General features: G+C 36.6%; 9 protein-coding genes across 21 annotated transcripts in view; 4 read left to right on the forward strand and 5 right to left on the reverse strand.

Annotated features, from left to right (window-relative positions):
- Positions 1-281: 281 nt before the first annotated feature.
- Positions 282-12803, reverse strand: LOC307151489 (inhibitory synaptic factor 1). 2 transcript variants are annotated; one of them, XM_079859564.1, is made up of 2 exons: positions 10412-10454; positions 282-1074 (listed from the first exon to the last, which is right to left on the reverse strand). In XM_079859564.1, the coding sequence occupies exons 1-2, from the start codon at positions 10436-10438 to the stop codon at positions 505-507; spliced, it is 597 nt and encodes a 198-aa protein (XP_079715690.1). In that variant the 5' UTR covers positions 10439-10454; the 3' UTR covers positions 282-504. The 2 variants fall into 2 exon arrangements, with proteins under 2 accessions (XP_079715690.1, XP_079715689.1); XM_079859563.1 differs by lacking the exon at positions 10412-10454 and adding an exon at positions 11446-12803 and having other exon boundaries at positions 286-1074.
- A 6364-nt stretch (positions 12804-19167) lies between these two features.
- Positions 19168-30901, reverse strand: scamp5a (secretory carrier membrane protein 5a). 3 transcript variants are annotated; one of them, XR_013819924.1, is made up of 8 exons: positions 30642-30901; positions 28437-28497; positions 28124-28243; positions 27189-27345; positions 26988-27089; positions 25002-25119; positions 19584-20842; positions 19510-19524 (listed from the first exon to the last, which is right to left on the reverse strand). XR_013819924.1 is itself a non-coding variant. In XM_079859896.1 (7 exons), the coding sequence occupies exons 2-7, from the start codon at positions 28441-28443 to the stop codon at positions 20651-20653; spliced, it is 696 nt and encodes a 231-aa protein (XP_079716022.1). In that variant the 5' UTR covers positions 28444-28497; positions 30642-30901; the 3' UTR covers positions 19168-20650. The 3 variants fall into 3 exon arrangements, 2 of the variants coding, with proteins under 2 accessions (XP_079716022.1, XP_079716023.1); XM_079859896.1 differs by having other exon boundaries at positions 19168-20842; XM_079859897.1 differs by having other exon boundaries at positions 19168-20842; positions 30833-30897.
- Positions 30902-35964: 5063 nt separating this feature from the next.
- On the forward strand, positions 35965-46931 carry parp16 (poly (ADP-ribose) polymerase family, member 16). 3 transcript variants are annotated; one of them, XM_079858703.1, is made up of 7 exons: positions 35965-36048; positions 37484-37680; positions 37773-37910; positions 38644-38850; positions 39090-39261; positions 43368-43512; positions 45554-46931. In XM_079858703.1, exons 2-7 carry the CDS (start codon positions 37492-37494, stop codon positions 45687-45689), a joined length of 987 nt encoding a protein of 328 aa, XP_079714829.1. In that variant the 5' UTR covers positions 35965-36048; positions 37484-37491; the 3' UTR covers positions 45690-46931. The 3 variants fall into 3 exon arrangements, with proteins under 3 accessions (XP_079714829.1, XP_079714830.1, XP_079714828.1); XM_079858704.1 differs by having other exon boundaries at positions 35971-36048; positions 37457-37680; XM_079858702.1 differs by lacking the exon at positions 35965-36048 and adding an exon at positions 37327-37378 and having other exon boundaries at positions 37457-37680.
- A 6373-nt stretch (positions 46932-53304) lies between these two features.
- LOC307151642 (uncharacterized protein) lies at positions 53305-56146 on the reverse strand (the record flags this gene model as incomplete). Its single annotated transcript, XM_079859756.1, has 3 exons — positions 55712-56146; positions 53707-53794; positions 53305-53563 (listed from the first exon to the last, which is right to left on the reverse strand). The coding sequence occupies exons 1-3, from the start codon at positions 56043-56045 to the stop codon at positions 53305-53307; spliced, it is 681 nt and encodes a 226-aa protein (XP_079715882.1). The 5' UTR covers positions 56046-56146.
- Positions 56147-58682: 2536 nt separating this feature from the next.
- Positions 58683-66202, reverse strand: eif3ja (eukaryotic translation initiation factor 3, subunit Ja). The gene is made up of 8 exons (XM_079860197.1): positions 65897-66202; positions 65670-65758; positions 65091-65142; positions 64644-64735; positions 63866-63980; positions 63630-63794; positions 63480-63553; positions 58683-59104 (listed from the first exon to the last, which is right to left on the reverse strand). Exons 1-8 carry the CDS (start codon positions 65916-65918, stop codon positions 58973-58975), a joined length of 741 nt encoding a protein of 246 aa, XP_079716323.1. The 5' UTR covers positions 65919-66202; the 3' UTR covers positions 58683-58972.
- Positions 66203-68000: 1798 nt separating this feature from the next.
- On the forward strand, positions 68001-84515 carry apba2a (amyloid beta (A4) precursor protein-binding, family A, member 2a). Of its 2 annotated transcripts, none has more exons than XM_079858708.1 (12): positions 68001-68144; positions 72330-73910; positions 75711-75770; positions 75896-75935; positions 76121-76266; positions 76390-76476; positions 76697-76879; positions 77990-78169; positions 79196-79408; positions 79484-79603; positions 79822-79962; positions 83362-84513. In XM_079858708.1, exons 2-12 carry the CDS (start codon positions 72360-72362, stop codon positions 83431-83433), a joined length of 2793 nt encoding a protein of 930 aa, XP_079714834.1. In that variant the 5' UTR covers positions 68001-68144; positions 72330-72359; the 3' UTR covers positions 83434-84513. The 2 variants fall into 2 exon arrangements, with proteins under 2 accessions (XP_079714834.1, XP_079714835.1); XM_079858709.1 differs by having other exon boundaries at positions 68004-68144; positions 75899-75935; positions 83362-84515.
- Positions 84516-85071: 556 nt separating this feature from the next.
- duox2 (dual oxidase 2) lies at positions 85072-88694 on the reverse strand. 4 transcript variants are annotated; one of them, XM_079859063.1, is made up of 8 exons: positions 88546-88694; positions 87524-87696; positions 86950-87007; positions 86436-86570; positions 86142-86349; positions 85825-86039; positions 85510-85727; positions 85072-85268 (listed from the first exon to the last, which is right to left on the reverse strand). In XM_079859063.1, exons 1-8 carry the CDS (start codon positions 88664-88666, stop codon positions 85260-85262), a joined length of 1137 nt encoding a protein of 378 aa, XP_079715189.1. In that variant the 5' UTR covers positions 88667-88694; the 3' UTR covers positions 85072-85259. The 4 variants fall into 4 exon arrangements, with proteins under 4 accessions (XP_079715189.1, XP_079715190.1, XP_079715192.1 ...); XM_079859064.1 differs by having other exon boundaries at positions 87524-87733; XM_079859066.1 differs by lacking the exon at positions 88546-88694 and adding an exon at positions 87987-88014.
- Positions 88695-88826: 132 nt separating this feature from the next.
- Positions 88827-109939, forward strand: duox (dual oxidase). The gene is made up of 34 exons (XM_079859062.1): positions 88827-88854; positions 88952-89084; positions 89790-89873; positions 89960-90124; positions 91854-92041; positions 92122-92323; positions 92738-92904; positions 93081-93141; positions 94671-94767; positions 95152-95242; positions 95482-95584; positions 96073-96239; positions 97056-97231; positions 97339-97457; positions 97562-97702; positions 98998-99111; positions 99207-99409; positions 99490-99675; positions 99793-100006; positions 100746-100839; positions 101145-101305; positions 101416-101482; positions 101569-101652; positions 103534-103712; positions 103871-104101; positions 104428-104527; positions 104774-104823; positions 104936-105063; positions 105986-106139; positions 106452-106684; positions 107785-107943; positions 108030-108185; positions 109125-109253; positions 109478-109939. The coding sequence occupies exons 2-34, from the start codon at positions 89021-89023 to the stop codon at positions 109598-109600; spliced, it is 4590 nt and encodes a 1529-aa protein (XP_079715188.1). The 5' UTR covers positions 88827-88854; positions 88952-89020; the 3' UTR covers positions 109601-109939.
- A 7568-nt stretch (positions 109940-117507) lies between these two features.
- tjp1b (tight junction protein 1b) overlaps positions 117508-144179 on the forward strand; it is a 124515-nt gene continuing 97843 nt past the window's right edge. For 2 of the 4 annotated variants that reach the window (XM_079860017.1, XM_079860018.1), the window contains exons 1-2: positions 117508-118016; positions 122316-122445. In XM_079860017.1, coding sequence (XP_079716143.1) covers positions 117596-118016; positions 122316-122445 — 551 coding nt within the window. In that variant the 5' untranslated portion in view covers positions 117508-117595. Of the gene's footprint in view, positions 118017-122315; positions 122446-141784; positions 141959-144179 lie in introns of those variants that run through there. The other 2 variants (XM_079860019.1, XM_079860020.1) reach the window with 1 other exon arrangement.

Consider the following 144179-nt stretch of genomic DNA (forward strand, 5'->3'; position numbering starts at 1 on the left):
AGTAAATACATTTATAACGGTACTAAATATTTAAATTTCAAATAAATGCTGTTTTTTAAATTTCCTATTAATCAAAGAATCCTGGGAAGAGAACACAGGCACAGCAAGACAACAGAATATCAAAATCGGATATGAAACAGACACAGGGAATCGTGACAATTTCACATTATTACAGTTTCACTGTATTTTTTATCAAATAAATGCAGCTTTGGAGAGCATAACATACTACTTTCAAAAACATTTTAAAAAAATCTGAATTATTTCAAACTTTTGACCGGTAGAGTATATTCAGAAGATTTTGAACAAGTCATATGGTGACTTTTTTTTGTCAAGCTTCACATACCTAGTTCTCTTTAAAAAAAAAAAAAATTTATATCAAGAAATTAAATTTCACCTCCTGTGTTTCACAGAACAAAGAAAGTCATATGGTTTCGGAACAGCAAAAAAAAAAAAAAACAGACGTTTATTTTTTTGGTGAATTCTCTTACATTTTTTGGGATACTTTTAGTTCTTGTAGTCACTTGAAGCTCTCTGCTTGGCTGGAATGTATGGGAAGGGAGTTTGTGTGCTTTTATCAGAAACAGTTTGCGTACTGCAGCTACGCAGGGCTCTTTTCTTTGAGTCTGGGCTGGAGTAAGTTTTACGTTTACATGTGGGAGTCAAAAACCTTGGAGGTGAAGATGAAAACACAGAATCTGTGGACGACAGCCTTGATGATCTCATTCCACCTCTATCTTCATTGTAATCATCATCGCAGCACAGTGCATGATATAGCGTCTTGTCGTAAGAATGGATCCTTCCTCCAGATCCAAAGAGCCAGGAGGCTTTAGGGCTGTTTGGGGCCTTTAATGGTCCATTGAGGGCGGGTAAGTCTCCACAGCTCCTGCGGTAGAGGTCTAACTCTTGCTTCTTGGCTATGGTTGGGTTACGGAGAGGATTGTGCAGTAAGTGGTTGTCGGATAATGTCTCATTGTGCAAGAAGTTGCCACGGTCCTCGTTGCAGCTCACTAGTGTCAGGTCATCCTCTGAGTCAAGGTCGATATCTGATGTCAACTTGTCAATTTGGGCCACAACCTGAGTGGAAAAAGAGAAAATTGAATAAATGTCATGAATAATAAATTCACTCTTGAAAGGGATAGTTCACTCAAAAAATAATATTCTGCCAGCTTATGTCGTTTCAAACCAGTTTGAACTTCTTTCTCCTATGGAATACAATATTTTTTAAAGTCGGCATGAAGTGGAAGTTGCAGTAGTCTTTATAACCGTCAGAAGGGCGTAAACAGATTGCACAAAATGTTCATATACGACTTATCCACTAAATAGTCACCAAAACGCAAAATAGTTACAAATTGCCATCAAAGTGAAAAAATCCCATATTCAAGGTGGAACTTGTGCCAATTCTATTGACCAGAATGTTATAGAGATTTTGGGGTTTTAACTAGTGCCAGTAAACAACCACCCTGAACACCACAGCAACAGTGCTAAAAATCACTCAGAATGGCTTAGCAAGCACATCGCAACGCCCTGGAATTCCATTCAACTTTAAACATCTAGTTTCTTAGGGTGTATTCACACCAGGAAAGTCCGATAGTTCACTTGCTTTGGTCCGGACCAAATGCAATGTTGATTTTTTTTGTTTGGTACGGTTCGCTTTCACACTGCTCTTTTTGCAAGTGAACCAAAATTTGTAAACAAAACCACACGTGTGCTAAGGTCGTCCATTCATTGGACAGGATTTTTTTTTTTTTTTTTTTTTTTCCATCAACCTGCCAGTTGTCCTGATCGGGAATAGTGGTGTTATTCTTACTTATATATAGCCTATCTAAGGCTTTCTTATTGATATGCATTTATTGTATTGTTGTAGTGTATTTATTGTTTTCTCTTAACCATCAACCTAGAGACTGCAGATGAAAATGAGCCTGTATGGCTAAATCTGGCACATTTACATTTTGGACTTTGTCCTCATGTTGATTAATGTGCGCTGTCCCTTTTAAATAAAGAAATAATAAAAAAAGAATTCTCAAGCAGGGAAAAGCAGAAGTGCAAAAACAGGCTCAGCATGGAGATATTTCGTAATGCAATATTTGTTCTTTTACTGATTTGGTGTTATTCTCTACAAACGCAATATTAAGAAACTATTGAGCAATATGACAAAATGTCATCTATACGATGTTGTAATTAGATTTTGAGAAGACGACGATGTGCTGCAAGTACGGTTCCGGCGGAGAGAACGTGCTTTTAAACCATTTAAGCGCGGTAAGACAAAAAAGAACGCTCTGTCTGTGAATGCACACACGGCTCGCAGAAAGACGCGCAACAGTATCGCGTGCACAGACAGCGCGCCAGAATTCTCTTTTTCTTTCGCGCTTGAACGAACAATAACACATGCACAGCATTATGCCAAAATGTCCGTTTTGTTAAGTATCCTCATAAGAGCAGTCAAATAAAAAGGCGCAGTTTTCTGCAGTTGGGTCGGTTCATGTTCACACCGTAAACGAACCGTACCAGAGTTCGTTTGGAACCGTACCGAGACCACCTCTTCAGCTGGGTCTCGGTTCGATTGTTTGGTCCGCACCCGAGTTCGATTGCTGTATTCACACCTGCCCAAAAGGTCCGCACCAAGGGGGGAAACGAACTTGAGTTCGATTCAATCGAACCAAACAAGGCAGGTGTGAATACACCCTTAGTGTTGATGAAAAGACCAAGACCTGAAGAATGTCTGTAGTTTCATAGTTCATGTGGCTGAGCATAAGCCGAGTAATATACAGTGTGTGTGTTCATATATATACACTCACCTAAAGGATTATTAGGAACACCTGTTAAATTTCTCATTAATGCAATTATCTAATCAACCAATCACATGGCAGTTGCTTCAATGCATTTAGGGGTGTGGTCCTGGTCAAGACAATCTCCTGAACTCCAAACTGAATGTCAGAATGGGAAAGAAAGGTGATTTAAGCAATTTTGAGCGTGGCATGGTTGTTGGTGCCAGACGGGCCGGTCTGAGTATTTCACAATCTGCTCAATTACTGGGATTTTCACGCACAACCATTTCTAGGGTTTACAAATAATGGTGTGAAAAGGGAAAAACATCCAGTATGCGGCAGTCCTGTGGGCGAAAATGCCTTGTTGATGCTAGAGGTCAGAGGAGAATGGGCCGACTGATTCAAGCTGATAGAAGAGCAACTTTGACTGAAATAACCACTCGTTACAACCGAGGTATGCAGCAAAGCATTTGTGAAGCCACAACACGCACAACCTTGAGGTGGATGGGCTACAACAGCAGAAGACCCCACCGGGTACCACTCATCTCCACTACAAATAGGAAAAAGAGGCTACAATTTGCACGAGCTCACCAAAATTGGACAGTTGAAGACTGGAAAAATGTTGCCTGGTCTGATGAGTCTCGATTTCTGTTGAGACATTCAGATGGTAGAGTCAGAATTTGGCGTAAACAGAATGAGAACATGGATCCATCATGCCTTGTTACCACTGTGCAGGCTGGTGGTGGTGGTGTAATGGTGTGGGGGATGTTTTCTTGGCACACTTTAGGCCCCTTAGTGCCAATTGCTCATCGTTTAAATGCCACGGCCTACCTGAGCATTGTTTCTGACCATGTCCATCCCTTTATGACCACCATGTACCCATCCTCTGATGGCTACTTCCAGCAGGATAATGCACCATGTCACAAAGCTCGAATCATTTCAAATTGGTTTCTTGAACATGACAATAAGTTCACTGTACTAAAATGGCCCCCACAGTCACCAGATCTCAACCCAACAGAGCATCTTTGGGATGTGGTGGAACGGGAGCTTCGTGCCCTGGATGTGCATCCCACAAATCTCCATCAACTGCAAGATGCTATCCTATCAATATGGGCCAACATTTCTAAAGAATGCTTTCAGTACCTTGTTGAATCAATGCCACGTGGAATTAAGGCAGTTCTGAAGGCGAAAGGGGGTCAAACACAGTATTAGTATGGTGTTCCTAATAATCCTTTAGGTGAGTGTATATATATACTGTATATATAGGCTATGCATCTATCCTTTCTATCTTTATTCCCCCATCTCACCCCATTTCACCCACTGGCATTGGAATATTTAATATCTGTTTGTGCTGAAGGGAATTTGTCCTCCTGCTGTGCTAGTAACTGCATCTTACATAAGAACTCAACCATACGCTTATCAATATTCCTTCTCTTGCTTTACCCAGCTCCTTTTCTGAGCAGGGTCTCAAGGCTGGTGCACACAATTCAAAGACAAAACAAGGCACAGGAGTTGCGATACCACAGATGGAAGCCACTTTGATCAGAAAGTCTGTCTGTAGATTTTAATAAGATTATGTAACATACATATATGGTTATCTATGATGGGATGGCGTTCAGATGTAATACATTTTTAATCAATATTAAGCAGCTTAGTGTGCTATTTATGATGCAGTTATGTTTTGATGATAAAGCACTGCGTTTGGATTAAAAAATCAGAGTTATTAATGACAGACTGTTCTGTTTTTCGCTGCTTCTGATTTTGTTGAGCTCAGTGCTTTGCTGCTGCCAAACTTTCTCATCGCATTCAATCCAGGATGTTGCAGTATTGAGTGTTTATAATATAGCAGATCGGCTATTCAGCGGCAGGCCACAGGCTTTTGGCTGTTGGGATTCGGTAATGAGCAGTCAAATGTAAACAGGAATAGCCCAAATGACAGGCACTGAAAAGTCCAAATATCCATTCACAATGCACCTGCTGCTCGAAAGCGCACACAATACGTTAACAATCCCAAGATTTTTGCAATGCAGACAAGTGAGGGCTGTACAAACCTAATGTACTGTATTTTCGAGTATATATATCGAACACTGCCAAGTAGGATAAGCGCTGTGCGGATATCAGAGAGATACATTTTTGGGACACCACTGAAAGGTCCTGTCTGGGGGAGGTATTAGATCATCTCTCATGGGGTTGTGCCCTGATGTGCGCTGCTGTCAGACAGTTCATGTTTAATGCATTCTTGCCATCCACACACAACTGATCGGAGATCAGAGTGCTGCTACACTGTGGAGGGCGGTGTGACATTTCCCTGACAAAAAAGACGTTTATTCAAATGTGCTATACTTCTTTTAAACTTAAAACAAGAAAGTTTTTCAGTCTACTTTTTATGTATGTCTCAAAAAATATACTTAAATTGCACTTAAGTATATACTTGACTTATACTGACAGAAAAGTCTAATTTAGCCTACACTTGTACTTAAAGGTACAATATGCAAGAATTTTGCATTAAAATATCCCATAATCTCAAGGCCAGTGTTATATATTTTGTTAAGTTGACTACTTACAATACCCCAAATGTTTCCAACTATTTTTAAATCGTGAGAAAATTGCGATTTTAACCAAGGAAACGGGGCGTTAGAGCAGGGGGGAGCTGGGAGTCGCCGATCAATTGCGTCATATCCGCGTTACCCTCGGTTTCCGCTCGTACTGCGTGGAGTCCTGGACAAATGCGGAAGTTGTAGTTGTAGCGTCTATCAAGCAACAAACGTTAGCTTGTTTCGTGCTGTCGTTATGGAACACAATTATTCTTTACCGATTGCAGCTGGTTCTGTCGACAAAGCATGCTTAATTTTATATTTTCCAAATGTAGCATTTGGTAATAGTTATGTTTATGTAAGGGAAGTATTATTGCTTTAGGTTTGTGTTTAGTTTATTGACATTGTTTATCACGTCTGGTGATTATGGCCATGTAAAAAATATAGCATATGTTATACATAAAGATTAATCAGTGTTTTGGCAAATGATGTGGGTATGTTCGAATGTACTTTTACAACAATTGTTTAGAACACGTAAAACTGCGCCGCGTTATCACAACAATGAATTCGACATACAGTAACATCTATGATAACCAATTTAGTATTAAACCTTACTTTTCTTGCGGTTAATTTATTTGAATGAAATAAAAGTGTGATGAGGTTCAAGAGTCAGGAAGGAAGAAGACAGGGGTCGGCGTGACGGACTCGAACTTTATTAAAAATAAAGCAAAACAAACAAAAGTCGTGCACAGCGCGCATTCACCGTGGCAACCGCGACGGCACAAAACAGTTCAAAAATGAGAGCTCGGATCCACCGGTTTTCTTTCTCTGCATCCAATTTTCTCTTCAGTCTCTCTCGTTCCAGCGCGCGGCTTATAAGCGGTCTCTCCACGCGGATCACAGCAATAAGACACAGGTGTTCGTCATTTGCACTTGACCTACTTGCGTCCCGCTCGTCTCTTCTCTCTCCCATTACAGACAGCGCTGAACCATGCCCCCCTCGCCACAAAAAGCATGTCATTATCAAAATAAAACTTAGCCTCATCCATGAACATGATTTTTCGATTCCCGTCTGACTGATTTACATCCACGGTGGAGTTTAAAACGACAGTTCCCATCATTCCACACTCCTTCACATCGTCATCAAGCTACGCCATTGTTGTTGTTTGGAATGTAGCGCCCTCTAGCGGCAAACAATTCTTGCATATTGTAGCTTTAATCAACGATCCAATCAATTCCCCATGGAGAAAATCAAACCCCACTCTACATTTTTTCTTGTTGGTTTCATTCGGATATAAACACAATAGTGAAGAAAATTTTGGAAGAAACCTTCCAACTTTAAAAATGACTCAGTGTTTTTGTTTGATATACTATAAGTCGTCTGGGACTTGACACTGACATCTAGTGGTGTGGAGGCCTCATCATGCAGAGGTTTCCAGTTACCGATGCAATTTTTCAAGGCGTTATTCGCAGTTAGCCATGATGAATTTATTTCCGTGATTGAAGTGTCTAATAATGGGACATTACAAAAATAAAGTTAGTCAAATAATTGTGATCTCAAAATGGCAGCTCCCATGAGGCGACCCTCTCAATGTAAAATAAACAGTATTTTTTTTAACCAAGATCATGACTGGCATCACCATCTCATATGAATGTACATAATTTTTTAACACATTTTTCAAAAGATCTCTTCATTCCTTTTCTGAACTATAACAATTTATGACAGATGTTTTACAAAATAAAGAAGTTATAAAAGTTATGTTTCAGAACTTATAATAAAGGTTCCAATAAAAGCAATAACAAAATAGAAAAAGTCCATTTAGAGGATTGTTTAAATCCCCTATCTAAATCTAATTATGTAGCCAGTGCAATAAATTCCATTCCATTCTAAAAGTTGCCACCCAAATGTTTTTTTGTTTTTTTTTATCCGCTTTGTCTCACAGTCATCCTACCTGCAGAACCTCGGGTCTTGGTGTCAGATAATTGCCAAACCCTCCCAGAAGGCTTTTAAACAGAGTGTGTTTGGAACAGAGTGTGAGTCAGAACAAGCTTTTGACAAGCACTGCGAGAGGAAGCCTGATTTGAAAGTAGTAAGAAAGACCCATCACCACTACTGGGCTTCTTTAGCGATTGATTTTTTTTTACCTGGAGGCTGACTGGAGACTCTGAAAGAAACTATTAGATTTAAAAACAGATTCTATCCTCATACATTTTTCATCAAGCATTGCTGACTTCCCATATATTTGCTCTGAAAATAATCTCCATATACATTATCATAGGCCTATCTGTCTACATATATATTTATGCATTTGGCAGACGTTTTTTTATCCAAAGCAACTTACATTGCATTCCAGGTATATACTATCCCAGCTAACGGGAACGTTTGACAAATGTTCTGGCAAGGATCTCTCAAAGTTATGAACAAATGTTCTTGCAGTAACGTTTATAGAACGGTCATTAAAAGTTGTCTGACCTTTAATAACATTCTAAAAATGTTTCCACAAAAACATTATTTGGGCTGTTGAATGCTTGATTCTGATTGGTTGACGAACGTTCAAAGGTGTGCAATTATTGTCAGGGAAACACACGGCTAAAGTAGTTCCAGGTCTTGGCCCCAAAGGTCCTTACAGCCAACAACAGCAAAAGAACCAAAGCCTTTGACACTGACCAAGCAAATAAATATAGTAAACAACAGGACAAAAACAACTAATTATTTCCATGTTTTTTGCCACCAAATTATGGACTTATTAGGTTTTATTATGTACGGAAAGCACACACTCTCTTTCTCCCGCTCTCTCTTCCACTTAAACAGTACGGACACACACACTCGCAGAGAAACGATTTTGCTCTGACAATTTTATCAGTAAAATAGTTTAACAATTTAAAATCTACATGATATTTTCTCCTACATATGAGGTTATAACGGCACTGTTCAAAGAGTAGATAAATGTACAGTTTCGCTATTAGTAGAGACGCTGCTGCCGAACACTGTTGAGAGACGTACAGACTGAGGTAATTCACATCTCTCTCTCTCTCTCTCTCTCTCTCTCTCTCTCTCTCTTTCTCTAACTGCATTAACATCTTCATTAGTCTGCTATCAGTGGCTGAAGCCTCCGTTACTAGCTCTAAAATGACATTTTGAAATTAGCAACGGAGGCTTGGGATGAGATTGAAAAGAAATTAGTCCCACACACAAGAACGTTGGATAAAACCTGACAAACGTCTTGAAATACATCATCTGAACAATGCTTTGAGGTGTGGTAACTGTAGTATAAGCGGAATAATTGACTCCGGCCCGTTGAATTATTGAAAAATAATGCCATGCATTGCCACCTCGGGTGTGCATTATTTTTCTAATAATTCAACGGCTCGTCGTCAGTTATGCCTTACATTGTTCATTTAACCTTTTTTTCCAGGAAAGTTTTAGTTGGACGTTTGTCAAATATTTTTTTAATGTTACTACTTGTTTCAGAACGTTCAGAGAACATAATAAAATGGAATGGTCCCTTAACGTTCACATAACCAAGAAAAAACTTTTTTTAAAACATAAAAACTACATTTTGAACATTCAGAAGCAACATTTTCAAATTGTTATGCTAATTATTTGTTCTGATATACAATATTGATAACTATTTGTATAGTTATAGTTATAGGTAATTAAAGAGACAGTGACCCATTTAAGTAGTTTACATTTATTTTAAAGTAGTGTGTAAGCTACTTGAGTAGTCAATCTACTCTTTTGAAAAGTATTAGCTAAGTTTTGTTAGTAGCCTTGAGTAGTCAAGATACTCTTTTGAAAAAAGCTTCACTACAAAGGCTACTAAAAAAACTTACCTAATACTTTTCAAAAGGTTAGCCTGGCTGATTATAAGAAGATCAAGGCTTAACAACCAAGATTTTCAAAAACATCAACCAACATTGACATCAGCTTTCCCATTAGTGTAGTTTACACCATTGTACTGTAAATAATAACAATAAAATAAAAGTCAGTTCGGTTAAAAATTGCTGATCTCTTTTTTTTTTTTTTTAAATGTATATAAATATATTTGATATTTACAATAGAAAATAGAGAAGGCCCAGACAGAATTTGTGTAAGTGCGTTTTTTGGCGGGAAATCAGTGGAATTATGGATTTAAACATGATAAAATACGTTAAATGGAGCTGAAAGTACTACACTTTTATTGCTAGCTAAAGCATGATCAAATTTGCCGCCAAAAAAATTAATTACACAAACATGAAAAGAACTAAGACGTCTGCATAATTCTGTGTGGATAGATCAAGCAAAGGCGTATAATTGAGCAGTGTACTGGTTACATTTGGCAGCAAAGAATTCAGATTCGTGACAAATGTTTGGCTGTTATCTATGGAATAAAAGACAGCTGAAAGACAGATGAGCGTGTGGCAAAGCTAATAACCATAACAAGATGTCAGTAGTAACAATAAGGCTCTGCTGCAAGGTGTGAGTGACAGATGGAGGTGTTAACTCAGGCAAGAGCGGTAGAGCTACCGGTGATGCCTGAACTTGGCCAAGGAGACAAATGAGACAAATCCAGAGGAGCTGTGACTGAGATGATGAGACAAATGCCAGTCTGGGACACTCATAGACTCAGTGACGGTAATGAGGCAGATAGATATCCACCCGAGGAAAGCGATTAATTAAGGAGATGTCCTCTCACATAATGCTGAAAGCAATCGTCCAGCACAAAGGGAGATAACTGCAAAAGAGATGAGACGTTGACAGGTGAGAAGATGAGGAAATCAGATGCGCTCCCGCGCATGTCGGCCCATTGTCTGATTCGCCGGGTGATAATTAGGCATCACAGATGACATCTTGCTTGCATGGGGTGTCACGTTGTGTGTGGGGGGTGTCATCCTGCAAGCCTTTCTCCTTGTTAATCTATCTGTTGCTTGCTGTTTGGGTGACAAGCTGTCCAGTCAACAGCCCCTAGATGGACATACCACTGGGGCATGGATGTATTTGTGACCTTGTGTATGATTATGAAACGCACCCACTGTATTTGTGTCTATTGGTTTGTGTATAGTTAGCAAGTATGCATTTAGTTTTAGACCAGAAACCAAAGTATTAAAGTAGTAAACATTATGAATGCTCACCAGTCGATTGCAAGATTGTAGTCCCATTGTTCCTGTGTTCCTGAAATGGTAACAAACTCCAGTACACAAGGGGGCGATAGAGTTACCTTCATACGTCTATGCCAGGGATGGGCAACTTCGGTTCTGGAGGGCCACTCTCCTACAGAGTTTATTTCCATCCCTAATCAGACACCTTCTAAACAATCTGGTGACTTTGGATATATTTTGATTAGGGATGGAGCTAAACTCTGCAGGACAGTGGCCCTCCCCTAGTCAAACAGGGTGTAAACTACTTACAAACATGTCGACCACTTTTACAATGGTAAAGCAACTTTGAAAATGTGAATGCTTACTTTGTGTTGCATTATGAATTGTTTTCACAAAATTTCACAAAATCAGTCATTCATACCTAGAAGCGCTTGTGTACTTGCATAATGTTTCACTACACTGTCAGAAATAGGGATACAGTAGGAGTCCATTTCTGTTCCCCAAGGTAAAATCTACACTAACGTACCCCATAGGGCTTATTTATTGGACCTCAAGGTACATATATGTAGCTTTTTGAGTGTCAAAAAGCATTAAAAGGTACATATATGTACCGTTTCTTTTAAAGATTAAGGTACAATATTGTACCCTTGAGGGTACAGCCCCAGTGACAAGCCATTGTACCCCTAAAGGTACAATTATGTACTTTATTTTCTGAGAGTGTACAATGTAGGGATCAGTGCCTTGCTCAAGCTTGTAGATCACCCCTTGTGAGGTTAAAAAAGGAGTGTCCAATCCTGCTCCTGGAGGGACACTCTCCTGCAGAGTTTAGCTCCTATCCCAATCAAACACACCGTAACAAGCTAATCAAGATCTTCAGGATTACTAGAAACTTCCAGGCAAGTGTGTCTGGGGCAGGATTGGACAACATTGGCCCTCCAGGAGCAGGATCGGACAACCATGGATTTAAAGGTTTTGGTTACCAGATCTCATCGTCAGACTGTGTTCAAATACATTTTTATCAAATCAATGCCTTAACCATCAAAACATGCCCAAAGCGTGTGCTTTACCTCCCGGAGCTCTTTCGCCACGTCCTTGAGCTCAGCGAGAACTTCCTCCAGCTGTTCCATGACCATCTTAACGTGCCTGCGGATCTCTGCTCTCCGGTCAGGGCTCGTGCTCGGTTCAAATGGTCCTAGCGCTGTGCCGTGAAACATCCTTCACATGGGAATGACAGCAGCAGCGGCAGCCAGGAGGGGACAGGACACTGGACCTCATGTCTGAAGCCCACCACAGTGTTGTTTAAACCTATCTGGATAAAAGACCTATTCTCTGGTCCGAACATCTTCGCATAGCTGTTTGTGGCACTGCTGATGTTAGAAAACTCCGAATTCAGGCCAGGAACATCTAGTAACTGTCAGTAAATTCAAAAGGAAAACTTTCAAAAAGGAAAAGGGCATCAAGAAAATTGGAAAAGTTTCAGCACTGAAACAAACTGTTCTCAGCAAAGCTTTGATCTTTTCCGTATGATGTTAAATTTAAATCAAATGGTATCATTTTTGGCATGAAAGAACCTTTGTTCCTAAGACAGCCAGAGAATAAATAAGTAAAACGCCCTTTTGAGCCTCTATTTTGAGAGGTTTGTGACGTACCAAAAGTCATCTGTGAATCTTTTCAGTTTCTCCCCATCTACATATGCATCCTCCATTCCGATTCCACGTATTCAGAAATGTTACCATGAAGCATATTTTACATAGAAGAAAAAGCCTTCAGTACAGGAGCCATCAGTATTTGATGTGAAGAAAATATGTATCCAAATAGTGCACTAAGAAAAGTAAGAGCAAGTCACATTGCCACTCGAGCTGACAGAAAAAGAACGCATCTGGTGTGACACCAGGGAGGACGAGCCAATTCTCTGAGACAAAGAGAGTCCCGGACATCAGCTAACCCACTCCAGAAATCGCTCAGGATTTCAGTAGCTTGTCTTCTCTTGGCTTTTGTGGCTTTGGTCCAGAATTGATGCCGTTTTGACTTTTTTTTTGCTGCTCCATATGTCTATAAAAAGCTTCCGCAGAGTTGCCAGGCTTTTCCCACTGTGCCCCGTACAGTGCAGCGTATCTCCTACCCCATCTGAGCACGCACAGATAACACTAGAGACGGATGCATGCTCAGCACCTCTCTTCCAATGTTGTCCTCTATCAGTCACTGATGCTCAAGCACTTAGGAAACCTCCCCCTTCCCTCTCTCTCCTCAGTCACTCGCCCTCAAACACTCGCATTTATTTCCTATGATCTCTCTTCCATTACTCTTCCCTCCTCTTTCATAGTTGCTACCGTGCACACACACCACCCTTTAGTCCCGCTCACCCTTGTCCTGTCACTTCCATCCTACTTCCGACAAACACATCAATTCATGTACACTTCCGAGCTCGCTCTCTGCTCAGATCTTTTCAACCACTTGCCACCTCAGTTGGGGAAGCAAATTAATTCAATTCAGTGTTGCAGTGCAGGCTCTTGAATCATGAATGCGACGGCTCTGCAGCAATAGACGAGGACCAGATTATCCCATTTAGATCGGTAATGAATAGAAGACAAACGCAAGTACATCAGGAAACCGCTCGCCCTGCCATAATTATGTGGAAGGGGATGCTTCAGCCTCCTGTATTCATTTTCCTGTTGCTCTCTTCAAATCACGAATCGACCGGGGGACTGTGTCAGCAAGTTTGAAATTCTAATTTACCTTTCTATAATGATTCTTCAAAACATCCTGCGAGGCTTGTCCCAAACAAAGGCCCTCATTATTTCTTGGGTGTCTCTGGTGGGAACACTGATGAGAACGATTCGCACAAAACAAGCAATTGTCTGAATAGTGCATTCAGTGCCAAAACAGTCGTCTAGAATAGCATATACAATTTGAGATGAAAGTAGAGAGGAAAAGTGTTAAACAAAACACAATCATGTGCTATGAACTTTAATGATACCTCAAATCGTGATGTTACTTTTTGGACCGTTTGGACAAATTTTCCCTAGCGGACGGTAAAATGGGCAAAAACAATGGTATTGTGGCACACGCAATTAGCATGTTCAAGCACTTCTCACATTTCTTTAGAAAATGTTAGTTTGTAAGCATTTGTTGTTTAGATGCTTGACACTTTGAATGATAGCTGGTTCATGGACACTAAATGCATTGAAGTGCTCCATTTTATTAAAAGTTAGAAATAAGGACTTAATGCTGAGCTTTTGAGATTTGCGGAAAGAAATGGGAAGCTAATGCAATCATAATTGCAAGTGTGGCAATTCATTCATGCATTTAGGGCTAAGTACTAGTGCTCCAAAATGGTGATGCAAATTGTTTTGTTTTCATATACTGACTGAATTCTTGTCCTTGAAACAGAAAGCTAGCTCAGAATTCTGCCCGTCTCATAGTTAAATGCATCTTACTTCTTTTTGAAAAGACTGAAACAACTTCAGTGAACATTTTTAAATGTGATGTCATAACAAGGTATTTCATTCAAAAAGATATGCTGGTTCTGTAAAAAAAAAAAAAAAAAAAAATGAAATTGTTGTCACTACTTGACCTTACCATCTTGTATGTTTAGTTCACAGAGAAGCATTTAGTTGAAAAAATGTGGGTAACACTTTATTTTGATGGTCTCTTTTGAACATTCTGTTGACAATAAGTAACTTTGCAACTACATGTCAACTAACTCTCATTAGAGGATAACTTTATTGATGGTCCCCCAACATACATTATACTGACTACGTACCTTAGCAAGTACATCAACTTATTCTAACCCTAACCCTATCCCTACCAATAATAACACTCTAATGAGAGTTAGTAGACATGTAGGTGCAACGTTACTTATAGTCAACCGAATATGTTAAAGGTACCTTCAAAATAAAGTGAACCCAAAACGTGTTGCATTTTCTCAGTTTAGTCATATAATGAGTCAAGGTGCAGAGTTAGAATGACCGTTGGCAATACGAGTGCTTACTTGTCAAGATGAGCACACTGCATTGTGGGATATAGTATCCAGTGCATTGTGCTTTATACTGCACATTTTTGCAAAAGTAGTAGATCATCTAGTATTCTATTCATTCACAATTTTTTAAATGATGCTGAGTATACAAACTCTAGCCTATACCTAAAAAACAGTTAATGTAGTATGGAAGTATACTTCTCTCAGTAAGTGGAGACCAGATGCAGTCCACTCAGGCTTTTGGTGCCATCTACTGGTGGATGTGCAATTTTAGCTCTGATTGTTCACATCTCTGATTTTTTTTAAGGTAAAAAAAAAAAAAAAAAAAGGGGGTGGAAATGATGGAAAGTTGAGGGGAGAGAAAGGGGGTCAGGCACAACAACCCACAACAGACAAACAACATATTCAAATCTACATTAAAATGTGAATGGAAACAGACAAAAAGGAGGCATGAACAAATCAGATAAGTTCATGTTCATGTTCGGAGTGCTAAAGTAGACAATATGTCAATAAAAACTTGAAACAAGCGCAAGCTATATGAACGACACATTTTTCTATAAGTGTTGTCGAATTCCCCGCAGGTTTCACACCAAAACCGCTCTATTTACTATATCGCTGAATAGGCTTTTTTTGCCATGTACTAAATCATAAAACACCTCAATATGTTCCAGATATTCAGGAAACATGCTTCTCTGAAACATCTCTAAAAAACAATGCTACAGCCAGTTATTAAACTTTGAAATACACGTTCCGTGTTGGAACAGAAGTTTTTGTTTTGGTCTGTGTGACTCCGCCCACTGCCAATTTACCCAATAGTATTAGTGCTTATAGAGCGCTGGTGGGCTGAAAAGCCATTTGTCTGTGCACCTGAAACAATCAGGCTTAAGTATTTTGGAGAAAACTGAGTTTCTCCATAGCGTCAGGAGAATAAACTCCAACTCAGGGTACGTTACATGACAAAGATATGCTTAAAACTGAGAAGTTTTTAATTTGAGTTTTTCACGTACAGACGTGACACCATTGTCAAAACGATCCCCATTTATACGGATCCACGACAAAAAAAACCCTGTATTCTGCTGCCAGGCCATTAGATGGCGATGAAACACTATAGACTGAACACATAATACGCATGTACAGTGGGGAGAACAAGTATTTGATACACTGCCGATTTAGCAGGTTTTCCTACTTACAATGCATGTAGAGGTCTGTAATTTTTATCATAGGTACACTTCAACTGTGAGAGACGGAATCTAAAACAAAAATCCAGAAAATCACATTGTATGATTTTTAAATGATTAATTTGCATTTTATTGCATGACATAAGTATTTGATCACCTACCAACCAGTAAGAATTCCGGCTCTCACAGACCTGTTGGTTTTTCTTTAACAAGCCCTCCTGTTCTCCACTCATTACCTGTATTAACTGCACCTGTTTACCTGTATACCTCGTTACCTGTATAAAAGACACCTGTCCACACACTCAATCAAACAGACTCCAACCTCTCCACAATGGTCAAGACCAGAGAGCTGTGTAAGGACATCAGGGATAAAATTGTAGACCTGCACAAGGCTGGGATGGGCTACAGGACAATAGGCAAGCAGCTTGGTGAAAAGGCAACAACTGTTGGCGCAATTATTAGAAAATGGAAGAAGTTCAAGATGACGGTCAATCTCCCTCGGTCTGGGGCACCATGCAAGATCTCACCTTGTGGGCCATCAATGATCATGAGGAAGGTGAGGGATTAGCCCAGAACTACACGGCAAGACCTGGTCAATGACCTGAAGAGAGCTGGGACCACAGTCTCAAAGAAAACCATTAGCCATCTAATAAACCAAAAACACTACGCCATCATGGATTAAAATCCTGCAGCGCACACAAGGTCCCCCTGCTCAAGCCAGCACATGTCCAGGCCCATCTGAAGTTTGCCAATGACCATCTGGATGATCCAGAGGAGGAATGGGAGAAGGTCATGTGGTCTGATGAGACAAAAATAGAGCTTTTTGGTCTAAACTCCACTCGCCGTGTTTGGAGGAAGAAGAAGGATGACTACAACCCCAAGAACACCATCCCAACCGTGAAGCATGGAGGTGGAAACATCATTCTTTGGGGATGCTTTTCTGCAAAGGGGACAGGACGACTGCACCGTATTGAGGGGAGGATGGATGGGGCCATGTATCGCGAGATCTTGGCCAACAACCTCCTTCCCTCAGTAAGAGCATTGAAGATGGGTCGTGGCTGGGTCTTCCAGCATGACAACGACCCGAAACACACAGCCAGGGCAACTAAGGAGTGGCTCCGTAAGAAGCATCTCCAGTCTCCAGACCTGAACCCAATAGAAAATCTTTGGAGGGAGCTGAAAGTCTGTATTGCCCAGCGACAGCCCCGAAACCTGAAGGATCTGGAGAAGGTCTGTATGGAGGAGTGGTCCAAAATCCCTGCTGCAGTGTGTGCAAACCTGGTCAAGAACTACAGGAAACGTATGATCTCTGTAATTGCAAACAAAGGTTTCTGTACCAAATATTAAGTTCTGCTTTTCTGATGTATCAAATACTTATGTTATGCAATAAAATGCAAATGGATTACTTAAAAATCATACAATGTGATTTTCTGGATTTTTGTTTTAGATTCCGTCACAGTTGAAGAGTACCTATGATAAAAATTACTGACTTCTACATGCTTTGTAAGTGGGAACACCTGCAAAATTGGCACCGTATCAAATACTTGTTCTCCCCACTGTAATATCATCGTCTTCAGAGATTTGCTTTTTTGTTGTTTACATGGAGACCGTTTTCAAAAACTTGCACTCAAACTTCCAAACTTTGCGTTTTCAGGCACCCAAAATGCCACTGTAATGTAAATGAATGGCCAAATCGCATAAAAAGTTTTAGGTTTTTAAATTTTCGTGTTAACAGCCCCTCAATGTGAGTGAACCGTATCGAAAGGGAACTGCAGTTTTACTGAGCTCAATGGCTCTGGCCGAGTTGTGACATAAACTAAACGCCATTGGCTATTTTAAAAAGGGGAGGAGCTGCTCGATATGTCCTCGATAAGGATGCGTGTTTCAAGGCACTTCTGTGAGCCTTTTAAGTGTTCAGTGATATTTTACTATCATTGAGATACGATTATAGTTAATGATATTTTGAAATTGTTTTTATTTTAATATTTTCCTTGTTCATTTTAATTTTACTTAACTGTAGGTCATTTTGTTGGTTGTTGTTTGCCATTTTTGATTAGTCTTTAGTTTTTATTAGTCTATAATCTATACTGTTTTTTTTATTTATTTTTTATTTAAGTTTTAGTTATTTTAGTACATCAATTTAGACTAAATGAAAATGAGAAATGCTGCCTTTGCATCAGGCTGAAATAAAATAAGTTTAAGGTTTTTCTTATTGTATTTTATTTCGGTTAACGTTTATTTTATTAAAATAATGAAAATGGGTTTTTATGGTTTTATTTTTAATTGACTATAAAGAATTGGAAGGACACAGAATAAACATTATCTGTTTATTATCCATCAGGGAGAGACAAAATAATATAAAAGTAATACAAACTGAACCAAAAAAATCTCAAACTTCAAAAACAACCACCTTCAGAAATCACAACTATTGAGCTCCATGTTTGCATGATTGTTTGATTTGTAAGTATAGTTTTTCTCTGGAAACCTAACATGTGGTGATTACATTGCATTTATTACAAATTAAATACAAATTAAGATGATTAAGCACACTAAACATAGTGGCTGAGGGAAGAAATATGGCTAAATTGATATCAATACAAAATAATTCAAATGTTTGACCATTAAAACTCAGGGAAAAAAAAGAGATAAAAAATGGAAGCCTGTAAAATGTACCAGACAAATGTAGTTCTTGTCTCCAAGTCAACAATACATTCCACTGTAGGCTTGATGAAATAATTAACATCTACACACACACATGGCACGAGGTTTGGTTGAATTCACAAATTTACCAAGCACCACACACAACTCACTATACAAAGACAACTATCTGTTTTATGTTACTACTGGCATCTTTCCACTCACTTAACTTTACAGTATGAACAAGGCTTTATCTACTGTTGGAATACATAGGCATAAAGATCAGGGCACAAAAGAACATGGCGGGTCTTGGAAAGGACAGTGACCTTAGCTTTTGCTGGTGTGGCTGAAAAATAGTATTCTTGTTAATGTAATCAAATCATGCATGTCAGATATTGATATTGCTTCTGTCAATGTTTTCTTAGGTGACTGTCAGAAAACAAACAGGTTTAAAACATCCAGTCCACCAGAGGGCGCAACAGGACTATTGATTTCAATCAGGGACGAAATTTCAGCCAAGCTTAGCACAGGAAGTCCAGTCTTACCAAAAAGCCCCACAACTGTGTACTAAGCATCACACAGTGGAACAGTTACGCTTAAAACACTCAAATACACACATTAACGAAATTTTAACAAAAAGATCTTTACATAAACAAAAGAGTACATAGAAAAAGTCCCCAAACATACATGAATAATATCACTGGAATGGGCGTATTAAATGTTTCACAGTTCTTGAAATGATTAAAAGTATTTTACAAGCCTTGATAGAGACATTGAGATGACATATTACATATACTGTACAATATTATTTAATCCATTTCATTTTCTTTTCTTTATACTCCTTAAACTATGAATCAGTTCTACAGTCAACCATGTACTCATCACTAACCAGCTCCTCATAGATAGACTTTAAATTCTGAATTTGAACAACAAAGCTAACTAAATGCTCTACTTTATACAAATCCACAATTTTTCAAGTCTGAAAGATGTTAAATAATCTCTGAATGTTAGTGCTGTCAAACCGATTAATCACGATTAATCGCATCTAACAAAAGTTTGTAAATATGTAGATACATACATTATATATATATATATATATATAGACACACAAACTTTTATGTTAGATGCAATTAATCGCAATAATCGATTTGACAGCACTACTAAATTTATGTAATTCAGGAATTTCACACAGAAATTGCCTGTCGAGGTGTAATAGAGCAAATATTTTCAGGAAAAGTCAAGAAAAATCATCACAAGAGGACATAATTTTGAGGAGAAGTACTACTGTACTGTACATCACTTGTAATCAATAATTAATATGATACAACATATATATTGTACTTGTGACAATATTACTTCATAATGTGCTTTAGTTGTAGTTTTTAACCCAGTGGAGAATAAACCACCCAGAAGCCAGAAATGACTGAAATTCAGTCTCAGATTATTTGCAAAACAACAGTTATGATTTCTGTGATATCAATGAGAACAACGCTAAAGCATCGGACTCTGCAGCAGATTTAGATCATAATGGATTTAACTGTGTAACAAGCCTGTGGCTAAGAGTAGATTAAATATTTACTCTATTCGAGAGCATTTAAATTGAACTAATGTACAAACGTACAACATGTACATGTACAAATATTTCATCAAATTGATTTCGTTAGAACCACGGCTACAGTACATCAGCATTAAAATGAGACGATTAAATCCTGAGGTAAAACAACACAACTACACATATTAAAACAACTTTTAACGCAAACAAAAATACGCAAAAACAACGTAAACATATGGCTTTCCTTTGTACCTTCAAAGAAAATAAAACAAAAACAACTTGACAAAACAAGCTCTCTTTGTTCTTGCACTTGATGTAAAGTGCTCAACAAAAACAATGTAATGTTTATAAGCTTTATACCTTTTCATCTGTGAGATCAAGTAAATACCAGTCAATTTATTTACGGAAGCTGATCTTTTCTTCTGTCTGTGCATAAAACCTATGTTTATTCTTAAGACGTGAGAGTAAAGATGTGTCTGCTAAATAGTCAAAATGTGTTTTTGAATACTAACAGCCAACCAAAATAATACTCGCAAATACCACATAGATGAATCTGCCAACCATCTGAGAATCTATGTACTATAGTGAGCTTTGGAATGTTTCCTTATCGGTGATCTAGTGTTTAAAATACATTAAGTGGAGAAACACTACACAACCGTTAATTAAATCTGCCGTAATACCACATGGCAAGACTGATACTTTCCTATTTACGGGGGTCTAAATACCAAAAGCAACTCCTTAAACTATCACACACTTTTAAAACAGTTTAAGCAAAAGCTTATGTATTGTTGTACTGTGGGAACCTATTTGAATTCAAATTGGTCAGATATATCTTTCCTTTCTCCCTCCCCCAAACTAGTCTTTTACTGACTTTTTCCCTCCCAAATACCCTGTTTCTGTCCCCTCCCCCCACTGAGGCTGTAAAGGATCTACATTGGCTCGTCATAGTTGTAGGTTGGTGCAGCGGAGTACTGTTGCTGGCCCGGCATGGCCCCCTGTGCGGCGCCCATGGCTGCCTGCTGAGCTGCCTGCTGGACGTGAGGGTTCTTCCAAGCACCGGTGGTCCATTCTTCCTGAGCCTTGCTCATGCTGCCTCCGCTGCCACGGTAGAAGTTGTGAACCTAGGATAGAAGAAAATATATTGCTTGAAGGTTTAGCTCAGGACATAAATAACTAGGGCTGTGCCGGTCAGCTTGACAACTGTCCCACTGCGGTGGTAGAGCAGGGACGTGCCTGAAGCCGAATATCTTATTTGGACTGGCACAGATATTGGGGTCTCGTTCACTAATAATTGCGTGGATTATTTCGTATTTGTACGCACAGGAGAACTTCTTAGGAAAATCTCTGCCTAGTTCGTACGCACATGAATTTGTTCTTAAGAATTTGTTAGTTAATTTTAAGTATTCTAAATGAGCGGCCGCGTCCATGCGGTAAGTCATTTGCATAAAACACGTCTAAAACATCTCCATATAAGGGCTTTCCTCACACGCTTTCCTTGCAGCGTTTCGTCAATCTCGTCAAATTTGCCTCCGTTTGCAAACCAAGCGGCAACATTTCTGTCTCTCTCTTGAATCCAGCATTGAAGTGACTTAAACTGCAATTCATCGACTGGCCGCTAGAGACAGGCAGCAAAAGAGAGTCATTCCATGTTAAAACGCCCAACTTTACAGCAGAAAAAAATTAGTTTACAGCCTGGCCCATAAGGTCTATATAGCTAATTCTGCCCTTCATGACAACTTTGAGGGAGGTGAATTTTTTTATAACTCATCCGTTTAAATTATATTAAGCCTTAAAATTCTGCATAATTAAGGGCGTGGCCACTTGAGTGACAGGTGGATTGCTGCTGCTGTCACTACCAGCCGTTTGTCTGCTGTATGTTAGCCGTCACCTCAGCTAATCCCGCCTCTTTGCCCATTTTCGGTTATCCGGGAGTGACGGGCGGTGAAGCGCTGCCAAGATGGCGACGGTCGACTCCGCCCACTTTGGGCTTCAAAAGTGCTCTTTAGAAACCTACGGGTGATGTCATGGACACTACATCCATATTTTTTTACAGTCTATGTTGCAAATGCGCTCAGCGTTATTCAGTAAGCTTTTCTTACTCTTAAATATATTCCTTCATATTCATATGAAATTAAATTGTGTTATTTAACAATTTTATTATATAATTTTATAAATGGATTATATAAAATAATTAATGCAACATTCTTCAATATAATTATAGTCGTGTTAGGATGAAATATAACTTCTTAACACGATTATAAGGCCGTACAGAGCCTTTTTCGTAAATTTAGAATACATTTTATTACAAAATTTTTGGTGAATCGTGATTTGTTCTTAAAATCGTTCGTGCGAACAGTATTTCCCAAACAGTATATCTTTATGGGGAAATATAAAAGTAATGTTTTTTTATTTAATATTTAACTTTCTTATATTATTTAGGTTACCATTATTTACTGATATTTATTTCGAAATAAATACGAAACAAATGTTACGAAACGGATGTTTGGGCCTGATTTTTATTTATTTGTATATTTCAAAAATGTATTTAATTTAGGTCAATATATATTCATACCCTACCACCGCACCACCACCGGTGGTTGGTCCACCGCCATAAAGTGCCACCGTTACAGCTCTATTAATAACATGTTGTAACCAAAGGACAAGTTTTCAAATAATTTGTGTGTCTTAATAAAAGTGAAAGATATTCGATACATATTCGATGTTTAATATACAGACTTGCTTTTGATTTAAGCATCACCTTTGCTAAAAACTATATAGTTTGCTTAGGAATCTTTCCTAAAATTCCTTATGCCTGGTTCAGATTACACGATTTTAGCCCGATTGACATAGGGTGTCGTGGGGATTCGCAAACGTCAACGGGCGTCGAGACGCAAGATTCGATCGTTTCATCTCGTATAGTGTGTCATAGTGGGCGACAACCTACGTCGCGTCTGCGATGCTTCACGACATCACGACAGAAAGACTAGCATGTTTCATTTTTTAACGGTCCTCCACGACGACGGCGCGCGAGTGAGTGAGTGAGGGAGAGTGAGTGAGAGTCTGTGTTCGCGAGTGAGTGAGTGAGCGAGTGTGTGTGTGACTGTGTGTGTGCGCGAGAGTGAGTATGTGTGTGTGAGAGAGAGAGAGAGAGAGAGAGAGAGAGAGAGAGTGCGTGTATGTGAGTGAGTGTGTATGTGCAAGTGAGTGAGTGTGTGTGTGTGTGTGTGTGTGTGTGTGTGTGTGTGTGTGTGTGTGTGTGTGTGTGTGTGTGTGTGTGTGTGTGTGTGTGTGTGTGTGTGTGTGCGAGTGAGTGAGCGTGTGTGTGTGTGAGCGTGTGTGTGTGTGAGTGAGTGCGTGTATATGTGCGAGTGAATGAGTGTGTGAGACGGCTTGCGATGACTGTTCGGAAAACAACGTGTAGTCTGACATGTTTCCTCTCCACGACATGACAAGATTTTTAGGAGTCAAAATCGTGTAATCTGACACAGTGACTATCGTAACAGACAAAAAAATCGTGTAATCTGAACCAGGCATTAAGAAAAAGAAAAATAGACCAAAAAAAAGGACATTTGTTGGCATACAGAGGATAGAGCTATAAAATTAGGGATATTAAAATTGTAGCGATATGTAGGCTCACAATTATTTTCATAGAACCAATAATCGATGAAGGGCAGATATTAAACAAAAAATGTAAATAATAGTGAAAAAATAAAAGAAATTCTATAATAGTTTGTCTAACTTAAAAAAACACTAAAATCTGAAGTTTTAGATGTTTTAAAGTTAAATTAAGCATCACAATATTATAATGTACAGTATAAAAAATGGATATTAATTTCAAGAATCGTAAAGATTACTGTTACTAAGTTGTTAGTGTTCTTAAATATATAAAAAATTATGGACGTTTCTTCCTTTCGTTTACTTTTAATTAGTTACTAGACTAATTACATCCTTTACTATGGTAAAGTAGAAAAATGCTACTTGAACGTCAAACTCTATTCAACACATTTAACACGTCAAATTCTACTGTTTGTGTTTTTTAGATTTAGTAAGGCACGTCAAGTTTATTTGTACCAAACAGTATATCTTTGTGGGGAAATAGAAAAGTAATGTTTTTTAATTTAATATTTAACTTTCTTATATTATTTAGGTTTCCATTATTTACTGATATTTATTTCGAAATAAATACGAAACAAATGTTACGAAACGGATGTTTGAGCCTGATTTTTATTTATATATTTAAAAAATGTATTTAATTTAGGTCAATATATATTCATACCCTACCACCGCACCACCACCGGTGGTTGGTCCACCGCCATAAAGTGCCACCGTCACAGCTCTATTAATAACATGTTGTAACCAAAGGACAAGTTTTCAAATAATTTGTGTAATGATTTAAGCATCACCTTTACTAAAAACTATATAGTTTGCTTAGGAATCTTTCCTAAAATTCCTTAAGAAAAATAAAAATAGACCAAAAAAAAAAAAAAAAGGACATTTGTTGGCATACAGAGGATAGAGCTATAAAATTAGGTATTATTAAAAATATTATAAAGATATTAAAATTGTAGCGATATGTAGGCTAACAATTATTTTCATCCAACCAATAATCGATGAAGGGCAGATATTAAATAAAAAATGTAAATAATAGTGAAAAAATAAAAAATTCTATAATAGTTTATCTAATTTAAAAAAACACTAAAATCTGAAGTTTTAGATGTTTTAAAGTTAAATTAAGCATCACAATATTATAATGTACAGTATAAAAAATGGATATTAATTTCAAGAATTGTAAAGATTACTGTTACTAAGTTATTAGTGTTTTTAAATATATTAAAAATTGTGGCTGAAACGTGAGCCAATAATTATTTTCATTGAACCAATAATCAATAAATGGCAGATATTGTATTAAAAATATTACTGAAAATATATATTATTCTATCATATTTAGTCTAAAATAATTTTTGTAAAACACCAAAATCAAATGTATAAAATGTTTTAGTGAATTTAGGGATCACAATATTATAATGTATTGTACAGTATGGATATTCATTTCAAGAATTGTTAAAGATAACTGTTATCAAATTATTAATGTTTTTAAAGATTAAACATTTTAATGTTTAAAAGTGTTTTACTGTGGATTTTTGCTCAGGAGTAAAAAAGACAAGTAAGAGAGTACTGTAAATTCTGTGCAGGATAAACATTATATTAATCAGCAAAAACATAAAATATCAGATCTGTTTATATTCAAAACAATAATGATGGAGAAACAATAACAGGTACCTTGGTGAGGGCAATGAAGGAGAAAACCGCCACGACAGTGAACATTATGGTTGGAATCAGCATAACAACGGCAGAGCCAATATTAGTGCTGAAAAAGGTGATGGTGGCCAGCCAGCCACTGAAATAGAAAAACATACAGAAGAGATATTCTCCTCGTTAACATGCCACTTAAAAAGTACAGTACATGAAAAGATTGTATAAATTCAGAATATTACATAACATCCTAATATACTCTAAACAGACCATACTATGTGTGTGCTAAAAATAATACGTGACGCAAGAGTATATGAGTCATTTAAGATTCTATAGGGTAACTCAACTGGAACTGAACCAGCTTTGTTCTATCTATCTATCTATCTATCTATCTGTCTGTCTGTCTGTCTGTCTATCTATCTATCTATCTATCTGTCTGTCTGTCTGTCTGTCTGATATATCTATCTATCTATCTGTCTGTCTGTCTGTCTGTCTGTCTGTCTGTCTGTCTGTCTGTCTATCTATCTGTCTGTCTGTCTGTCTGATATATCTATCTATCTATCTATCTGTCTATCTGTCTGTCTGTCTGATATATCTATCTATCTATCTGTCTGTCTGTCTGTCTGTCTATCTATCTATCTATCTATCTATCTATCTATCTATCTATCTGTCTGTCTGATATATCTATCTGTCTATCTGTCTGTCTGTCTATCTATCAGTCTGTCTGTCTGTCTATCTATCTATCTATGTATCTATCTATGTATCTGTCTGTCTGTCTATCTATCTATATTCCTATCTACCTACCTACCTATCTACCTGTCTATCTATCTATCTATCTATCTATCTATCTATCTATCTATCTATCTATCTATCTATCTATCTATATTCCTATCTCCCTATCTATCTTTCTATCTATCTATCTATCTATCTATCTATCTATCTATCTATCTATCTATCTATCTATCTATCTATCTATCTATATTCCTATCTCCCTATCTATCTATCTATATTCCTATCTCCCTATCTATCTATCTATCTTCCTATCTCCCTATCTATCTATCTATCTATCTATCTATCTATCTATCTATCTATCTATATTCCTATCTCCCTATCTATCTATCTATCTATCTATCTATCTATCTATCTATCTATCTATCTATCTATCTGTCTGTCTGTCTGTCTGTCTGTCTGTCTATCTGTAGAATTGAAAATGAACAAAGACATTTGCTTTTACTGTTTCAGCCCCCCTCTTTCTTACCCCAATGACCATTTGTAATTCCTAAAGGCAGAGGTGCTGATAGTGCTCAAGGCCTGAAGGCCGAGATACGTGTACATCGGGGGTCTACGAATTTCCACACCTTTAGTACGATGGGGGAAGTTGAAATGATCTGATTGGTCAGTTTGAACGTCTCACATTTGGGTTACAGCCAAATGGTCAAGGAAGGGAGAAGGTTGTAACAGTTGCTCTGTCTCTTTTATTCTCTGGCTCTCTTTCTTGGGACACTCTTTCTTTGCCTCCTCTTTTCTTTGTCTCTTACTCTCTACACACTCTCTTTCTCCTTCTCTTTCCATCTCTCAGGTATGCTGGGTACAATTAATGGTATACATTTCTATCATCTCATACATCTATTTCGTAACTATTTTAAGTGTAACCATAACCATATATTGTCATTAAACCCTTTCAATTATGAATAATGTGCTAACTAGTTTTGATTTGGTATTGACTTTGAAGAGCTACTTATTGGAATACGGTATCGTCACACTATAGCAACGCTCTCCCACATATTTAGCTATTGTAAATGCGCTTATTTCCGTCGTAGGTATAAGTAGCAGTGGGTGGAATAGACAAGAAATGTAGTTTTCTACCATCTTGCTGATAACGTTTCTTTAGTCATTCGGCAATCCTGCCACCTGAACCACTGTAGGAAATCCATCCTTACATATCTATCTATCTATCTATCTATCTATCTATCTATCTGATTCCATTTCTTAAACACAATGAGCTGTTCTTACCAAACTCCCCATCCTGGGATTCCAACAGCCTGAATGATACTAATCACCACCTGCGCCATGAAGACGAAAAAGAACATCATGAAGTTGAAAGAACTGTCTGTCCTGCAAAAGAAAGAGTGAACTGCATTAGGGTCAAGCACAATGACATGATTACAATTCATAGACTACTTTGGACCATCTTTAAACATGAACTTAACTCACTTGAAGGCCTTGTAGATGGGCCTAAACCAGCACACGTATGAGCATGGGGTGAACAGTATCAGCCACAGGATGGCCATACCAAAATTGGTTGCTCCGCCCCCTCCGCACATCCATGCTAGACAGCCAATCAGGTTTGCTGCAAGAGTGGCACTATTCACTGCGAGTGAGAAAAAAAAAATGTCAATTTAATATTAACTTAAAAGTGTGATGAAAGACCCAACAACTCAAGCTTATATCAACCATTAAATTTATTTTAAATATTAATTGAAAATTAAATGTTTAAAAATAAAGTTAATGTATTATATAATTAAATTGATTGCATTCTCTTACAAAGTATATCTAATGTATATCATGTATACATAATATTGCATTTGATGCATACTTTAGGGTTGTAGGAGACTACATTACAAGGAAAACTAAAATTTCATCTGTTGGAATGGGGTTGGAATTTCTGACACACAATGACTAGTTTAATAGCTAAGTAAACTAAGTTCAAAACTAACAATACTTTAGAAACTAAAACAAATGAGTATTTATTTCAACAAACACTTACTTTCTCAACTCCCAGACATATTTCAAAATAGTTCCCAATTAGTGTGCTACTGAAAAAAGGAGTTTGTAAATATCCTACATGGCAAAAGCAACTCTAATGCTTGTGATACTTAATGATAACCTAGTAAACTGTACAATAACAAGAGTAATATGACACCCCACGCTTTTACCCATGGACCGATAGATCAAAATACAAAACCAGTCTCTACAAGTTTTCATGTGTCTGGTTTTCTCAGTGTTTACAGTGAAAACAAAAGAGACACTGTAATGGCAAATAAAGCCACATGATTGCAATCTACTCAGTACACACACACCGTAATGAACAAATGCAGTGAGAATACTTCAGAAATATATAATACATGCTGAAATATTTAAGAACATACATATCCATAGGTAATACATTCGTTTGCACATTGTACGCCACTGGTCTGGGATCTCGTTGAAGTCTTGGTAAAAACATGGTTTCAGCGGAATGAACCGTGGTAGAGGAGGGAAATTGTTTTCTGTTGGGAGAAAAAATGAATTAAAACTTAACCTAGTCCTGGTTCAATAACAAAACTAATACAACATTCCATGGAAGTGACAGGGCTTTTTGGACATGCTATTCTTTGAACTGCCTTACAGTACCATGTAAATACCATGGTACTTGTATATGGTAACAATTCAGTTTGGTTTAAGAAAGTTAAAAGCTCTCACCTGCCATGGAGATTCTTTTTTTCTTTCAGATCACCAAAGTCAAACTTGAATTTTTAAAAACCTGTAAAAACACACATTACAGACACAACAAATTCGCACATTGCAATGAAACACTTTAAGAAGTGTTTATTATACAACACGTTGCAACTTAATTTTCCAGTATAATGTATTCCAGTGTGAAAGTGAAGCTTGTTCTTTGATATGCATTAAAATTTTCAGCAAAATAAAAAAACAACCAGAAAGCAATGGAATAACTTTAGTAAACACAAGCTAGATCCAGCTGTGTCCCAAATACAGCAAATGTTTTTATTCCTCATTCAGGATTACAAACAAGACACCTATAAACCTTAAAGGCACAGTATGTAATTTTCGCCGCTAGAGGTTGCTTATTGAAAACGAAGGCGTGGCTTCATGACGCCATGAATGAGCGTGGAATAATGGGAGTTGTCGTCTTCACCTCTACAGCCGATGGAAAGGAATCCGACGGAAATCATGTTGCTAAATGACATGCAATAATTTTAAAATATATTGCATAATGGAGAAAGCTCTCTCTGATTATGCTATGTTAGCCACTTGACAAAATAGTGTCTCTGAGGCATGGTAAAAACATGTTACTCGCGGTAAATCAAGAAAACAAGTGATTCAAACAATAAGACTAACCGTGTTGCGCTGTATAACATATGATTCGTTTTCTGTTGATAAAAGTATCCAAACAGTTGCTCAACTGTCAAATAAAACACAATATATTAAAGTGTCTTCATGATTACTCTCTACGAAAGTAAAACTGGAAATCGAGGGTAAAGCGGACATGATGTCAATGACACGGTCAGTGTCCTGGTTAAAATTGCTGATTTCTCTGAATTTAAACTTGGAAACGTTTGGGATAATGTAAGTACACACGTCAACAAAATATATAACGTTGTTCTAGTGGTTTTTGGATATTTTAATCTTAAAATCTTACATATTACGCCTTTAAGCAGCCTGTAACACTGACTGTGTTTACATCCATGCACATTATTTTCAGATTAAAGTTCATATTCTGCTGATACAGCAACTTGTTAGTCCCAAAACTAACATATCCTAAAACAATTTCTAAAAAATAGAAGATCCCTTGAGGACAACAACAACAAAACAAACAAACAAAAAACTGACAAACTGATGACATGATGACTGAATAGCTTGATTTTTTTAAACCCAAAATTACTTTTGTACAGAGATAGGCCTACACATCATATACTTATTTATGGTGAATATTACAAATATGATTAATATTCCAAATTCTGATTAATATTAAAAATTGTAGAAAACTGAACTCTAAAAATATTGGCCTAATCTGTTTATGGCAATCAAGTTAATGCATTCACATGACACTAACATTTTTAGATTGTTAAATTCTGAGTATAATATTTTCGAACAAGTAAACATAATGATTGTCTCATTGTAGCTGTTGATTGTTATCAAAATTAACTCTGATTTGATCCTTGGAAGGAATCAGGAATACAGGCCTGCTAACTGAATCATCCTTTTTATTGGACTCCGTCCATACAGCTGTTAATAGGACACGATCAGAGTTAGTAGAACGAAGAATGATTCGAACGATTCGAACCTAAAATAATCGTTTCGAAGCGATTATTCTAAACCGTTTATTTGTAGCGAATATTAGGCTACCAAACGTTTATTCGTATAGCGACTATATTTTTAACCTAATTCTTTATAAGTTATTATGTACCATTTATTCATAGCGATTATTATCAACCATTTATTTGTAGCGATTATTCTTAACCAAATAATGAAGCTTTTTCTAGCTCGATTCTAGCCAAACCCAGTTGCAAAGTGAAGGGCATGTCGCCGTGGTGGAATACAGATATGAAAAGATAATCTAGTTGTCCTAACGTTATATTTCATAAATCCAAATGGGAAGTGTTGTTATAAAACGCAAGATAAAGAGAAAACAAGAGCAAGATAATATTTTGCGAACACATTTCATTCATTTCGGAGCGGTAAAGAGGTCGAGCACAGCGCCCTTCAAGGGAAAAGATGGAGCTGAACGGGGAGGTGTTTTATTCAACAGTGCAAGCTAAGACTGCATCCATTTCTGCTTTTCCCTGGCACGTAAGACATATAAATATGTTCAGATTGCATAAATGTAAAAAAAAACAAGGGTAAGAAAGTGAAAAAATCGGTGGAAACCCGTTCCCTTCCTACCTTCTCGCGCGTTCACCCAAGAATATGTTGCCAATGCACGCGCCCAGTTGCATAGATTAAACCGCTTTCCATTCAATGATCGATGCACTTGTGATGGAGATGGTTTTCAAATCCGTTATATTATGAGATGATAATAAGAATATGGGAGTGAAAACAATCACGTCACGGTACTCCTACACACACATACGTACGCAAGCGCGTCGAAGAGCATCAGTTCCGCGAGGGATGAGTGTGTGTGTGATGCTGAATAAATCAGCTCGTGTGTGTGTGAGCACTCTACACTCGCGATATTTCATTTTTCACTCGCTCCTCGAGAGACCGAGAGATGCGTGGCCGCTCTCCACGGTACTGAAGCAAAGTCAATTTATATATGATTACTTAAGTAAAAATATTCTTTATGTGTAAAAGGTGATACATTTCTTAAATGTGTATGATATAGGCTATATATATAGATATACGCACACACACACATACATTTATTACCTTTTACACATGCAGAATGTTATTAGTTAGGCTATAATAATTTGTGTATGTATGCATTGTATACATTTAATCATACAGAATAGTCACAACCCCTGCTTGAGACTCTTATTTTGTGTTTCTGTACTGTTCCTGTTTCCTGTTTAGCTTGTAGCCAGTTTGTAGTTTTGTTTGTTGCCTGTTTCCCCATGCCTGGATGTAGGCGTACTTTTATTATTTTGTTAATAAACATTTTACCGATTCTTTTAATGGATAAGTAATCAAATCATAACAAAATTTTATAAAACAAATAAGACAATTAAAAAGTAATATTAAAATAAAAATATTTCATTCAAGTGAAACGTAAGTAAAAGTACAATTATGTTGAAATAAACGCTGTTATCGACGAGATCTGAGTATAATACCTACAAATTTAAATAGAATTTACTTTACCCCAATAAAGAATTACAACATTTTATAGGAACATCAAGATATAGGTAGCGCCCCTTAAGGCCCTTTCTGCATAGATTAGCATTCATCAGGCCATATCATATCTAAAAGTCTTGGTGATCTTGCCAACTGAGCAGTAGGTTGGAGCAGATAAGCTATTCTGGTTTTAAGATTAATGCATTATCGTATGTCTGCAGAAATCATCAATATACAGACAATTTCTTGTGAATATGAATAACAGAGTCAGTTCTAGGAAAAACAGAATAAACTCCCCTCCCTTCTCCAACACAAGAGAAAAAAAATACAAGAGTACAATATAAACATATTATGAATGCATAAATGTTATGTAATGTTATGAATATGATACAGGTAGCCATTAAAAGGGAATATATGATATTATAAAGATAGATAGATAGATAGATAGATAGATAGATAGATAGATAGATAGATAGATAGATAGATAGATAGATAGATGGACACATGGCAAATATGAGGGCTTAAATACACACCAGACTAATTACTGAACAAGACACACCTGTGCACAATGAAATGAACAGTGTTGTGCCTGAACGCGTTCATTGAACGATAGTTCATGAACTCGTTCATATTTTGGGTGAACGTGAACTGAACGTAGGGGAGAGCGGGGCACAAAGTAACGCTTTTTGACTTTCTCAGTTTGTGTACATCTACTTATGGTTCAGAGTATTTATTTTTTCCCACATTAATTTCCCACATGTCTAGTACAATTATGTGGTTTTGTTTTATTAATATACAGTATATACTTTTTCTGGATATACCCCGAAAGAATGGAAGTGAAATGTGACAACATGCCCCATAGGTGGGGTACATTGTAACATGACCATATGACAGCTTAAAATGTTATCTGATCTAATAAAAAATATATACAAGACAAACTAAAATATTTTCTAAATAAAATACAATTAAAACACTTTTTCATATAAAATAATGGCAATTTTTAATAATTAAATATAAACTCATTTTTGAGTTTTGACTACGAACACAGGAAAACACAGCTATACAACATAGTTCAAAACAAATAAATAATTAGTAATTTCTGAACATTGACTCTCAGTCTTTATTCACCTTTTTCTCACGTTTTCTCAATAAAATTAATAAAAGTATAGAATATAATAGCATATATTTCTAATAGGGGCACATTGTAACGCAGTGTTACAACATGCCCCCGCCTGCACAACTGGGATTTAAACCCTGCTAGTGTCTTCTGCTAGTTAGCGAAGCATTAAAGAACTATTTCAACTGTTAAATAACATATTTGAGATTAAAATAATATCAGATTTGTCTAATTTTAAATAAACACAAAAAATAGAGATGAAAAATTAACTTAAGTAAGAAATTTACTTTTGCTATGGTTTAATAAATGTCTATGGATATCTTCCAAAAACAAATGAATTTTGGCGCAATTTTTTCTCTATATAGTGTTGATATGGCAACTAGTAAATGCACCAAGTTTCGTCATGCTAGCATGTGTATAAATGTGTATAAATAGCATATTTAAATGGGAAGTTCGGATCATTTTACTGACTCTCTCGTTCGATCTCGTTCATCAAAATAAACTAATCTTTTTTCGAGTCATTTCGTTCATTTAAGGGGCTTTAAATGTTATACTTTTAACAGGCAAATTCCCCGAACATCCACCTACGCAATCTTGATCATATTCTGAATTAAGAAATCATTATAATGCAGTCAAAAATAATTTACAGGGAACATAAATAATTACTTTACCTTCCGAGTCTTTCGTTCATTTTTCACGTGACAGACGCAATGAACGGATCGTTCATGAGCGACTCATCACTGTGAACTCGTTCATTCTGGTGTCTGTGAACGCCACACTCTCTCAGTTTAACTTCGTTCAATAGAGTGCCAGATTTCTATAGAGCCTTCCAGGCGAAAACCCGGCTAAAACACACCGTAAACAGGCCTTAATATGTAGCGGAAAAAAACACCCAATCTGGCAACACCAGCCACCAGTGTCTACTGACTCTCTTGTTCGATCTCGTTCATCAAAATGAACAAAAAATTTTCGAGTCATTTTGTTCATTTAAGGGGCTTTAAATGTTATACTATTAACTGGCAAATTCCCAGAACACATCCACCTACGCAATCTTGATCATATTCTGAATTAAGAAATCATTATAATGCAGTCAAAAATCGTTTACAGGGAACATAAATAAATACTTTACCTTCCGAGTCTTTCGTTCATTTGTCGTGACAGACACCATGAATGGATCGTTCATGAACGACTCATAACTTACGTTACAAATCAAAACAAAAAGCGGCAAGGAGGCGTCGTATGATCATTTAAACGAGTTTTATGACAAGGTCGGTGAGGATGGGAAAAATCTGACGCATAGCTTCCTTCAGTGTTAAAACTCATAAAATAATTGTCTGTGGTTCTATGGGCTGTGGCAATCATTTAAAAATAATAATATCTCGCAGCCACATGGAAAAGAAAGAACTATGAACTAGTTCATTTTTGGAACTGTGAACTTAGTTCAATATTTTGAGTATGAACTATGAACTGAACTAGTTCATTTTAAAATTTGTGAACTGCAATTTGAACTAGTTCATGTATAAAGTGAACTTTCCCAACACTGGAAATGAACCAATCAGAACATGACACAGACAGAAGACAAGGGAAGCACTAGACATGATGGCAAGGGAGTCACATGACAAGGCCGTGACATGACTGTGACAAGAAACATGAAACAACAACCATATTACAGTCAGCATATGATCATTAAATTAATGAATTACAGAACCACAATTATAGGAGTGAATTTATAAAGAGAAAGACTAATTCAATTCTTAAAAAAATAACAGTAGCCTATATTGACCAAAATTAATTTCTTATACTTCATAACATAATACAACATAGTTTCATTATTATATAACTGTTGAGCAAATCACATTGTATATTATTTCCAGTGTCGAATCTGAGCCAGTTATCTTTGGCCTAGACTTTTTTCAGAAGCCTTTCCCTCAGCAAAACGCTGACCTGGTTTTTCATGAATAATTGATCTCCAAGATACCTCTGGCAATAATATTCAGCGCTCTGTAACGTTACAATGAATAAGAAAACACTTCTGGTAACACAATGCATGCACTAAAATTCTTGCTTATCACATCATCTAAGTAGCATCTATAATCCATGTTGTATCTGGAATTTCTTGAGGGCAAAAAAGAGAAAGAAAGACAGCTTGTCAGGTCGATAGATTTCAGATAAAGTAAGACAGTAGATCCGTCTATCATTATCACATAGAGATACATTAAATATTGTTTCAATATATTTATATTGTGGAGGGTTCACTGCAAAAGATCAATAAGTTAGGTCAACAAATGTTTTCACATTGCTTTAACTCATCAAAATAAGTTAAGCACTTAACTTTGTTTATACGTTAAGATTCAGTTCATTTCAGTTGACATGACTTAAACATTTAAGTTGATTGTACTTAAAAATTGAAGGCAGCAACTTTTTTTTTTTTACAGTGTTGTGATATCACAAAATCCTTCTCCTTCACAAATCACTTACAGTATTGATAGTTCTCTCCATTCAGAGATGTTTTTCATTTCCCCTGCAGACACAACTGGGATAGAAATGAGAAAGATGCCTAGATCTTATCACTGTAAAAAGTGAATAGTTGGGTCAACTTAAAAAAATTACTTCAATTGGTAACACCTAAAGAAATTAAGTTTTCTCAACTTAAATTATCACGTTTTATCATGAAAAACGTGATAATTTAAGTTGAGAAAACTTAATTTCTTTAGGTGTTACCAATTGAAGTAATTTTTTTAAGTTGATCCAACTGTTCACTTTTTATAAAGGGAAAAACTGTTATGTACGTAAAATCATCAAGGACCAGCGAATAATTATCAGACTCGCAAAGTATTGGAGTATTGCTGGGAATATTCATATGATGGAGGATACATTTTTGGATGGAGAAGGACAGTAAGATCTTCTGTAATCTGACTCTTATTACTCTCACAACGGAGAGTCCCAGAATCTCTCATAGATTTGAGCTTACTGTAAGTCCAAAGATATTGGAAGCGAGGTTAAAAATGTATTCAGTTTTTTTTAAAATGTTTACGGATGGTTCTAAAGAACCTGTCAATCATGAGGTTGGAATATGGATAGATGTTCTGAAATTTAAAACACAAATGAGCTCAATGGATCGTCTGTGCTATAATAAACAGCTATAATAAAAGCACTGACTGGAACAGAGTATGAAACATCCATACAGATTTCAATCATCACCCATGGAAGAAATACGGTTTGCTCTCCAGTACAGTAGGTGGTGACACTCCTAAGAGTGAATCGCTATTAAAAAACAAGAATACATTTTCCATTGACTCCCAGTGAATGGCGCCCTCTGCTGGAGTCAGTCGCTGTTGCTCCAGCAGTTCTTGGACACGTTTTGCTTCCGGTGGCTGTCAGATGCCTGAACTTCAGGCACATAAGGTAAGATATATATGTGCATGGCAAATGTTTGATATTTTTGATGTATTTACAAGTAGAGTGAAGTACTCGATGAGTAATCGTTTGGGCCTTAAAGCTTGAGTGAATTTCTCCACTAATGAGATGATAAGCTGAGCTAACCAGCTAACATGCTTAACATGTAAACAAAGTCAGCAGAGACTATTACACGAACTATTGCATTAAAACCGTCACACTTTCGAGCATTAGAAGTCCGAAAGCAAATATAGACACGTTTATATTATGGTTTGACTTTCACTGGCTGTTATGAACTATTAGCAGATAATCAGCTGGCTAAGCAATCAGTCCCAATGACAACAAGTTATCAAATGTTTTAATTATGCATTCATTTAATTATTTTAATTAATTAATTTGATTCTTCAGTTTGTTAAAACTCCATTTTTAGAATTGCCACAAGGTGGTAACTATACAAACATTTAAAGGAAATGTTTAATGATTATTTTTATAGTTATTACAGTGAATTTACAAATATTGATTATATGTCATTCCAAATCCGTAAGACTTTAGGAACACAAATTAAGATCTTTTTGATGAAATCTGAGAAATTTCTACTTTTTCTACTTATATATTAAATTCTAATTTATTGACAGCTAGACAACTACTCCTTTGACGCTTCAAAAAGTTCATAAAGAGATCGTAAAACGGTTTAAAAGCGGTTTAGCCCAAATTTTCTGAAGAGACATGATCGCTTTATATGATGAACAGATTGAATTTAGGCTTTTATTCACATATAAACATTGATCAACTCACACATCAATTGTGGTAAACGGAAGCTCAAGCATGAGAAGAACCAGTGAGGTTCATTCTCGTGTTACGCAGCACGTTTGAGCTTCAGCAAGAACCAATGAGGTTCATTCTCATGTTACGCAGCACGTTTGAGCATTAGCAAGAACCAATGAGGTTCATTCTTGTGTTACACAGCACGTTTGAGCATTAGCAAGAACCAATGAGGTTCATTCTTGTGTTACACAGCACGTTTGAGCTTCAGCAAGAACCAATGAGGTTCATTCTCGTGTTACGCAGCACGTTTGAGCATTAGCAAGAACCAATGAGGTTCATTCTTGTGTTACACAGCACGTTTGAGCTTCAGCAAGAACCAATGAGGTTCATTCTCGTGTTACGCAGCACGTTTGAGCACACTCAATTCATATGGATTAGTTTTACGATCTCTTTATGAACTTTCTTTTAAGCGCCACAGTTTCAGCATAGCTGTCAATGGAGGGACAGATCAAAAATATCTTCATTTGTGTTCAGAAGATGTACAAAAGTCTTACGGGTTTGGAACGAACTGAGGGTCAGTAAATGATGACAGAATTTTTGGGTGAACTCTCCCTTGAAAAATTGATGCAATAACAAATATCTCTTCTTATAGTTTATTGGTATGATAAATGTGTCGTAGTGTCGGGAATGCAGCCGCCTCTCCCCACAGCTGCGGTCAGAGAGCTGGTTTGCTCCTGTCTGCATCGAGACCCAGTAGCGGCGGACCTGCGCTGCAGTCTCTTCGTGGCCGCCGTCCAGAGCTACAAACGTGATTCGGCGCTCAGACCCTTCCCTCCTCGCTACCTTCGAGGAGAGATCAAGGACTTTGAAGATCTGGTTAGTCGTTTGAAGAAATTGAGCTCTTCATGTTGTTAGGTTTCCCAAACAAACGCATATTTTTAAATTTGATTCTGCTTTGTTCCTCACAGCAAAAAGATGTGGATACTTTACCAAACGTGAGGGATCTGGTGCGTCTGGGACATGGTGATGGAGATCATCATCTGGCTCTAGTGCACTGGGTTCTGTCTTCCAAGAGTTTTGCTGTGAAGACCCTGCAGAAAGAGGAGGTATTGCTAATCTTCATGTGAGATCTTTGACGAATCTGATTCCTCTTAATGATTCTATAATTCTAAAGAGTTCTTTCAATTCTTTTGAGAAATTGAATGTGGAGATTCAATTCTTGTGGAGAAAAAAGATGAAAGAAAGAAACGCAGTGTGTATTTGTTTCAACTGAACAGATGCGACAAAACAATTAATAATTAAAATCATTCGTTCAGGATGGATCAACCATAGAAGCACTCTATCTTTGTGATTCACTAAAAAGAATCGGTTGATAAGAATCATTTGTTTAGACTACACTGGTCAGTTTGTGTGTTTGTGAATCACTAAAAAGAACGAGCTCATAATAATTATTTATTGGAGGAAGGAAAAACACTGGTAGTACTTCATGTTTCTGATCCATAAAAGGAACTGGTTCATAAGAGTCGTTAGTTCGGACTGCACTGACTGGTCACATTCACACTTTATGATTCACTAAAAGGAACCAGCTCATAGGAGTCATTTGTTCAGCAATCAGACTACATTGGTTACACTGCATGCTTTATGCATGTTTGATTCACAATTTTAGTCATTTTAGTTTGGTTTTCAATTCGCGTCAGCGGAATAATCGTTAAGAAAACAGAACCAAACATCATTTTCGGTCCTGGTATTCTGGACTAGTCATTGAGACATCCCACAGATTAGTCTGTTTAGTTTTGCACATCCCTGCATGTTCACTGGTGTTCATTCTCACTCCATCAGTTTGCCAGACTCAGCCAGCTGACCCAAAGTGAGGGTATTTCAGCTCCAGCCCCAGACTTCCTCTTTGAACTGCAGTACTGTGATTTGCTCAACTCCAAGTTCGAGAGGACGCGGGCCGGACGAGATCTCATCTATGCATTCCACGGCAGCAGACTGGAGAACTTCCACTCCATCATACACAACGGATTACACTGCCACCTGAACAAGGTCAGCATGTGGATGATGTGCTTTGGAGGATGATGCTCATTTATACCTGTTTTTTATGCTCTCCAGGCAATCATTCTTTTCACTACAAATAATTATGCCCGACAGATGTGTTTGACTGTCCCTTATCAGTTCATGTATAGATAATATGTGTGAAGATGATAATTATAACTACAATGTTATCTGCTCATTGGTTCAATACAGTAAGCCACTTAATCTTTGATTATGATTTGATATTTCAGACCTCACTGTTTGGGGAGGGCACATACCTGACCAGTGACCTCAGCATGGCCATCCTTTACAGTCCTCACGGTAACGGGTGGAGGGAAAGCGTCCTCGGGCCTCTGATCAGCTGCGTTGCCTTGTGTGAAATCATCGATCATCCTGATGTGAAGTGTCAGGTGAAGAAGAAAGGTAATGTGTCAGATGAACAGCTGAATATATTACTGTTCAAAAGTTTGGGATTGATTGTTTAAAGGAATACTCCACCGTTTTTTGAAATAGGGCTTATTCACCTTCTTTCCTGCATTTAGATAGGTGGGCAAATGCATTTTTGTCTCAGTGCATGCATTGTTTTAGTTTGACAGGGTCGGCGCTAGCTTAGCTTAGCATAATGAATGGAATCCTTTGTTGCCAGCTAGCATGTCCTGAGTAAAAGTGATATAAAAAGTTTAAAAAACCCCACCTAATTACTTCTTGTGGCCTGCATATTCAGAACAAGTACAAATAGCGATGCAGATTAACACTAGGCGATTTCCTATGCAGATATTGACTTGGGACTATATTAGGGGGAAGCACAGGCGAATCACTGCTACTTGGGCGCAGAGATATCACCCCCAAGTAGCAGTGCTTCGCCTGTGCTATCCCTAATATAGTCCTTAATTTATAAGTCAATATCTGCCTAGGAAATCGCCTTGTGTTAATCTGCATTACTATTTGTACTTGTTGTGAATACGCAGGCCACAAGAAGTAATTAGGTGGGTTGTTTTAATTTTTTATATCACTTTTACTCAGGACATGCTAGCTGGCAACAAAGGATTCCATTCATTATGCTAAGCTAAGCTAGCACCGACCCTGTCAAACTAAAACAATGCATGCACTGAGACAAAAATGCATTTGCCCACCTATCTAAATGTAGGAAAGAAAGTGAATAAGCCCTATTTCAAAAAACGGTGGAGTGTTCCTTTAATGGTTTTGAAGTGTCTTATGCTCACCAAGGCTGCATTTATTTGATCAAAAATACAGTGAAAACAGTAATATTGTAAAATATTATTTCAGTTTAAAATAAGTATACATTTATTCATTGCTCCAGTCTTCAATGATCCTTCAGAAATCATTCTAATAATATTAGAATACTGATTTGCTGCTCAAGAAACATTTGTCATTATTATCAATGTTGAAAACAGTTGCTTAATATTTTTGTGGATAGATACCATGATGCATTTTTTCCCAGGATTCTTTTATGAATAAAAAGTTCAAAAGACCAGCATCTATTTGAAATAGAAATCTTATGTAACTTTGCAAATGTCTTTACAGTCACTTTTTGATCAATTTAATGTGTTCATTGTCAGTCTTCATAAATCAAACTTTTCAGACCTGTGAGCCGTTCCCGTGTTCGAATAACACTACTGATACTATGATTATGTTTGTAATGGAGTATTTTGCAGTATATAGAGGTGTGTGGGGTAAGATGAGCCACTTATTTAAAGGAATACTCCACCGTTTTTTTAAATAGGGCTTATTCACCTTCTTTCCTACATTTAGATACAGTGAGGAAAATAAGTATTTGAACACCCTGCTATTTTGCAAGTTCTCCCACTTAGAAATCATGGAGGGGTCTGAAATTGTCATCGTAGGTGCATGTCCACTGTGAGAGACATAATCTAAAAAAAAAAATCCAGGAATCACAATGTATGATTTTTTTAACTATTTATTTGTATGATACAGCTGCAAATAAGTATTTGAACACCTGAGAAAATCAATGTTAATATTTGGTACAGTAGCCTTTGTTTGCAATTACAGAGGTCAAACGTTTCCTGTAGTTTTTCACCAGGTTTGCACACACTGCAGGAGGGATTTTGGCCCACTCCTCCACACAGATCTTCTCTAGATCAGTCAGGTTTCTGGGCTGTCGCTGAGAAACACGGAGTTTGAGCTCCCTCCAAAGATTCTCTATTGGGTTTAGGTCTGGAGACTGGCTAGGCCACGCCAGAACCTTGATATGCTTCTTACAGAGCCACTCCTTGGTTATCCTGGCTGTGTGCTTCGGGTCATTGTCATGTTGGAAGACCCAGCCTCGACCCATCTTCAATGCTCTAACTGAGGGAAGGAGGTTGTTCCCCAAAATCTCGCAATACATGGCCCCGGTCATCCTCTCCTTAATACAGTGCAGTCGCCCTGTCCCATGTGCAGAAAAACACCCCCAAAGCATGATGCTACCACCCCCATGCTTCACAGTAGGGATGGTGTTCTTGGGATGGTACTCATCATTCTTCTTCCTCCAAACACGTTTAATTCTATTTTGGTCTCATCTGACCACATGACTTACTCCCATGACTCCTCTGGATCATCCAAATGGTCATTGGCAAACTTAAAGGGGTCATATAATGGTACATGCACTTTTACAAGTTGATTGCACTGAAATGTCTGTTGGCAGTGCCTGTACACAACCATCCTATCATGATTAAAATCCATCCAGTGGTTTTGTTTTAATCTCCATATATGTTTGACCATCTATGAAATCAAGCCGTTCGATATTGTGACGTCATAAGATCGTACGCCCCTCCCGCGATTGTGATTGACAGCCGTGTTTCAACACAAGACCCGCCCTGAGCGAGCTGTGACAGCCGTCGTCATAGTAGTCCGCCATTGTTGATATGCTGGAGTAGAATGGCGTCTAAGCGATTGTAGTGTTCTGTTCTTAGATGTAATAAGGAACACAGCAGTCATTTGGATGTTCCTAAATCTGAGCCGTTGAAGATGCAGTGGCTGAGTTTTGTTTTTGAAGCGATATGCCCAAAGGATTGACGCGGGGATTCCCTCACGGGGATTCCCCACGATCGTCCATGCTTTCATGTTTACGCGAATCATTTCACACCAGACAGCTTTACAAACGAGAAAAAACGGATCGGTACCAACGTGTTACTGCTGAACCTCCAGAAGATGTGAGTGTAATGTTTTATTAACCTTTATATTAGTATTTATATTAATCTTTGCGAAATTTGCAAACCTTGCTGCAGGCTTCACAATGAATGCGTCTAAGGTTTACACTCAGGGTACATTACGGCATGTTTTCTATGTACGACGTTCTCAATATAATTCATAATCACACGTTTATAACGAATAACACGTGGTTATTGTGTTAGATACGGTGTACCCACAGAACAGAGGGGCGGGGTGAGCAAAGCTCATTATCATTTAAAGACACATGCACTGAAACGGCGTGCTGAAAACAGAGCTGTTTTTGACCAGGTAAAATTAGTGTTTTCTTACAATACTAATGAGAATTTTTAATTAAAGTATATTACAAACTTTTAATTTAGACCCTAAAGAATCATATTAGCTTGTACAAAAATGGCATTATATGACCCCTTTAAGACGGGCCTTGACATGTGCTGGTTTAAGCAGGGGAACCTTCTGTGCCATGCATGATTTCAAACCATGACGTCTTAGTCTATTACCAACAGTAACCTTGGAAACGGTGGTCCCAGCTCTTTTCAGGTCATTGACCAGCTCCTCCCGTGTAGTTCTGGGCTGATTTCTCACCTTTCTTAGGATCATTGAGACCCCACGAGGTGAGATCTTGCATGGAGCCCCAGTCCGAGGGAGATTGACAGTCATGTTTAACTTCTTCCATTTTCTAATGATTGCTCCAACAGTGGACCTTTTTTCACCAAGCTGCTTGGCAATTTCCCCGTAGCCCTTTCCAGCCTTGTGGAGGTGTACAATTTTGTCTCTAGTGTCTTTGGACAGCTCTTTGGTCTTGGCCATGTTAGTAGTTGGATTCTTACTGATTGTATGGGGTGGACAGGTGTCTTTATGCAGCTAACGACCTCAAACAGGTGCATCTAATTTAGGATAATAAATGGAGTGGAGGTGGACATTTTAAAGGCAGACTAACAGGTCTTTGAGGGTCAGAATTCTAGCTGATAGACAGGAGTTCAAATACTTATTTGCAGCTGTATCATACAAATAAATAGTTAAAAAATCATATATTGTGATTTCTGGATTTTTTTTTTTTAGATTATGTCTCTCACAGTGGACATGCACCTACGATGACAATTTCAGACCCCTCCATGATTTCCAAGTGGGAGAACTTGCAAAATAGCAGGGTGTTCAAATACTTATTTTCCTCACTGTATATATATATTATGTAAAACAGTATGCAACAATAAACCTTTCAAACAGTAATATGCTACATTCTTGTCAACAAAATAAAAGCACTGATTTTAAAATGACCATCCATTCTGAGACCATCCCAGCAGATATCTAAAATTCAGCTCTCACTTTGTGTGTTTCAGACTCCGAGAGCATTGACCGCCAGCGTCTGAGGGCCAGGAACAGTGAGGGTGGCGAGGTGCCCGAGAAGTACTTCGTAGTGACCAACAACGAGCTTCTGAGAGTGAAATACCTGCTGGTGTATTCTCAGAGACGCTACAGATCACGGTGAGACGTCCTCATTCACATGGACACCACTGGTGGATCTCAGTAGACGGCACGCAACTTTCTTTGCAGTACTTTCATAATCCAAAAAAAATCGTAAAAAATCCACTTTAGAGAAATAGTTCGTAGTCATAATTTGTCCTCTATGGAACACGAATGGAGAAGTGTTGAGGAATGTGCCTGTCACACTTTGTCTTACAATTACAATGAGTAAGAGACTAGAACTTTAAAAAGGATGTATTTCCCAGCCAGTTGACCAAATCATAGACTGGTAATGTGAACTATATAAACTAATTCACTAAAAGATCTCTTAAATATCTTAAATTTTGATGTTTCTCACACAAAGCTATCGTATGACTTAGGGCTGGCTATTGACACAAATTTCACGTTTAAATTTCGATTTGACTCAATATCTATGAATTGGGGTATGTATCGGGTACAGTACATGGCAAAGGTTCTACAGGGAAAAAATATCTCTCAACTAATGCTGTAAACTATACAGGGAACTCCGTTTGGTGGATTACTATAAAATTAAAGTTTAAAATTGACTGATTTGTTGGCTTACTTGCATTTAAATTGCACAGAATGAAGTTTTTATAAAAAACTTGTTAATGACAAAATTATGTTTCTACTAATTTTTTTGAAATATAAACACTTAAATGGTGGCTGTCATGAAAATATGACAGATTTAATCAAACATACATTAAATATTGAAGAACAGGTTAAGTAAAAATACAATGAATATGCAATATAGTGCATATATTTAGCGAAATATTCTTATGTATAGTTATTTTTATCAGCTTTTCTGAGGTAAACATGACATTACATTGTTTACGAGCAGTTTTATTTACGTCTTTCTGCGGTTGAAACACTGATTGAGCGATTACATGTGACTTGATACGGATTTCGGTAAGTTGTACTTCATCTTTCAACATACCTTCTGATGTTCATTCATGGAACTTTTAGTAAAGCGGAAGAGATGATCAGTTCATGTGCTTTATCGAATTTAGAAGCTGAGACTTTGTTTCATGTCAGGAGTAACAATGCACAAAGATTACTGAGATTCATTGGATGGGAGGCAAGATGCAGTACAAAGTTCTGTTCATTCATCAACCGCATTGACTGAAAGATTGATTCTTGGGATTTAAAAATCGATATCGGTTCTTCTAATTAAGTATTTAGATGCGTTTTCATCAATTCGATCACAAGTGGACGACACTTACTCTGTGTAAATGGGGTCTAAAACGTTTTGAGCTTGTCCACTTTCAACCACTTCCAGAGGTAGTAGAAAACGCATTCGACTGGATTGCTTTCGAAGTGTAAACGCTCATGTGATCGAATGTGTTCAAACAGCCACAAAAAAACAAATCTGCTCTCCACCTACTGACCAAACGAGTAAACATTATGGTAAGTGCGCCAGCCAGACAGGATTTAAACTTTGTCAGCTGAAGACCCAAGTTTGGTTTGAAGATGAAAAACATACCAAGCACAATGTTCTCTCTCCATTTCTGATTTCTAACACACACTCACAGCGTTCGGCTGGTCTTGCAACTGTCAGAGCAGAAATGAAAGCTGCTGATCTTCGTATGTTTTTATATCGTCTCCGATATAAATTTCATATGTAAATTGCGCAAGCTTATTTCATCCATTAGATCGAAATATCTGAAAAAAAACATACATTTACACTCCCATAGACCCTCCATTTGAAGAAATCAGGACAGAAGTGGTTAAAACTGGACGAAAGAGACGGATGTACACCGAGGTACTCCCTCGTCTACTTGTGATCCGATTGACCAAAACGCATCTCAATACCAGGTGTAAACGGGGCCAAAATGAGTATCAATTAAAATCCAGAAATCAGTATTTTTAACCCAGCCCTAATATGACTTTCAAAGACTTTGAATATAGCGAGTTAGTCATATGGACCACTTTTAGGATACTTGTGATGCTTTTGTATCATTTTGAAGCTTAATAGACTTTCAATTTTTATAGTTTTCTACTGGTTAAATCAACTCTTTAAAATGATGTTCTGCTCTGATTCCAGACATGCTCAAGGGAGGTCGTGGCTCGTCAGACATCATTTTGCCATCATGATGGGCCTCTACATCCTGCTCCTCGTATTCATCGGTGCCTTCAACTCGTCCGCTTTTCAGTCCTACTGGCACAGAATGTTCCGGTAACCCAGACTGCTCGCATCACATAAACGCTCTCGTCCAAAGTGCCTTTTACACACAAAGATTATCATGAAAGAGGAAAAAAGAAAAAAAGACTCAGGAACTATTTTATCCGCTCAACACGACATTCCTCCATGTATCACTTGATTTTTACACGCTATCCTTCATTTTCTTTACTTAGATTACGTAGATTTACATAAACACTGTGCATCTGTCAGAAGTAAAACTGCAAAATGAGCATTAATGTTAGTCACAGAGAATGTTACATGTTAGCATGTAGCCTGTTTTTAGTTTTTGAAAGGGTTCACTACACTAGTTACAACCAAATGATCAAGACGAAAGCGCTGCCTTTTCAACCTAGACATTGGCAAAATTGTTGCTTATATTAATAAAAATAATCATGTAGGGAGATCTGTGTGCTTTTTTTATAATAGATAAATATTTTTGAGTTTTGAGGCAAATATATACATTTTCATGTTGCTAGGCTATTGTACTATGTCTAGATCAAGTCAACTATGCAGAAAACCCATGTTATGTTGGTCAGTATCATTAAAACTGTAATTAAAATTAGTCTTGATATTGCATAAATGTCTCCAACTTGAATAATTCAGAGAATCTGAATTGTGAAATTATTTAAATTAAATAAATGCAACAGGATTACAGTGTGTTTCTTAAGGGACGGAGTGAAATGCATTAGTAAACTGGCTGTTGTTGTAGTTTATGGCTCTTGGCACGCTGAACGTTTTGTCTGGCTTGTTATCAGTCAAAAACAAAAGCAGTAAAATATGACTGATTGCAAAAGCGGCATGTTTTTCATCTTGAGAAGCGGAGACTCATTTGTGTACACCGTAGATTAGAATTTTTTATAAGAAAATTACATTTTATTTAAAGTGGTACTTACTTTCATGCATAAAATTTGTTAAATGCATATATTTCAATTACTGTTGAGATCATTTATAAAAATGATCAATTATTCCATATTAAACATTTAAAGATAAACTTATTTGTCACGTGTTGTTCTTCAGGTTTAAAACATGGAAGCATATGATAAACCTATGGACAGTATTTATTTTAATGCCAATGTGTTTATCACTTAACCATTAATATTTCTTTTCTCAATGCAGCTTTATATAAGATAGACATCAAAAGAATTGTGAAGTTGAGTAACAAGCCAGACAGGAGTGGGAACGTGTCTACGGTGGGCACTTTTCCAAATGGGTCAGTCTGACCTTAATAGTCCCTTTTATGAAAAAAAGAAAGAAAAAAAAGAGAAGATTAAAAAAAGTGAAATTAAAAGCCAGTTTTATTCAGAAAACATTTGCACATACAAATATTAGAATACATCTTTTTTTGTTTATTGACAAAAAATATTATTGTAGCCCATGCAGACTTGACATAGTTTTAGCAAGTTGTAATTACAACACAGTGTTTTAGATTGTTTTAAACAATACAAGAGCTGTACAACATTAATGCGTAAAATTTCACTGCATTTATAAATCACACATTTTTATTACTGATTTATATTATAACATATAATAGTAGTGAAATGCATTAATAAAAATAGCTGCCTTTTGTGCTACATTTTATAACTGGATTGCATTATTTGAGTTCCTCTTAAAATGTAGAATCAGTTTGCTGCAGTTGGACAGGCAGGAGACAAACACACAAAGAATCCCTCAGACTTACTCTGTTAAAAGAATAGCAAAGTAATTATAATTCACACACACACACACACACACACACACACACACACACACATATATATATATATATATATATGTATGCAAGGGATAATGCCCGACGAGGTGTCCATTAACAGAAATTAATGGACGACGCGGAGGCGTGAACCGTCCAACGCGAAGCGGAGGACGGTTGCTTCCGCGAAGTCCATTAATTTCTGTTAATGGACACCTCGTCGCCGGGCATTATCCCGCTTATACCATGGTCACTTATGAAAGAAAGAAATATTTCATCAATTAATAATACTTTAATGTGTTTTAGAGTAAAAATCGTGAGGGTTTTTATTTAAGTCGAGCGCACTATTTAATATATCCCGTATACAGGCGTTGCCAAGCAACGTGGCCACAGCGACCCGACCGCAGCAGTTGATCAGTGAGTTTGAGCCAGCGCAATCATTTAGAACTGTCATCAGGCAAATTGACGGGACGCCTTTCCTAGGTGTACATTATCACTTTTTAATGGACACCCTGCAGCCAATCAGAATCGAGTATTCACCCAGACCATGGTATAAATATAAATATATATATATATATATATATATATATATATATATATATATATACATACATACATACATACACTATAGTATAGTATACTATATATACTGTAATAAAACAATAACAAATTACAAATATTACAATAACAAATATACAATTAAAATAGAGTGGTTTGTTGTTATATATAAATATATTATTTTATTATTTAAAAGGGGTATATGTAAGAATATCACTTTTTATTTCCAATGTGTGAACAGCTTGTAACGAAACTTAAAAAAACAAGACCTTCCCCAACTTCCTAGGTTGACTATGAAAGCCTATAGACTTTAGACTATTTTTATGTGAAGGACTCGGGACGTTTTTGCCGTGAAAATCAAAAGGATGTGACGTTACGCTCCCGAGAGCCTCTCTTCCATTCTATGACACATGAAACAAATGCTTATACAATGTTCAGGATAATGGCAAAAGAGCCACTCTGTACTGCAATGTCAATGTGTCATGCAAAGAAAAGTGATTAATTCAAACTTAAGGGGCTTTCGCACCAGCGGAACCTTTCACAGTTCCTAGAACTATTGGCGGAAGTACCTGCTTTTTGTTGTGTTCGCACCGCAGGAACTGGGAACGATTTTAGTTCTAGGAACTCCTTTTGGAGGAACTAATTTAGCTCCTACTTCAGAGTAGGGTCTAAACCAGCACTATAGGAACTACCAGTGATGCAAGTATACGCTGATTGGCCGAACACACGCGAAACGCCAGCACCCGCCATTTAAAAAAAAAAGCTGTGTACACACAGATTATAACATATTTATTTACTCAAAAAACTAACTCTACAAACATGGAAAACAGTGATAAGCTGCTTTCCGACCAAGTAGTTACAGGAACTTAGTTCTAGGAACTGTCCACTTCTAAACAGTTCTAGGAACTACTCTCCCCCAAACTCGGTTTCGCTGTTTGCGTTCGCACTGGCCAAGTGGCCATAGGAACTGGTAGGAGGGGTAAGGGAGTGACGCAAGCACGGTGACCTTTATTTTGACGGCGCTGAGAACGCCAGAGCAAACAATGCTCGCATTCTCTGTGTTCATTAGTTAGCGATCTGGCTAACAGTACTGTTTAACATGTTATTAGATAGAACTGTCATAGAAAGTAGACAGTATATGAAAAAAGGTTATTAGCCTATGCCGTGTGGTTGATGTCCAGTGTTGCTAGCTGGGCAGAAATACATAATCATGTTTGGCTTGGTCCCCTCAAAGTTGCGTTGGATTTTCTCTTCAGCATAAAGGTTTAGAGGCCCATCTATCACTGTTTTCCATGTTTGTATAGTTAGTTTATGGAGTAAATATATAGGCTATAATCTGTGTGTTTACATTCTAGCTGTTTTAAAAATGGCGGGTGCTGGTGTTCCGCGTGCGTTCGGTCAATCAGCGTACACTAAACGTCACGGGTAGTTCCTATAGTGCTGGTTTAGACCCTACTCTGAAGTAGGAGCTAAATTAGTTCCTCCAAATGGAGTTCCTAGAACTAAAGTCGTTCCTAGTTGGCGTGTACGCACCACAGGAACATATACGGGTACTTTAGCCAATAGTTCTAGGAACTGTGAAAAGGTTCCTCCGGTCGGAAAGCGGCTATAGATGGACCTCTCAACCTTTACGCTAAGGAAAAAATCAAACGCAACTTTGCACCGAGCGAAACCCGTATTTCTGCTCAGCTAGCGACATTGGGCATCAACCACACGGCATACTCTAATACTTTTTTATACTCCGTTTACTTTCTTTGTATAACAGTTCTATCTAATAACATATGACAGGACTGTTAAACAGATTGTAAACTAATGAAGATGGAGAATGGGTGCACAGGCTCTGGCATTCTCAGCATAGTCAAAATAAAAGTCACAACATCAAGCGCGGTTTACGTCACTTCAGACTTCCAACTGGCGGTGCGAATACAACCAAGAAAATGGTTCTAGGGGAACATATAGTTCTTGGGAAACCACCCTGGTGGCTAGTTCCTTGAACTAAGTTCCTAGAACTACCCGGTGCGAAAGCTCTCACATAGTCTATAGTCTTAATTATACTTTATAATAAAACTATCATAACTGTGTAATTTTAATAACCTCATCTGTCGACATGATGCTGGTGAATCGCAGAGCTTGTACAAACATATCCACATTAGGGGTGCACGATATATCGAATCAATATCGTTATCGCGATATCACGTTGCTCGATATCATATCGAAAGTCTCGCGATATTTATGCGATATTTTGTTTATGATGCGTCCCGTCCGACATGCACCGTTGCATTTCCCCCGACTGATTTCCTGGTTCTACTTCTCCATAAACATGAAATCAAGGAGAGGGTTAACTTTTCATGCTACAGATTTCCAACAGTGGTCAGAAAGAACAGGGGAGACACTTTGTTTCACTTCTCCCTTGCTCTACCACACAGTCCCCACAACACACACACTTGCCGGCTCGACGCACACACCAGCGCGCAAGTATAAACATCAGGCCACCTGGCCACTTCATGCGTTATCACAGATCGGATAGATATCTAATTTATCAAAACGATTCCTTTTACACCTGTTCACATAAATGTGTTTTTTGCAAAACGGATATAAATTCGATCTTCAATTCCCGCGCTATATGCAGATTTAATGGAGTTCACGTCACCGAACACAGTTATGAGCTGCATTTTATATATCATCAGCTAAAATGTCAAAATCAAATACCGCAATAATAGAGAACGGCAACAGCCCTGGTAAGATAATTTCACTTCTTTACTTTTAATGAAGATACTTGTGTGTAAAGCGTCTGCAACTTAAGGCCCGTTCACACCAAGCACGATAACTATAAAGATAACGACAAAGATAACTATATATGCGTCCACACCAACGAACGATAACGGTCTTTTTATTCTAAGCACGCGCGCGCGCGCCCCATTTTAAATGCGCGAGACCTTTAAATTAGAATGGATTCTGATTGACTGTCAGTGTTTTATCGTTTGACAGCTGAAAAAAAATCGTTCTGAAAGTGATCCCAACGATATCGTTCCTCATATCTTTATCGTTATAGTTGTGGTGTGAACTCTGTTATTCTTTAATATGGAGAACGATTTTTAGAATTATATCTTTATCGTTATCTTTATAGTTATCGTCCTTGGTGTGAACGGGCCTTTACTTTCACTTTGATTTGCGATAGTTTGCGCGTTGGCTTGACCGGTAGATGCTCAGCTGCTCATCCGGTGATGCGTGTTGCAGACATAGCGTCGTCATATCTGGCCATAACATGACATGTAGCCTATAACACGTTCTCACACGTTTATTTTTTAGTGTTTTTGGGAGGAGTACATTTTACATATGTGGTTTCAACAACCAGATGCATTTACACTTCGTCCAGTTTCGTCTGGAATGCGGCCCAGATCTCCTCCTGAAGTGGTTTCAGCGATCAGATTCAAATCCGTCTCGAATGCGCTCAATAAACCTTATGTTGTAAGAAAACTTGTTTTATTTGTTATGAATCTATTTTGATGCGTTTTCCCATAACTTTTGTAGTTTTACATATGTTTAAAAATATCGAAATTAATATCGATATCGTAATATTCATTATCGATATCGCAATATCACTTTTTGTCAATATCGTGCACCCCTAATCCACATCGCTATGATCAGATGCTTTCTTAACTGCTGTTTTCTCCCGCTATCGTTTTTGTTGTTTATTTTGTTATTGAGAGGAAAGTGCGCAGCACTTATTTTCATATTCGTCTCTCTCAGCAGTGTGGACTGAGTCGGGATGTTCGTTACCAGTACATCGCTGCAAAGTTATTTCCAACATCTTTTACCCTTAAGCGAAGAACAAAAAAGAAGTTCAGCGTGAGTATCGGGGCCTTGAAATCACGTTCAGCGAGCAGTGAGTTGCTGTCTGCAGTTCACTTAATTGCCACTGGTGTCGCTATATAACAAGGGTTTCTGAATTGACCTTTCGCCGAGCCCCGCCCCCCTTAGTTACTGTTGCTACGTCCGACAAACAAATGGTCAAACACGACCAGCGCGACAGATTGCCATGACGGAAAGAGGTATACCCGTGCGTGTCAGTGACCATTTTTGGAGCAATACCTCCGCGATATCCTCCAGATTGAGGCAAAAAGGTTTACAGTATGCAGTGGAGGGATATATTATAATATAAAAATACGCAATGAAGGAGACACGACTACTATCTACGTCTCTATCGAGGCTAATGCTTAACGTTACCGGTGTTCATACACATCATTTGTGATTATGACAAAGAACAAGGAAACAAGTGTTTAAAAGCATTGTAAGACACTTACTGTTGTGTTTTTGTGTGAAAGAAAAAACTGTCTCTGAAAATAAAAGTATATTCTTATACTTAAGAATATAAAAGAAAGAAAAAAAATAAAAATAATTTCTTATGTGTGTTTTTTCGCATAACACGACTAACATTTTAAATGCTGCAAAACACATGGGAGTTATATTGCCGATGCTGTAGTTTATTTGATCAGTCACAGTATATCATTAATTTGACTTTTCAACTACAATTAGGCAGGTGAACTGAAAGCTTTTACAATAGCTATAACTTAGGCCTATATCATTGACAAAAGTATGTGGTGCATTTTATTCCAAAAATGATTTTCTTTCTCAAATTCATGCTTCAAGTTGACAAAGCACAATAAACGAAATCACACAATAACTGTTTAACCAGACATAGCCTTAATTTGCATCTAAATAACTTTCATTGATTGTCTTTCATAATGCACTTACCATAATATTTATTAGGGGGACAACAGATCACAAAAATCGCGGTTGAGACCATAATATTTATTAGTGGGGCAACGGATCATAAAACTCGCGGTTCAGACAATATTATGTTTTTTGAGTTACAGATAGGATAGTTTTTCAGATCAGAAAAACAAAACAAAAAAACCTTTAAGTAGCCATCGATACCACAGCCAGCAGACGTATTTATGCTTCGTAATGTTCGACACATTTAACTGGGATTGGGGCCGTCCACACTGTTTTATCCATTGTAGGCACCGCTCACGTTGTGTTTTCGGCTTTGGGAATGGAAAGAGCATAACTCCTCCAGACAATCTCTCGGGGTATGTAGTGTCTGATTTACAAACGCCATGGGCGCACGCTTCACCATCTTGCTAATTTTTGTCGGACCTGCTCACATAGTAACGGTTGCTATGATGTGTGATTGGACAATGGCCGTTTTGGGGGAGGGGCCGGCGAAAGGTCAATTCTACATATAGCCCCTTTAATATAAGATTTAAGTGTATGTATCTGTACTATGGCCCCAAAGTATAGTTCAATAAAAGCATTCTGGTTTAATTAAAAGAAACAATATGGTAATCATCATAGAAATAAACAATTATATTTCAGCTTTGTCAAAAAAAAGAATGATAAAGAGCAACACGGGGGTAAAACTGACCTGCAGGTTTTGGTGGCAGATGGGTGGATGTTTTTCTTCGGTCAGCTGACCACGCACACACCTTCCAAAGCGATGCAGACAGACGTGGTCTGTTGGGGAACAGGACTGTGCACAAGATGGAGGTCTGAGAACCAAGCAGCTGGAGCAGGTTGTGTGCTGGCAGTGACCTCCACACTCACGCTTCTCCATCGATACAGACCTGCAACGGGATATAGGAAATTTAACAGTCACAAGTGAGAGACAACTGATGCCAGTAACCTACTGGACTGAAATGAAGTCTGAAATCATTTAAGAAGAATCAAATGTCAAGACTACATGTTGTAAAGTTGAAGCAGAAGTTACCTTGCTGAGCAGATTTCATTGGGATTCGCCTTGCAGAACTCCCATGTGCACTCAGGTCTGCAAGTGTCGGCTTTGAGAACCTCAAGCACTGTTTGGAAATACAAATCCAAAATGTATTGAAAATGAGCAATAAGTGGCACCTCTTGATGGAGATAAATGTTTGGAGCATCAATTTTTGGTCAAGATCTTGTATTGTCAATGCAAGAGTCCAGCACTCAGAGGAGCCAATTCATGTGTGAAAATGATTCTTCATGCTCCCTTCCAACCATTCTTTCACAATTTGAGCCTGATGAATCTTGACATCGTCATCCTGAAACATGGCCATGATGTGTCTTCCTACATGGTTGTTTAAGAAATGGAAAGCTACACACTCCATCAATTAGAAGAACTGTTGCCAAACATATAACATGCTAGAAACACAATAATCCTAGCAATAATGATCCAATAGACTCTTAAGCATTTGCCTGTTTAAATCCGAACAGCAATTATTATTTTTTATTTTTTTGTCCAGGCAATATTGTGAAATATCGTTCTGCAGGTCAAAGAAAAAAACAGACAATAAAATTGATGGAATCCCGTTACAGTACGGATGCAGTTCTTCAGGAAAGGTTGTGGATTTCATCACTGTATAGATAAGAACAATAAGAGCTTTGCTTTTATGGGAAAGTGCTCCGAGATCAAAGGAATCCTAGACTGCCATATCTCTCTTCACAGTTTATAAATTACATTAACCTTGATGATGCCTTTTTCTTTTCTTTTCTTTTTTTTTTTTTTTTTTCAAGAGTGTGGACCTGAACTTAAAGTTAAAACATAAGCAGGTGCACACTATGCATGATGGGATTGTAGCACAGGGGTTTTCATACTTTTAGATGGCAAGATCCCCCAAATATGATGATCGCTATAGGGAAATATAAAGGCAGCCAAATACTTGAATGCATAAAGAGTGCATAAATAAATTAATAAAATATTAAACTATGTAGATGTATGGCAAAATTTTATTTTTGCTATACATCTGTTTTTGCTATACATCCATTTATTTATTTTTAAATTTCATATTTTATTTTTACATATTTAAAAAAAATATATAACATTTTATGTTAGCTTAAGTTGAGGTACGAAAATAATTTATAAATAATTAAAAAATAGAAAATAAAAAAACTATATATATATATATTTTTTTTTAAATAAATCTTTAAATCTTTATTTAATTATTTAACACAAATTATAATAGTATATCAGTGAGATACATATATATATTGGCTTTTATATTGTTATATTACAACCAAAAGAAATTAATAAAATATGAAACTATGTAGACGTATAGCAAAATAGAAATATTGTCAATTAAATTTAAATTTATTTTTCATTCATTTTCATACATTTCAGATATTTTAGCTTCAGTACTAAAATAATTAAAACTTAAAAACTGTATAAATATATATATTTTTTAAAAATAATAATAAATTAATTTAAAATAACAAATTATAATAGTATATCAGTGAGATATATCTATATATTGTGTGTTTGTGTGAAACTATGAATATCAGTAGAATAAAATACAATAATTTTAATAAAAAGTTATGTTTAATATTACTATTATTTTTTTCTCTGAAAAGTTCTGCAGACCCTCGAGAAACCCTTTTGTGGCTCTCCGGTGGGTCCCTGGACTCCAGCTTGAAAACCCCTGTTGACTCTTCATATTTTCTTTTGTATAATTCACAGGCTTCTCACATCTTTTGACCAACATATTACCATGACTATTCCACTCGTTCATGAGTGAACACATTTAAATAATTTAAAAATAAATTATTTTAAATTCACTATAGAAATGATTTGTCCTTGAATATATTAATTTCCATGACTTGTCAGGCCTGGCATTACCTGATATTGTCCATGACCATGAGAAACCTGAATTCAAGAACCAACTTTGCACTTTAATTTAGACCTTTAGGATTCTATGCAACATGCCGGCAGGGTAAGTTGGCAGCTTCAGCTTCAGCGATACCTGATTTGCAGGTTCCCTTGCGTTCTGCCTCTGGTTTTTCATCTGTAGCTTCTTGGTAAACGCAAACCAGCCCTTCGTCGCACTTCCCCAGGTAGTCCCAGGTGCCTCCACAGCTTTCTTCTGCGAGTTTGGCACAGGCTGGACAACAACCGCAAATCCCAGTGGTTACACCACCCTGACACTGGAGCTTCAGCGCCCTACGAGGGGAACAATGAATGCGTTCGCAGGGCGGACAGTGCAAGGCTTGGAGGATCTGCTGGCCCTCCAAGGTGGCCATTTCCACAGCCGTTACCAGCCACAAAATGACCAAGATTGAGAAGACGCATGGACTCATGGTTGGACTTCACGTTTCGAGATGGGTCGGCTTGAACTGTACGCCCCTTTTATATAACGGTCCTCACTACCAAGACCACACACACTTGATTCAACCTCACATCAACAACCTCCTCCCTTCTTCACAACCAATGGATGATGGGGAACTATTTTTTTTTAAGTCTGGATTTGCTGTTAATTATCCCCAAGTCTTATCTTTACAATCACACTGTTGTTTTCCTTTTGTCTGAAAACCAATAAGTTGGAATAAGGGGAAAAGACTGGACCCTTTGTGCACAGGTCACATGACCAATAGCAGAGGGTGCAATTCACGGTGTGATCAAGATAATCGTCCACAAGCAACAAGGACGAGATTGGGACATTGGCAGGTTATCTGAGAAGACCTGTGTGTGCCGTTTTCATAACCTGCAACGCAATAAAACGCTGCTTTCCGTCTGGCTTATAGTTTTCAGAACGGTTCTTCAAACAGTCTCAAAGTTCACACCCTTGACCGCTTTATCCTTAATGAACGTCTACTGTAGCTAATAAAGTATTAGATGATAAAATGAGTGAAAATGCTTGAATAAATAAAATGTTGTTTAAATGCAATTTTAATGTTTTAACATTTTTTAAATAATATTTCTTGTTAAATGAATGCAAAGTACAATAAAAGATTATTGAACGATGAATTTCTAATATTATTGTGAATGATGTGTTAGTGATAAATTCTTTTAAATAAATAGAAGTCAATGAAATTACACTTTTTTTTTTTTCTTGACCTGTTATTTATTCAAAATTCATAAAATGCAACTTTGATATTTTTTGGGGGCGTAAAGTAAATGTCCTGATATCGTAATGAAGAAAAAGGCCTCATTAAAAAGATGAAATTCTTGAAAAGAGTAGACATTTGATTACTATTTCTTAGAGAGAAAATTATTTGAACAAAATTGCTTCGCTGATTATTTATATTATTAATATTAAAATAAAACTTTAAGAAACTAAAAGCACTCTCACTTTCATAAAATATGAAATGATATGATAGAGAACTACTGTAGCTCCTCATGCCTGAGTGTCAAGGACAATATATCTCTTAAATGGATAGTTCTACCAAAAATGAAAATTCTATGAAAACTCAATCTGATGTTGATCCAAACCCGCAAGACTTTCGTTCATCTTCAAGACACGAATGAAGATCTTTTTAAAGAAATCTGAGATATTTCTATCCCTCCGTTGACCGCTACGCAACTACCACTTTGACGCTTAAAAAGTTCATAAAGAGATCGTAAAACTAACCCATATGAATTGAGCGGTTTAGTCCAAATTTTCTGAAAGAGACACAACCCCTTTATATGATGAACAGATCTAATTTAGGTTTTCACGTGTAAACATTGATCAGCGAATGTAAACACAAACTCAACCGAACCTGAAAAAGATCTTCATTTGTGTTCCAAAGATTAACTAAAGACTTACAAGTTTGAAACAACAGGGTGAGTAAATGACAAATTGTATCTTAATCCCTTTAACCTGTTAGAGCTAGCAGGACACTTGTCTTACTATTCTAGCCTTTTTTATCATCACATATTTTAGTAATCATCATAAATTAGGTACCGGTAATCATCATAATTTGAATGTCATGGCATTTTGGTTTAGTGCCTAAACTAAATCTAATAGAAACCTCAATTATCATGACACCAACTTCAAATTTGGAACATAACTTGCATATGTTTAACAAATTCAATGTACAGGTTGAATCATTCACAATAGGATCTATACGGTGGATTTTCATTTCATGCTTGAAGCCTGATCAACAGGATTCTGTAAATTACCAAATAATTGTTTCATCCGTCAGCAAAGAATATGCAATGGTTACAGATATACAGATACAGACATGATAAAGCAAAAAAAGACAGAAAAACTGATGAATTATAAGCAACTTTTATTAAATTAGATCTTTATAAAACAGTGCAGAGTCCTATTATCGGCTTTGCTGATCGTAAGTCTCTTTAGAGCATGTCTACCACACTTAAAGTTGTCAAGAAAATGGAAAGCCAAACGACGCCTGAAAAGACCCAACATCAACTTTCAGTCCCTTATTCATCATCAGCAGAAGAATCACGCTCATTCTCTGCTGGCATGGTTGAGGTCAAATGAGCAACTGCATAACGTGCTGCATTGAAAACACAAGTTATATTTGTAATTATTCGCATATTTTTCTCTGCAAAAATTGAGGTAATCCTAATAACGCTGCAATGTATCTTCAAAACGGTTCATTTAGAGTGATACTTTTGGTCTTAGACTTTACATGGAATGCAATACGAGCTACAAACGAAAAGGCGTTATTTTCAATGTATTATGCTTACATTAGGTATGCTACACTCTAGATTTAATTATCTAAACAATTGAGCTCACTATTGTCTATGAACAACAACAAAAATGAATCGTTTGATTGTAGACATGATTTATGAACCATGTGACTACTTGGATATCATCACTTCAGGTTGTATAGGTTGTCTTAATCGGCCTGGTTTGCAAAAGGAACATCCCATTCAACAAGGATAACGCCCGAAGCGAATCGAACGACATGGAGATCAATACGGAAAGAAATTTGCATAGAATGTCATTTATTTCCAAGTAGAAGTTACCGAACAATAACACTCTGTTCATATAATCCTGGACTGTCACGATGAATTGATCACATTTGCAAGGAGGATCCCGTTTTATCGGATTTTTATTCCGACAAACATTGACCTAAATTCACAACAGAGAAAAATACCTCAGTTAATTCATTCTCTGCATAAACCTCTTTGAGGGGAGAGTGTGCATTGCGTGGGATGGCGTTCAGAGTTTTCTAGCATGGTTCTGGTAGTGGGCCTGACTGTGGGGTAAGGTCATGCTGTTAAGGTGTATGGTTCAGCAACCAGCAAATGTTATCAATGGGTTAAGCCTTGGTCACATGAAATCCTCGTAGTCTTGTGCATAACCGCCATCAAACTCCCCGTAGTCTGCCAGATCATCTTTCAGCTTGGCTTTAAAACCTCCTCCTGGTATAACTCCCTTCTTTTTCTTTTTACCTTTGTTTGCCTATTGAATAAAAAAAAAATAATACATATATATTTTTATGTTTTTAAATGTTAATCAAAAGACAAAGAACAATTGTAAGAAAAACTTTTGTAACTTTAAAAAGGATTAATCTATTTTTCATGGCTGGTAAGAAATATTTATGCCCGGTAAATTTTCACCGGCCATTGGCAGGTGTGGCAAAAAGTTAGTTTTAGGCCCAGTATATGTATATGTATATGTATATGTATGTATATGTATATGTATGTATGTGTATATATATATATATATATTAGTGATGGACATTTCAAGCAGAAATAATATTCAAAGATCGCTGGGTATTATTTGATTATTATTCGAAAATCGCACCCCTCCCCCACATGCATGTATAGGCTACACACTAGAGGCTGACATTTTTTCGGGAATCCCACGGGTCACGGGATTCCCGTGGGATTCCTGCAGGATGGGAGTCACCTTTGCTATTAATCACGGGATTTGGACGGTACAGGATAAATGGTTAACGGGAGCAGACGGGAGCGGGAATCAACCAATAGCAAAGACGACAAAAAAAGAAAAAAGGTTTCCTTTTAACCTGTTAAGCCTCACCAGTGCGTCGGCGCACTGAAGCGTTTTTTTTTTTTAATTTAGTTCAAAGTTACTATCAGATTTAATGTTATACATTGACAAACTATCATTAAAAAGATATAATACTCAAGTTTCAGTATTTGACCACTATTGTATTCTGAGAAACTTATAGTGACAGTTATTTCTTAATTTGTGTCAGGAGTTATGAAAAAATGAGTCGATACCTTTGATATGAATTATGCGCGTCAGCCGCTTTCATTCATAAAAAAACTCCCGTGCTGTCGTCATGACAGCGATACACAAAACAACGTCCCTCTGGGCTTTAGTTAAAAAATGTGCAGATTTTGAGAAATATTGATAGATTCTCATAGATTTACATCAGATTTCTATTGACAGCAATAATATTTATTGAATTTATACCCATAATTGGACTCATTATGCAAGAGCATAATTGATGAAAATCGTTAACATGTAATTAAAAAAACTATAAATGTAAACTATAAATGTATTGTTTACTCAACAATAAATGAAAAAAAGGCAGCTTTATGTGCTGTTTGGGTTTATTAAACTATTGTAGACATGGTGTGAACTATGTACTGTTTTTCTTTTATTTGCTGTCTTCCATTTTCTGGAGAAAATCTAGAAACGGGCTCAGCAGCTGGTCTAAAACAGGATGGAGAGCAGATTAAATCAAATGATGTATTAATTAAACACTAATTGAAGAAAAAAATATATGGGAGCGGTACAGGAGCGGGAGTCAGTTTAAACAGGAGCGGGATGGGAGTGGGAGTCAATTTACCAGGAGCGGGATGGGATGGGATTATTTTTAAAACTTTGGTCTGGGAGTGGGACGGGACAAGATTTCTTTCTATGGGAGTGGGACGGGACAGGAGTGAAAATCCACTCCCGTGTCATCCTCTACTACACACCAGAGCATGTGAGCAAAGCGGAGCGGTGTGACGCTTAAATATAACTTAAAAAACTTAAACATAGGCCTACGTTTCATATTTATGTTTAAATACTATAATGTTAATTATATTATTATTATATAATTATATAATCATTATACTAAAAAATAATATAATGTTGTTATTATTATTTTTTCATCTATGTTGATTATATGAAAAGGGAACCGCATGAGATGAGTAAGATAGGATCATAAGATGCCCAATATATCAGGACACATTTGGAGTGGGTCAGATATGATTTTGACCACTTCATTAAGTTTTGTTTTGTAGAAAGCCTTTCTTTAAAGTGAATTTCATTTTGTATAAATTGTATCTTAATTTTAATCAATGTTTCATCAACCAATTGCCTGGATTTAATAAATAAGAAGCAGACAATATAATCAGGGCACAGAGGCGCCGGCGGGTGAACTGGAGTCTCATAAATGAACCGAAACTCAGCATATAAGTTACTTGCCTCACAGACCTGAGAAATATATCTATAGATAAATATATGATATAAATATAAATGTGATATCAATTTAAACAAAACAATTCAAAACAAAAAGAAATGGGCTACTCTCTGCTTATGTAGGCTAATTCGTATGAAGTGTGCATTTCTCTCTATAGCGCGTTCACTGTGAAGATGGCTAGTCAGGATTGTCAACTGTATCTTTGCAGCCGACGCTGACACAGAAAACACTAGTTTATAAATAAACAATTAAAATGTCTCATGAATAATCAGTACTTTTGCCGGTTCTTTGTGGCAAGCTTTATGAGTGCGCTTGAGATGCGGAATAGGCGATATATTACGAAAACGCTCATTATGGTTTAGTATTCTCTCCCATAAATATTGAAGTAATTAAATTTATATAAATATGCGATTAGATTAATGGCTTAAATGAACTACCACTAGTCGACAAGAAAAAAAACTTTAGTCGTGCACGGGCAGCCCTACTTATTTCACATATTTTCTAACTCTGAGCGAGCGGCGCTGAGTCTTCATGAAGACGTTCTCCGCTCTGGAGGAAATATTATCACTCTGATCAGTGATCACATGCTCTGGTGTGAGACTATGTGTATCATCTTCTGTTGTCTGAGAGTTGATTTACATCTTTTAGATGCGTTATTGGCATCGCCACCCTCTGGTTACATGAACGTGTCACCACTGCATCATAACCGAAAACATGGGGATTTTTTTAAAGACAATAATCGCACAACCTATTAGATATTCTATAATAAAATCAACTAATTAAATATTCGAAAATCGTCACTCATCCCTAATATATATCACTTTATCTGTAATAACATGAGAGTTTTGCCAATTGCCGATAAACTACAATAAACTTCATAACCTGTAAGTTCATGAAAACAATACGATGCACTTACTGCCTCAGATGGCGTTCTAATGACGGACAAAACACTAAGACTTGTGTCCAAAATTTGCTGCTCAAACCTCCATTTGAGCTTGATTTTGGTAAAAACATAAATACTATAAAGATGCAAGTGTCTGACGATATACAAAGCCACAGTATCAACTTTGACAACACCATGTTTAATCATTTCTTTTTTAAAATATTGTTTTTTCCATTTCCTGAAAAGTAGCGAATTTGGACATATGAGGTTTCCGCTCAACAGCGAGTGTGAGTGAGTGAGTGAGTGAGTGTATGAGTGTGTGTGTATATATATATATATATATATATATATATATATATATATATATATATATATATATATATATATATATATATTAGAGATGCACCGATTGATCGGCTGGTGACCGGAATTGGCCGATTTTCACGTGATCGGCCGTGACCGGCGACCGGCCGGTAAGTCTGACAAATGCCGATGTTATGCCGGTCAAATGCACTTGGGCGCCGCATGAATAACATTGCGCAACATCAGCATCACACGTGCACACGGAACTCACATGTAGGAAACCTCGTGAATTACGTCCGTTCAGACCGCAAGCGCGTATTTTTTTACGCGTGCATGTTAATCAATGAGTGCATTCACAACGGGAGCAGGAGCAGCGCGTGAGCGTCAAGCAGGAGCGTCGCGAGCAGTGAAGCGCGTGTTTCGGCCTATGGTTTCGGCGCCGAGTCTATTTGCTGCACTGCTCACGCTCAATTAAAGGGAAAGCACACTTTTGATGGACAAAATAGCCTAAACAGGGTTTCACAAAAAAAGTGCCCAAAATGCACAGAATTTGCGTGTTTGAACAAGAACTGGAGTAGGCTATGTCAGAAAAGAAAACAAAGACTAATATTTATAGAAAATGTACCCATTTAAACTTGTTTTATTATTCAGTTTGTACAAGTGATTGCAATAGGCCTGTGTGTGTGTGCTTTGAGAAATATCTTTATACTGCAAGGATATGTTTATTTTATTTTTTATTTATATATTATTTTATTGCCATTCCCTGTTTTCATACAGACGTTTAGTTTGCTAAATACATATCTAAAAAAATTATTGGATATTGAATGTGAAAAGGAAATGGTTCTTCCATAACACTGCACTTTAGATGTGTGTGAATTACCCACACCTGGAGTAATTTATATAGTTCTATTTTATAGCATTTATCTGTTCAAAAAAATATGTACTATGCAAATTGTAAAATGTTCTATTACAGAAAATCTATAAAATAAATATTCGTGTGTGCTGTAAAGTGATTAGAAAAAATGAAATCGGAATCGGCTAAAATCCGTATCGGCAGGTCAAACTTAATCAAAAATCGGAATCGGCCCAGAAAATTGTAATCGGTGCATCTCTAATATTAATATAAATATATATATATATATATATATATATATATATATATATATATATAGTTTAGTTAGTTAATGTTTGGAATTAAATGGATTTCATACCTTTTCTTGCTTCTGCTTTTCACTTAGTAACACTGTCAGTGAGTTGCTAATTTTCTTCAAGTCATCAACTTCCACTGCAAAACCGATTGGAATCATACGTGATTGACATTGAGAATAAATGAAGAACTATCAAAAATGGGGCATACTTACATGAAAGACACAGGTCCCTAAACAGCGTCTCTAAAAAGTTGGAATAGTGTATAGACTTCTCATAGGGAGATATTTTTTCTTTTAGCAACCGCTCAAACTCTGTGAAGTCTTCTTTTGAAGAGGGACTCATCGCATCAATTCCTGTAACATTATTTGATACTACACCTACAAAAGAGATTAAAAGTTAAAAATTCAAAATGTAAAAATGTGGATATGGATATACTGAAAGCACTTACCAAATGCCTCTTTTGCTAGTTCTAAGTCTGAATCCTCCTGTAGTTTTTTCACTCTAAGTTTTTCTGCCTGCTCCTCTTCTGGTGTGAGTTCTGTGCTGTCTTTTGATGACTCTAACTGTTAAAAAAATGACAGTTAAGCTTAGTGAATGTCTTAATATATCCTTCTATCAGAATTTGCTATTAATAAAGTTACGAGTTAACATGATGTATATACATTTATCTACACTACTGTTAAAAAGTTCAGGGTCATTACCATTTTTTTTATGTTTATAGTTATTAGATAAAAGTACAGTAAAAACAAAACAGTAATATTGTGAAATACTCCAGTGTCACATGATCCTTCAGAAATTATTCTAATATGATGCTCAAGAAACATTTCTTTTTATTATCAATGTTGAAAACGGTTGTGCTGCTTAATATTTTTGTGGAAACCGTGATGTATTTTTTTCAAGATTCTTTGATGAATAGAAAGTTCAAAAGAACAGATTTTATTTGAAATAGGAATATTCTGAAACTTCATAAATGTCTTTGTCACTTGATTAAATGCATTAACATACTGCACATAATATGTTTTTTTTAATTGTACTTACCTCAAACTTTTTAACAGTAGCGTATGTATAAGAAAAATGGGACAATTATAAAATGCTGTAAATAAAAAAAACTGTCAAAGTGTCACAATGTAAATTAAATATTAAACTAGTTTTTTTTTTTTAAAGTTATTCATAACTTTTTACTGAAAAAAATTAAACAACTGAAAAACTGCCATGTCTTAACTTACTTGTTTTTTGAGCTCCTCTTGTTTTTTTCTTTCTAAATTTTCCTTTTCTTTTATCTTTTCACTGAGTTTCTTCTTTTCTGTAGGTTTAGCCTCTATATGTGAAAAATACACAATTGAAACTCAAACTTTAACTTTCCAACTTGAAGTAGCCTACAGTTGAAGCCTTATAACTGCTTTGAAGAATGTAGGAAATGTAAATCATTTTCAAGCAGTTTAAAACATTTTTGCAATTCTCTTATAATTATGCATGTAGTTTAAATAGCACCTGATTAATTGACTATGAACGAGAAATCTACACTAAAAATTAATCTATCACACGCATAACTAACTTTATACAAGTTGACTGCTATAATCAATTACAAGAGGTAAAGATACATAGGCTTAAATATTTTATGAACGTTGACAGTTCGCCAAATACCAATTTATTCATTTTTAATATCACTGTACCTGACTTTTTTTCCTCCTCTTTTTCTTCCTCTTCATCATCATCCCAATTATCCTACATGAGATAAAAAAAAAAGCATTTCAAACCACAAATTGAAACGGTTCATGTTGGTAAGTAGCACACAATTATGACTAGCTGGAGATCTTTCCTTCCACATTAATAAGATCAATCTATCCTCTTATGAAGGCTGGCTATTTTGAGACAGTATCAGTATGATCAATTTGAGATAAGCAACAGATGACATTGATGGTCTGCTGTGAAAAGGCTAAGTACAGTAAATTAATCACTAACTGTAAGCAAAGACATACCTTTAGCATGGAATTAGTCATTATAATTACTATAATTTCACTTTCTAACTTAAGACTATGTCTTTAAGCAGGTGAACGCCTATGCTGCTAATACTAACTGGACACATATTTAGACTCACCATCACCACGTTGTTTTGACACTGTTGAGTTAGCAAGAGTAGCTAGCTAGTTAGCTGACTGTAACTTCTTGATAGATTGAGACTTTTCTCATTCTTAGAGAAATAAACACACATTTTTGATTTGTGAACGACAAACAAAGCATCCGTTACTAACTTTCACGTCGTCGTCTTCATCCTCACCCTCCCATTTGTCAAGAACTGCCGCGTTTTTGATGGGCGCTTCGGGCTCGAAACTATCAGCATCTGGAAAATAACAGCGTTTAGACAGATTACTTAGTGACAGCCGTTCTTTAAGGCGACAATTTATTTGAGAAAACATATGAATAAGAATTCGTACGGACAGAAAGGAAAAATAACGGTCAAGTTTACACAAATTCTCACCCCAAGAATCGGCGTCCGCCATGATGTCAGTGTCGCTGAGGGGAACGAGGGAGTGAAGCTGAACGCACTGCGCGAAGACTTCGAGACATTTCAAAATAAAAGCCTATTTTTAGCCCGTGTGTTTGCTTTGAGGCCATTTATGCTAATTTACTCATAAACGTTGACAAAATTATCAGTTAGCCGATATATACACATTTAAAGTTTACAGTCTCTCGCTACTAGAAAAAGGAGCAAAATATTGATGACTCATCCTGCACTACGCTCATTTTGTCCAGTCAAATTCTCTCTAGAACAGCCATTTGTAGTGGTGTCTGAAACCATAGACCTTATTCACAGCAGCGCCATCTTTGGTTTTTAACGGGAATGAAAGCGAGGCTGTGAGCATACACATCTCTTCAGTGAGTTGTACAGTTGTTTAATGTGTTTGTTTGTTTTTTGTTGTTGTTTTTTTTTTTGTTTTTTTTTTGGATTTTTCTGCTGACAAAACACTGCAAAAATATCTTTCCAAGAAATTTCAGTAGACAAAAAAATAAAATTGTGAGTGATCTAGGATTTTTACAGCGGATGCCATTGAATACACGGTAAGTCAATCCCTCACAGCCTCGCTTTCACACCTGTCATGGCGCTGCTCTGAATAAGGTCTATGGTGGACGTAAGCCCTATCCCAAATGGCACTAAAATTAGTAAATGGGACACCCTACAGTGTCATGGACTTGGAACACAACCAAATACAGAAATGCGCTGCAAAAGTTCACAACCAAATACAGAAACTCACTGCAAATAGCACAGAAGACACAACGGAAATGTTTCCAGGGGACCCCAATAAGTGACGAACCCGGATGGGACATGCTTATTGCTCAATGTCTACTTTTTATTTTATGAATTAAATAAAGTTTTGTGAACTTTTGCAGCGCATTTCTGTATTTGGTTGTGTTGTGAACTTTTGCAGCGCATTTCTGTATTTGGTTGTGTTGTGAACTTTTGCAGCGCGTTTCTGTATTTGGTTGTGTTTTGAGTATTTGGAGCACACATGTGTTGTAAAACGGATGAAGATGTTCTCTTAAAGGAGAACTCCGGTCAATTTTAACATTGAGCTAATTTTTTTGTACATTTGGAGTGCTGTCAGTACAGAGAACAACAACAAAAATCGGTGTTGCCTACACCGTGTTATCCTCTTTTTAAAATTTGCACCCTGTTGACTTCAATGGGGCAAGTTTTAAACCTGCTTTTAGCCTCTTAACATCCTTGATGTGTCCTTACAAGTGCACAGCCATGTGAGTGATTCCTTCAGAGTGAACACGGGTGAATCTGACTGCAGTAGATGTGAAAGATATGAATAAAAGTGAAGTTAATTCAGCCAGCGCACATACCTGTATTTACTTCCTGTTTTCGGTTGAAGTCCGAAGTAGTCGATTGTCGAGTTCACGCGCATAGGTTTAGTTACCTATGATCACGCGCGTGAACTCGACAATCGACTACTTTCAGACTACTGCAGCTTTAAAACTTGCCCCATTGAAGTCAACAGGGTGCAAATTTTAAAAAGAGGATAACACGGTGTAGGCAACACCGATTTTTGTCGTTGTTCTCTGTACTGACAGCACTCCAAATTTACAAAAAAAAAAAAATAATTGACCGGAGTTCTCCTTTAATTTGCGGTTGTTTTTTCTATTTGCATGTGTTTTCTGAAGTTGCAGCGCATTGAGCTCTCTCGGCCACCGTACTATCCACTATATTTTCGGACACCACTATAAATTGCTGTCCTCTAAAATAGTGCACTGGGAAATTTCGGATACAGCCCCAATTATATTTAGTTTAATATTGCATACTGAAACATATTTTATAAAGTAAACACATGTGGTACACAATACAGTTATGCAGCTTTTCCTAGACATTAATGCTATTTGATCGATATAAGACTATATGTATTATGTTTTAAGTCTGTTGACTTCAGACAGCTCTTGCCACAGAGGAATAAATGATTTTTAAGTTAAGGAAGAATCTGAAGAATGTATTATAAATTTGCTAGTAGCCTATAGCCTTCGTTGCTGTGATTTTGACTGTCTCTTTAAAAAAAAAGTCATAAAGCGCTTCACTGTCCCGGGATGCTGAGGGTGTGTGTGTATAAGCTACATCCACGTTCCTCAGCATCTGTGGTTCATGAAAGACAAGTCCTAACATTTGGTCTGTAAATGTCTGATCAAAACAACGACAGATATTCATTTGGTTGAGCGACGCCAAACTGGCTTCGGTAAGCACTTCATTTTAAAAGCTGATCGTCGGTCGGTTTTAAAATGATATATTACACGTTTCGATTTTAGTCAGTTTTATAATACCTGCACTAAAAAGACAAAATGCACAATGTGCTGATGCTCATCGCCACGTGTTATTTTGTCGTTGTGAGTGAGTGCAGTTTTTAAGCGCGTGCACATTTATGTGGCATCTCAATGACGCTGAAACGGCGACGTATCTTCATATTCTCTGGATATGAGGCGGGCATGCTCCTTATGATGTTATGTGCAGAAACAATAGCATTTTGGCCATGATTTACGGAGTATGAGCTGTGTTTTTGATTCATTTGTGCTGTGAGGAGTCCGCGTCGATGGATGTTGCAGTAATTCAGTCTCTATATGGCAAGCTGTTTTAACTTTTAATCATTCGCAGGATAGGAATCGTTGATATCAACAATTCAATGTTCACAAGTTAAAAGGCTAATTCTTTATATCAGGAATTAGATTTCTACTAGTAACAATGGCAATTTTTTAATATCAGAAATTACTTTTACATTAGTAAAAATGTGAATTCTTAATGTCAACAACTACGCAATCACTGACAGAAATACAAATTCTTGATATCAAGAATTCAATTTCAATTAGTAGGCCTAAAAACTATCATTCTTGATATCTGTAATTATATTTCCACTAGTTAAATGTAACCATAGTCTGCCATTCAAATTCAGTTGTTATCAAGAATTGATTTAACATATCAGAAATACAAATTTTCACTAGTTAAATGTCATCATAGGCTGCCATTCAAACTCAAAGAATTGATTTCTCACTTGTTGAAATTCCAATTTCACATATCAGAAATACAATTCCTTCTAGTAAAAAATAAATTGTTTATATCAAGAACAGACATTTGCACTAATAACCACGCAATTACTGATATCAAAAATTATCATTTTTACTAGTAAGAATACAATTACAGATATCAAGAATAGTTTTTACTAGTAAGAATACAATTACAGATATCAAGAATAGTTTTTACTAGTAAGAATACAATTACAGATATCAAGAATAGTTTTTACTAGTTGAAATTTAATTCTTGATATTAAGATTTCGTATTCCTGTGAGTGTGATATCAAGAATTAACATTTTTGTTAATGGAAATGTAATTCCTGATATCAAAAATTGCCATTGTTACTATAGAAATCTAATTCTGATGTCAAGAATTAGCATTTTATGTGAAAATTGAATTTTTGATGTCAAGAATACATATCCTGGGAATTAATAAATGTCAAAATGGCTTGCCATAGCTTGAGATCACCGGAAGAATGGATCGTTACGTCAAAACCGCTGGGTATGAGGGTTATTTTGGTGCTGAAGGAGGTTATTTTAGAAACTTTTAAAATATTTGAAATTCAGAATTGAAAGAATGTTTTGTGAAGCTGTTATAGGGCAATCTGACCATACAATATGTTATCTGACCATACAACCTTGCTAAAAAAAAACCCATCTTAAATCAGCATAAAATGCTTTTATTGTCTGTTGGGGTGTTTAGAGAGGTTTGGGACACTTTTTACCTGGTCAGACTTAGAGACCAGATAATCCAACTGAACACCAGCTTGGTCAGGTTGCGAGACCAGTTTAAACCAGTTAAGGCCAACAAAGCTGTGTTTCTTTTACTTGCTTAGGCTGGTTTAAGATGGGTGTTTTTTTTTTCAGCAGGGAAGTGTCCAGACAAAAGCATTTACATTTAGATGAGACAGAATCTCCCTGCAGATCTGTGTTGCACTTGTACTTTACATTTCAAACCATGTTTGACAGATTGTGCATTTAAGTAAATGTTCTTTACCAGCCCATTTAGTTTGTCAGATATGGGCACATCCTTGTATTGTTTTTGAATACATTGGTCATAAGGTAATATGGTTATAAGGTAATATGAAAATATAGATATGCATAGAGAATTAGAACCTAATTAGAACTAAAGAATTAGAAAGTCATGGTAAATTACTATGGTGTTTATACATTTTCGAGTTATGCTTTAAAATATTTCATTAGTTAAAAAATTGCTCAATTCGAGTGCAATCTGTATAAATGATTTTAGTCCTTATTATGAATGAAAAAAAAAAAAAAAGCTTTTAAAACCTGGAAGTATCAGGGCATTTTGAATATATTATTTCCTATTTATTTTCTGCTCTAAGATATTTAAATATTTTATTGAAATGGCTCTTTTGTGGTACAATTATCTCATAATCGAGAATTATCTGAAAAGTTATGGAAATTCATAATGTGTGCGAACCCTGGAATTGTCATGGAAATTTATTGGGCAAAAGGAGTAGGAACCCAGTGACATTCAGGAACTTCAGGATAATCTATTTAAACATAAGTTTTAATGCATTCAAATACTCAAAATGGTGTTTATTTCAAACCTATTTTATTAATTGAGCTTCACAGAAAAGTAAACGATGGCACATTTACAGTATGCGTTGCTGAATAAGAAAGCTCAATTTAGACCAAATGGGAAAAAACCCTCGGCAAATTCACTGACAGTTGCTGAAAATAAATGAACATTAAGGAAGACAGGTATATTGGCCGGTTAGAAGATGCTTGCTGATCTAATAGCGATACTAATGTGTTCGATTACATGCTTCAACCAAGACCACGTTTTCAGCTTAGGCTTGCTGTTTTTTCTTTTAAGGTCTGGGCCAATTTACACAGTTTATCTGAAGTTGCAAACTGTGAGTTGCCTATTTAATGAGGAATAAGAATCAATTTACTTAGCAAATTTAGATAAATCACATTAAAGATAGATTTGCAAACTTAGCTAATCTTAACAGTGGCTGAAAAAACATTCTACTGCCACCCCTGAATTTAAATTCTTAAATATTTAGCAATGCCAATGGCCTATAGTATTTGGACACTTAAGCCATGCTTAAAAGGCTGTTTTCAAACTTTGTTCCTTTGCTCCGCTTCTGCAGGTAGGTGTTACCCAGATTCCACATTTCCTGATTTTCAGTATCCTGAAAAAAAAAACTTGATAATTATGAAGATATCATCCTAAAACAAATTTGGCCATCTGTGTTGAAGCAAGCTTGTGTTGTATAAAGGGACAAATTAAGTGAGACACGTAATCAAAAGCAGGAGGTCGTATGTCCACTGGGAATCTGATGCCTCTCATCAAGGGAGAAATCCCTGTGGTGCAGGAAAATATCAGCATGTTTCCTGCTGATACACCTGCTGAATTGTGCAGATCTGTCTCCCTGATGCTGTGGTGTACTGTGCTTGATGTGGATGAGGTTGTTTTCGACAGAGGTTTTAATACCGCTCAGGAAATTTAATAAAGATCAGGGAAGTCAGGTGTAGATATAAATTGCATATAGAATGATGCCTTATAATCAGTTCTGGATATTGGCGCATTTTATTCCAGCACTTGCTGGAATATTTGCACACTTTATTTTACTACATAATTTATTGTCCCAAACATTAAGTGCATACATGAGAATATCTTTCTAGCTAATACATGTTTCATTATTGGTTAGCATGTTGCAACTTTTGGACCTGGCAAATGTAGAAACTGTATTTTGCATTAATTGTATTAAATAAATGATTTCATTCTTATGATGACTATGTGGCTGTTTTTCCCTGCATAAAGGTGTGGTCACATTTACGGTTGAAATCCAGCCATTTCAATAGGAATCCACACGATCAGTAATTTCAGGGCGAAAGATCTCCCCCAAGCTAATTTCAAGTTCAAGTTGGTCACATGGATTCACCACATTGACCAACAGAACTGCACTATTGACAATGGACAATGGACCTCTTTTGTCCCCGAAATTTCACTATACTGTGACCACACCTTAATATTGAAAAGCTAGTCTTCCACTTCCACTGTGATGAAGACACCTTGTGATTTTGATCTTAAATTCATTTTAATATGAAGAGTGTTCCACATATGTGCCGCTGCATGGATATCTAGAGGGAAGATAACTTAAAAGGGATTGTAGGTAGGTTATAAAGGTAGGTAAAAGTAGTTAGAAGATGTTAGATGTCCCTGATTTGAATTGATCAACTGTATGACATTAGCGACTACATCAGTTTGACATAAACAATGTACTGTATTATGTTTACATTTACAATCACCAACTACTGTAAAGTTGTTATATTTTCTCATCAAAGCCAATTTTTTTACTCACTTTTGGCACTTCTTTTTTCAGGGCTGACAGAATCCCACTTCTGTGGGTCTGATGAAGCTAGTCATGGCTCTCATGAGAAGACCAGGGACCAGAGCCATTGTTTCAGAGCTCAATCCTTCATCCTCTAGCACTGCACCTGAGGGAAGTGAAAAGCTCAACGGAGATGGAGTTGATCCAATTCCTGAGCAACTTCCGGACGACAAGCTGGACATCCAACCATCCTCGCCTACGCCAGCTAGGTCCTTTGTGAGTGATGGGTCTGGGGACGAATCCATCCCAGGCGAAAGCCCCCTTCAGCCAGATAGCATGGAAGAAGACTCGCTGTCCGAATATGATAATGTAGGATCTGGGGAAGAAGAGGAGGAGCGTGATTATGAGGAAGATGAGGAACTGCAGACTGAAGCAGATAGGATGACCTACTATGTCCACTGTTGTCCAGAGGATGAAAGCTACATGGAAGGAATGGACTGCCATGAAGGTGCAGATGGTGCGGAGTGTCCAGGCACAACTCGGGACGTCAGGGATAGCTGTACACCAGAGGAGGCTTGGAAACACTCAGAAGGCTTTTCCAAGGTACCACAGAAAGATGCACCAACGATGGTCTACAAACGACCAGAGCCCATCACAGAGACGACCTTCGTACAAGCCCCCATGGCTGAGGATGAGGAGGATGAGGAAGAGACTGAGGAAGAAGTGGAAGAGGACAGTGAAGAAGAAGACAATGATTTTTTTCACTATGTAGGGAACAAAGTGGAGTTGAACAACAATGAGGTCCCACATAAAGGCAGTTGTTCTGAAGTCTTTCTCAGAGGCAACAGAAGTCGTCCCCAAGAATCTAGTCATGATAAATTGGGACAAGAAAGTGATTTAGTAAGTAACTATAGAAGGAACCAGGACATTTCCAAACACCCAAGGGATATCCCTCCAGGGTCAAGTTGTGCTCCTAGGAATCGAATGGAAAGCGTTCAGGAAGAGTGTGCTAGTGGCTGTCCAAAAGATTGTGATGTCCCAGTGGTTCGAGAATGTAGAGGAGACACTAGACAAAGTTCCAGATTTAGAGGGCATCATTCGGAGAGAGTACACAACAGAGACATTGCTTACCAGGACAGTAGCGGGGTCAACAATAAAGCTAAATTTGCAGATCCAGAGGACAGAGGTGCTTGGAAAAAAAGACATTTGCAAAAATACTCTAGAGAGGACGACAGGGACGGAGATGGGAAACATTCACACGAGCAAAGTAAAAATCCTGGAGACAGCAAAAACAGAGGACATGACCATCCAGTTTGTAATCACAAGCCAAAGGGTGAAAAAGAGACAAGGAGCTATGGGGATGTTGAGGAAGACCATATTGTGATTGGAGTTAAGACCAAACTTAAAATTGCTCCAAATAACTCATGGAGGAACAAAGATCAGACACCTGATCAGACGAATAATGGGAAAGGGGCTCCTGACAGTTCCAGGGCCTCTTCAACATCATCAGGCAGGACAAACAGCCAATCCAGAGCCCATGTTAATACACCTGTACAGTCCCCAGACAAATGGCTACATAAAGACTCGGCCAAACCTGTTCAAAAGGAGAAGACAAGGCCTAGACAAGAACAGGTAACTGCGAATTCTTTGGTAACTGTCAAGAAGTCTTTGCTTACTCTTTGTAAAGGAACTGCAACTTTTGGATCCATTTTAATGGATCCTTGTTATTGTAGCATTTATTACAGGTTGACCCATTCCTAAATGCCAAAAAATGTGGATGGTAGCTTTGCATGTTGATCAGACAGCCTGTTCTTGTCTTATTTGGAGACTCTTAACTACATTGCACTGGATTTCAACCAAGTGATCTACCTCCTTCTAGACTTCTAGACAAGCATTAGACAAGTGTCTGCAATGAGATTTGAAGATTTCCATCCATCCATTCTCCAAACCTCTTGTCCCCTGTTAGGTCGCAGGGATGTGTCTCGGGCTGCAGGGGAGGGAAACACTCTGGGCATGTGGCCAGTCAAATTTGAAGAATTGCTCTAAACAATAGACTATTCAATTGTTAGTGTTAGAGGGTTTGTTCACCCAAAAATTGTAATTATCCAATCATATACTCACCCTCAAGCCATCTTAGATGTATATGACTTTCTTCTTTCAGCCAAACGCAATTGGAGTTATAATAAAAAAAAAATATCCTGGCTCTTCCAAGCTTTAAAATGGGAGTGAATAGTGAAAAAAGCGCATCCATCCATCATAAAAGTAATCCATACGACTCCAGAGGGTTAAAGGTCCCGTTTTTCGTGTGTTTTTGAAGCTTTGATTGTGTTTACAGTGTGCAATATAACATGTGTTCATGTTTCGCGCGTAAAAAAACACAGTATTTTTCACACAATTTACTTATCTGTATACCGCTGTTTTCACTGTCCTAAGAACGGGCTGATGACTTCCTTGTTCTATGAAGTCCCTCCTTCAGAAATACGTAACGAGTTCTGATTGTGCCAGCGGTTCCCGTGTTGTGATTCGACAGCAACTTAGCACACGTTGCCCGGAAAGGTCACGCCTCTTACCATAACGTGGAGAAGCATGCGCATGCGCATAAATTGTAACCATTGATCTCTAAGTACAGCGTCCCTGGGAAGGCCAAACAAAGGTGATTGGACTCCGGGATGAAAATAACAGCGTCTCGACGACATGGCGACAAACACACTCTACAAACGCAACTCTTCCTCTTCTCCGTGGGAGCGCAACAAGACCACGCCCCCTTTTTTTGTGTATTCCTGTGGGCGGAGGTTAGTCAAAAAACTGTTCTAGTGACGTCATTAAAGAAGGAAGTAGAGGGATGTAGTCCAAACCGGCCGTTCGCTGTAGGCGACTTCTGTTAAATAAAATATCTCGCTTGGCATTGAACTTTGAGCTTTATAATTTTACAGATATTATTTATACTCTAACAACAACATTACACACTAACTAAAGTTTGAAACATGGGATCGCGAAGAACGGGACCTTTAATAAAGGCCTTCTGAAGCAAGGCGATGCGTTTTTGTAATAAAAATACAAAAGTGGTTGTTGGGAAAACAAACAACATTCCTTTATGCAAACCTTTAGCCATTTGGTTCCAAGTATGCTAATGCCAATTGTGTTAATTTAACTAATATGTATACAGGGGCAGAATTTTTGTGTTGCATTCCCTAAAAATTCAGTTGTTTCGCCCCTGCTTATACTTCTTGAAATGTATAAACTTCCATGTATACCCACAAATAATCTAAACAGTTTAATACATTTTTGGGCTCTTGAAAGATGAAATTGTAATTGCTACAACTGACTAGATATTGACTACTGGCTTTTTAATACAATAGCACTACCATTACAGCCTTAAATTGTACCTATATATCAAAATATGATTATTGTCTGTTTCAATGTTTTCGACAGGTTCCTCAAAGTAGTCCAGAGGACAGTAGTACAGAGCCACCATCTGGACAAAAGAGACCGGCAAGTTACCTAGTTATATGCTGAACAGTAATCTCAGAGTCGGTTCTGTCCCTCAGAATACATCCTTTGGGGCAAGATGTAACCTGAAAAGGGATCTGTACCTTAATTATCATTTTGCTTTTCAGCAGATCCAGAGAAATCCCTCTTTTCCAAGCTTTGTGGATAGTAAGTTCTGTTTTATTTTAAACCGAAATTGAGACACAAACCTTTAAAGATTTGAAATATGCATCTGTACATTTGTTGATCGTTGGTATATTATTGATAGTAGAGTCAGGTTAAGGGAATTAGCTCAAATTTCAGGTGGTTTATGAGTCTAGTTGTTTATCCTGGTCTTTGAATTTGTTTTATAGTTCCTGGTCCATGTGAGCCAGAAGATCTCATCAATGGAATCATCTTTGCTGCAAACTACCTCGGCTCTACCCAGCTGTTGTCCGAAAGAAACCCGTCTAAAAGCGTGCGCATGAAGCAAGCGCAGGAGGCAGTGGACTTTGTTAAGGTATTTTATAAGATTCTCCACACAAATATAATTTCATATCCATTAAAAATAGCAGATGGTTTCAGAAGTTCTTTCTCAGTCCACTAGATGACACTGTAACCTTTGTGTAACTGTGTTCTTTAGTCTGTAGAGGGTGAAGCTCAGAGCTTGACTGAGATTGACTTGTTCATCTCAACCAAGGCCATCAAGGTGCTCAATGCTGACACACAGGTGGGTAAAGTTCATATAAACCTGGTAATTGTCAATATATAGACCGTATCGTGTAGATACTGATATGTCGTTACGGTGCTCTAGTAATGGGAATGCAGGTTTGAATCTCATAAAAAGGCAAATTGCTCTTTTAAAAAGAAAAATGTTGACATTACAGAACAAGGTGGAGGATTTATGCTTACAAACTTTTCATTGGCTGACTCCTGATCGTTGTTCACAGGAGACGATGATGGACAACGCGCTCCGCACCATCTCATACATCGCAGACATCGGTAGCGTGGTGGTTCTGATGGCGCGCCGGCGTCTGTCTAACTCCTCCTCACTCGACTGCACAGAATCAGACCTCAGCACAGAAAGTCAGAAGCAGTACCGCATGATGTGCTACGTCTTTGAGTCAGAGGATGTGAGACTTATTTTTATTTTTTTTATTTTTTTGGGGAGAAAAGCTGAAGTGCATCTTCTTTTCCTTTTCGGTTGACATGACATTATTTGTGCAGTTACAAATATTTACCAGTTTGTTACTTACACACTTTAATCTAACAGTCAAAAACTGCATAATGAATCTGTCCTCATATCAGTGTTGAATGGTACCCTCTTATAACTAGCTACTATATTGTTATAATATACACACATATTATTAGTCAAAAACCCAGATATTATTAATATTTTGTGCTTTCATGCATAGAATTCTGTGGAATTTATTGATTTAAATGCAAGATTATGGATTTAAATGTGGTAAAATTAGCTGAGAGTACTGCACTTTTAATGTTAGCCGAAAGTTAAATTAGCCTAGACATTTCATAAACAAACATGCAATGTTTAATATTCAATAAGCAACATTAAATATTTAATAAACAAACATTATATACTTAAAGGTAACTGAATGCATTATCAAATTAGCCAAGACAGTTACTAAACAAACATATATTTATTATTCAATAAAAAAACACTCTTATTGGAAGCTGAAAGTAAAATAATTATTATAAAGAATTTAAAAAGAATGAAAGAAATTCTAAATTCTATTAGAATTTTTTTATATTAATATTTAATTAAAATAACAATCTCATTGGTAGTTGAAATCATTATCAGAAAATTAGCCTAAATAATTGCTAAGCAAATATATAATGTATAATATTCAATAAGAAATATTTTACATGTGATAAACACACACTATTTTTGGTAGCTGAAGGCATTATCAAATTAGCCTAAATAATTACTAAACAAACAGGGAGAGGCATGTGTCTAGCTGTATGATTGACAGGTGTTCCAGTACTGTGGAATTCTGCAGGCAAAGATAATTGTGGGTTTGTAGTTCATTCCTCCTCTAACCTCAGTTTTGTATTTATTCTTCATCGTGTTAACAATGAGCTGTTTAAAGTATCTGCTCATGTAATTGTTTTTTTGAGTCGAGCACTCTCTCGCTCTGAGATGTCGTCACGTCTTCAAGTACCCTCCTCTCGCTGAGTGGTTCACCTCCTCTCTCTCTCTTTCTCTCTCTCTCTCCCCCCCACAGGCCCAACTCATCGCACAGTCCATCGGTCAGGCGTTCAGCATGGCCTACCAGGAGTTCCTCCAAGCCAATGGGATCAATCCCAAGGACCTCAGCCAGAAAGACTACAGTGACATACTGAACACACAGGAGATGTATAATGACGACCTCATCCATTTCTCCAATTCTGAAAACCTTAAAGAGGTAATAATTAAAGCACTGGAAACCTTAGTCATAGCTGCTTTTGTGCAAACGTGTTGCGATGCTCCTGCGAGTCGAACCTTTCTATTCCAGATCCCCTTCTTCCAGATCTTTCCTAATGTTTTTCTATCACTTTTCATTTTCCTATCTAGTGCTCAACCAGTTTGGGTTTCTCAATGCTGCTGCCAGTAGAATTATATATATTTAATTTAATTTAACAATTTTATAACTATGAATAAACACATTAAACACAAAATAATTTGTATATACACACAAACTGTATCTGTTATATATATATATATATATATATATATATATATATATATATATATATATATATATATATATATATATATATATATATATATATTTTTTTTTTTATATTAATAGATTACATTTTTATATTATTTACCATATTCATTTGTATTAATATTATTATTAATGTTTATATTTATACAAACATTTATTTTTACTACCGGTATTTATTTTATTTTCACAATATTTGCTACCAAATGCTCTCAAAAATTTGAATATTAGAAAACTAAAATGTGCTAAAAAGCTATAACTAAAGTAAAACTATAATAGCTATAATAAAAACATGAATTAGTGTATATAGACATAAACTGTTACTATTATGTTTATATAAGTAATGATCATTTTTTTACATTTTAACAAACATTTATTTAATTAATCAAATATTTATTTGCATTTTTTTTCCCCACAACATTTACTACAAAATGCTCTAAAAAAAACAAAACATTGAAATATTAAAAAACTAAAATGTGCTTAAAGCGAGCCTGGTTATCACCTGATGTCCATAACCACATAATTATGACTGATTAATTGGTGTATATGCAAAACTAAATGCAAAAAAACCACAAATAAAACGTGATCTGAGAATTTTTTGGGGCTCGTTCTACATCATACTTAAAATAGCACCTGCCACCCCATATTCATTTTATGAATGGAATAATCTTTGCCTTGAAATTCTTTCTTTACTTTTAGTCAATTTTGATTTTTTGTAACCAGCTTCAGCTAGAGAAGCAGAAGGGGGAGATACTGGGTATGGTGATCGTGGAGTCGGGCTGGGGCTCAATCCTTCCCACCGTCATCTTGGCCTGCATGCTGAACAACAGCCCCGCCGCCCGCTCCGGCAAACTCAATGTGGGCGATCAGATCATGGCCGTCAATGACACCAGTCTGGTGGGCCTGCCTCTCGCCACCTGTCAGGGCATCATCAAGGTTTTGACATTCTTATGCATGTATTCAACACTTGTGTGTTGTCAGATTGCAGTATTACATATGTTTGTGTTTCAGGGCTTGAAGAATCACGTTCAGGTGAAACTGAGTGTAGTGAGTTGCCCACCTGTTACTACTGTCCTCATAAAGAGACCAGACCTGCAATACCAGCTCGGTTTCAGCGTTCAGAACGGAATAGTAAGTGTCAAGGATCAAGAAAGACACTAAAATAGCTGTCACACATCAGCTTTAACAAACATCTAATACTTTACCAAAAGATGCAGTTTTCAGTACAATAACTTATCTAATCTAATCTTATCTAATCAGCTGCTGTGTATTTGCATAGTTAGGGGACTTTTTTGTTGTGTCATGACCTCTTTGCAATCTTACTCTGTCATCCTGTTGTTGAATTGCAGATCTGTAGTCTGATGCGTGGAGGTATTGCGGAGAGGGGAGGGGTGCGTGTCGGACACAGAATAATTGAGATAAACGGACAGAGTGTGGTGGCGATGGCGCATGAGAAAATCGTCCACGCCCTTTCAGTGTCCGTAGGAGAGGTACGGCTTTATATATACGTATGTTTTGGTGGAACATTAGTAATAATCTAGCCTCTGGAAGGGGTGTAAAAGTACAGCAATGCTGGACCCAAATATTAGTCCATTAAAATATTAGCCCATTAAAATATGAACCCATTAAAGGGCCAGAAATGTCTTAGCCAAAACCTTTCTCTGGTTAAGGTAAAACGGTTTCCACACTTAATTGTGCTTGAATATTAAGATTAATTTATTTCAATAAGTGTGAATAAATATATATATATATATATATATATATATATATATATATATTAGGGCTGTCAAACGATTAATCGCGATTAATCGCATCCAAAATAAAAGTTTGTGTTTACATAATTTATGTCTGTGTACGGAGTATAATTATTTTCTATATATAAATACACACACATGCATATATATATTTAAGAAAATGTGTTATTTATATATAAAATATTTATATATAATATAAATTATATATAATATAAATATATATACACAGTATATACATGCAAATATTTCTTAAAGGCACAATATGTAACTTTTTTGCTTTAAAATTAGCAAAAATCACTGTATCTACGTTATATATTTTTTTTAGTTGTGTACTTACATTATCCCGACTGTTTCCAACAACTTTCAAGCCAAGAGAAATTTTAATATAATTTTTAGACACGGGACGTTTCTTTATTTCCGTTTTGTCACAGTCAATGTCATTTCCGCGTTGTCCCTGGTTTCCGCCTATGGTTTCCGCTCGTACTGCCATGGTAACCAGAGCTATGAGCAGAGCCCTCTGATTAACCAAAGCGACAGACGCAGACAACTGTGGAGTTCGCAATGTCTATTTGCACGCGGTTGTTGTTTCGTTCAAACATTACGGACCATGGCAGGCAAACTTTGGATAAAAAAGGAGAACTAAAACGAGAATCAATATCTGCGCGGTGTTTTCAAGATGCCTAGCGCTCCCATAGATAGTGTATAAACGAGAGCTCCACGTCCGAGACTTCGACCGCTCCTACATGTACTTTATTAAACAGGTGAGCACATTTATATAAAACTAATCAATGTTATATAGTTCAACAATGATAACATGTTAGAATATGATCTGTATGTTATTCTAATGTTGATCTAGCTTACTGCTAGTCTCATACAGACAAACTAACACATACATTTCAACACATTCAAATGCAGTTTAGTGTGATAGTGTAATGTTAGACCAAGTGAAACAGCGCTGCGTTACCTCACAAGTTTAATTTGTCGAAATAAACTGACCTGTGAGTTATAATTCTGCACTTGCGTGTAGTTCGGTAGAATGAAATGTCCATATTCCTTTTATATCCGCGGGACTCGCGCCGCATGTGGAGCTGATAGCTGTCTCTTAGCAATCCCAAACTGCTTCATATCACAGTCATGATAAAAGCATCGATGTATTTACTCATCCATAAGCATTATTAGATCGGTCGGCTTGACGTTGACGACAACATCCATAATTCTTAGCATGTGTTGCGTCATCAAACTACGCCTTTGTTATTGTAAAGAGGTTAGTGACCCCTAGTGGCGAAAACTTCCATACTGTACGTTTAAATATATTCATGCATGTGTGTGTATTTATATATAGAAAATAATTATACACAGTACACACACATGTATTATGTAAAAACAAACTTTTATTTTGGATGCGATTAATCGCGATTAATCGTTTGACAGCCCTAATATATATATATATATATATATATATTTACACACACACAAGGTTTGAAATGAACTTTTTTCACTCACCGGCCAATTTGGCTACAAAACTTTTCAGAACTTCTACTAGCCAAAAAAGAAAAAAGAAATGAACCACATTAACTATGTCGCAGCTTTTATATATATATATATATATATATATATATATATATATGGATTTCATTCATCCATCTCCTCCCTTCCTCAATCGTCCTCATCCTTTTTACCAAAAATGTATTTTAGGTGGAGAGATCAATACAGTACAAAAAACATAAAAAAAATTAGGATGTTGGAAAATAACAATGTCTTTTCTGTTAATCAAATGCTTTTTAATCTTCGCTATTGCTTCAATGCAAATGAACAAGCGTGCCGTTGTTTGTTGCGTAGTGACAGGCATGTTCAAGTAAGCCAGATATGTGCAGATTCAGCGCAATACGCTGTATTTAAAGGTATAGTGGAGGATCTTTCCGAATTTTAGATAAGACCCGCCCTCTCCACTTTTTAAAAAAGTTGGATTGATTCACCAGAATGATTGACAATTAGGAGGACCAATAGTATAGGTGATCCACCCGGAAGTAAAAAATCCTCCGCTATACCTTTAATCTATCACGATGACTTAAACGAACTTCCCCAGCAAAGTGATTAAACATAATAAATAACACACCAATTTGGTTAGTGATTTGACAGCATTACCCGCCACAGTGGGTTGGCGGCTGCTTAATTTCAGACCCTGTTTACAGTATATATACACTCAATGGACACTTTATTAGGTACACCTTGCTAGTACCAGGTTGGAAACTTTTGCCTTCAGAACTGCCTTAATTCTTCGTTGCACAGATGCAACAAGGTGCTGGAAACATTCCTCCAAGATTTTGGTCCATGTTGACATGAAATCATTACGCATTTGATCCGAATCCACGATCCGAATCTCCAGTTCCTCCACATCCCAAAGATGCTCTATTGGATTGAGATCATCAGTTTCTGAAATACTCAGACCAGCCCGTCTGGCACCAACAACCATACCATGTTCAAAGTCACTTAAATCATCTTTCTTTCTTCCCCATTGTGATGCTCAGTGTGAACTTCAGCAGATCGTCTTGATCATGCCTAAATGCCTAAATGCATTGAGTTGCTACCATGAGATTGGCTGATCAGATATTTGTGTTAATGTGGAGCTGAACAGGTGTACCTAATAAAGTGGCCAGGGAACTAAAATTATTTATCAAAATTTTCTGAGAAAAGTTTCACAGGCTTTTTATACATGCATTATGTATTATTATTATGTATTAAGTGTGAGTGTGGATGAGGAACATGCCTAAAATAGAAAATGTATGACGTATCATTTCAACACTGTTGTTAAATTATTAAAAGCAATTAAAAACACTCAATAAAAAACGGAAGCTAATTATATACGTGTTTTTTTGTTATGACAGCGTAATTGAGTCAGTTTTCAGTTTCGACTGAACTCGAGTACAGTACAAATTCCTCAAAGCAATACGCAAGTACTGTACAGTTATGAAGAATAATTAGTCATTTACACCCCTTGCTTTTTGCAGTGAGTCAAAAAAAGCTGACCTTAGTCGTCATCCTTTCTCGCATTTTTGCATTCAATTATTTTTATTACGTAGTTCATTAATGACGTGAATGCTATTAAAATGAGGTGTCTTTCCTTTTTCTCAACAGATTAACATGAAAACTATGCCAGCCGTCATGTTCAGATTGTTAACTGGTCAAGAGACTCCGGTGTACATATAAGGAATCATAAACCTGGGACCTTTTCCTGCAACGTTAAAAAAACATTTACAGCTCCTCTTAAAAAAAGTAATTATATAAAAAATATTCATCTTGCTTCATGTGGCTGCAGACTGCATGTAAAGATCATTAGAAAGAGTGCAAACATGCACACATAATCACATAATTACTTTATCAAAGGGGGGCTGTTACTTGCTTATTAATGCAATTATACATACAGTCTTCCATGGCAGACTTGTTAGTTTGTATATATGTTAAATGCCTTTTGTTCAAGCCTTTTGGTTGCACTTTATTTTACAGTATGTGTACTTACAGTACACTTACCTAAGAAAGTACTGCGTAATATAAGGTAACTACATGGTTTAAGGTTAGTTTTAGGTGTAGGTTCAGGGTTAGTACCTAGTTATTACACAGTTATTGTAATTACTATAAAAAGTACATAGTATGTACATGGGGAACAGGTCTGTGAAATAAAGTGCTACCAGCCCTTTTGAGTTCTTAGAAGTACTTATGAATGAAAAATACCAAGTGACTGTACTAAAGTTAAGACACTGACGATTTAATCGACAAAGTAGGGCATTATCACTACATTTAATTAGCAATACTCATTTCACAAACTCAAAAATTGGACTAAAGCATGCTAAAATCCAAAGATTACTGTTACATTTTCTGAATAGGCTGCATTTCAGTTCTTCTGGCTGTCCTCGGTGTCTCTGTGATAAATGGGTACTGTACACTATGAATGACTCATTTCTGTAGATTACTAGTTCAGCATGCCGGATTTTGAAGACTTAAAGATATGCTAATCAGTAAACCTGAGCTGCATTCATGTTCATGCATGATATTAGAAATAATAGAATGAATGAGTCAGAATTATCTCATGAATGAACCCCATCTACATTTCAGGTATGTCATTTTAGTGCTTATATTTTTTTCTCTGAGCATTAAATCCACACACATATAGCAGTGTTATTTTAGTACCAATGATGTACTATTATAGTTTTTGTTAATATTTTGAATTCGATATTTTGTTTTCATTTTAATTTTAGTCATTTTAATAAAGGTTTAGTAATTTTGTTGTTTTTTAGTTTTATTTTGTGTGCTTTTTTATATCTGTATAGTTTTTCTGTAGTTGTAGTTTATTTACTTCAATTTAAAGTAAATGAAAATATTTTGAGAGATTTTTTTTTAATTATTTCTATTTTATTTCAGTTCATTTTTTTATTTCAAGTATTGCTGTCAAATCGATTAATCGCGATTAATCGCATTTAAAATATACACACACATTATATGCACACAAAATTGTTTATATATATACACAGACACACACAGCACATATATAATATATACATGAATACAATAATATATATATATACACACATATATTATATAAACACAAACCTTTATGTTAGAAGCGATTAATCGATTTGACAGCACTCAAGTAATGAAAATGGGTTTTTATGGTTTTAGTTTCTAGTTGATGATGATAAGCCTGGTTTAATATACCTTGAATTAAATGACCTGTAAACTTCCACATTCATGTGGTTATGAATTCAATCTTGGTATCGCCAAATGTCGTTATTGCAATAATGTGTGCATATTTCATTTTACTAAGTTCATACTGTAACACAAATAATGAAAATGGACACATTGTAGAATTAGATTTTTGTTTTAAATATTTTAATTTTTTGTGCATTATTTACATGTATATGCAGTAGAACAATAGAATAGAACAATAGAAACAGTAACAATTTTATATACAACAACTCCCAGAAAGTTTCAGTCTGCAAGTTTTCAAGTAGTAGTTGTGGACGACAACAAACCGCCCCTCAAAGCCTCTGTTAAAAGAAAGAAGAAAAGAAAAAAGAAAACAATAAATATTTCAACAGCAAAGACAGTGCATTTTTAAACAATTAATGACATAATTTTGGTGTTAGTAGTAATATGCAGTCGTTGTATGGAAAAGAGCAGCATGAAGATTCTTCAAAACATCTTATTTTGTGTTCCACGGAAAGAAACTGAAATGAGGGTGCGTAAATAACGACCAAATCGTTTCATTTATTTGTGTATAAAACATACTGTTATTGTAGTGATCTGCCGAGGCAAAGAGCCATTCCCCGTCGGTGGGATGTCATCAGAGATCACTCCCTCTAGAAAGCCTGAGTTGAGGTAGCATTCACCGGTATGGCATTCGTCTTCCTCGTTGTCCACGCCAACACTGAACGCCTCCCTCATCCTCGCAGGAAATAGACAATCCAGTAACACCACCACCAAACCAATCACAGCGCACAGTAAACCTGAAAATCAACCGTAATCATGTTATAAAGTATTTTATATGCTATCCAAGTCAAAAACCTTTCGAGAGTGTCCCGCTTTCCCATTAGGAGCATTTACCCGTTGCCAAAGCGATCCAGAAGGAATGGCTAAAGTCTGTCCTTAAGGACTCTGCACCTATACTGAAGTCACATTGGGGCAGGTTGTATATAGTTGAGAAGGAAGCCATGGAGAAGAAGATGAAAGCAGCCGTGGCTATCATCATGTACCCGGCGTAGAGGATGACGGGCATTGAGAAGAGGATATTGGCCACCAGCCAGCAGCAAAAAGCCATCCTGCGGGAGAAGGCCATTCTTTAGCTTGTTTGCATTTGTTGAATAGGACGGAGTTTCTTTACACTACAGTAAGAGATTGGTGGTGACTGTGTGTTGGTTTACCAGAGATTGGCTGAGGCGAAGCGGCCTGAGTATCTGTACTGGAAGATGAGCCCACAAGCGCTGTTGCGTGTGAACTTCTCTGCGATGTAAAGGATGGGGTTGGGAAGACCCCTCTCGAGCGCGTCGCCGTACTGCTCATCCACGCTGCTCGACCAACTGAAGATCTCGTTGTAGTCAATGGTCTCGTTTATCTGCGATACTGGCTCGCCTGTTGGAACAGATGTCAAAAGACCCGGTCAGGGTTTTGCGGCTCAAAAAAGTGGACCAAAAATGTCGCGGACTCGGCCTGTTCACCTCTGAGTGTGATGTTTATTCCGTACAGGCCCACGTGAAGTCCCACCTCAGCGGAGACCAATGCGTTACTGAAGGATTTGTAGGTGGCGTTGGCCTTCACGCTGGCTTCAGCCCAGTCTCCGGTAAAATTCAACACTGAAGCAGACAAGAGGAGTTTAGCAGATCATGAATGAAAATGTAGGCCATACAAGTTTTGCATCTTATATAATATAAGTGGACTTAAAGGGATAATTGTTTTTTATTGTTCCAGCTGAATATTTAGACTCGTACTCACACTTAAAAATATGTGTCATTACATTACATAACAAATATGTCAAACCAAGTGGCATTAAATTTAATGAAAGACAATCTCTGGTTATTACTTTGACCTTGGTTAAAAGTCATTGAAAAACTGGTGAAGTAAAGCATAACTTTAACTTGGAAGTGTGAAAATAGTTTTTGAGGCGGCTATACAGTAGGCTAACAACTAGATTTCCTAATGAACTTGCTTAATCAAAATACTTGAAATACTCACCAACTAAAACACCCCCGATAAATAAACTAATGATTATCCTGAACATCCAGAACAGTCTCTGAAAAAAGAGGACATTATATTTTAATGTTCTTTTCTTTTTTTGCAGAAATGTAAAAAGAGATTATGTAAAAGACTTTTCACTACTATAAGTTAATAAGGGCAAAAAATGTCACCTAAACTGACAAAAATACCCCAGAAGTGTAATTTTAGTCTTAGAGTAGACCTTGAGATTAGAAAATAGAAAATGAATCTCAATATTTGTAAAACAATAGAAAGAAATGGGCTACTTTAAATAGCCTATTTTTAAATATACTTTGACAACTCCGGTGAATTCGGTACACACATTTTACCTCAGAGTTTACAACAATTTGACATTCACAAAATCAAAATGTAAAAGAAATGGCATCGTCATAATATTACATTTACATTTCTTGATGTGTTTAAAATAATAATTTCTTCGCCTTTCTGTCATCTCACATTCTAATTTTTCATTTTCCCTTATTGGAAACCTGTAGAAGATGCATTGTTTTTAAAATAGTGTTTCAAGAAGAATTGATTTAACTCGCTCACTCACCGATTTGCCACGTATTCCTGGTAGAATGAAGATGAAACTGACAGCCAGAACCGAGAAAACCAGGATGGCGACCAGCAGGCTGATGTCGACGATGAACGGGCTTCTTTGTAGGGAGTAGAACGGGTAAATGCCATCGTAGAAAGTCATCTTCCCTCCACAGGCGAGAACTAAAGCTGAAAGCAGGACAGTGTTGGCAAGAGGCTCGGTTACCTGAAGATTGCAGATAACAGTCTAGTGTGCGAATTATACAGTGACTTTCAAGGGTATCGAAATTTTACGGCCGCTATTGAAGTGCGTCTCGCGCAACCCGTTAGTTTGGCCGTTCCAGAGACATTTGCAATCGTCAACCATAAACCCCATTTTTTGTAGTTTAGCACTAATTAAGTGCTAAATTATTGCAATTTAGGTTATGTTTTGTTGAAATATCGTACAGATGTGCTCGAGCAGCTTGTGTTGCTGTTACCTCAGTTCGCAAGCGATTTCCAAGAATGTTTTGCTAACGTTCAAATTAAGTTATAAAAAAAGTTATTTATGAATATTCTCTGAACGCTAAAAGTCCAGTTTTATACATGTTTTTTAAAATGTAAAAAAAAGGCATAGGCTAGTTCAATCCTATTGAATCAATGGTAAAAAAAAATAAAAATAAAATAAAAAAAAAAAAAAAGAGAGAGAGGCTCTCTATACTTTTTAGACCTCCCAAATTCAATTGTCTTCCAGGAGGATTTAAATGAATTACGGGGGTCAAACGCATATAATTTAACCCATCTCCTTCTCACATTTTCGCACTTATGAATATGATCCATTAAAACATCTCTGCAATTACTTAAAATAGGCTACATATATGGCCTACAGAAAACGCTACTCATATAACAGCCCGTTATGCCGCTTAGGTAGATCCAGGTAAGCGCACATTTTGATTATCATAAGTTTATTCTCTTATTCTCCAAGTCTGACAGAATTAGATGCCGCTTAATAGACATTTACAAATCCCAACCCAACCACAATGCCGCACTGCAACTCACCTGTGGACGCAACGACAGCCGTAAAACAAGACGGGGAAATATGAGTCCTGGAAATAAGATGATCCGGTCTGCGCTCATCTTTTAAACGATCGCGCTTCCTAATAACAGCTTTGATTTGCATTGATTGGTATTTCCAGAGAAAGGAGTCAACCGCTCATGACCAGCCCTGCATCGTAAACTCAGTGAGAAACAGTCAGGTGTGGATGTGGGTCGGACTCTCATTCCGTCACTCTCAGACTCTTCCTTTTGTTTTCACTGCCATTCGATCTACAGCACTGACAGGCGAGGTCTGCTGCTCTCTAAAGACAGGTGTGACTGTGTTTTCGGTTTAATTGCCTTCATATTTGTTTCGAGGTCCATGCTTTGTCATTCTTAAGGTAAGCTGGGTCTACTTTTACTCTCACAGCACTTAGTGTTTTCTCTAGTCTGAAGTGAAGTGCTCTTGGGCGAAGAGGTGCTTCATTGGTTTGCAAGAATGGGCTTATGTGAGGTGATCTGGAGGACTTTAACTGCACTGTCTGTTCTCTGTCAAGCTGTTGGTGAGTCTATCTATCTATCTATCTATCTATCTATCTATCTATCTATCTATCTATCTATCTATCTATCTGTGTCTGTCTAATCTATTCTATTTTGAAAATATAAAAATAAATTTGATCCCCCTTGCATCACTCTATAATATTTTATATTATTTTTTAATTCTAATAATACAATGTGTATTGTTAAAAATAAAAATAATGATTAATATTATAAAGGAAACAGTGGTCACTCTGTTTAAGGAAAATACATGCATTTCCAGCAATTTGAATATTCATGAGCTATTCGTTGACTAAACATTTGTTAAACATTATGTAACATAATAATATCAGTTATCTTATCCGTGAAACTTACCATGAAGTGTTGCAGTAAGATTTGTGCTTTAAGGTTATTAATAAAAAAAAACTATTTCGCAATAAATAAGCAGTGTAGTAAAGTCTCATTGTCACATGAGCTTTTATTTGCCCTAGAAATAGAGCAGAATTTAGCATTTTTCTCCTTCATTTTACACTAAAACTATGCTTTAACGTTGGTAAGTTTTGGGGTGTAAATTAGATTTTAAAAAGTCCTAGATTAAAAAAAAGTGTGTATTTAAAGAATATCTTGACTGAACATGCAGTACTGTGAATCATCATATAATGTTTGTTAATGACTTGTTCGTGTAAGTTATTATAGTATTGCCAAACTCCCTTTGATCTTGAACCAAACAGGTGCGAGTTCTGCCATTACCTGGGAAGTTCAAAGGTATGATGGGTGGTACAATAATTTGGCATATCATGATCGAGGGGCTGCTGGTGAGTGAATTAATTCTTCTTTTATGCTTTTTACAAAAAAATGTAAGACATATTTTTTTGTAAACATCAGGATGTTGCCCCTACAGATGCAGCTCTGGTCCGTTTCTTGCCGGCGCAGTATACGGATGGAGTTTATCTGCCCCGACAGGAACCGCACCTGCCCAACCCCCGCCAGATAAGCAACACGGCCATGAGCGGACAATCCGGTCTCCTGTCATACAAGAACAGAACTCTTCTCTCCCTGGCCTTCGGTGAGTGTCTTCCTTCATTTAAACTAGGTGCAGCCTGTTGATTGAGACACAGCCAGCTCTTTAATTATAGTTTCAAGACATTTTCAGTAAGATTCCATTTCAGTAAAGGCATCCTGAGTGGAATTTAACAAAGTATGGAAGATTGTTTCCAACATGAAATAAAAAAATGAAAAAAAGATAATTGCCACACAATAACAATAATAATTGTCATCTTTTTTCATGAATTGCGATTTTTCTTCTTCTCACAATTCTGACTTTTTTCTCGCAATTGCGATTTTTTTTTAAATCTCACAATTCTGACTTTTTTCTCGCAATTGTGATTTTTTTTATATATCACAATTCTGACTTTCTTCTCGCAATGGCGCTTTTTTTAATCTCACAATTCAGACTTTTTTTCTTGCAATTGCAATTTTTTAATCTCATAAATATTTTAACACAATTACGTGTTTATATCTCACAATTCAGACTTCTTTTCTCGCAATTGCAAGTTTTTTATCTCACAATTTTGACTTTTTTCTCACAATGGCGATTTTTTTATCTCACAATTCGGACTTTTTTCTTGCAATTGCAAGTTTTTAATCTCACAAATATTTTAGCACAATTACGGGTTTATATCTCACAATTCAGACTTCTTTTCTCGCAATTGCAAGTTTTTAATCTCACAATTTTTTCTTGCAATTGCAAGTTTTTAATCTCACAAATATTTTAACACAATTACGGGTTTATATCTCACAATTCAGACTTCTTTTCTCGCAATTGCAAGTTTTTAATCTCACAATTCTGACTTTTTTCTCGCAATTGTGATTTTTTTTATATCACAATTCTGACTTTTTTCTCGCAATGGCGATTTTTTTATCTCACAATTCTGACTTTTTTTCTCGCAATTGCGTTTTTTTTTTGTTTTTTTTTATCTCACAATTCGGACTTTTTTTCTTGCAATTGCAAGTTTTTAATCTCAAAAATATTTTAGCACAATTACGAGGTTATCTTTCACAATTATGACTTTATTCTTGCAATTGCGAGTTTTTTTATTTCGCAATTATGACTTCTTTCTCACAATTGCGAGATTATATCTCACAATTATTAATTTTTTCTCGCAATTATGAGGTTATATATATACTTTTTTCTCGCAATTGCAAGTTTATATCACAATCATAACTTTTTTCTCACAATTATGACTTTTTTCTCGCAATTTACGAGATTATACTGGTCACTCTTTTCCATGCAATTACAATGAATGGGGACTTTTCGTCCTAATCTTCCTCCACGCTACAGCGCCACTGTACACTACACTTTTCAATCCAATCTAAATTTCTTGCTGATCCATCTGTTTACATGTAGGGTTTTCACTCAGACTGAGCCATCAATCCGATAATATACAGATAATTTTGGTGCATGTAAACGTAGCTAGTGATTGTAGAGGTTCCCAGGTTCACAGCATACTGGTTGGGAAGATTATCAGTGAATAATCATTGAAAATACAGGTTTTAAAATAGAACCATATAGCCCGATGGCTGCTAAAGAAGAACATTTTACATTCCACAAAGATCATTTTATTGCTTAAAACAACATCTATGCACTGGTGCTATTAAGAATTAAGCACTTTATAGAGTTTAATTAAACGGTTTTGCAGCTTCTTTTCAAAAGATGTTTTCTTAGTATTTGAAAAGGTCAAAGAGAATTTGGTTCCGATGGCCACTTTAACACATGCTCTTTATTGCTTCATTAGGTTACCATGTGTGGTCTGAGATCTCAGAATCCCGTAGACCTGGTTGCCCACCTGAGTTCATGCATATCAAAGTCCAAAAAGAAGATCCCGTCTTTGGCTCCAACTCCTCACAACCGGTCCTGCTCCAGTTCCAGAGAGCAGAGTGGGACCCGAGCACGGGCAAAAGTCCCAACAATCCCCGTACACAGGTGCGCATGTAGTCACAATTGACTGTAGGAGATTTGGAATGGGCCTTTTGAGTTTTTGATCTACCCATAATTCATTTCAGGTGAATCACGTGACAGCGTGGATAGATGGCAGCTCCATCTATGGATCTTCCAGCTCATGGTGTGATGCCTTGAGAATGTTTTCCAAAGGACTCTTGGCTTCAGGCCCCTCACAGGACATGCCCAGGCGTAGTAGCAGCGGTTACCTCATGTGGAGTGCGCCGGACCCCAGTAGTACAAGTCCCGGCTCACAGGAACTCTATGGTGAGATAGGGAACAGTTACTTTTTAAAGTTGTAGTACATTCATTTATCACCATACAACCAGTAGTTGCATGGATAATCAGGAAATTTTGGTTTGGTAAGACTTGAAATATCAACTATTTTCTTGTCATGCTTTCTTGTAACATTCCTTACAAAAATGCACCATGGTAAACCATAGTTTCCTCCATGCAATAAAGTATGTGATACAGGGCGGAGTGACTTAAACCCCTTTAGATGTTTTATTTGATTACTGTATTTTCACAATATTGTATGGTTTTATTACTTATTTTTATTCTGTTATGAATACCCTTTAATAAAGTGTTATTGTATTACTCAAATGTCTTAAGTGCATTGCAAGAAGCTCATGAAAATGTTGCATGTTGTGGTTTTCAAGTGCACGTTTTGTGTGCTCTCAGAGTTCGGGAATGCCTGGGCCAATGAGAACATCTTTTCGGTCACTGAGGGAATTATTTGGTTTCGTTACCATAATTACCTGGCCTCCAAACTGTGCAAGGAACACCCCTCTTGGTCAGACGAAGAGCTTTTCCAAAATGCCCGAAAGAGGGTTATTGCCACATTACAGGTAAAGCAAATAGTCCTCAATTACTGACTCACTTCATGTAACAGCACAGCTGCCAATTTGGAGGGATGTACCGCAGTATCCTTCACTTCACATTTCCTCTGAACACTAGGTTATGAATATAGGGACATTGGTCTAGATTTTAGGATTTATGGTGTATGTGTTTTGTCTTTCTTCAGAATATCGCATTCTATGAGTGGCTTCCGGCCTATCTGGGAAAACAAGTGTCTTCCTATCCAGGTGAGTTGTGTGTGTGTGAATGTGCGCGTGCTCAGGTAATCTGTGGTTTGTTTCAGTCTCAGATGACACACCTACTGAAAGTCACACTACAATTTAAGTTCCATTCACTTCCACTCACATATCACATAAAAGTGCTCCTAATATGCTTTTTCAGATATCGTCCATGTAGTGTGTAATATAGCTGTTTGTGAATGTAGAGGACTCGGGCTTGAATAGATATGATAAAACTGACACCATTGTTACTGTTCATATCTCTGTGTATCAAGTGCTGATGAAGACCAATCAGAACAGACTGGGCCATCTGACCAATCAGAGCAGAGTAGACCAATCACAACAGACTGGGCCATCTGACCAATCAGAACAGAGTAGACCAATCACAGCAGACTGGGCCATCTGACCAATCAGAGCAGAGTAGACCAATCACAGCAGACTGGGCCATCTGACCAATCAGAGCAGAGTAGACCAGTCACAACAGACTGGGCCATCTGACCAATCAGAGCAGAGTAGACCAATCACAGCAGACTGGGCCATCTGACCAATCAGAGCAGAGTAGACCAATCACAACAGACTGGGCCATCTGACCAATCAGAGCAGAGTAGACCAATCACAACAGACTGGGCCATCTGACCAATCAGAGCAGAGTAGACCAATCACAACAGACTGGACCATCTGACCAATCAGAGCAGAGTAGACCAATCACAACAGACTGGGCCATCTGACCAATCAGAGCAGAGTAGACCAATCACAACAGACTGGGCCATCTGACCAATCAAAGCAGAGTAGACCAATCACAACAGACTGGGCCATCTGACCAATCAGAACAGAGTAGACCAATCACAACAGACTGGGCCATCTGACCAATCAGAGCAGAGTAGACCAATCACAACAGACTGGGCCATCTGACCAATCAGAGCAGAGTAGACCAATCACAGCAGACTGGGCCATCTGACCAATCAGAGCAGAGTAGACCAATCACAACAGACTGGGCCATCTGACCAATCAGAGCAGAGTAGACCAATCACAACAGACTGGGCCATCTGACCAATCAGAGCAGAGTAGACCAATCACAAGAGACTGGGCCATCTGACCAATCAGAGCAGAGTAGACCAATCACAGCAGACTGGGCCATCTGACCAATCAGAGCAGAGTAGACCAATCACAACAGACTGGGCCATCTGACCAATCAGAACAGAGTAGACCAATCACAACAGACTGGGCCATCTGACCAATCAGAGCAGAGTTTCTATAGAATATATATGTATTATTGTGGTATATCGAACAAAATGAACTCTGGCTGATCACTTGACGTGGGTCAGATGGTCTCTTCCTGTTTAATGGGTGGTTCGAGGGCAGAATATGCTGCAAACGGGAGGAGACTTTATGCGCAAGTCAAAAGGTTGGCTAATTTGTGGTTTGTTAAAACATCTCTTATGGTTTGCGTAACATGTAGATGACAGCATGCAGTCGGCATATACGTCATTACAGGTTAACAGACTGCAAGCATGTCATTTCGTTCTGTCGTTCTACAGGTTATCAGATACATGTTGATCCAGGGATCTCTGCTGAGTTTGAAGCTGCTGCTGTGAGGTTTGGACTGACTCTTGCGCCATCTGGTGTGTATAAAAGGTACATTTCTCAACTATTCACTTTTGTAAAATGTACCTCATCAGTTGAATGTTGAAAGCCTTTTTAAAGCTATTGTTACAAACCACTGTTGATTGTAATATTGAAGTATTTCTATTAAAATCTTAAAGTATTACATTTACTTACACTACCATTAAAAAGTTTAGAGTTTGGTTCTAATTTCAGCATCATTACTCCAATCAAATCATTCTAAAATGCTGATTTGATGCTCAAGAAACATTTCTTATTATTATTATCAGTGCTGAAAACAGTTGTGCTCCTAAATATGTTTGTTTCCAGGATTTGTCAATGAATAGAGAGTTAGTATACATACAAAATCCTCAATTGTATCTGTAATTGTGTTGAAATGTGATTTTGGGGATTCAGAAACAGGACGTGTCACTACGAAAGTGCTTTGAAAAACAATGCAAGTAAATCTCCTGGCCTGCGTTTATGCAACACCTTCTGGAACCGAAATGTGAGTCATAACAGACAGGGTTTGGTTTGGATTATGCGACCATATAATTAAAATTTCATACATTGTGGTTTGCCTGATTTTGTCCCAAAGGATTTCTTTATTATATATTGTATAATTAATTTTTATTTATCAATCTAATTAAATGCAATTTTTGTTTAGAAATGAATGTTTAGAAATTATTTCAATTAAACTGTTTAAATAACAAAAACAACATTAATATCAAGTTATATATGTTTTAGAATCCAAACCTGAGGTCCAGTCAGGATGTAGATGAGCTAATAATGGGCATGGCTTCTCAGATCACTGAGCGCGAGGACAACGTCATTGTCGAGGATTTGAGAGGTTGGTTTTTCTTTTGATTAATTGAAAGTCAGCATGAAACGGAGGTTGCGATAGTCTTTTATTATTTATATTGTGACTTATATCTTAGTGAAACTGCTTCTCGAATAAGAAAAAATGTAGGGCGGGGCTTGATGTCCATCAGGAATTGATTGGATGGTTGTGGTTTGCTATTGGTGGATCTCATGTGAGTGACAGGTTGCTCCGCCCTCATGCCAGAAACACATCATCAGAGAAGAGAAGAAATTATACTGCAAGAGGGATGGGAAGTTTTTTTGATTAAAGATTATGAGGGCACATTAATTAAAGGGATTTTCAATTTTTGGTGAACTGTCCCTTTAAAAAGTGATGTGCAATGATAAATCATTTATAATAAATACTGTATTTTTTGTTTTTTTAAAACAAGAATTGTCCATTTTGATCAATTTTGTGTATGCTTGACATCAAGATCTATTGGTTAATTCATCTTCTCTATTCCCTTTCTTCATTAGATTACATGTACGGCCCCTTGCGGTTCTCACGCTCTGATGCAGTGGCTTTATCCATCCAGAGGGGGCGTGATTTTGGGCTGCCGAGTTATAATCAGATCAGAGCGGCCCTCAACATGCGGCCGGTCAACTCCTGGGAGGAGATCAACCCTAAACTGAATAACACACAGGTGCTGTTTAGAGTATCAATAGGGGCTTTCGCACCAGAGGAACCTTTTCATAGTTCCAAGAACTATTGGCGAAACTACGCAGATTTTGGCGTGTTCGCACCGCAGGAAATGGGAACGATTTTAGTTCTAGGAACTCCTTTTGGGGGAACTAATTTAGCTCCTACTTCCGAGTAGGATCTAATCCAGCATTATAGGAACTACCAGTGATGTTAGTGTACGCTGATTGGCCGAACGCACGCGAAACACCAGCGCCATTTTTTTAAAAAGCCGTGTACACACAGATTATAGGCTATATATTTACTCCACTAACTAACTCTACAAACATGGAAAACAGTGATAGATGGACTTCTTGACCTTTACACTGAGGAAAAAATCCAACTCAACTTTGAGGGGACCAAGCGAAACATGATTATGTATTTCTGCTCAGTTAGCGACATTGGGCATCAACCACACAGCATATGCTAATGCCTTTTCATTACTGTCTACTTTCTATGTATAACAGTTCTATCTAATAACGTATTAGACAGGACTGTTAGACAGATCATAAACTAATGAACACGGAGAATGGGAGCATCAGGCTCCGGCATGGTTCTTCCTAGGGGAACCATTAGTTCTCTGGGAATCACCCTGGTAACTAGTTCCGAGAACTACCCGGTGCGAAAGCTCCTAATGGCATGAACCATCAGCAAACATCTTAATAACAATTACCCCGAACCCCCCTTTATTGTGGCGGCGTTGTTTGCACTTGCAAACGCCACTTATTCAAATGCAAAATGTTCTCTCTCTTTAGTTAAATCACTTTTCACTGCTTTTCAGTTGTTAAGGGAGCTGGCAGAGTTATATGAGAACGACACCTCCAGACTAGAGCTGTTTGTGGGAGGCCTTTTAGAAACACATGAAGGACCAGGTCCAGTGTTTTCTGCCATCATCCTGGACCAGTTTGAACGCATAAGGAATGCTGATCGCTTCTGGTTTGAGAACAGACAAAATGGGTGGGAAAATTTCTGGTGATGATTACGTAAAAAACAAACATGTCAATTTGGTCAGACGAGTACACGTAAAAGGTATTTCGGGCTAAGTATCGACTGCTTTCTCTCAGGTTGTTCACTGAGGAGGAGATCCGAGCCATACAGAACACCACATTTCATGATGTCATTCTGGACGTCACCAGTGCAGAGGAGGGCGACATTCAAAAGAACGCGTTCTTCTGGGTGGACGGTAATAAACAACTCACACGCATCAACATATTCCACACACACACGCACACATAAAAAAATAATATTGAAAAGTCATGATATGTTTATTTTGGGCTTTTTGTACAGGTGATCCCTGCCCCCAGCCTCAGCCAATCAGAGCCTCCGATCTTCACCCCTGCACAAAGGCCGTCTCTGTGAGTTACTTTGACGACAGCAGCAAAGCTGGTTTTGGCGTAACAGTGGTGGTGCTGTTCCTGTTTCCTGTTGGTCAGTGTTATTCATAATTTACTTGTATGCAGTAAAGATGCAGTAAGCGATTTTTGAGAAACAGGGCTGAAAGTGGATCGGACCGAGCACCAAAACACACTTGTAGCCAATCAGCAGTAAGGGGCGTGTCCACTAATGAGAGGGGTGGTGCCTGTGCTGCATAGCGTGTTTGTGAATTTAGGGGCGGGGATATCAAGATAGGGGTGTGGTCCTTTTGGGCAGGGGCGTGTTTGTTTTGGTGATTTAAAATATCAACAGCGTTTCTCAGAAATTACGAACTGCACCTTTAAACTATAATTGAATTACATCAGAGAATGTCTAATAGGAAGAGAATTGGCACTCTCTGCTTACTTCCGGGTTCTGGATTGGTTGCAGTAACACGTCTCTGTCCATGCGGGGGCGCTCGCGAGCGAGTGCAGAATGAATGGAGGTCTATGGCGAAATACCCCTCAAAACCCACTTTTCTCAGGATATAATTTTTTGTCTAGTAATTTGAATGTTGTATTCGAAAGAAGATGCAAAGAAATTACACATTGCTGGGTGTTAGATTTTTTTAGAGTCACTTATTTGGTTTAAAAAGTCTTTTAAAATGTCAATGACGTCAGAATGCTAGCGTGTTATGGGCAACAACAACTCAACCTGTAAGAAATAGAAAAGAAATAAGTACTCGTTCATTCAACTTTCGACCTATAACCCATGTTGAACTTGCAAAACCTACAATAAAATCTGAGATTTCTCAACGGCATTTGGGTGAAAGAGACACATTTAGCCGTCTAGCCCCATTGACTCCCATTCAGTCTGCACTCGCTCGCGATCACCCCCAGTGGAATTCTAATGGAACTGCAACCAAAATCAATACAATGGGGCTGAATAGGGAGTGCCAAGGCTCTCCGTAGACGGGCTCTGATTACATGTATTTACTTCAGGCAATTGTATTTGATCTGGAATTATAAAAGTATTTATGTATGAATGTATATTTTTTTTATTAAATCCAGGGGAAAAACAACAATGTAATAAAAGTATTTTATGTAATAATAATTATGTATTTTAATATTTTGTTTCAAAAAAAGATTGGAATGTTATGAAATAAAAATAAACTATTTATTTATTTATTTATTTATATATTTTATTTACTATTTTTTGTAAAAAAAAAAAAAAAATCATTTAAAAATTTTTTATTTCACTTTCAAGGTTTTGTTTGCCAAAAAACGGTCACAAGTTACCTGTTAGTTAATATAATGCATATGCCAGCCAAACATTTTTCAACACACATACTTTTTCTGATCTCTCGACAGTAAGCTACATAGTAGCTTGTGTAGTTGCTCATGTTCGGACGGCCAGATACAAACGATTCCAAAAGAAGCTCAAAGGTTCCACAAAACACAAGGAACCTGCTCATGGAACTTCTGGTCAGTAACATCACCTGCAATGTCATGTTGGCCTGTTATGCCAATGAAGATAAGTTTATTAACTTCTGGGTTTTTTTTTTTACTTTTGTGTTCAGCCAAAGAGTGGTTGGGGCACAATACGGCACCCCGACAAGTCACTCTTGCGTTCAACGAGAAGAAAGTATTCCAGACCTTTGATGAGAACGGCTCTCTTCTCAGCTCTCACAGCTTCGGCAATCAAGAACACCTGAAAGTGATAATACCCAATGACCATCAGCATCGTTCTCTACTCTTGAAGATCCCCAAAGAGTATGATCTGGTAAGAATTCGGTTGTTCATTCTGCTGTCATCATGCAACGAATGCTCAATGAGGCATTAAGTTGGATTTCTGGCCGAAAGGTTTTGTTCTTTGAGGACGTTGGTCAGAGGTCAGAGTTCTTAAATCACCTGAGATCTGAGCTGGACGGCAGAATTCAGAGTCTAACTGTGATGGAAATGAGTGAGAAAGAAATTCTTAGAGATGCAGTGACCAGAGAACAGAGGGAACAGATTGTGGAGACATTCTTCAAGCATGCTTTTTCAAAGGTATAACATAACTTTCTGTTGTTTCTTTATATGTCTGAAGGTCATTTTGTCCTCATTCCACTGGCAATGTGTCACAAAGTTGAGAGGAAGCATCTTACATGTCTTTTTTGACTCCAGGTCTTGGACATTAATAAAAGTGATGCAGGAGACTTGAGCAATAGGACCCGAGAAGCTTTACAGTGTGAGCTCACGCGAGCTGAATTTGCCAGAGTGTTCGGTCTGAAGCCTGACTCGCTCTTTGTACAGTCTATGTTCACACTGGCTGACAAGGACGGTAACGGATACCTTTCCTTTCAGGAGTTCCTGGATGTTATTGTGATTTTTATGACAGGTGAGGTTGTTCAGATTTTTTATATGGTAGTTTAGTGTTAATAACTTAAGACTTATCGCCTCTGGTCCATAAATGTTGTTACAATATAATTTTATAAAACTACAAAGTTAACACCACTACAATGTTACAGTGTTACATTACGATGATACAATGCTACAAGATTACCTTGTTACATTGTTAGGATCATGTTACAAGTGTACTATTTTAAACTGTTACAATGTTACCATTTTTACAGTGTAATGTTACAATGTCACATTTTTGCAATTTTACAGTGTTGGTGTTACAGTGTTACTATGGTAAATGCTACAAAATTGCCTTGTCACATTGTTAGGATGTTACATTTTATAGTTTTATGATGTTACAGTGTTACAATGCTACAAAGTTGCCTTGTTATATTGTAAAATGTAAAATGTGACATCCTAACAGTGTTGTTACAAGGCAACTTTGTAGCATTGTAACATCATGAAACTATAAAAATGTAACATCCTAACAATGTGACAAGGTAATTTTGTAACACTGTTACATCAACACTGTAAAACTGCAAAAAATGTGACATCCTAACAGTGTTACAATGTTAAAATGCTACAAAATTCCTTCTTACATTGTTGGGATGTAACAATTTTGTAATTTTGCAGTGTTACAACGTTACCTGGTCATGTTGTTAGAATGTTTTACAGTGTTATTATGTTATGTTGATAAGAGCGTTCCAATGTTTGATGTTTTTGGCTTGCAAATTCAGGCACTCCAGAGGAGAAGTCTAAGCTTCTGTTTTCAATGCATGATATCAAAGGAGATGGCTTCTTGTCCAAGGAAGAGTTCACTTCCTTACTCAGGTCGGTTCAGATGTCAGATCCTGTTTTTTGAGCCTTGAAGAAAAAAGTTACCAATCTGTGCAAAGAATTTTTGATAATCACCTGAACTTTGTGACTCAGATGATATAAATCAATAAAGTTCCTCTGAAAGATTTGGTGTTTGGTGTTTTAAGCCCCCAACGGCGCCTTCCAGGCAGAGAGGGGATGGGTAGGTTTAAGGTTGAGGGTAGGGTTAGCTGCCTCTAAGGAGCCATTGGGGGCTTAAAACACCATCGAGCAAAAGATTTCTTATTTCTGCTAGACGCATTTTCTCCTTTCTTGTGCAGGTCTTTCATTGATATCTCTGGAAGTGCTCTATCTAAGAGTCAGGCTGATGATGGCATAGCAGCAATGCTTCAGGCCGCTGGCCTTTACAACAAAGATTCCTTCTCATGGGAGGACTTTCACTTTCTGCTGCGAGACCATTCAGCTCAGCTCAATATTAAAGGTGAAGGATATATTTTTCTTTATGCTCTAATCCCCCATATGTCTCTATAATTCTAGGTACACTCAACACAGAGGTATTTTTCTTTGAAACGGCTGTGCATGTATTCTCAGGAATGGAAGTACTTGGTAAGAAAAAACTAGCCAGACAACAGCGAGTGTCTTTCATTAAGAAAAATGGGTAAATATATAACATTGTACTCATTTTAAAAAGTGCCATATGAGTTTTCTGTAACATAGCTGATTGTTGTTGATTTTCTTTTGTAGTTCTTCATCAGTGGAAGAGCTTACTCACAGGGCTGAGGGGGAGCAAGGCCAGGAACTTCGTCAAAGACAGACCAAGACGTTAATGTATGATATCTCTGTCGTGGTCATTTTAGAGCATGTGTTGCATTATGCAACATGTTCTGACATGTGTATGGTCATTAGGAGCTCAGCTAGGTGTTAGATTTAAGCCTTTGTGAAACCTGTCATTTGTTGGTTATTGAGAAATGTGGCAATCAGTATTTGTGGGAACTGATGCCATTCTGTGACATAATGTCCGCCAGGTTTAATTTAAAACGTCATCATCTTGAGTTGACTTTCTATCTAGTTAGTCATCCACCTGTTTGCCTGTCTAATTAGTTAGTTATCTATCTGACTGTCTATCTATGTAGTTAGTGAGTTATCCACCCGTCTGTCTGACTAATTTAGTTAGTTATCTCTCTGACTGTCTTTCTATCTAGTTAGTTATCCACCTGTCTGTCTGTCTAATTAGTTCAAAAGACAGCCATACAACTAACTAATTAGACAGACAGATAGGCGGACAACAATCTAGATAGTTATCTATCTGGCATTCTCTCTATTTAGTCAGTTATCCACCATTCTGTCTAATTAGTTTTCTGTCCATCTGTCTAACATACCAACTAGCAAGACTTATACACATACAGTATACAGATAAAATCACGAATCTGTTACATATAGTGACCCGAGTCAGAACAGGCTTAAAGGGTTAGTTCACCCAAAAATGAAAATTCTGTCAGTAATTACTCACCCACATGTTGTTCCAACCCCGTAAGACATTCGTTCATCTTCGGAACACAAATTAAGATATTTTTGATTAAATCTGAGAGCTGTCTCACTCCTCCATAGGCTTCTAAGGGACTGAAACTTGCTGGCCCAGAAAATGTATTAAAGACATCGTTAAAGGGTACATAACATGCACAGTTTCACCTAATCTCATGTTAATCTTGAGTACCTATAGAGTAGTAGTGCATCCTTAATATCTCAAAAAGTGTTTAGTTTTATTATATTTAGAAAAGAAAAATACAGCTTTCCGATTCTCTCCGGAAAAAGCCGAGGTCCTGGAGGCGGAGCTATAGAGTCAAGCGGTAGTGCTTGATTTCCAGCAAAAGACAGAAATCTGATCCAGTTGTACTTACATGAATGGGGTCTTTTATCACTGGGACCGCTCCACGTTTTAATAGCAAACGATTTGCAAATCCAGCGTCGACCTGAGCCTTGTTAATAAAACATTCGTCACTGAAACGACCAGAACACACAACCGCACTTCCTACACTCCGTTGCTGCCCCGGAAAAACAAACTGCATCCACTGTTCCTGTAACACTGGGTTCTTTGGAAAACTGAACACGGTAAGCTTTCCCTCACATCCAAATACACACTTTTTTGGAGACATTCTTGAACAAATCCTATGCAGCGCTGCCGATGATTTCCTGTTGAAGCGCGTTGATGTGCGCGGTCTCGCTCTCCTCTAGTCGACGTGCTCGCGGGCGAGCTTTTCCGAGAGAAATGCTCATATAAGGAGTTGCACTCTGATCTACGTCATTAGATCCACGATCTAAAAAAAAACAGCCGAAACTTGTACCAACCCGGAAGTAAGATTTTCAGCATAGAAATTCTCCGTTATTCGTCCAAAATATTTTTTTAAAACTTTGCCCATGTTTAGCATGAGAATCTATCTCTTTAACACTGTAAACAACTCTGAATACATGAAACACCATTGTACCCCCCCTTTAAAATAGTCCAAGTGACTCCAGTGGCTCAATCTTAAGTTTATAAAGCGACGAGAATACTTTTTGTGTGCAAAAACAAACACAAATAACGACTTTATTCCACTTTTCATTTCCTTCTCTCTGGGCCTCGAGTCTTTTCACGTAGTGTTTAAGCGTAGCGCGTCTGTGTTGTACGTCACGTAGTTTTTGCCACATAATTAAAATGTTCAGTTTCCCCAGAGTTGGACAAAGCAACCCCAAGGTGTACGTGAGTCCTCAGAGAGAGCGCTACAACCGAAACCCAGTGAAGAAATGGATCCAGCAGTTCAAGCGCTTCATCGAAAACTACAGGAGGCACATCATTTGCGTGGTCATTATGTACGGGATCACAGCTGGACTAGCACTGGAAAGATGCTACTGTAAGTGTCCCATCTCTTTTCATCATTGAATGTTGTATTGTACATTTTTAAGGCATTTTATTGTACATTTAAATGTATTATGATCATGTTGAATTGGTCATGCATTTTGACACTGGAGTTCCACACTAACGGTTGCAAACCAATAGCGATGTTTTTAGACTATGGTTTACAGGCCCACGCCAGTGGCGTCCCAGAGACCTCCATGGTGGGCGTGCTTGTGTCTCGCGGTTCTGCGGCCGCCATCTCCTTCCTGTTTCCCTACATGCTCCTCACCGTGTGCCGTAACCTGATAACCATGTGCAGAGAGACTTTCCTGAACAGATACATCCCATTTGATGCGGCCATTGACCTTCACCGCCACATGGCTATAACTGCTGTCATCCTCTCAGGTCAGGGGAGAAAAATTCCCTCTGCGTGCAAAACGCCTTTTGGGAATACTTTAACTTCCTTGTGTGCCACATAAAAAATGACTACATAATCAATCCAGTGGAACTTATATCACCATATTGTTGCTTTAACAATTTGTATGTCCGCCAAGTCTTGTGTAAGTTTATGGCATATATGACTCAATGATTACATTTAATGACCAGGTTTCAAAGTTCCATTGTGTATTGTAACTTCCTCAAAGTGATATGTAATACATTCATTATATTTATGCACTTGTTATTTGGTCATTAATAATTTTATTTCTTTAAATTGTATTTTTGTGCCATAGTTGTTCACAGTATGGGTCATGTGGTCAACGTTTACATTTTCTGCATCAGTGACCTCAGCATTCTTGCCTGCTTGTTTCCTAGAGTGTTCTCCAACAATGGGTAATTCATATTATTGATTGAAGTATTGGATTGATCTTGACATATAAAATAGACAGATGGATACGATAGATATCCTTTCATAGAAAGATAGATAGATAGATAGATAGATAGATAGATAGATAGATAGATAGATAGATAGATAGATAGATAGTAAGACAGATTGATACGATAGATGGATGGATGGATGGATGGATGGACAGATTATAGACTATTAATAAACTAATGCTGTGTGTTGATCATTTGCAGGTCTGAGCTTCCATTAAAATGGACCTTCTGGTTTTTCAAGACAGTTCCTGGTATGGCTGCATATTCAGTATTCAATTAATAGACTGAATGTATTATTTTTGTGGATGTATGTTTTGTGTGTTCTTTTTAAACCTCTGGGTTTCTTTCTTTTTTTTCTGTCAGGTCTCACTGGGGTGCTTTTGCTGCTGATTTTTGCTTTTATGTACGTCTTCGCGTCACACTATTTCAGACGCATCAGCTTTAGAGGATTCTGGATTACACACCACCTTTATGTGCTCGTCTATGTCCTGGTGAGGGGGGAAAAAGCACACCACTAGTTTCATGAGTGTTTGAGGTTCAGTATTGTGTACTGAGAAAAAATAATGGTAGTAGGAGAAATCATAACAGTGTACCGGAGGCTGTAGGATTTTTAATTGTCTTTTTGTTAGACACTTCAATTGTTTATTTGCTTGTCCTGGAAAACTTTTGTTTTTTGTGTGTGACTTGAGGTGAAGAGGATAAAATTAATAATGTTTATATCAAGACTACAATCCCTCAAAGTTGCAATTTACTGTATCATTGAACAACTATAATGAAATTATAGTACGTTGAGGACAAATTAACATGGTTACACTTCATTTCGATAGTCTACTATCGAAACAAAGTGTATCCATTAATATGAACATATTTAATAATACTCTTTAATGCATACATTATTAAACTACAATGGAAAAATATTACCATAAATCATTTTATTATATATATATTTTTATATATATATATAAAAATACTGGGAATTTTATTTTGATTTGTTTGCTTGATTGTTTTGTTTTGTTTTTAAAAATACTGGGAATGTTATTTTTAGTTTTGAAGTGAAAAGAAACGGCAACAATAATTCATTTTTGTCGGTTGTATGTGTTTGTTTGTTTGATTGTTTTGTTTTGTTTTGTTTTAAAAAAGACTGGGAATGTTATTTTTAGTTTGGAAGTGAAAAGAAACAGCAACAATAATTAATTTTTTGTTTGTTTGATTTTTGTTTTGTTTTGTTTCTTTTCAAAAAAGACTGGGAATGTTATTTTAGTTTTGAAGTGAAAAGAAGCAGCAACAATAATTATTTGTATTTGTTTGAATTTTGTTTGATTTGTTTGTTTGATTTTTGTTTTATTTGTTTGTTTTGTTTTGTGAGAGAGTTACACATCTGACTTCCCCTCTTTCTCTCGCCTCCTGTGACAGACGGTGATCCACGGCAGCTACGGCCTCCTTCAGGAGCCCCGCTTCCACATCTACCTGATCCCCCCAGGCCTCCTCTTCCTCCTGGACAAGCTCATCAGCCTCAACAGGAAGAAGGTGGAGATCCCAGTGGTGAAAGCCGAGCTCCTGCCCTCAGGTAGACGACACTCAGGCTCAGCAGATACAGCACAAAGCTCTTTTATCTGCGAGTCTCTCAGGGCCCGAGCACACAGCGCTCTGTCATGTGCTGTAAAGTGTCACTCCTAATTGCTCTGGCTGTGAAATCATACAGCATCTCACAACAGGGAATCTCAAGTCAAATTCAGGAGTCTATTCAAAATGAAATTAAACACGCACAAACAAGTGTCCTGTCATATCACATCTCTGTTGTCAAATATGTTTAAAATCACCAGTTATTCTGAGGTAACAATGATAACAAACCCGCTTCTCAATTCCTTTGAATTGGCAGATGTAACATACCTGGAGTTTAAGCGTCCTCAAGGTTTTGTCTACCGCTCGGGACAGTGGGTACGTATCGCATGCCTGGCGCTGGGCACGGATGAGTACCACCCCTTCACCTTGACCTCCGCACCCCACGAGGAGACCCTCAGCCTTCATATCCGTGCAGTGGGACCCTGGACAAGCAAACTCAGAGAGGCCTACACCCCTGAGAAACTCCAGGAGCTTGGAGGATATCCCAAGGCAAGGATGGAAAGTTTATGTTTGGATTATATAGATGGAATAAACCGGAATGCACATGGTTATGCCAATAAAAATGATTTTTATGGATCAGATCAGAAGGTAAAATGCCCAAGCCAGACAAGCCACAATTTTTATTATATTATATTATATTATATTATATTATATTATATTATATTATATTAGTTATGTAAGGGATAATGTAGAGCGAGGCGGTTGTTATAGCGAATACAACCCCGACAGGCTGATCAGGACAATCTTGTATTAGCCAGAAGGGGTTGTATTTGCTATAACAACCGCCTCACTCTACATTATCCCGCTTATTACATAGCTACCTACCAAATAAATCAATAATTTGACACAAAATATTGATTTAAAAAGGAGTTTATTGATTTAAAAACGATTGTATTGCTTCCGCTAAAGAAAATAGTCCGTTCCGTCTCTACGGTTAGAATCCTGTGTCCATAGCAACGCTCTGTTTTTCATGGCAACGGTATCTTATACTTCGCAGCGGTGTGTTATCAAGAAATAACAGACCGCATTCTACATTAGAATTCAACCAAGCCATGTAATAAATTATATTATATTATATTATATTATATTATATTATATTATATTATATTATATTTTTATTTGCTGTAAAATCGATTAATCGCAATTAATCGCATCTAACAAAAGTTTGTAAATATATGTGTGTGTGCATATACATAGGCATATATATATATATATATATATATATATATATATATATATATATATATATATATATACTGTGTATATATATATATACATACAAACATTTCATGTTAGATGTGATTAATCGCGATTAATCGATTTTAGCGCACATAATATAATATAATATAATATAATATAATATAATATAATATATTTTTTGGGCTTGTCTGGCATTTTACCTTAAGAAACTACTACCTGATCTGATTTTTATTGGCATGTAAATATATATTTTTATTTTTATTTTTTTAAATTATTTATTATATTATGCACTAGTTATATTACATGTGGTGACTTTTTATTCACAAACATATAGTATAAATATAAATGTAAAAGTATATGGTTTAAATTGAACAATAATTCGCACACAGCTGTATCTGGACGGGCCGTTTGGGGAGGGTCACCAGGAGTGGACAGACTATGAGGTGTCAGTGCTGGTGGGTGCTGGGATTGGAGTCACACCCTTCGCTTCCATCTTAAAAGACCTGGTCTTCAAATCTTCAGTCAAGGTCAAATTTCAGTGCAAAAAGGTACAGTTTCCTTCTTTTTTTTAAACATATATTTTTTGAACGTCCCTTGATTGAAGTTTTAAAAGATGCGTGTCCTCCGGCTCCAGGTGTACTTTATCTGGGTGACGCGGACCCAGCGTCAGTTCGAGTGGGTGTCTGACATCATCAGAGAGGTGGAGGACATGGACGGCCAGGAGCTGGTGTCAGTGCACATCTACATCACACAGCTGGCTGAGAAATTCGATCTCCGCACCACCATGCTGGTAAACCCACTGGGCCCTATGATACACTCGGCGCAATGAAGCGCCAAGCGCAAGTGTGTTTTGCTAGTCTCAGCCCGACGCAGTTATCATTTTCACGTCCTGCGCCACGTTGTTTAAATAGCAAATGCATGTGCGCCCATGGGCGTGCTGGTCTGAAAACGAGGTGTGTTCAGGTGCACTGTTGGCGCGTTGCTATTTTGAAGTCATTGACCAACTGAAACCTGGTCTAAAGTCAAAGGGGCAGTATTTTTTTTTTGTTATTTAAGGAGCGCGTTAGTAATGTGTGCTTATAGGCGGGTCCACAACGCACGCACACTCTGATTATTACACACACAGGGTGTGCAGCAGCACACAGACTAGACAAATATTAAAAATAAAAGGATTACAATGTAAAAGATTAAAATTGTGTACATAAAGATATGGTGAATCCGGCTTGTCCTTGTCCTCTGCTTGTGTGCTTTAACCTCGCGCACGATCAGATCCGTTGCTCTCTGGAGACGCGTTCAGTTTTAACGCTTACAAATTCCACCATGTAAATAGCGAATCTGCCATGGCACGAGCGCAACTGGCTTTTAAAGGGAATTGGAGATGAGACTCTGATTGGTTTATTGCACGTAAAGCCCAAAATACACCCTTTATTTATTAAGAGAATAGGGACAACCCTTTTAGACCATGCGCCGGGAGCGCCGACCATTTTCCCCGTCGTTAAACTAGCAAAAGTGGATTCGGACACGACCTAAGTGAACTTGTGGCGTGCGCTTTAGACCATGCACTTAGATCCATAAAATAGGGTCCTTGTGTTTATATGAGAATGAGTTTATGACTTAACACAATTGGTTTATATGGTTATTATCCATTCCACTAAACTACTGTGACATAATTTAAAGCATCTGAACTGCTATGAAGTCATGTCTGGTAATTTCTCTTTCTCTTTTAAAGTATGTTTGTGAGCGGCACTTTCAGAAGGTGCGGAACAGGAGTCTGTTCACCGGCCTGCGGTCCGTCACACACTTCGGTCGCCCACCCTTTCTGGCTTTTCTCAGCTCGCTACAGGAAGTTCATCCAGAGGTCAGAAATACAGTTCATTTCCCTAAATTACAGCTTTTCCGTTAAACTCTCACTGCTACATTTTTTTAATCATCCAGTATCAGTAAATATCTGTGATTTGCATGGAATCCTGTGAAGGAAGTCATTTTTATTTTAAGTTATTCAGTCATATAATTTAATCAATGTGGCAGTTATCAACCTCACATACGCAATTCATGAGCGGTTCTTTCTACTCTTGCTCAAAGGTGGAAAAGATTGGCGTGTTCAGCTGTGGTCCTCCCGGTCTGACTAAGAATGTCGAGAAGGCCTGCCAGCAAATGAACAAACGTGACCAGACACATTTTCTTCACCATTATGAGAACTTCTAGACCGTCTATGTGGGAATTATTTAAGGAATAACTGTTAGCAAATCATTTAGTAATCAATATTTATTCATTTTATAAGGGCTGGACTATAAGTGTGAGTTTTCTAGCTGTTTTACAGCCAACATTTCTAGTTGGTCAAATAGAATTATAAAGCAGTCATCAAATCACAAATTAGTTTTAGTAACAAACATATTAGGGGTGCATTTCATTCAAAGAAATTGATTACTGCCAGAGGAAAGATATTTTGTTATGCTAAATTAATCATTTTTAAAGCTCTCTGTCTGAAAGTACATTTGTTATGCATTTTTTATAATGGATGATCAATAAATTCAGTATTATTACATTTTTGACTGTATTGTAGTTGTCATTTGAGTCTCATTATCATTGTCACATGATGCAATAAACTGTTTAAAATCACTGTCGCTGATATAATGGTTTTAAGCATGGAAAATATAAATGTATTATACTGTAAAAAAAATTATATGATCAATAAGTTATGACAGCATATGTTTTTACATTGCTTTAACTCATCACAATAAGTTAAGACATTTTCACCTTTTTTTGATAAAAAAGTTATACAAGATTCATTTTTTTCAAAAATTCATTTTTTTAAAGTCAGTTTAATGTAATTTAAGTTGAAATTACTTAAACATACAAGTTGATTGTACTTAAAAATTTAAGGCAGCATTTTTTTTTGTGTATATGCAATGTCTATGGGCACAACTATAATGTGTATGTGAGTGATTTATATTATATTTATTATATTGTAATATATTATATTATATTATATTATATTATATTATATTATATTATATTATATTATATTATGTTATATTATTATCGGTATATTATAGGCCTATATTTAGAAAAGTTGGAGAATATACCAGTTATTTTCAAACATTCATTTTATAATAGGAATAAGGCAACTTTTTTTTTTTTTTTTTTTTTACAAAAAATCTAATTGTTCCCTCATTTTAGAAAGGAAATCTTTCTTTTTCTAAAGTATCAGAGGCAGATGGTCTGTCTATTATGTTTTACATGCATTTATTTATATAAGGAATGGATTAATAATGAAGAAATCTACACACTTTTTTCTACACAGAATTTTTTGCGATTATTTCATTTATAAAGCATTTTGGAACATTGAACATGAATTTTTCTTAGGAAATATTATTAAAATGGTTAACTATTAATATCAACACTTTTAACAGTTTTCCCATGAAAGCAGGCAGTGTTGAGAGATGATTGAGGGACGTCACTTTTTATTGATTGCACAGTTTAGTTTAACAGTCATAACTTTTCAGAATAATTCAGATATGAAAGGCTTGGCTGCCCGTGCCCGATAGATATTATTTGCTCAATCGATCTATATCTAGTGGACTTGAGTTTTTAGTGGAAGGTGTTATTATTCATGACCCTAATAAAATAAAAATACTTTATATATATATATATATATATATATGCATGAGTTAAAAACATAGTTTTAATTCTGTTTTATTATTATTTCATTTCACAACAAAAATGTACATTATCATTGAAACTTGGTTAAGGTATTTATCTGATAGAATTATTTAGCAAAAAAGGCAAACTACAGCTACAGGTTTTATTTTTCAACGCAAAACAAAAAATGCTTAGAAAAAAAAGCTCACAGGAAAAAAGCATTGACTACAACATAATCAGTTATTAATATTTTGTTGTTCTGTCTGGTTTTTGCATATGTTCATAATTTCTTTGTATGACAGCCTGGACAAAAATGTTTCACTGCATTCTCACAAATAAAACAATTGACTCCAAGCACAACTACACAATATGCATTACAAAAATCTTTAGGGGAGAGTGGGGTGATTTGTGCCAGGGGGGAAGTAGTTCCACCCTTGTTTCTGGAAAACCGTAGAAGAAATTGGTCATATGACCACATCATTTTGAAAAGCAATCACTTTTACTCGTCCTCCAAAGAAGGGAGACACATGGCATGAGAGTTAAGCATATTTTAGTGCAAAAAACTATTTTTTCCCTTTCAAAGTAAAATTTCTATGATTAAGGTTTTTTGATTGTAGTGTCTGAAAAATTATAGACAAGTTTGAAAACATTTCACACATGTTTTAGTGCATTAGTAGGCTACACAATGAGTCTATACAGTTAGCATGATGTTAGCTCTTAACTGCTGGATCATGCTAGTTTTTCAAACTTGTGGGTCTGGGGTGATTTGTGCCAAAGGGCCTGGGTTAAGTTGTGCCAGATCCAGACCACCTAGACCTACATACTCACAGGGGATAATCTTGAGAAGTGAGGAGATGGGCATGCCTCATCATTGTTTGACTTAGGCCTGCCTGCTATTTGTTTAATTTAGCTAACACTGATTTCAATGTTCAATTTCAATGTTATTAAAGAGAAGTTTTATTCAGTTTTTAAGTGGCCTATGTCACAATAGGATGTTTAGAAATTAGCCTAGTCACTTTATTCTTATACGTTACATAATTGACAGACAGCGCTATGTCAACAGGCATCTATTGCCAAAGCCTTTTTGCCTGAAATGATTCACAAATATCATATATTGTGTTGCTATGGTGCTCTAAATGGTTGCTAGGGCGTAGCTTGATAGCTTCACAATGATCCTGAGAGACTGATTGGTCGTCTGAGTAAAATGAGCCCGCCCCCTTGTCTCTATGACACTGTGATCCAGAGTTATGTTCAACACAAAATCCCTATGCAATTGACCATAGTAGGAAAAACGCATGCTATGGTATTCCAGGGTGACAATATCTAAATAAACCTTAAATTAGTCATTTTGTATTGAATTTATCTTGCTTTCATATAGCATTACGGTTCATAACATTAAAATGTTCTGTTTTACTTCAGAAATCACTGGCACAATTTACCCCCAATGTATTCCCCCAAAGGCACAACTTCCCCCGCACCAGGGGCAAGTTGTGCCATGAGACCACTTTTTTTCCAAGAGCTATATTTCTGAAACAATTTATTTCAGATCCAAAGTTATTGTTCTCAGGGATGCACCACATCCTGAAATATATGTACATCCTTAAGTTGAAGGCATTACTGCCATGGCCTCACTTTAAAGTCACTTTGAGTAAAAACTGGCACAACTCACCCCACTCTCCCCTACCACATGCTTAAAAATATTTGAATAAAGAGTGAAGATGTCAACTTTCCTAGACCAGACATCACGCTTGGACAATATTGTATATGTGAAATAAAAGACTAAATAGAATAATAACAAAATAAAAGAGTTGAATATTTACAGGCTATATATTGTGCTTCGTTTCCTTTGTCCTCTGTGTGACTCATTTCCATAAAAATGTCTCAATTTACGGGAAGAAGTGGCAGACGTGCAGAGATGTCATATTAGTGTGACTGGACACACACGCGCACACACACACACACACACACACACACACACACACATATATATATATTTATTACATGGCTTGGTTGAATTCCAATGTAGAATGCGGTCTGTTATTTCTTGATAACAGACCGCTGCGAAGTATAACACACCGTTGCCATGAAAAACAGAGCGTTGCTATGGACGCGGAACGGACTATTTTCTTTGGCGGAAGCAATACAATCGTTTTTAAATCAATAAACTCCTTTTTAAATCAATAATTTGTGTCAAATTATTTATTTATTTTGTAGGTAGCTATGTAATAAGCGGGATAATGTAAAGCGAGGCGGTTGTTATAGCGAATAACAACCCTTTCAGGCTAACAACCGCCTCGCTATACATTATCCCGACCCTTACACACACACACACACACACACATATATATATTCATGAATGGTTACAGTGGTTTCATTTAAATTTTATATATTTTTAATGCCAAACTTGTGTATTTGTTATTACAACACACACACACACACACACACACACACACACACACACACACACACACACACACACACATATATATATATATGTGTGTGTGTGTGTGTGTGTGTGTGTTTTGTAACACACACACACACACACACATATATATATATATATGTGTGTGTGTGTGTGTGTTTTGTAATAACAAATACACAAGTTTGGCATTAAAAATATATAAAATTTAAATGAAACCACTGTAACCATTCATGAAAACTTGAAGTTTAATGGCCACCATGAAAGAAATATCAAAACGAATCAATTCAAGCATTAATCATAAGCGAAGACTTTCAAGAAGTAAATGGTTAATGATTTTTTGGGTAAAGGATAATATAACAATAAAAATTTACAGTGGCAATGATGCTAACCCAAATCTAGTGACAAGGGGATGAATCTTCTATTCATTTTTCTGAAGAAACTTCCTGATGATGTAATAGAGGAGGTGTATTATTATCAAACATTTTAGTGAAACACATTTTTTATTATGGAACTGATAACTGAGGGTTGGGTCGTCACGTATGCATCCTGAAACATTTTTCAGTGGAATATTACCCGATTGATTCACTTTCCACTGCAGTGGGAAAATCAGTCATTATTAAATGCAATAATGAAAGTCTTAAATGAAAAAAAAAGTGACAGTATCAATGATGGCATCTGATGGTAGCCTACCATAGTCCTTTTATAAGGCGTGACAACCAGCCTGTTGTCTCATTATAGCATAACATTTAGTCAGGGTTGGTCTTATTTTTGTACCATTAAATTCAGTATAGGTTGCTTACAACTTTAATAACATATTAACCTAAATTGGTGCCAAAATTCTAAACTGTAGGCTATTGTATTGGCATTATTTAATGCTTACTGGAACTGCATATCTGAGTCAGAGGGATAGCATGATGTTTATATAAAAGGGAGGATTTAAAGAGATAGGCTACATGCTAAAATAATACAGATAACATCACGTTATCAGCAAGCTTGACGTCTGCTAGCAAACATCATTTAGGCTAGGCTACTGGTTACGGATGTTTCCGTGATGTTTACTGCATGAGTAAAGCTTTTATAGTCATATACATTTAATCATGACAGTTCCATATCACTTCGAGTTCCGAGTTATTCCAAAGGTCCTTACAGCTTACAACAGCAAAAAAGCCAAAACCCTCAACGACACTGAGCAAGCGAATAAATATAGGCCTAGTAGCCTAAACAATAGGATAAAAACAACAAATTATTTCCATGTTTTATTGTGCACGGAAAGCACTCTCTTTCTCCCATAGCGGGAAAGTAGTTTGACATTCGTTAGACATTCAGTTTTATTTGTGAGTTAAGTTTTTTAGCATTTTTCGTTTTTCTCTGTGTATTGAATTCTTCGCGTCAGATTGAACCGCGAGGGAATGCTTTGTTACTTTATTTTATTACAACCACATAAACTCCTCGAATCCAGTCATTTTTTGTGTATTCGTGGTCCAAATGCAACAAAAGGCCTAAGACCACTCTGATGAACACTCACAATGTTTTGTAAAATTTTTAAAAATTAGTTTTGGGATCAAAATGACCTGAGGGAAGAATAATTAAGCAATTCATATAGTATCAAACTAATAGTAAAATACTTAGAAAATGTCCATTTTAGAGCACAAGTTTAGTATTTTAAAATTAGCATTTTGTAACTTTTATAATAATTTTATAACTTAAAATGTATGCAATATTAATCCATTAAACGACAACACCGTTTGACCTATGTTATTAAACCAACTGTAAATTACTCCGAATATTTTTCCCTATAGCCTAATGCACAAGGCATGTTTTTCAGATTATTAATCTGATATTTTTAATATACAGTACTGAACCCATTTAAATGAGCATTTTATAACTTTTATAATAATTTTAGAACTTAAAATGTATCCAATACCGTAAATCCATTAAACTACAACACAGTTTGACCTAAAGTTATTAAACAAATTGCAAAAAATATATTGGTAACATTCTACTATTAGTTTGATACCATTATCTCATATAGTTAAATAATTTAATTGATTTATAGGGTTAATTAATATATATTGTATTTTTTTAAATTAAGCCTTGTGCTATGCATAGGACCACCTCGGGTGTGCATTATGTAAGCGATAAATAATAAAGAATAATGAATTCGTTATAGCGAATAACAAGCCCGACAGGTCTTGACAGCCTGAAGGGGTTGTTATTCGCTATAACGACTGCCTCTCTATTCATTATCCCGCTTATTACATGGCTACCTACAAAATAAATAATTAATTTGACACAAATTATTGATTTAAAAAGGAGTTTATTGTTTTAAAAACGATTGTATATTGCTTCCGCCAAAGAAAATAGTCCGTTCCGCGTCCATAGCAACGCGCTATTTTGCATGGCAACGGTCTGTTATAGTTCGCAGCGGTCTGTTATGTAAGGGTTAATGCCCGACGAGGTGTCCATTATCAGGTGTTAATGGACGACGGCGAGGCGTGAAGTCCATTAATACCTGACAATGGACACCTCGAAGGGCATTAACCCGCTAATACCATGGCCACTTACGAAAGAAAGAAATATTTAATCAATTAATAATACTTTAATGTGTTTTAGAGTAAAAATCGTGAGGGTTTTTATTTGTTAAGTCGAGCGCACTATTTAATATCTCCCGTATACAGGCGTTGCCAAGCAACGTGGCCACAGCGACCCGACCGCAGCAGTTGATCAGTGAGTTTGAGCCAGCGCAATCATTTAGAACTGTCATCAGGCAAATTGACGGGACGCCTTTCCTAGGTGTACATTATCACTTTTTAATGGACACCCTGCAGCCAATCAGAATCGAGTATTCACCCAGACCATGGTATAACAAGAAATAACAGACCGCATTCTACATTGGAATTCAGCCAAGCCATGTAATAATTTCAATTAATTCAATGGACTGGAGTCAATTATTCCTTAATTAATAATCTTAGTTAATGCATTAACTTTACTAAAGTTTTATTAAAAATCAATAACAATGGATTCTATCCGACATTGCACCGCAATAACGTGTGTATAATAGGGTGACCACCATCATGCAGATAACTATTTTTGAGACAGTTCTGACCAAGTCCAACTAAAATCCAACATGAAATTAGTTAATTGACAGTCTTATATATTAAGAATATATTAAACCAAAAACTTTCATATTTTTAGAAAGGATGTGAATTAAAACAACCACCACGGCAGGCAACAAGTTAATAAATTCTGTTAAATTAAAATTTTAATTTACCGAATTATCCATTTGTTTTCTGACAGGGAAGGAACACATGGAACGAATCACCGCTCCACATTTTGATTGACAGCCGTCACAACCTATAGTGACCGTGTTTACATCTTTCTTTTCAACCATTGGATAGGATTTAAAAACTTGTACTTCTGACGAAGCGCTGTGTTAAATACAGGTGAAAAACTACGCTGCAAAAAGAATAAATAAAATGCTTTCTTAAAAAGGCTAAATAACGCATGCACGTTTTCTTAATATGATAATTAAAAACCAACAGACTGATGAAAATGCGCGACATTTTCTCAATATGCAACGTGGGGTGAAAATGCTGTGCGGTAAAACACAACGCGGGACGGGTGGTCACCCTGGCCTAGTGTATAACCGATGTAGGCCAAACACTCTCAGTCTCAACCATAGACAGTAAAAGAAAGGTCTCAACACTCCTCAGTCTCAGATATTTTCTGTGTGTTTAGTAACCTGGGACAAATGAACAGCAGGACCAACAGTCGAGACTGAAACTGCACCGCCCTCTGTTGGCAGAGTCTGCTACTGCAATCATCATATTTTCTGACTATATATCCAGAAAATATAAGATGAAGTGTGTTAATTATGCTTAGGCTAATAAATCTTCTTTTTTAAAGTTATGTTTAGATGTCAGATTTCATACACATTTATGTTTTCTAGCAATAGACAGAGCAACCTAACCTGCTTAAGACAAAGCTAATCCTATTACTGTCTGTAAGTACCAAGAACGTATTTTGTGTCTGTCCAGATTGTCCTGCTGTTCCAGACACTTTGGGTGTCGCAGCAAATGCTGTGTTTACAGGGACAGAACATGTAGGCATGATCGTGTATTGTTTGTAAAAAAAATATGCACTTTCCTTTCTATGATGGAACTGTTAAAGACGTCTTAGTTGGGATCCTCAATGCGAAGATGTTTGGAAGTGGCACTAAGAAGTGGTTTATCAAGAAGAATAAAAGACAGAGGACTAAAGGAAGAAAGCCTGTCACCAGGAGGAGAAAGAAATGGGTCGCCAAGGTCCTGAAACAGAACAGGGAGATGATTCTGAAGGAACTGGATGTCAACAAGGTGCTGCCGTACCTGGTGTATGATAAAGTGTTTTCTCTTGGGGAATACAAAGAGATTCTGGGTCAAGACTCCAGCAAGAAACGAGCCGAGCTGTTCCTGGATCATCTGTCCCAGAAGGGCCCGTGTGCGTTCAACGCCTTCTGCTCCGTGCTGGAAGAAGTGTGTCCTCACCTGCTTACCTGCTTCCTGCTGGATTGGGAAGGTAAATCAGACTTTCAGAAACTAGTGAGCTGACTATTTAGCATGGCGATGGGCAAATCTCATGAAAACATCTTTAGATCTCATTTCAATCCTAATTAACTATTTAATACACACACACACACACACACACACACACACACACACACACACACACACACACACGTGTGTGTGTGTGTGTGTGTGTGTGTGTGTGTGTGTGTGTAAAAATATTAGGAGAGTAAATTTATTAAAAAATTACTCTATATATTTTAGAGTAAATATATAAAAAGTATTTATTTTAAAAATTATTTTTATTTTAAATACATAAATACACACACACACACACACACACACATATATATATATATACACACACGTGTGTGTGTGTGTGTGTGTGTGTATGTATTTCAAATAAAAATAATTTTCAAAATAAATATTTTTTATAAATAAATAAATGAATTAAATAATGTTTTTAAATATTTCTTTATTTACTTATTTAAACAAATTATTAAATAATAATAAAAAATAATATCCTGTATAAATGAACACATATTTATTTATTTATTTTTAAATAAATAAATATTTTTAAAATGAATAAAAATTTCTTTATTTTTTAAATAAACCATTTTTTATTTTTGAAATAACTAATGAAAGAAAGCAGGAAAAACTATTTTTGAAATATTTAATAATTTACTTATGTAAATAAATAATATAATCAATCAATTTAAAAACTAAATATAATTATTATAATAATATATTAGTATATTATATACTATTTAAATAAATAAATGTTAATTTATTTATTTTTAAAGAAAGAAAAATAGCTATTTGTTTTAAAAAATATTTATTTCTTTAAATAAATTCTATAATATACAAAATAAATAATCAAATTATTGTAATAATACACTTATAGTATATGTATATAAATACAAGGTTTTACTGAAGCATAACTGTCAGTAGGCTTAGCCTATATAACATGATTTCTCCAGCAGGGTAAAATTACTAAATTAATTTTTTTTTTTTTTACACGATGAAAGTCCTTTTCCACCTTGATATAATTACACTCACAAAAAAAATTCATTACCCTTACTTAATTTAATTGAAGAAATTTTTAAACACAACTTAATTTAGTTTACTCAAAGTTTAGTTGAGTCAACAATTTTGTTGGTTTAAATCAAATTAATTTACTCAAGCATGTTTAACTTCATTACATTAGTCAAAATACATTTTTTAAATTAAACTAATTTTTAAATTAATTTTCTAAGGCTTTATTTTCAAACAAGTAGTGGCGCTACTCTTCTAAATCTACTTTCCTAATGCAGTCCCTTACAAAAGCATGCTGGGAACTACAGATCCACTGCCCGGGGGTGCGTTTCCCAAAGCCAACTATATTTTCACACGTTCTGTCTTAACCAATAGAGTTCAATGGAACTTGCGACCTCACAATGCTTTTGGGAAACGCACCCCAGGGCAGTGGATCTGTAGTTCCCAGCATGCTTTGCAAGGTAAAAATTATTCATGTACTTTTAACTCAAATTAATTAAGTAAATCAAATATTAATTTAACTTAATATATTAACTTATTTAACTTAACTCAAATTAATTAAGTTAAATATATTAGGGGAATTGAAAATAATTAAATTAAGTTGTGCCAAAATTTTTAATTGTGTTACTTTAGCTCATTTTAATTAATTAAACTGAACAAGAGGCAAAAAATATTTTTTGAGTGTATGTTTGTTTTATAATGTCAATTGTGATTTTCACTTTGATGCAACATAATGTGTAATAACCTCAATCACAGTTGCTCATTGAAGCAAGATGTCCCGAACCATGACTATACTGCCCTCTGTAGGTGTGGTGCATGTATTGAATGTGTCCATCTTAAGCTTTATTGGAAATTGTATATTGGGTCAATGTAACTCAATTTAGTAAAAACGGCATTCCCTTGTTTTATGTTACATAAACCTGATTGAATTAGGCTAGAACAACAAAATTTCAATTTATAGGTCGAATCAGGTAGAAATACCTCCTTTAAAGCAACAACTGCAGTTTTAGTGCAGTTTGAAATTTAATGCTCTGTTGAAAACTGAAAAAAGTTTGGAAAAAGTGACCAAAGTATTGAAGTTCCCTTACTGTTAAAAAAAAAAAAAAAAAAACTGTAATAGAGATTAAAATAAAGTCATAAAATGATTAGGCCAATTAATGCAAAAATAATGAATTATTTTTACAAAACAAAAATTAAAATAATACTCCATATAGGTTTTATTTTATTAGACAGATAGATAGTAAGACAGATTGATACGATAGATAGATAGATAGATAGATAGATAGATAGATAGATAGATAGATAGATAGATAGATAGATAGATAGATAGATAGATAGATAGATAGTAAGACAGATAGATACGATAGATAGATAGATAGATAGATAGATAGATAGATAGATAGATAGTAAAACAGATTGATACGATAGATAGATAGATAGATAGATAGATAGATAGATAGATAGATAGATAGATAGATAGATAGTAAGACAGATAGATACGATAGATAGATAGATAGATAGATAGTAAAACAGATTGATACGATAGATAGATAGATAGATAGATAGATAGATAGATAGATAGATAGATAGATAGATAGATAGTAAAACAGATTGATACGATAGATAGATAGATAGATAGATAGATAGATAGATAGATAGATAGATAGATAGATAGATAGATAGATAGATAGTAAGACAGATAGTAAAACAGATAGATAGATAGATAGATAGATAGATAGATAGATAGATAGATAGATAGATAGATAGATAGATAGTAAAACAGATTGATACGATAGATAGATAGATAGATAGATAGATAGATAGATAGATAGATAGATAGATAGATAGATAGATAGATAGATAGATAGATAGTAAAACAGATTGATATGATAGTACGATAGATAGATAAGCTGTGCCATATCAAGGGATGACGACAGGAATTGTAGGGGAATGCTTGATTTTGTTTTTCAAATAAAAATAAACATCAGTAAATGGTATTTTCATGGGTGAAAATATGGATCCTGCATGAATGCAAAGCCTCAATACCTTCACAAACTCCTTTTGCGAATCGCTGAGGGTTGTTATCGTAATCTAATCTTAAAGTGTAGTTGTAGGCCCTATGGCACAGAAAGATCAGTTTAAGCCAGCGCGTCCCACTAAGAGCTGGCAGAAAATAGCCTGCTTAAATCCGCCCCTCTGAGGAGATTACCGGCTAGCCTGGGCGACAAACCCAGCATATGGCCTCAAACTGTCTAGGTTAAACCTGTTAGCTAATTTAGCTTAATCTAGCATTTTAATGTAGACAGATTATTGTGAGGATGATAAACAGGCCAACATATCAGGATAGCTAAGCTATTACTCAAAGCTAGGGGGTCTTATGATTTATTCATGCAATTAATCTACAGTCTTTACCCTTATAGAAGACCTTGGTACAAAGTTTTTAGCAATTAAACTCTCAATCTTGTGTTACAGACGCTTGGTGATTTTATATCAACGGTAGCAGTTTGATTTGAAGCCTGAAGGAGGCGCTCTGTGTGTTCGGCATAAAGACCAGCAGTGTTTTTCACAGCCTCGGATTTAGAAACAATGTTAAAACTCTACGTTTTGTTTATCATACTTATTTAATTTCTTTACTTACCTTTTTTTTTTAACGAGTCAGCCTAAACATAACAACACACGTAAAGACTTTTGCTAACATTTCACATAACTTTCATTAATTAGCCTACATAACAAACTATATTATATAGGCCTATATTTGATCTAATCCTTTAGTCAATACGCTCAAAACGCTAGAAATGTAAACATGAACTAGTGAGATGGTAAGTGTGTTTGCTTATGTTTTATAAAATAATGCTCACTTCTTTAAATGACTGATTGTGAAATGAGTGTCCTTTGATTTTGACAAGTTGTTCAAATATTAATAAGGAAAGAATATAAAAATTAACTCAGGAAGTAAAATCATTTTTATCATAAAAGTGTAGACAATTCATTGTATGAATTGCATTTTTAATGATTTTTTTTTTTTTTTTGCTGAACAAAACTATTTTGATAGCCAATATCGTTTGTCCACAGGCTAATGGACGCTGATCCAGGAACATGTTTGTCTTGACTAATTAAATCGTTTCAAAATACTTCAAATGATTCCGTTGAGAGTAGAAAATGAATCGCCATTACATTACTATTCAGATGCTGAAGTCAAAGTAAACTTTCCAAAGGTGTCTGAAAGAGTTTTTGTCTCCTAAAAGTGCAGTTTCTCTGTGACTTTTCTCCCTCACAGATGGCTCAGCTGGAGGAAACAAGAAGCAAGGACAAACTAAACCAGCTCTCAGCCAAGAGAACGCTCTGTCCAAGGGACAAGACACAGTTTGTTTTCCACCTATGTACACAGACCCACTTTTTGACACGAGGTAAGATATCCTATCATCGCCTACGCTGTAGTTGTTGCCGCAATCTGTCCGCTCTAGCTCCCTCTGTGGTGTTTTACATTAGCGAGTGAATGAGAGCCTGAAGTGGCCTAGTACTCTAGTTCTGTGTAGAGCTCAGACTTTAAACTGCTGGTTTAATGCGAGTCATTTGACTTTAAAGGCAGGGTTGGTGATTTGTTCCAGAAATATTTTTTGCTATGCTGGTTGAAAGTCTCTTCACATCCTGATAGAAATCACTAAGTCAAGTGGTAGCCTATATGTATTTATGTGTATATGTGGAAGGTGTACAACCATAAAATGTTCGTCCAATCATTGCATTCGGGCTGAATATCTATGGAAGCTTGTTTCCGCTACATAATAAAACATTTTAAAAGATAAGACTTTAAGTCCTTTAAAAGACTTTTTATCTCACAATTGTGAGTTTACATCTTGCAATTCTGACTTTATTTCTCAGAATTGCGAGATATAAAGTCAGAATTGCGTGAAATAAAGTCGCAATTGCATGTTATAAAGTCAGAATTGCGAGATATAAAGTCAGAATTGCGTGAAATAAAGTCAGAATTCTGACTTTTTTTCTCGCAATTGCGACTTTATATCACACAATTCTGAGTTTATATCTCGCAATTCTGACATCTTTATATAAAGTCGATATAAAGTCCAATTCTAAGGGTAAAAAAAGACTGACTTTTTACAAAAAAAAATTTTTTTACCTCAGAATAGTTTAGGCTATATCTCACAATTCTGACTTTATAACACGCAATTGCGACTTTATATCATGCAATTCTGACTTTATATCTCCCAATTGCGTATTATAAAGTCAGAATTGCGTGATATAAAGTCGCAGTTGCGATAAAAAAAGTCAGAATTCTGACTTTATAACACGCAATTGCGACTTGATTTCACGCAATTCTTACTTTATATCTCGCAATTCTGAAAAATGAAGTGAGAATTGCGAGATGTAAACTCGCAATTGTGAGATAAAAAGTCGCAATTATCTTTTAATCATCTCACATGTATCATGGATCTGCACTCAAAAAAATAAAAAATAAAAATAATTCTCGTGTAGCCTAAGCAAGGTTTGTTAAAGGGGGGGTGAAATGCTCATTTTCACTCAATCTCCTGTTAATCTTGAGTACCTATAGAGTAATATTGCATCCTTCATATCTCCAAAAAGTATTTTGTTTTATTAAATTTTTAACATAAAGATAGGCTGTACCGAGTCTTTCCGGAAAAAACCGAGCGGCTGGGGGCGGGCCGTGTGGGCGAAGCTTAGCTGTGCTAACGCGCCAAGCTAGTGACAACACACAGAGACATTTGTTCAACAAACAGTTTTACTCACCGTCCGGTTCCAACGCACGACTGCGAATTTTTATCATTGTGACTGCTCGATCCTTAAGCATTAGACGATCTGCAAATCCGTAGATCTGGGCTTTGTTTATAAAACAATCATCGTCGAAATGCAGGGAACAACAGTCTTTACACAACTCCGTTTATGCTCAGGAAAACAAACTCCATCCACGGGTTCCTTAACGCTGGGTTCTTTGGGAATCTGTGCAGGGTTGTCTTGCCCTGGCAACCAAAAACACACTTCTTTGGTGACATTGACTTCCCAAAAGCCGGGCAGGGCGCTTTGATGGCGAACTGCTTTCACTCTCTTGCTCTGGTCTACGGTTGCGCGCGGCCGCGATCTTACCGGAGAAGTGCCCTTAGGACCCATATAAGGAAATTCCGCCCTATCTTACGTAAGACAGAGCCATACTCGAAAAAAACTTTCCGAAACTTGTGACAAACCGGAAGGAGTATTTTTGGAACAAAAATACTCCTTCAAACGTACAACTTAGTTTTTGAAACTTTGTCCATGTTTAGCATGGGAATCCAACTCTTTAACAGTGTAAAAAACTCAGTATGCATGAAATAGCATTTCACCCCCCCTTTAATCAGTTAATCAACCGAGAGTTCAGGATATGTGACAGTAAGTTAACCTTTTTATTATTATTTTTTTCAAATACCCCTCAGGTCTCCTTTAATAAAGTAGAATTGGTTGTGCTGTCACAAAAAAAAAACTATTGGGTCCTATAATAGCCTTTAATTTGCCTCAGTCTGTCAATGGAGTGGCTTTTAGAAGAAAAAAAAAATGAATAAAGCGAGATCAGGCAAAGTGGGCCTTTTTGATGGCATCAACACATTTGGATAGATAGGCAGGGATGCTGAGGATGCTGCTGTTTGTCTCTTGTGATGTGTGAATCCTTCTCATCAGTCTTCCGTATTTCTAGAGTCTCTGGAGACGTTGACCTTTTCTGTTCGGGATGCTTATCAGGCCTGAAGGAATGTCCGCATTTCTGTGCCCTTTCAATGGCATTTCTTTATTTATCTAACTGCAGATATACATGTAGTAATTAAGGCAACGTGTATCAGCCGCTGTAAGTGCTTTGGAAAGAGTAATCTTATTTGACTAATTTTCTGCCATTAGCCATTTTTCAGTGTTTTTTGAATTCTTTTAATTGTGAAAGTTAATTCAAAATATTAATGATACTGTTATGAAACCTGCTAATAATTTCATTGTTAACTGCACAGCACAAGCTGTTTGGCTCTGTTTGCATTGGCAGCCAATGTGCTTGCTGTTTAACATTTAAGTGTTTAGTCCATGTTTGCTGTGGCAGATTTCCTCTGAAACCCTCCATCTTCCCCAGCTCCACCTGTATAGATCTGCCATGGGTCATTTCATATATGCTATTTGTGAGGCAGCATGTTGTCTTGCTTGCTCACAGCAGCATGTGTGTGTGTATTGGCAATAGCAAGTCTCTGTACAAGCCCAAATACATTAACATTGTCATATCCATTAGCATGCTAAACTCTTCCAAAAGTTGTCATGATAGATATAGTTAAAGCTGCAGTCTGTAACATTTTTGGTTTCCAACCGTTTTTTTTTTTTTGTCTTATCCTGAATCACTACGGTACACCTATAATAAGTGTTTATATTGGGACTATTTTAGACTGGTACCGCTGAGGAGTAGCCCAGTACCTTCGTGACTCATCATAGACATAAACAGAGAGAAGTAGTTCCGGCTACAATGTTCTTCCGCGAGACGCATGCAGTTCTGTTTATTAACCGCTAACTTAACTTATTCATTCCTTTGGGATTGGTTCCAAATTGTGAAGTACAAATCAATATGTTTCATTCCCTTAATTCCTACACAGTGTTTGATTAAACTATGTGTTCAACGAAACTCTTTATTAAAAATCACTGGACTACATAAAAAGAAATGAGAAGACATTTTGGTGTTCATCCAAACACCATCCTCAGTTGATTGTAACTTGATTGTTTCACCCCCCTTTTTCGTCTTGAATAGGTTTTTAATAAATGCCTAATGGCAATCTGGATAACCACAGTCCTTCAGTGCATGTTTAACGTAGGTATTTTAGTTATTGTAGTTATTTTTTTGTTCCCTGGCCTCAGGATAAATGGGTACACTCTCTGCTCAATGTTGCGAAGTGTAAATCACACCCATCTTTTTTGTTCTAATGGGTGGTATGAATCAAACAGATGCTGGTCTGTATGGGTGGGCTTCCAGTACACTTTTACTTTTACAGTAGTTTCCCATTTTCTCCCACTTTAGGCACAGCCTAAAAATGGAAGTTTGTTCTCACAGTTTGTTCTCACAGTTTGTTCTCATGAAACGGTGTGAAACAATCAAGAGAAAGGGTTTTGTCCAGAAAAAACATGTGGTTATCAGTGTTGGGGAAAGTTACTTTTAAAAGTAATGTGTTACAAATATTGCGTTACTCCCTTTAAAAGTACCTAATTGCGTTACTTAGTTACTTTGTATGGAAAGTAATGCGTTACAATACTTCTGTGTTACTTTTTCTCACATGAGCTGGGCTTGCTTGTTTGTTTGTTTTTTAATTACAAAAAAAGTTATATTTTTGGCAAATCTAAAGTTCTTATTCACAGACTTCTGAGGCAGCGCAACGGTTTATGAGCTACAGAAAAATAGTGAGAGAACTAAGCTAAAACTTAGCTAAAATGTATTTACTAAAATTTTAATAGTAATTTCTCGCTAGAAATTACATCAGAAGTGGAAAACATTGGTCAAAAACATACGTTGTGAAGCTAGCATTGCCTTGATGCCTTCCTACCTTGGAAAGCGTCCTCCTAATGCAGTATTTTTAAGCTTTTGGATGCATCCTCCTACTTAAAAATAAATAAATAAATGAAACTTGCACAATTGTGATATTTAACTACTGTAATTTTTGCTTATTCCTATGGTTTAAATGGATCGGCAGCAAAGACAGCAAAGGTTAATAAAGTGAGATTAAATACATAAAGTATATTTGTGTAATTTAACATTTAAATTTTGCAGGTTTGTGTAATATTCTGAGTTACATTTCACTGTTTTTATTCATTTTGAGGAATCCTGAGTCTGTTTCTGTGTAGGTGAGATGAGTAAATGCCTGTTCACACACGACTTCTCTGCACTTACTCCTGATTTCTCTCAACATGGGGACAAATGAAAAAGTTATTTGAAAAAGTAATTTATAAGTAATTCACTACTTTACTAGTTACTTGGAAAAAAGTAATCTGATTACGTAACTGATGTTACCTCCCATGTGGCTGGAGTATCTGAGAAGTTCAGAAGCATTGGTCCATTTTTTTTTATGTGTCCAGTGATTTTTAATGAAAGTTTGTTTGAACATTTTATTACCTGGATGTTTTCATGAATTTACATTTAAATTAGGTCTACAGTATATCTTGTTATACCTGCACTGTGAAGTGTCCTGTTGCCACGCATATCAGAATTTTTGCCTTTGACTGTGAATAATTGCTGACATCACTGTTGCAAGTTTGCTTATCTCATCTCCCTTATGTAAACCGACTTCACCTGTCTGTGTAATAGGAAGACTGCATCTGTTTGTAACTTGTATACAGCCATAATTGGACTCCACATCAAAGCTTCGTCTCAACTTTGTCTTTTAAGCATGAAGAATTTTGACAAGCACCAATACATCATTTAAGGCCAAGGAAAGTGTGCTGAGAGCGTAGATGTAGTATGCATGAGACCGAGAGCAGGCAGTCGTGCATGTGAAGCTGCTTTATTTGTGGTGTCAGCGTGCTGTTAGATCAGGGAGACTAATAGCTGACAGTGATTGTGAGTGTGTGCTGTGTTTATTAGTGAGTGGGATGTGACATGAACAGCCTGCAGGGCCACTAGGAGAGGAAGGTGTGTGTACTTCAGGTGTCTGTACATGATGTGATGGAAGACGAGGTAAAAATAGGAAACGGGCCTTCGCCTAGCAAGTGATGTGTGCACTTCTGAAATAAATGGAGAATGCTTTTTAAATCTGGTGTGCGTGATGGACGTTTGAATTTAAGGATTCAATCGACCACTATATTGGTATCGGACCATATATGTTGATATTTACTGTTATCGGCTCAGTAAGAAAATTTGGCGGATATATTAAAGCTGATAAGTAAAGGATTATTTCCTTCATCTGAGACACTTCTGATGCGCATTGTTCGCCATGATGGTTTTTGAATTGCATGAAATATGATTGAAATCTCTTCAAAAAGGAAAATACAGTTAAGTGCAACATGCGCAGCGCAAAATCTGTCATATAGGCTACTTACAATTATAATGAGAACATTATAATTGTGTGCTTAGGACATGGCTTTTAATGGTGAGACTTGTTTTTGTAATCAGGCTCTTAAAATTATATAAAAATTTGGATTTAGATTTATCGGCCAATATATCGGTCATCTGCTCTCAAATATAAAGAATTATCGGTTATCGGTATTGGCCAAAATTTTCATATCGGTACATCAATTAAAATGTAATGAAATTTGAAGAAATGCTGTCGTGTAGTCTTGCATTTAATTTTTCAGTATGAATTACTGATAAACCTTATCACAGATGGGACATGTCCAGAAAAAATAATAAAACCAATAAAAATGTATTTAATTAATAAAGGCTATTTATCATGTTATATAGCATATATAATTAAAATACATAAACATGTCACTAGAATATGTTAAAAATATATATTTTAATTCAAATTGAATGTATATATAAAATAAATTGATGTATTTCATATAATAAATGTAGATACAGTATATTTAAAATGAATGACTTTAAAATTATATTATATTATTTATATAATATGCTATTTTAATTGTAGATTAGTCTTGGACTGAGAGTAAGAATAGTTTTAATTTGTAAAATGATATAAATATATAATTAGAATATATATATTAACTGTTAATTAGAATATATATATATATATATATACTGTGTGTATATATATATATATATATATATATATATATATATATATATATATATATATATATATATACTGTGTATATATATATACATACATACATACAGTATATATTATTTAAATTAGAATCTATTTATTTTATTTTATTATATATAATATAATATTTTAGATTATAGATTCATTTTGGACTGATTGAAAAAATCTTTTTGATTTTTAATATAAAAATATAATTTGAATATCTAAATAAACTATTTTAATTAAACATAAATATATTAAATCGAATATATGTATAAGATAAATGTATAAAAGTGTTTGTATTACATAATTATTTTATTAAAATATGTCTATGTAATAATATATTGAATATATATATATAGTATATATATAAGTATGATATATATATAAGTGAATATATGTTTTCTCAACTTAAATTATCACGTTTTATCGTGAAAAACGTGATAATTTAAGTTGAGAAAACTTAATTTCTTTAGGTGTTACCAATTGAAGTAATTTTTTTAAGTTGATCCAACTGTTCACTTTTTACAGTGTATATATATATTTATATTAATATATATATATTATACACTAAGTTTTGACTTGTAATCTAACCCTGAATTGTAAATAAAATGCAAAATTTGTGTGTTTTTTTACATTTTAAATTGCAAGTCAAATCCCACTTCAACTTCAACTTCCAATTTAACTGATGGATTGAAAGGGCCTTAATTCTTATATTCAGAATTTTGCTGCGAAATGGAGCCCTGCAGATCTGGTTAATGCACAGATAGTTTTGGCCCCTGTTAAATCAGGCTAGATCAAATCTTGGCTTGAAATAGAGGACGTGGGCTCACAGTGGGGGAGGACAGACATGGGAAGACGTATCTCTGTGAGGTGAAGGCACACTCAGGCGTATTGTTCGCTAAACTAGGCCTCCTTCATGTCTGACTGACAGCAAAGTCATCATGGAGACGACAGCGCACCGGTTTGACCCAGAGCTGCAACACACATCAAACACACAGTCACTGACGTGGCAATATGACAAAATCATTTTGGGTCACACAAGTTACAGACAGACACACAAAGGAGCAGGACAGTTAGAAAACCGCAGACACTGTAACAGAACAGAGCAGAGAGGCATGATCATGGACACCATGACGGGAGTGCAGCATTACGGCCACTGTATGTAAGTACACGCTTTATGACAAAGAAGATGTTTTAGGTGCGAAAGTTCAAGGTTCCTTTGAAGTGTGTAGGAAAAAGGAGAACGCACGAGGACATTGTTGAATATGGATGAGGAGTACGAGTATGGAATGCAAGAACATCTAATTCGTTATGATATTTTACATTTATATACATATTTATAAGGTAAAGTTATATAACCTATGCAATACTGTACATGATATGAGTGAGTCTCTAAGCAGACTTTGATTTCCTTCGGATTGGTAAAAATAGACTTGGATGGACAAAGTGAGCCACAATATGAGCAGGCGTCTCTACGATGATGCATTAGCGCCTGGGGATTGTCACGTTTTACGGAAACTTGTGTTTTTCAGATAAAGAGTAAACACAGCTTTTAGCTAAACAATGTCTTTACAAATGTTGGAGAATGAGGCTAACAGGGCAATTTGTGTGTTTGAGTAGCGGTTCTTTGTGGAAGTAGGACACGTCCTGCCTCCAGCTGGACTTCATGACATTTGCACATAACTATAGTGTGTATATATTTTTTCGTCTTGTTTGCATGTAATGCGCGTGTGTTTGTACAGTATGTGGCTCATGGTACACTCTTAAAAATAAATATTAGAAAAGGGGTTTTCGCAACAATGCCATAGCAGAACCATTTTGGGTTCCCCAAAGAACCTTTCAGTGAAACGGTTCTTAAAAGAACCATTTTTCTTAAAGTGGAGAACATTTTAAAAATGGAAAATGAAAAACTATAAAGAACCTTTTGTGTAATGGAATGTTTCCAAAGATGTTAAAGGTTCTTCATGGAACCATCGACGCCAATAAAGAATTTTTTTTAAATGAACGTAAAATTAAACTTTGGTCCGGCAGTCTGTAATTTCAAATGGTAAAAGTGCAACGGTCAAATTACATGATGCTTTTTTTTATTTTTTTTATCTGGAATCTATTCATTTATTCAAAAAAGCATAAAAATGCAATGCATACACACAATGACTTGATTGAGCATGTTTTTCATAATTAATTTTGATATTTTTGGGGGGAATCAGAGTCATGTGTTCGACCAACAATGTGCAGATCTCCATTATGGTGTCAATAAACCTCTTAAAATATCAGATAAATTGGTAAAATGTCATGCAGTTTGACTCACCAAAAGCATAATGATATCTATGAATTAATAATTCATTATATTTGAAAAATAACATATTCTTTACTCTTAAAAAAAAAATTTCAAAACGTTTTAGAAAATAATGATCAAGATGTGTAAGGAAAATATTTTTGATGGTTTCCTTCTCATTAAATTGAACTATTATTGACACTGTAAATCTAGAAAATTGTTAAATCATAATACATTTATTACACTATGCTTTGCAATATATTATATTGGCATTCAATTTTCAGAGTGTCTATTAACAACAACTGCAAATAGCCCGCCTTGTAGGATAGCAGAGGCTATTTACACTAACTCTGTCCACCAATGTCTGATTGAGCCAGACAAAATTAAAGGAGTGTAAAGGTCCTTGCACACTGAGTGTTTCGTATTCATCATTCTGTGGCTCTGAATTGTCAAAACACCTCTCAAAATGCTTGCTACGGCTGAGAAAAACGCAGAAAATCGAACCCGATCCAAATTTTTTTTACTGACAAAAGTTTCGGAGGTAAAAGTAAACGTGATTGACATTTACGTGAGGTCGTATTTATTTTTTAACGTATCGGATGAGAATTTCGGACTTTGCAAGGACTGTAAAAGTGTCATTTTTAGCGGCATCAACAGAAGTTATGGTGGCCGACGGGAAAAGATGTCGTCGTCTGAGACGGCAGAGAGTAGCAATGAGGTTTCTTTACAAAGATAAATTAAGAAATTTGGTTTAATTAATTATTCAGTTAAACAATGTTATTGCGATTATTATTGCTCATCATTGTGTCAGTGTTTTATTCGCTGACTTTAGCTAGCTTCTTTGCACGAAGAACAACATAGTGACGAAACGCGTTTGTCCGTTTAGGGCTCCTGTAGAAACATGGTGGCGCGAAATGGTTATTTCAATGTAAGGAAGGATGTAAAGATAGAAATGGCTTATTCTAAGGCAATAAAAACATAACGGTTCATTATGTATGGTCTTTATACACCACTAAAAACAGTTATGTATATGATATTGCATTTCAGATCCTCCTAAATATTATACAATGCACCTTTAAGTCAGGTGGCATTGACTTTTGATGTGACCGACCCGAGTTCGGCGTTTATTTAAAATCAAAATGAAGAAATTTTCGAAAAGTTCAAATTAAGTGCCTAACAAGTATTTATTAGTGGGAATTAAGTGTTAGACAGGTAGATTTAGAAGTATAAATAGCATAACTACTATTTAACTACATTAAAGGGTTATAGTTCACTGATAATTTTTAATTATCGCCATAATTTACTCAACCTCAAGCCATCGTATGTGTATATGACTTTCTTCTTTCAGCCAAACACAATCTGAGTCATATTAAAAAAATATCCTGGCTCTTCCAAGCTTTATAATGGGAGTGAATGGTACCATTTTTTTTGTTTTTGAAGCCCAAAATGGCGCATCCATCCATTATAAAAGTAATTAATACGGCTCCAGGGAGTTATAAAGGTCTTCTGAAGTGAAGCGATGCGTTTTTGTAAGAAAAATATCCATATTTATGACTTCATAAACTACAATCACTGGCTTCCAGTAATGGCCGTGCGCGAGTCTAGTTCTGGCGGAAGAGTGACCTCTGACTTCTGAGCAAATTTGATAACTTTCTCTCTTCTGACCAACATTATCAATCTCTCAATATTTTTTCCTCTTTTAGAAAGTCATAGAAATGCAATCATGGATTTTTTTCTTTTGCTATTGGTTTTGCTATTAATTATATTTGTTGTCTCCATTCATGTCTATAGAAGTTTACCCAACTACGACGACTTCTGCTTCTGAGAACCCTGGAAATGTGAAAGGGTCGATTCTTGAAATCAAAAGTTTTTCAAAGCCATATGAAACCACCACAAATATGAAGAGTACATTGGCACGGTTTAAACTAGATTTTTAAAGATTTTTTTCCTTTATCACGGGCACTCTTATTTGTCATTGACCCACAAATCTTTTCACACACTGGCTCTTGCTGAATAGAAACCCAATTGATTGATCACCAGATTAAGTTCTGGTGTTGTACGAGAGGATGTGGTATTTATCTGTTGAGCTCTCACTTTGTCTGTGTCCGTCTAATAGTTTTCAGTTTCTTGCTGACTTCGAGAAAGCTCACCATTCTAAATCATATAAGCCAAAGCCGGTCTCCACTGGACCGAGCGACCATAAAAGAACGGGGTTTGGCTAGGCTGATCCTTGACCATCAACGTTAACTACAATAATGATTTCCAATTATAGAGTTCTGTTGTGGAGCTAATGCAGTAAATTAGGTATGCAGTTAGATTAGGTTTTTGCTAGCGTCGTGTTTTTGTAACGCCGCATGTGAGTTGAAAGCTTTCAAAGTATAACTTAATATTCAATGCCTGTGAGGCAACTGCAGTTGAGATACAGTATTACACAACGTAATCAAAGATGTAACCGTCTTCTCATGTGCACTTTGCAGATGCTTTGATCCAAGCGGTCAGTGTTCAGTAACATTTAATGCTACATTTCACTTCAGGCCCCTTTTTGAGGCATTAAAAGCACTGTAAGCAAAATTCAAAGAAAAGTGATAAGATTTTGCTCATTTACAGGCTAATGGTCGAAGTAGCCACCATCTTACGAACTTCACATGCACTTTGCCGATACTCTGATCAAAGGTGTGCTTTTGGTTATGATTTCATGCTACATTTCACTCCAAGGCTCTTTTTGAGGTGTTAAAACCACCATAAGAAAGACTTTGTCTAACAAACTCTCATGTCTTGATCTGCGAACGGTTGGTTAAGAAGCATCTCATGCTACGTTTCACTTGAAGCCTCTTTCTGAGGTATTAAACCCAGCATCAGCAAAATATAATAAAATTAAATTGCAAAATGTTTGTTTAAAGAGAAAATTTAGCTTGTTTATTAGGTTAATAGCTAAAGTTGTAGCCATCTAGCAAACCTGCATTCAGTTATTGTAGTATATTGTATACTATATAGTATTTATTCATATTTTGATTCTTTTACTTTAATATTTTCTTTTTTCATTTAAATTTTAGTTTAAGTTTTAGAACTTTTGTTATGTGCTTAATAATTTTTATTAATTATATATATATATATATATATATATATATATATATATATATATATATATTATATACAATTTATTTCTTTTTATTTCAGTTTTTGGTTTAGTCATTTTAGCTCTTCAACTTATTTTATTTCAGTTGTCAAGACACAATTTCTCATTATAGGAAACAGGAGTTATGATAGTCTTTTCTTCCCTATTGTGACGTATATCCGTGTAAAACTCAAGAAGAAGAAGAAGAAATGTTGGGCGGGACTTGATTATGTCCATCGAGGATTGGTTGGATTATTGTGGTTTGCTATTGGTCAATCTCAAATGAGTGACAGGTTGATCCCGCCCTCATGCCAGTAAACACATAATCAGAGAAGAGAAGTTATGTCACTGCAAGAGGGAGGGGAAATTATTTTGATTAAAGATTATAAGGGCACATGAATTAAAAATATAATGATAAATATAGTGCACGGATAAATCATTTATAAAAAATACTGCAATATTCCATAAAAAAACAAGAATTGTCCATTTTGATTTCATGGTGACTTTAAAATTGTAACAATATTGTTCAATTGGATTTTTATTTCTTTTTTTCAGACAATTGTGTTTAAATAGTTGCGACAAATTTTGGGAATTCTGCTGGTCTAACATGGACTTTAATGTAGTTTGAAGTTATTCATATTTCTTAGTATTTGTGACTCAAAAGGTCCTGTAAATTGTAAACTTTTTTGAAATGTAATGCCGGGTTCAGACTACAAGATATCCACCTGATTTTGGCACGATCCATTTGACGTAGGGTTTCGTGGTGATTTGTAAGCGACAATATGCGCTGGGACGCAAGAATCGATAATTTTGTCATAGTGGACATTGACCAATAGGAGCGGAGAAGCTCTTCCATACACAGCTTTCAAACATGCCGAAACGAAAGAGAGACGAAAGTATTGGTGCTGTTACGTGGGATTATGCAATGGAGGACAGGTTCGTGGAGCTATGGCAACAAAAAAAAAGACAAATGCTGGCAAACAATCGCGGAGGCGCTTCAGTAACATGGTGAGTACATTTACTACTGGCTAAAAATAAAAAAATAATTAATTTAAAAAACAATTTTTTAGTTTACAACTTTTCCTCTTCGTGCTTTCTTCTTCTTTTTGGCCTTTTCTGATGCCAAGACAGCCAGTGTAAAACACACCGCTTCGGTAGCCATTGTTTGTTTACCTGTTGTCAGTCGGTAGTTTCCGCCTTCTCGATGACATCACGCACACGGCAAGTGATGATTGGTCGAGAAGCAACATAAAGTCTGACATGTTTCTTATCCACGACCATTTTTTTACAGTCTATGTTCACGACACGACAATAATTTAGGGGTCAAAATTGCATAATCTGAGACTGTAACTATTGTAACAGACAAAAATATTGTGTAGTTTGAACCCGGCATAATCTACTGGCTAAAGTAGTAAACATGTCTGTGTACTTTAAGTGAATACGTTTCTGTGCAGTCAAGTAAGGAACATTTCATGTTACGTTTCACTTAAAGCATTATTTTGGTCGGAAAAGACATTTAGCTTGTTTTGTCGTGTAACCAGCAAACTTGTTATGCAATATAATTAAACATGTAACCATTTTCTCTCACATGAAGCCTACTTTGCTGATGCTAAATCAAATTGCTAAACTTTTGGTTACAAATATAATGCTAGGCTGCGTTTTGCTTCCATGATGTAAAAAGCTAAATATAATGAAATATGTTTGTTTAATGTGCGAGATTTTTCTTGTTTAGTGGTCTAACCATTGAATATCTTAACTGGTGGTGGAAAATAACATTAGACGTGAGCTTTTGGTGTCTTCTTTTTTCTCTCTCAGAACTGCTTACATCCCAGCCGTGGTGAATTCAGTTTATTATTGGTTAAAAATAACCAGGCTGAAATCCTTGTCTGTCAGGTTAGCAAAGATAAGAAGAGGAGAGAGGGGAAGAATAGAGCGGCTGGGTTACGCTACAGCCGACGGATGACTCACCTCACAGCACACAGGGAAAAAGCACTGCGACAGTGCTGATGTGCCACTTGAAGTGTGTGTTTAAAGAGGAAAAAATAGTGTGTGTGTTAGTTTCATGCATGCAGAAGTGTTGTTGTTTGAATATGTTACTGTGTTAGCACTGTTAGAACTGAATGTGTTTGGCTGTGTATGTGTGTCGGGATGGACGGTGCATGCGCTCCCATGTGCATATGTAGGAACCTCCCTCTCTTGTGTCTCCAAGTCTGTCCTCTCTCCTGGTGCAGTGAGCTCATGTGTGAAGGACCGCCTTTTTTTTTTTTTTTACTTCATTTCTCCTCTTTGCTCGCTTGTGAAAAGTCATAAATCACACCGCCCCAGCTGGAGAGGGTTCTTGCAGCTCGGGTCCAACTCTCCCTCCTTGGGGAACGAGCTTTGAATCATATAACCCCTTGCTGGACCCACATTTTTTTTCTGTTTGTGGAAGACCAAAGAAGGAGGGCACTCCTAACTTGTCCTATTTCACGGACACACGCTCCACATCATGCTGGTGTAGTTACCACCACACTGGGCTTGGGGAAGAAAGGTCCTTGACCAACTTAGATTGCTGGGTGTCCTGAAATAGATCTGTGAATGTTTGAATTTGTGTCCCATATAGAGGGAATGAGATGGTGTCCCGTACAAACATCTGTTGGGAGAAGGGATGGGTTATATATTGAATGTTGCATTTTGCTGGTCATACAGTATATAATTAAAGGCAGGGTAGGTAATTTGTTCCAGAATTTATTTATTTTTATTCTTGTTGAAAGTCTCTTCATGATAGCAATCACTAACATGATAGCAATCACTATATCGTCTGTGCAAGGCGTAGCACCATAAAATTTTTGTCCAATCATTGCAACGATACGATGTCCTACCTGCCTGTCAACAAATGTATTTTCATACCTCCACGCTCTTGCTTGTGCAGACATCACGTCATCAGCGCATTTCATGCTATGCAGAGTTAGACAGACATCAGTCACAGAGAGCCACAAACAAACAGCAGCCGCCTTTTACAGTTCCTCCAGAACCAAAACAACCAGCTTATGCCATAATTTCTGTAATTTGGCAGAGATGGAAACCCGTGACGTTATACTCAGAGCGGTTCATGGCTCAAATGTACGAGTTTCAGTGGCAACACAATCAACGGCGAAATGAATCAGCAGCTGTCAGGTGGTACAATTTAGCGTTCTTTAAGTTATGTTCATTAGTATTGTAATGTTATGTGCTTTGAAACATGATTTAGTTTGACACCGCCTCTCTTGATGGTTTTGTTTGCTCCGTTTGCTACGCGTTCATGTGTTTTGAAGGAGGCGTGGCTTTGAAAACGCTCTGAAGGGAGGGTGGGATCTAATGCTTTCAAAGCTAGCTCGCTATTGCTAGCCTTTCCGAAAATTGCCTACCCTACCTTTAAGGAGCGTTGTGATATTGCTAGATGTTGTGTTTAAGGCCAAGGATGCAACGATCACATCTATATAACAATAATCGTTCTATGAAAAGTCTAAAAGTCTATGAGAATAGGAAAGTCCACACCACAACTTCACTCTTAAAAGAAAACGTTCTACAGTATACGTTACACCATTACGCCTAATGAGTAATGTGTGTGTGTGCGTGCATGTGAAATGATAGTGCTGCAGTAAAAACTGTCCCATGCTCAAGAAGCATTAGGCCGCCAGACTGCAGAAACTGTTTTTCATGTCCTTTTAGCCATCAATATCACCAATGCAGAAATGTTACACATCATGTCATTCTGTTCTGCAGAATAATAGTAAATCAGTTGCACTAACACTGTGATCCGATACGTTTGCCAGCTTCTTGTGCGCTCTGCTGATATATACACCATATATCATTTCATATATGTAATTTCTGGAACTCGAATATGTTTTAAAACAAAGCTTTAAAGATTTCAAGTATGAATTCCAGTACAAATCATTTGAGACTACAGAAATGTTCATACGCCAACAAGCTGTCAACATCTCTTTTAGGAGTTCCAGTCACTACAGAGCACAGAGTTGTATAAAAACAGTATGCCATCTATTTATTCTTTGTCTTCATTCAGATGTCATTGTTTGAATGCAAGCCCATTTTCTGCATGTCACGGATAATTGGTCTCCTTTGATAATTGGAGATGAAGCACTGGTGCACGATTCAGTGGGCTGACAGCGCTAGTGACGTCACCAACATAATTACAATCTACCTGCACAAGATTCAGCGCCAACTCTTTGTGTTTTATCTAGCCCATTATCCTGCACATATCCAGCACAATCATCGTTGCACATTACATCAAAAAAGATTAGCTTAAGAACTGGGTGATCTAAATTATGTGCAGAACGCTATCTTGATACTGACAGTGTAAGCATCATTGCAGCCATGTCCAAGAATAGACCCTGGGTAAATGAAAATGGGAATCACTGCACATTAGCTCTCAGTCTGTCTGAAAAGTAAATTATTCCCCAAACAGAATTTGGCCAAATTGAACATCCCACATTGAAATCAAATGAAGCAGAAGCTCTGGTTAATTTTGAGCTAGAGTATTAGTGGATGATGCATTGGTGTTTATTGCAGTTCTCCAGTTATTACATGAACATGCATTTTTTGATTCGATAGCACTTTATTTTACGGTTCTGTTCCATTGTACATACGATGTAATTATTATAGTTATTAAAATAACTGTGTAATAACTATGTACTAACCCTGAACCTACCCTTAAAACAAACCTTATGCCATGTTGTTGCCTTATATTACCCAGTACTTTCTTAGGTAAGAATACTGAAAATACACGTAAGTGCACATACTGTAAAATAAAGTGCAACCCTAGATTCCGTTGCATTTGCCTTATTAATGATGGAAATATTTATCTGACAAATGATTTAATTTACTCCATTTAGACATTACATTGTCATGAATGAGGCACTGCAGCGCTGCATCATGATACTGTACCTAAAGCAAAATAAGTTAATGAAAATAAAAAAATACAACACAATTAAACACAATTAAACCAATAATAATTATAATATATTCTAATAATAAATAAAAAATATGTATTTGTCATATTATGAGCCTGAATTCTTGGACAGGTTGTAAGTATTTTTCGCAACAGAAAACCATTAATTGCAATGATTTAAAAAGGTTCAGAAAGATTCATACATTTTTAGATTTCTCTTTTGGTAAAACTCTCCTGATATTAGAGAAACAATTACAGAAGAATAAAATAAAGCATATTTTGTTATATTTTGGAGCTTGGAAGGGTTCAGTTTGAGCAGATGTTTTATACCATCATCACTGTCCTCATCAGAGCTAATTTCCCAGTACATTCAGCATCTGCCTCATATTCACCATCTCAAACATATCATCAAAAATATCATTTTCAACATCTTCAAAATCAATATTTTGATCGCTGGCAGCTTCTTCACCAGATCAAGTGACAGTGACAGTAATATATGACTGCGTTCAGTACTTGCTCTGCTGTAAATCTCTGAGCCATTTCAAGTTTTGCTGATGATACTTCCTATTCTTTTGTTTTCTGCCTGCGGTAACTATGAGTGAAACTTCACTTCATCATTGTGTATCAGACACTGCCACCTTGTTGAATAAAGGTGAATTGCACTTATTCAGTCATCAAAGATTCAATTATTGTTGTACAGAAAAAAGACATACACTGTTACACACCTCGGGTCATTAGCGACCCTATACAATTTTACCGAAAAAAGGCATTATTTTATCATGTTTTTCTTGTTAAATTGTTTATAATGAATTGATTGAGGAATACCAAGTAGGTAGTAATGTCTTACTATACAAAATGAAAGAGGAGGAGGGTAGTGAATGACGTCCCGGGTCACTAAACACTTGAGGTATGCGTTTAAGGTCAAATTACTTTTGAATTGATTTTTTTTAATTTGTGCTGATTATTTTCAACTATTTTGTATTTTTACAATAATGTACTTATGAACATTCAACGTTTCACAGGGCTTATGGCAATTCCGCTTCACATTGTGCCAGCAACACTATAGGCAAGGCCTTTGCTTTATTAAGCCCTCTGTTTGACCACTATAAGAGAGCATTTCATTTTTGTTGGATGGTCTATTTAAGCACCTTGACACAGTTTTGTGAAGGTCATTGTGCACATGATATATATATATTTATATAGAGCACATATGCAAATCATTTTTGCAATACATATATACTATTTAAAGGGTGGTGGACACACATCGAGATATGCTTTCTAAGTAGTGTTTTAGTGTTATGCCCTTACCATAACTGTATCTTTTTTAGCATTTAAAAGGGTATAATACACCCATATTCGGAAAATAACAATAATAATAATTTGCCCTCAAGCCATTTCAAACCCATATTGACTTTCTGTCTTTTGTGGGACACAAGACAACAAATGTCTTTTTTTGTACTGGTCGCACATTATGTAATGAAAATGAATGACGACTGAAGGTGTCAAGCCTCAAAAGGACACAAAACAGAGGTCTTTGTGTTCTGTGAACTACGTCTTCTAAGCCATATGACAGACCAAAGTTTTTATAGTTATTTATTGAGATCAGTCCAACTCATGAACAAATCATTCAGTGATTCATTTCCCAAAAGCACGTATGCAGGAACCTATGATTGAATCAGACATTTGGAAATTAAGCAAAATAAAGAACAAGATGTCATGTTCATGATTTACAACAATGCATGACGTCATTAACGCCCATTATATTGATAAACCAATGTAATTTGAACAACGGATGTGCAACAAAGGTTCCTATGGTTTCAGGAAATAGCCAATTTCTCCAATGATGGTAGTTAAGTAACAGAATATGTTGTGCAGAAAATTCACCCCAGATCATTATTGTGAAGTGGATAAAATTATTTATTAAAAAGATTCATTCACAAGTAAAATATTGCATGAACAAACCAAGGAGAGAATGGATACCGAAGATATTTGGTGAATAACAACTTCAATTTTAGATGCACACAAAAATAGTCATATGGACTAGTTTTATGGACTACCTTTTGCAATGTTTTAGTCCCCATTCTTTGTTATTGTATGGAAAAGAGTGACTAGTACATTATTCCAAACTTCTCCTTCGCAGAAAAACGAAAGCCTTACATGTATGTGGAAATCACGCAATTGCTGCGCTTCTTGGCGTTTTTGTGCTATATTTTAAAATATGTGAATGGAAACATAGCTAATGATGACAAGATTTAAATTTTTGGGTGAGCTGTCCCTTTAAGTCACCCCCTCCAAACTCAACACACACACACATATACACACAAACACACACCTACACAGACTCCCCTAGCTAGCTACCTTACGCACGGACGCTGCAGCGCGCGCGAGAGAGAGAGACAGACAGAAGAGAGAAAGGGAGAGAGAGAGAGAGTGAGCGAGCGCGCGTTCTAAGCAAAGTGGCAGCACGCGCGAGTGGCGGGAAAAGAATGCCCATCTCGTGACTAATAACGAATGGATTGGCGCGCTTTCCGTTCTTAGAGGTAATACGAGCAGACTGTCATTGTAGTGATGGGTGGCAGCGGCGTGCTCCCTCGCGGGGAGTGTTTTCCCTGTCAGTGCTGCTACTGCTGCTGGAAATGGCGCTGTGATGTTCAACAAGGAAGACGCAGTTGAAGCCGATGCCAGGGAGTAGGAGGAGAAGGAGGAGAGAATAAAATTGTTATTATTAGTAGTACCTGCGCTTCTGGTGCGGATTTTTGTGTTTCAAAAAAGCGGTGAACAGTACCATGGTGAATTACCAGAAATACATTACTGTAATGCAGCTGGCTCTAGGGGTGACTGCCATCAACAGAGAGCGTAGCCTGCCTCCCAGAAAACATATGTGGTGAGTATATATACTGTATATATATATGTATGGATGTGTGAGGGGGCTATTCGGCATTGCAGCTTGCTGGGAAGAAAGAATGTCATGTCCATTTTACTTTATAACCATGTAAATGTTACATTTGGATATGTAAATCTTGTTGACGGACCGCATGCAGGCTACATGAGCAAAGTTTGAACCAAGGCTTGTGTGTTCATAAAGCTTTTTTGTGTAGTCAACATACTGTAATCCTTTTCACTGGTGTGTCATTTCATTCATTATTCACTCTACTACAAACCCAAGCATGTTACATCATTCATATGTGTATGTCTACTATGTGCACTTTCAAATTAAATAAAAAAGTTAAGGCATGGACGTGTGTTTCTTTGCATTGATTTATTCGTGTGTGTTTTCTGTCATTGTCACTGTGTGTTCTTGTTAAGTTCCTCATTCATTTCCATTCATAATGGTCACTCGTGTGCCTCCTCCAGCACTTCTTATTGTGCTTCTGGAATGACTACAGGATTACACTTTGAGTTGAATAGACGACACAGCCGTTAATTAACTTGTATTGGTAGCTATCTCCATTTTCATGTGAGATAAGCGTGAATGTCACCTCTAGACTCACTTCAGGTCAGTAGGTTTTCGATTTTCACAAGGTCAATATACAAAAAACCAACATACACCGATGCTCGTATCCTCTCCATAGGTTTTCAATAAGATCCTGACCTTCTTGATTATTGATTGGAGATTTTCTTTAATCGACTCAAACCTCTTTCAATGTACATCTTTGGGCCACGATGATTTTATTTTTCCGTGTCAGAGCTGGATATAATCACATTTCATTCTCATAATTACCATATTCCACAGTGTCATCACGTCATCATACTCCCTTTTTATTACTTTGCAGTCTTGAAATAAACAGGAAATTGGAGTGTATTGTGGAGAGGCTCACAATAGATCGAATTTTAAGTTGAGAAATGTTGATTTGTCATTAGGACTGAGGGTTTTTCAGTGTGTTCTCTGAGCTCGGCATAGCAGATTTACTCGGCCGCTAAATAAAGATTCTTTATTGGCATTTATCGTTCCATGATGAACTTTTAACATCCAGGGAACCTTTTCATTGCACATAAGCCTCTTTATAGTGGAAAAGGTTCTTTAGATTATTCAAATCTTCTTCACAGAAGTTCACACTAAAAAAGGGTTGTTTTAAGAACTGTTTACTGAAAGATTATTTGAGGAACCAAAAATGTTTTTTCTCTGGCATCACTGCGAAAACCCCCTTTTGGAACCTTTATTTTTAAGCATGTATGAGGTTAATGGGGCAAAAAGATTCTCTGAGGCACACGCCAAACAAATCAAAGGGAATATAGAGTGAATGTGATAGAAAATGTTCTAATGCTAATGTGAAGTAAAACATGCAATTAGCATAGCAAACATAAGGTCTTTGTTGTAATTGCATTGAAAAAAAAAAGTATTAAATGTTATCCTTGAAGTGCTTTTATAAGTAAAGTTCTGTTTGCAGATGGTCGGCCGGTAATGATTCAACATCCGTAGGCATTTTGTGCCCCTTGGGGTCAGTAAAGGTTGCTAATTTGAGTGTTGCATGCTGGGTAATTCATTTGTAACTAATTAGGAGCAAGTTGAAAGTACCCAGATTTTTCATCTTGTTTTCATTGTCATTAAGAGTACCCCTGGCTCTTGTAGCAGCCTGCTCTCTCCGTTAGGTTTATTTTGTAAGATTTTCCCCTTAAATTGAGGTCAGCTTGTTTTGCTTCATGTCAGCACACCGCAATAGTTGACGCTTAAAGGAGAACCAAAGCTATTACGAGGAGCCACGTGTGCTACATCAGAGCAACAAATCAACCAAGCAAGTGAATGTAATTTACTGTCGAGATTAGGTACTTAACTCAACAAGCTCCATATAACTATAAAACTTGCCCAATCCACATAAATCCAGAATGATGATGAGGCACCTAAACCCTGAGCGATGTCACTACGATGTTTGGATGTTGGTACTCAGCTTGTTTGAGTTACGGTTAATTATTCATGGATTTTGAAACATGACATCGCTCCAGTTTACAGGAACGTTCTCACCTCACAGCTGTTGTGGGATTTGCGTCACATGTAAACAAAGTGGCATTACAGTAAATTAAACAAACAGATATAAAATATTTAAATCTAGATCATTTCCAGGTCACATTTCACCCCATATCAAGAGAAAAAATAAAATACATTTATG

Source organism: Squalius cephalus, assembly GCF_949319135.1.
Source record: "Squalius cephalus genome assembly, chromosome: 23".
Taxonomy (NCBI): domain Eukaryota; kingdom Metazoa; phylum Chordata; class Actinopteri; order Cypriniformes; family Leuciscidae; genus Squalius; species Squalius cephalus.

Coding starts and splice junctions, on each gene's coding strand:
- eif3ja (XM_079860197.1), bottom strand. CDS start 65,918: ATGGCGGACGCCGATTCTTGGG. Junction 65,759..65,896: donor GGCGGACGCCGATTCTTGGG/GTGAGAATTTGT, acceptor GTTATTTTCCAG/ATGCTGATAGTTTCGAGCCC. Junction 59,105..63,479: donor AAAAGCAGAAGCAAGAAAAG/GTATGAAATCCA, acceptor TTTATTCAATAG/GCAAACAAAGGTAAAAAGAA.
- LOC307151489 (XM_079859563.1), bottom strand. CDS start 11,592: ATGTTTCACGGCACAGCGCTAGGACCATTTGAACCGAGCACGAGCCCT. Junction 1,075..11,445: donor TGGCGAAAGAGCTCCGGGAG/GTAAAGCACACG, acceptor TTTTCCACTCAG/GTTGTGGCCCAAATTGACAA.
- duox (XM_079859062.1), top strand. CDS start 89,021: ATGGGCTTATGTGAGGTGATCTGGAGGACTTTAACTGCACTGTCTGTT. Junction 97,458..97,561: donor CGCGTTCTTCTGGGTGGACG/GTAATAAACAAC, acceptor CTTTTTGTACAG/GTGATCCCTGCCCCCAGCCT. Junction 105,064..105,985: donor ATGTGCTCGTCTATGTCCTG/GTGAGGGGGGAA, acceptor CTCCTGTGACAG/ACGGTGATCCACGGCAGCTA.
- scamp5a (XM_079859896.1), bottom strand. Junction 25,120..26,987: donor ATCCCAGGATGGGGAGTTTG/GTAAGAACAGCT, acceptor TTTCTATTTCAG/TGGCTGGCTGGCCACCATCA. Junction 20,843..25,001: donor CCTTCATTGCCCTCACCAAG/GTACCTGTTATT, acceptor CTTCTATCCTAG/GTTCACAACTTCTACCGTGG.
- parp16 (XM_079858702.1), top strand. CDS start 37,342: ATGTACAAAAGTCTTACGGGTTTGGAACGAACTGAGG. Junction 37,379..37,456: donor GGGTTTGGAACGAACTGAGG/GTCAGTAAATGA, acceptor CTCTTCTTATAG/TTTATTGGTATGATAAATGT. Junction 37,681..37,772: donor TCAAGGACTTTGAAGATCTG/GTTAGTCGTTTG, acceptor TGTTCCTCACAG/CAAAAAGATGTGGATACTTT.
- duox2 (XM_079859063.1), bottom strand. CDS start 88,666: ATGCAAATCAAAGCTGTTATTAGGAAGCGCGATCGTTTAAAAGATGAG. Junction 87,697..88,545: donor GGCTGTCGTTGCGTCCACAG/GTGAGTTGCAGT, acceptor TCCTGCTTTCAG/CTTTAGTTCTCGCCTGTGGA. Junction 85,728..85,824: donor CTGGATCGCTTTGGCAACGG/GTAAATGCTCCT, acceptor GTTGATTTTCAG/GTTTACTGTGCGCTGTGATT.
- apba2a (XM_079858708.1), top strand. CDS start 72,360: ATGAAGCTAGTCATGGCTCTCATGAGAAGACCAGGGACCAGAGCCATT. Junction 78,170..79,195: donor ATTCTGAAAACCTTAAAGAG/GTAATAATTAAA, acceptor TTTTGTAACCAG/CTTCAGCTAGAGAAGCAGAA. Junction 79,963..83,361: donor TTTCAGTGTCCGTAGGAGAG/GTACGGCTTTAT, acceptor TTTTCTCAACAG/ATTAACATGAAAACTATGCC.